The following is a 144,179-nucleotide window of genomic DNA, read 5'->3' as shown; positions in this document are numbered from 1 at the left end:
CAGTAGCTGTGGTGCACGGGCTTCATTGCACCGTGGCATGTGAAATCTTCCCAGACCAGGGCTTGAACTCGTGTCCCCTGCATTGGCAGGCAGATTCTTAACCACTGTGCCACCAGCGAAGCCCTGTGTCATATTTTAGATTCCACATATAAGCGATATCACATGGTATTTGTCTTTCTCTGGTTTACTTCACTTAGTATGATAATCTCTAGGTCCATCCATGTTGCTGCAAATGGCATTATATCATTCTTTTTAATGGCTGAGTAGCATTCCATCACATATATGTACCACATCTTCTTTATCCATTCATCTGTCGACGGACATTTAGGCTGTTTCCATGTCTTGGCTATTGTAAATAGTGCTGCTATGAACATAGGGGTGCATGTATCTTTTCAAATTATCATTTTCTCCAGATGTATGCCCAGGAGTGGGATTACAGGATCATATGGAAACTGAGAGTTTCTTTTTTGATTCTCAATTCTATTCTATTGATCTATATGTCTATCCATATACCACATTGTCTTAATTACTATAGCTTTGTAGTAAGTTTTGAAGTTAGGAAGTGAGAGTACTCAAACCATTTTCTTCCTTTTCAAGATTGTTTTAACCATTATGGTTCCTTGGCCTTCCATATGAATTATAGGATCAGCCTGTCATTTTCTGCAAAAAAGGCCACTGGGGTTTTGATAGGGATTGAATCCATAAATCAATTTGAAAAGTTGATTTATCTTATCTTATCTATCTTAACAACATTCAGACTTCCAGTCTATAAACATGGGATGCCTTTCCATTTATTTAGGTCTTCTTTAATTTCTTTCAGCAATGTTTTATAGTCTTCAGTGTACTCATCTTACACTTTTGCTAAACTAATTTCTAATTATTTTATTCCTTGTGATGAGATTGTGAATGGAATTGTTTTTTAATTTCATTTTTGGGTCATTCAGGGCTACTGTTATAAAAATACAACTGATTTTTATATATTAATCTTATATGCTATAACCTAGTTGACAGTTTTTTAATTTTTTTTAAATAACTTATTGAAATATAGTTGATTTACAATGTTGTGGGGGGGTTGTTGTTTTTTTGGCTGCATTGGGTCTTTCTGGTGTTCAGGCTTTTCATTGTGATGGCATCTCTTGTTGCGGGGTCTAGGCACAGGTTTCAGTAGTTGTGGCGCATGGGCTTAGTTGCTCCGCGGCATGTGGGATCTTCCCCGGCCAGGGCTTGAACCTGTGTCCCCTGAATTGGCAGGCAGATTCTTAACCACTGCACCACCAGGGGAGTCCTTGTTGACAGTTTTTTAGTTCAATTTTTATGTCGATTCCTTAGGATTTTCTATTACAATATCATGTCATCTGTGAATAGTTTTATTTCTCCTTTTCCTATCTGGATGCCTTTTATTTTCTTTCCTAATTTCTTGGGCTAGAACTTTCCAGTACACTGTTGAATAGAAATGGCAAGAGCAGACATTCTAGTTTTGTTCCTAAACTTAGGGAGCAAGCATCCTGTCTTTCACCATTAAGTATGAGGTTAGCTGTGTCTTTTTCATAGATGCTCTTTATCAGGTTGAGGAAGTTTTCTTCTATTCCTAGTTTGTTGAGTGTTTTTATCATAAAAGGGTGTTGGATTCTTTCAAATGCTTTTTCTGTGTTAATTGAGATGATCATGTGATTCTTGTCCTTTATTCTATGAGTATGGTGTATTACATTGATTTTTTTTTTTGTATATTGAGCCAATCTTGCATTCCTGGGATAAATTCCACTTGATCATGGTGTATAATCTGTTTAATATGTTGCTGGATTCAATTTGCTTTATTTTCTATATTCATAAGAGATACTGGTCTGTAGTTTTGTTTTCTTGTGATTTCTTTATCTGGTTTTGGTATTAGCGTAATACTGGCTTCACAGAATGAGTTGGGCAAGTGTTCCCTCCTCTTCCATTTTTCGGGAGAGTTTGTGAAGGATTAGTCACTTCTTTAAATATTTGGTAGAACTACCTGTGAGCCATCTGGGTGGATAGGTTCTTTAAATACTATATGATAGGGAGTTTGAGCAGTTGTGGGAGGTTGGATGAACAAGTGACCAACTCTGCCTAGAAGAAAAGAAACTGGAAAAAGAGGAAACAATAAGAGTTTTATTTATATAGCTGATATGTTCAGGGTAAGGAGAATGAGAGGAAAGGGGCTGGAAAGACAGGCTGGAGACAATGAAGCAGGACACTGAATGTGTGATCCAGACCCTCACCAGAGATAATCTGCTACTTCTCCTATGTGGTTGTTCCTGCCATTGTTTTGAGAGCAGGGGAGGTAAGGGAGGTTAGTTGAGGGTTTTTTTTACTAAAGAACACAGCCACTGACCAAAAAGGATGGTGGAAATTTAGCTAGCAAACTATCAGTCAGTAAAGATCACACTTCAAGTGGAAGAATGTAGTTGAAGCCTGAGTGTCCAATAGGAAGAAGGAGAGCTGCTAGAGTAGGTACAAGTTGGCGGAGGTAACAAAGTGAGAATAGAAAATGGGTTAGCCACACTGGTGACCTAGGGGTTCAGAAAGCATTCCTGTGCAGATCATCTGCTGCAACATCCTTATGCTTATGCTTTCTCTGGGCTAGGGCCATGTTCTTAAGGGGTTCATACCTCACCAAGCTCTTTGAACTTTGCCTGTTTTTATCAGATTTCAGTCTCCTTAACAGCAGAGATCATGTCCTGTGTGTCTGTATCTTCTACAGAGAGATTTACTAAAATCAAAAGAATGCATCCATTAAAATTTCTTTGGGGCTTCCCTGGTGGTGCAGTGGTTAAGAATCCGTCTGCCAGCAGCTCAGGGGACACGGATTCGAGCCCTGGTCCGGGAAGATCCCACATGCCGTGGGGCAACTAAGCCCGTGCGCCACAACTACTGAACCTGCGCTCTAGAGCCAGTGAGCCACAACTACTGAGCCCGCGTGCTACAACCACTGAAGCCCGCATGCCTAGAGCCCGTGTTCGGCAACAATAGAAGCCACTACAATGAGAAGCCTGTGCACTGCAACAGAGAGTAGCCCCCACTCACCACAACTAGAGAAAGCCCGCGTGCAACAACAAAGACCCAACACAGCCAAAAATAAATAAGTAAAAAAATTAAATTAAATAAAAAAAAATTTGGACACTTTAAAAAAAGAGAATGGCTCATCTAAAGTTCACCTCCTACCTCCTGCCCCACCACCAAAACTCTTCTGAATTCTCAGTGTGTCAGGCACTAGCTCCAGAATCAGACTCCAGGAGAGTAAGAACTGTGTCAGCATCAGAGGTGGACTCCCAAGTCTTATTTCCATCCCCTAGGCTGCAATGAAGAGTGCTCAACCAAAATGTCTTTTCCCTACCAAAAGAGATAATTGTAACCAAAACCAGCTACACAGACATCCCTGAGTCCCATCTAGAAATCCTGTTGTATTCTCAGCGTGTACCCACGCTATCTGGGTAGTCGTGGACACAACAGGGAAAGAGCATTGGGTTGGGAGCCAGGAGACCTGAGCTCCAAGTACAGTCCTGATGCTAATTAGCTGTGTCACCTTGGTTGAGCAAGTCACTTAACTTCTTTGGCCTCTTGTGAAACAAGGATGTAGGAATAAAATTTTCAAAAGTCTCTTTCAAATATGAAAACAGTAAACTTTGATGACACATTTGATACTTATTTTAACTACCATGCTATTTATAACTATTCTAGAATGTTACTTCTTCTAATGGGTCTCAAGGATACTTTATAATTCATGATTATCTCGTAAACAAGCTGAAGTATAAAATGCAGATTACTTTATAAAATTTAAGGTGTGATATTACTAAACTGTTAAGTCAGTTTACTGTAGCTTTGCTTTTGTGGCTTATTATTGGTCATGTGTATGTGTTGAAGTTCAACTCTCATAAGGAGATAGGTTTTACTTTGTGACAGCTTGCCTATTCCATTTTTTAAAAAAGATTTCTAAAGTATAAAAGTGGTTCATGTTGAGTATAATATAGTGGCTAAACACAGTTTCTGGAGTCAGAATCCCTAGGTATAAGTCCCAACTCTGTCAGTGCCACTTGTCATTTTCACCAAGTTATTCTTTTTTTTTTTTTTATCTTTATTATTTATTTACTTTTGGCTGCGTTGGATCTTCATTGCTGCACACAGGCTCTCTCTAGTTGCAGTGAGCGGGGCTACTCTTCCTTGTAGTGCACAGGCTTCTCATTGCAGTGGCTTCTCTTTGCTGCGGAGCACGGGCTCTAGGCATGTGGGCTTCAGTAGTTGTGGCACTCGGGCTCAGTAGTTGTGGCTCGTGGGCTCTAGAGCACAGGCTCAGTAGTTGTGGCGCATGGGCTTAGTTCCTCTGCGGCATGTGGGATCTTCCCAGACCAGGGCTCGAACCCGTGTCCCCTGCATTAGCAGGCAGATTCTTAACCACTGCATCACCAGGGAAGTCCCCAAATGATTTTTTGTGTTGCCTTCCAGAATGAAGATGTGATTCAAAATATTGTTTGCAGAAATGAATTCCGATTTAAATCAGATATTTCCCCTACTAGCTAAAGCAGGGATACCGATTTGGACAAGAAAGGAGCAGTTCTTCTATTTCAGAAGTGTTTATTCTTCCGTCTAAGTTTAGTAAAACTGATAGATACCCTCACCAAATTTCTTTCCCAAGTTCTAAGCATGAGCAAGTTCTGCTGGTTGTTAAAGTGCATATAAAGAGAATTTAACAATGGGCATGAAACCAGCCATAAGGACAGTGACCAATAATTGAGAGTCTGGAAAGATTCTGTAGTTTTGGCCCAGAAAGGTCACATGAAGAATGGAGCGGGAGTGAGTGGGGAGACTCCAAGGGACTTGGGGAAAACGTAGACGGGGGGGGGGGTGGGGGGGGGGGGTGGGGGTGGGGGGGGGGTGGGGGGGGTAGTCAAGGTGATGCCCAAGGTCTTGCCTTCTCCTCAAGCACCTTCAGTCTTTATTTCCATAGCCAGCACCCTCCCATCATAGGCCTCTGCACACTGTGCTGCGGAGACAGCGCTTTCCCTCTTCCTTACCCACTCCTACCTCTGCTTATTTCACTACTTGTGGATTTTAATTCAAATACTGCTGCTCATTGGCCTCTTTCTGGTCTCCCTGATAGTGTTTATGTCCCCTTGTGCAATCCCAGAACACTGTGTACCTTAAGGACACTAAACACTGTTTGCAGTAATACATTTGCTTTTGTGATTATTTGTGCCCCCACTTAATAAGGGCAAGGACCCTGTTTGTGTTTATTCCCTATTTATTGTGTTTCCAGTGCCTAATACCTTTCTTGCCTCGTGCATAGTATGGTGCCAGTACATAACTGTTAAACAAATGACTTAATGTATCCATCAGGACTGACACTTTGTATAGACTTTTATAGTCATTTAGGAATCTCTAGGTGAGAATGCACTGACATGGAAATGAGATATAGGCCTCTCATAAAAATTATCCTAATTGTCTTCAAATGGCGGTGTCCACCAAGTAAACGATCTCAACAGCACTTTAAATACTTCAAACAGACACACAGCAGGGCAACAATGATTTCTTGGTCTTTGGGTTACATTTTACCAGAATAACAAAACTGGCCCTTTATCAGTCAAATAGTCGGATGAGTAGGCAAAGTACAGGGGAAACAGAGGAACTTAGGAAATAAGAGTAACAAAACTTCTTTCCTTCCTAAAAATCTTTAAACACTCCCGTCAACCCACCTTGACTTAAAATATAAGGTCTGCTGCTGTTCTTTCCTCTCTGACTGGATTTTGAGAGAGGCAGGGAGGTACAGTCATCCCTTGGTATCTGCGGGTAATTGGTTCCACCCCCGCCCCTCCACATACCAAAATCTGAAGATGCTCAAGTACCTTACATAAAATGACGATGGTATTTGTATATAACCTAGGGAAATCCCCCATTTATTTTAAACCACCTTTAGACTACTTATAATACCTAACACCATGTAAATGCTGTGTAAATAGTTGCACTTTTTGGAATTTTTTTTCCCTAGTATTTTCAGTCCTCGGTTGGTTGAACCTGCCTGAGGATGCATAACCACAGATACGGAGGTCTCACCGTACTCCTGGGCAAAGGACTTGAGGCCGGGAGTGAGGAGGGAGGAATTCCTTAGGTGGCATCTTCTCCTTGGATGCCCAGTTTAAATGGATCAGCTCTGTAGTCCCCAAGGAGAAGACATGTCTTGCCCAGATTCATGGCACATTTCCCTATGCGTAGTTTTTCTGTGCATTTTCCTACCACCGACAGTCAGTAAAATCTTATTTAATGTTTCATCCTCACTTGATGGTGTCTTTAGTCCAATCTAAGGCCAGAGCCTTTGTGGCTGTTGTCTGGAGAGACCCCTCCCCATGGGGAGATTCCTATTTTGTAGTAACCTTCCTGGTTCTCAAGTTTTTTTCCTTAAAGAAGACACTTCTTTATACATTTCCTCTCCCCTGAAAACCTATGAAGTGTACATTATCAGAATCCCCGTTTTTACAGGTGAGAAACTGAGTCCTTGTAAGGCTAGGGAACATGCCCACAGCCACGAGGTAGCACGTATCAGGGCGGATTATTAAACCCATACTTTGTCCACACAGATCACCTAGAATAATTGCTATAATAAAGGTTCAGACCAGTAATTTGCTTAAATGTGTAATGCACTGAGTAATTCATAGAAAATTATATATAATGTATTTAGTTACCCTGACCATCATTTCCCCCTACCTCTCCACTTCAGAGAGATTGGATGAGTCTAGGGAGTATAAAGTGTGATCTGTTTTACAACTTCACCCAATACAAATAACTAGGAAACACCAATGGCTTGTGGTAGCCTCAGAATAGAAGCTTTTACTTTGATTCCCTCTTTTAAAAACTGAGATATAATTTACATACCATAATATTCACTTTTTAAACCGTACAATTCAGTGGTTTTTAGTATATTCACACGTTTGTACAAGCACCACCACTAACTAATTCGAGAACATTTTCATACTTTGATTCCTTTTTGAAGGCTGTTTTCTTACAGGTATGAGAGAACAACTGAGTACATGCAAGTGAGAACTCCAAGAAAGAGCTAGAGACCTCAAAACAAAACTGGAGCCAGCAAATGCAGTGCTGCTACTGTAGTCTTTAAAAGGGAGCTGCATTGCAAGTAATAAGAATATGATATCGAGGTACCACTGTGTCAATAGTCAGGCCACGGTGGGCACGTTTGTCTTCTGTCTAGTTCAAGGGCTGCTCTCTAAAAGTGGTAAGAGGAGAAGGGTCCAAGGAGCGTAATGAAGATAATTAAAGAGCAGGGTAGTAAGATTCATGATGAAAACTTTAAAGAGCTTGCAGTAATTTCGTCTAGTTATTTAAGAAAACCTTCAAGAAAAGAAAAAAGAAGAAAACCTTCAAGGATATGAAACGATTTTTATACAGAAAATAGTGACCTTTTCTTTCTCCTTCTTTCACTAAGGAAAAAACAAAGAAAATGGGTTCATTCTATAGTATGGAGGATTAGGTTAACCTAGAAACTCATGAGACAGACCCTTGTTAAACACCAAATGACGGTGGCAGCAAAAAGTCCTCTGATGCTTTTAAAAAAATTATTTTTTAAGTTGCAAAGAATAGTATAAAGAATTCCTTCACTCAGATTCTACAACATTAACATTTTACACATTTGCTGTATCATTCTCTCTCCATGTATGTATATATATATGTATGTATGTATATATTTTTTCAGAATCGTTTGAGAATAAGTTGTAGACAATGATTTCCCGTTATCACTAAATACTGGGTACTTCTTAAAGGAAAGGACATTCTCTGCTGAACTACAGTAATATTACAAAAATTAGGAAATTAACAGTGATACAATATTATTATTTAATGTTCAGACCTTATTCGATTTTTGCCTATTGTCCCAATAATGTCCTTTAAAGAAAAAAAAAGTTTGTTTTTTAAAGGAAAAAAAAAAAGTTGTTTTTTAAAGGAAAAAATAAAAAGTTTCTGGCCCAGGATCCGTATTGCATTGAGTTCTCATGTCTGGTAAATTCCTTTAATCTGGAATAGTTCTTCAGAAAATAATTTCAAGGTCTTTCATGACTTTAAGAATTTTAAGAATACAGGCCAGTTATTTTGCTGCCTGTCCTTCAACTTGGGTCTCTGTTGCTTTTAACAAAGATTCGCTTCTGTTCTGAGAGTTTTAGGTGTGGTCCTTTTTTTTTTTTTTTTTAACATCTTTATTGGAGTATAATTGCTTTACAGTGGTGTGTTAGTTTCTGCTTTATAACAAAGTGAATCAGTTATACATATACATATGTTCCCATATCTCTTCCCTCTTGCGTCTCCCTCCCTCCCACCCTCCCTATCCCAACCCTCCAAGCGGTCACAAAGCACCGAGCTGATTTAGGTGTGGTCTTAAGTGAAGACCATCGGTAAAAGGAGGTGCGAGGTTCCTCTCTCGTACAGACTATTCCTGCTATATTAGAACTGTTTGTAGCTGGTGGGATGGACAATAAAACGTCTTTGTATTAGGAACTGACCTTTTTGTATTACACAGTTTTCTCAGCATCCCTGCCTTTTACAGAGTTTAATTTCTTTAACAGAAGTAGTTTCGTCTGTTAGCAAAACAGACAATAATAATAATTGTATAATTAGCACCTACTCTTTTAAAAAACATTTGAGACTTAAATTACCTGTAGACTCCTATTTCCATAATCTCACCGTTGCAGTGATGAACTATGCCCTAGCTCAGGAGACAAAGAGCTGCAAAACTGGGTGGGTGTTACTCATTAAAATCATTCAACAAATATTTGAGTACCTGGTGTATGTCAAGCTCTGTTCCAAGCCCTCGGAATACATTCGAGAACAAAATAAAACAAAAACCCCTGTCCTTGTAATCTAGTTGGACAAATTAAAATTTAAATTTAAAAAATCGCACACCAGGAATCCGACTTCTTAAAGAGGAAAAAGACAAGTCTCTGAGAAAAGGGACAGCCCTGCGGTTCGATTCTAACGTGGATAACGTCGCCGAACCCCTGGCTGGTAATCAAGTTCTCAGTTTATCCAGACGCGCTACTCAAATGATTAATCCGAACACCAAAGACCTGAAAGGATCGGCGGGGCAGGACTTCCTGAACTGTTCTAACCACTTTTTCAGCAACAGTCTCCCGCCCGGTGTGGGGCCTGACCGCCCCGCGGGGACCACGCACCTGGTCTCGCGCCCCTGCGCGGCGGTACCTCCGGCGCCCGGCAAAGCCGAGCACCTGGGAATCAGTCGCGCACCGAGAAAGCCCCGCGGGGAGATGGCTCTGGGGAAACGGCTCCTCCGGCGGCCTCGCCCACTGCAATGCAATCTGGGTGGTTTTTCCAGGTCCCTCCCTGCCTCGTTCCGCGCCCAGCCCCTGCCCCCGCGGCGCCTGCGGGCCCGGGAGGGTGGCTGGGAGACACGAGGACTAGGCGGGGCTGCAACTGCGAGCTAGCTGAGGGGCGGCGGGGGGCTCTTTCCGGCCCCCGCACCCTGAAGTCCAGGAGCCGAAAGCACGCGACGCTGGAACTCCAGCTGCGGACGAGGAAGGGTGGTATCCAGCACCCTCGTGGGCCCTTGCAAAGCTTCCTGGCCCTGGTAGAGCCCGGCCTTCTCCCGCTCTCTGGGGACGCGAGCTGCGCTACCTGTGCCGCGACCGTCGTCGCCAGCACCCTCTCCAGCCAGGAAGCGCGGCGCCGTCGGCCTCAGACTCCTAAAACCCTTCCGCCACCTCCCCACGCAGTCCGCGCTTCCTCCGCGTCAGGAAAGCCGCATCTCCAGCTTCCCCTGACATGCGTCCTGAAAGGTTCTCAGATTTGCACCTGGAGTGGGTTACTGGCGTGATAGGTGTCTGGTTGCCCGTTTTCACCTCAGGAATAAAGGGCTGGACACCTGGAGCCGAATTAGTAATACTTCAGACGGAATTGTGTTCCCAAGAAGAGATCACTTTCAAATATAAAAGCCGAAGAAACTTCATCTCTAGCGCTTTTCTCTCGAAAATGTCAACAGGACCCACCACACTGCCGTCCGACTTGGTGGCAGGGCGATGGGGGCGGTGGGTGGGTGGCAGAGGTGGGCGCTCAGGCCCCTGGGCAGATCTAACTGCGCTAGGTAGGGAGACCGCTCGGGAACTTGGCCAAATCGACACAGAAGTACAAAGAAGAAGGTATGAGGTAGAGGGCGGGAGATCAGAGCGGGGACCTGTGGAAAAATCTGGCTTTGGCCTGATTTAGGAAAACATTAGGTACTGTAGATACATTTCACTTAGGGCCCAGGGCAAATCAAAGGAAGTGGGCCCCTGCCCCGGAGGAGGCTCCAGTCTCGAGCTAGAAGCCAGGACCAAACAAGGAGTAGCAATTAAGGGAGTAGTTGAGAGAAAAGGGCGTGGGTTCCATTGTGCCTGAACTTCCTCACGGGCGACCCCCTGCTGCTTTGCGCGCCGCAGCTGAGTCCTTGGGCGTCCCTTGGTGTCTGGGCGTCCAGTCCCGCGAGTTCCGCTCAGCCGCGCGCGGGGGGTTTCACTTCCCAAGGTGGACAGTACCTCGGGGTTTGGAGGAGCGGGCGCCCGGAGAGGGGGAGGGCCCCAAGGGTTTCGCCTGCTGTTTGCACTTCAAGGTGTGTTGGGCTCGGGAGAGGCTTTTCCGGTGCTTGGCAAATGCTCCCGCCACCTCCCGGCTGCCGTTGGCCGGTCCCTCCCTCCGTGGTTCGCCCTCTCGGGGCGCCGCGCCCTGGGTAGCTCCGCACCCGAGCCACACCTCTGGCCTCCTTTCGCCTCTCCGCGCCAGGCCTTTTCTCTTGACCCTTTAGGACCTCCGGCTTCGCTCCCCACAGCCGGCATTTCCCCAAGACCCCCACAGTGCGGCTACTTCCAAATGGGTAACCCGTCCCTGCGCGCCCTTTACCCCTCACCCTTTTCCCGTGCGGCCTCGGCTACCCTCTGGGTGGCAACCGCCTCTTCCCCGCCCCTCGCGTCTCCCCCTCCTCCCTTCTTGCCCTCCCCTCTCCAATCATCCAGCCATTGTCTCCCGCCCCCTCCTCCCCTTTCCCCCGGGCGGCCTCCTCCCCCACCGCTGCCACGTCGTGGTTTGAAGGAGCCAATGGGCAGGCGCCGCCAGGTGTCTCCTACCTGCACCACGTGGGGGAGGGGGAAGGGGCGGGCAGGTAGAGCCACATCCCAAAACAGAAAAGCTTTCAGCCATTGCGCGCGCCTCCCGCGGGTGCAGCCCTGCTCCAGGCTTTTTGCATAGACGCACGGGCAATTGAATACAAAAAGGGCAGGCCTCCTCCGCCCTCCTTCTCACCCCCCTTCCTGCCCTGGGTGTGGAGCTCGGGCCAGGTGTGGGCTTGGGTGGTTGGTTACCGCCTTTTGCACCAGCGGCGGCGAGGAGGGGGGGGGGTGGTCGCTCTTTCTTTTTCTCTTAGAAGAGGTTTTAGCACAGGTTTCCTCGTTCTCACTTCCACCTCACCTCACCGCCTCCCGACCCCCCTTCTCCCCCTCCCCACCTATCGTCATGACGGCGTCTCCGGATTACTTGGTGGTGCTTTTTGGAATCACTGCTGGGGCCACCGGGGCCAAGCTGGGCTCGGATGAGAAGGAGCTGATCCTGCTGTTATGGAAAGTCGTGGATCTGGCCAACAAGAAGGTATTTATCCACGTTTCTGTCCAAATGATAGGAGTGGGGCAAGAGCTTGTAAAAGTTTGGGGAGTCGGTAAACAAGTGTTCTTGCTTGCCCACTTGGGAGGCTGGACCCGGGGCCTAGAGAATCCAGAATAAAACCAAACCTCTTGGCCAACCGCCTTGGAACCGTTTCAGTCCTCCAAAATCTGGCCCAGGTGGGGAGGCCGGGGGCCGCCAAGCCATGCTCTCTACCGGACGGGGGACGCCCCGGGAAGGCGGGGTGGGATCCCTGGGGGCCCAAGTGCTCACTTCCAGGGCCTTTCGGACCTGATCCGGGTGGGGGTGGGGCTGGGGGCTGGGCTGCGACGACCTCTCGGCCACTGGAGCCGCTGGCGACAAGTGAGCTTTGATTCTGAGGCCAGACCCGTCGAGAGGTGTGGGCCGCCCCAGAAGGGGAGCAAGGAAGGAGAGCGAAGGTAGAGGTTCCCAAACTGAGGAAGGGAAAACTGAACCCTAATTTTCTCCCCCGGAGGTGGGACAGTTGCACGAAGTACTAGTTAGACCGGATCAGTTGGAGCTGACGGAGGATTGTAAAGAAGAAACTAAGATCGACGCCGAGAGCCTGTCCTCGGCGCCGCAGCTGGACCAAGCCCTCCGACAGGTGACAGCCCTGGGCCGCGCCGCCCACCCCATCTTAGCCACCCGGGCGTCCCTCCAAGCCAGCACAACTCTATCAGGTCCCACGCCCTCGCCGGGCGGTCCACGCGTGTCCCCGGAGCGAGGGGACAAGACCCGGGCTTGCAGCCCCTGGTGGACCTTCTGCGAGGAGGTCGCTGCTCCTTTTCGCCTCCCAGCCCCCGGGGTCTTTGGGCCAAAACTTGCTAGCTTTCGAATTGCTTCCTGAATTATTCCTGGGGCCAGAGAATCTGCCGAGTGATGAGCGGAGTTTGAATCCTAGCGCTCCAGCTCCAGACCCCAGACCCCAGACCCCAGACACGCCAGCCCTCTGCCGGGTTTGGGTCTGCAGCTCAGCCCTGGGACAGGGGGCGCTGTGGTGTAGACGAGCTGTGGCGTGCTGGAGGCGGCCCCAGCTAGGTGGGAACCTGAAGGTGCCTGCTTGGGTTTAGGCTCCTGAACTCCCAAAGGCCCGGTTCCGGTTCCGCTTCTTTAGTGGCCTTGGTCCTAGCGCCGGGAGGGTTTGCAGACCCGGACATGTGAGGCTGCTCCTTGGGTCACCGTGAAAGTAGTGGAATCCCCTTACTGGGATTGAGGTGACCTAAAAACCGGCTGCTCCAGGGTGCCGACGGGTACTGGATTGCGGATAGGGCGGGGCGCTAAACACCTGTGCACAGGTGAGTGTCCGGCGCTCTCACGGCTTCTGCCCTAGCACAGGAGTTGCGAATTATAGGGGAAAGTTATCATTTCTGTGGTGTGTTACAGGAAACGTATTACTAGATTTTCCAGAGGTCTATATACACATTACCCACATTCGTATCAGAAACTGACATCTTTCTTAAGTCTAGAACATCCTAACATAAAAAATAGCACCAGAGAATGATGTAATCAGAAGGCAACTTGCTGATGAAATGAGACCTCTGACTTAAAAGTCTCGAATGGATTTATCACAGAAATAGAAGGCGGTGGGTGTTGAACGGGAGGAAGAATGCATTTACTAAATTCTCCTGTACGTAAACTGAGGATTGACTGGAAAGCTACCTATATAAAGGAAGCTACACAGTTTGTAGGAACGGAGTCTTTCTAATGTTGCCCCCAGCAGCGGTGTTCTTCACAGCAGTTAGCGCGGTTTTCTCAGGTTATAACCAAGTGGGGCCACTTTTCAGAGTTTGTAAATCCTGCATCCATTGCATCCCTGGGTGTGTTTTGTTCTTTTCAGTTTAACCAGTCAGTGAGCAATGAGCTGAATATTGGGGTAGGAACCTCCTTCTGTCTCTGTACTGATGGGCAGCTTCATGTCAGGCAAATCCTGCATCCTGAGGCTTCCAAGAAGGTAAGAGTGCTGGCTTCTCGAAAAAACGATTGGACCTTACGGGTGACTGGAGGCTTAAAAAATGGTTTATCCAAGTTTCTCCATTTTAAAAATATGCATATGAGGAGTTAGTATTTTATGGGTACAGAATTTCAGTTTGAGAAGATGACAAAGGGATGGTGGGGATTGTTGCACAACAGTGTGGATGTACTTAATGCCACTGAATTGTACACTTACAAATGGTTAAAATGGTAAATATTGTGTTGTGTATATTTTACCACAATAAAAAGGTCACAACACTTTCATAGAGATGTTTGAGATTACAGTAATTTTATAGATACACTTTGGTGACTTAATAAAAGTTTCCTTTTTGTTTATGTCAAGTTTTTGAGATGCTTGACATTCTCTCTTTTCCAAAGCATATTAGCTGAATTTTTGACATTTAAAATAACTACAAGTAGGTAGAACTGCATTTTAATACATTGTAATATTCCCGTCTGTGTGCCTTATCCTAGAAAGGAAAGAGCAAAGAAAAATCCAATTAAAACTTTTAAATTGCAATTCTAATGATTTCATTAAAAAGTTTTGTACTCTGACTTAACCATATAACTAGTGAGATGTTAATTATAGCATGCTGTACTTTGTGTGACTTAAAGTAAATGTTCAAAACTGATTGAATTTTGTATCAAAACAATAGGGTCACCCCCATCTTTTACCTTTACTTATCTTTCTGGTATGGAAAAGAGTATGAAACAAGAAAAATACTATCTTACTGTAGATGTGATTTCTCTCTCTGGGAAGAATACTGAGGGGCTGAGAAAAAATGGTGAGCGCAGACAGCAGACCCAGTGTAATCAATCATTGCTAATATAGTTGATCTTATCAACTTAATTAATTAGAGCTGTAACTTTTTATTGTGGTAGGCAGATACTGAACTTGAAAAGGTGGAAGTAAATATTTTTAAGGAAACTTTTTGAGGTAAGTCTTGCAATGAAAAGTTTAGACTGGCGTTTGATGTCATAAGTGAGCAGTCAGTGCAGATTTTCTTTCTTTTTACTCCAATAAGGAAAAGGGAAGAAATGAACTAAATGTATAATGACAATTTTAAAAGTCTGAAGGAGAAACTCAAGTTCCTTTATCTGGAGGCTTGAAGAAAACACTCCTTTTTACATAAACCTTAGTAATTATTTGATTAAAAGGGGGGAGTATATTTTATTAATTAAATGCTAGACAAATTGCTATACCCTTAATCCAGAAATAGATATATATGAGAATTTTTTTTCCCCTCAAACTCATATAAGGGCTAAAACTTAATCCTTCCCTACTGGGCTGGAGGAAAACAGCTGTTTTTGTTATTTTAGGTACACTGCTTTGGATGTGGGAAAACGTCCAGAGAAAAACTGAGACATTTTCCTGAGCCACTTCTATTAGGATTTTGATAAAGAAAACTAAAACAATTAATTTAGTATCATTATGAAAATAATTCTATTCATTACAGAAAAATAAGGAAATGGTAAAACATAAAAGAAAATAATCCTTCCAGTCAGAAAACATTAAAGTGGTTTTTTGAATGTGAACATAGTTGAATGTATTCTTTCAGAGTTGTAGAAAAGCCTTACTTTTACAAGGAGCATTCATACTACACAAACATTTTAGCCTACTTTAAATTTAATATAACATTTGTATCCTTCGTAAGCAGTAAATAAAATGTTCAGTATTTTAAATGGATATACCTATTAAAACCAAACATTGTTGGACATTTGAGTTACTGTCATTATAAACAGCTTTTACATAAGCATTTTTGTAGGTAATCTTGAAGATTCACAGTTCTTTTGGTGACTGTTTTGGAAAATGTCACCATGATGTAGTGATACCTATTTCAAATATAGCGTGAGCAGGTCACATCTAATAGAATCCAATAAAGGAAATTTATATAGAGACATTATTACTTAAATATTATGGGTCACAAACATTAAAAAGTATTTATTTCCTTGACTTTATAATGTACAAATTCCCCATAAGTGAATACAAATTATCTTGAAATTTAAAAAAAAAATCTAAATTCAGTGTAACAAAATTAAATTTTGAAAATTATTCAATGAGGATTTTTTTTTCAGGAAAAAAAAAAATAACACAATAGTATAATATTTGCTCTGACAGTTGAGCTTTGTTTAATTACCACAAGAGTGATGCTAATAGCTAAGAACAACTGGTAGCAGCTTCTCCTTTGCCATTGAGATTTGTGATATATATATTTTTTTAAGTGTAATTTGAGTTCTCAGGTTTAGCCAAAATAATAATGGTCAGGAAAACTAATGTGGGACTATAATTTGGCACAAAAATAATCCTCTTCAGGTAATCAGGAATTTACTGTCTTAATCTAATTTTAATACACAGAATATGTATTATTAGAACCCAGTATTTTAAACTACTAGGTTTTAATAGAAAACTAAATTTTGATAAACACATAGAATCCTATGTCTAGATATGTATTGTAAACATACGCATCTGTATGAAAACTGAGAGGCTAAATACAGGGTGAAAATACAGATGGTCTAAAATAATTATGGCTAGACAAAGTACATAATGTTATCAAACAGAAAATATAATAGCCCAAATGTTTTATAGCTTCAGAACTGTTTTGAATGGAATACATAATGGAGCACAAACGTATAATCTAGTGCCTTAAAATAAGATGAATTTTTCTTCCATGAGACTTTTATGTAGGATGTAATACTGTAACAGAAAATGAAGACACTCTAATGTTTAACTTAAAAATATTTTTTTAAATTGTGGTAAAATATACTTACATTCAATTCTTAGGTTCCCAATCATTAGGGAATCACTGAACTAAATTTATCTAGTTAACAGTGTCTACCTTGTCCCTCCTCAGAATGTATTATTGCCTGAATGCTTCTATTCCTTTTTTGATCTTCGGAAAGAGTTTAAGAAGTGTTGCCCTGGTTCACCTGATATTGATAAACTGGATGTTGCAGCAATGACAGAGTGTATCCTTTAAGTGATGACCCAGGAATCATTTGAAAAGACAGCTCCAGAAAACAATGGCAATTCAAGAAACTTTAAAACATTTTTAACTTTGACAGTGCATGAAAATTGACTTGTCCAAAATTTGTCTACTGTGCTAGGAAAAATGGTGCAATTACTGGCGTCTTTCAAAGTAGTTATAATTTACTGAATTTGAATAGTGATTTAGATGGATTTAGACATGGATTTTTGTTAGGTGAACACATCTAAAATAGAATTCAATTTTGGATTATGGGAGTGGTTTTGTTTTGTTTTTTCAGTTGATGAATTGATAAATGATAAAATTGATAAAAGAATGTGGTGAAGACCACATTCTTTGCCAATTCTAAGGCCACTTGTTCTTGATTATCTTGGTTTTAGGGTTTATTTCATCTTCTTTTGAATGGATAAACATTTTTTAAAGTTTGGATGTATACTCTTGACAAACAGCTGTTCATTGGCACCCCTTTTAACCTTCTCTGGGTTTGTCAAATACATGTAGATTGTGGTAATTATTACAAGCCATCTTTTGAGATGATAAGATGAAGCTGAGATTGTACCCCAAATTCTTTCATAACCAAGAAAATATATCTGATGCATTATGTATTGTAAAAGTAAATTTTATAATCACAAATCTTGTCATGAATGACCCATCATCTTTCATCCAGTAAGTCTTTAAAGTGCTAACTAATAAGAGTCATGTGCTAACATATCAGATGTAACACTGAGTAACAGAAGTGTTGGAGACTCGCCCAAAGCCACTATGAGAATCATCATGAAGTCAGATTCAAGTTATTTTCATGAACGTGGGGGTATAGATGTTTATTCTAAAAATTTCTCATCCATTTTCAGGTGCTAAAGCTTGATTTTTGTTTTATTTCAAAATTTCTTGATGTGAAAGGTTGTTTGGATATTTTTCCTAACCATTTGTAAACAGATCAGACCCATTTTATTTGCCTTCTTGGAAGTAGGTAGCTAGAATTTTGGTGTAGCTGATTTAGCTACTAGTTAATTACTGGTTTAGCTCCCAGCAGTGCCGGGAGAAGGGTAGAATAAGCGCATTTGAGTGAATTCTTACAAGTTTCATTAGAAGGTTGGGACAGTAGAAAAACTTGCTATGTGTTTTGTTGGTTTAAATGCTGTATGAATTAGCTCAGGCTGCCATAACAAATACCATAGACTGGGTGGTTTATTAGCAACAGATATTTATTTTCTCACAGTTCTGGAGTATGGGAAGTCCAAGATCAGGGTGGCAGCAGGTTGACTTCTGGTGAGGGCTCTTTCTGGCTTTCAGATAGCTGCCTCTTCCCTGTGTCTCAAATGGCGGGTAGGGGGAGAGGCATGGCCAGGAGTGTTGGGAGAGGTATCTTTCTTTTCCTGTCTTTATAAGGCCACAGGCCTAACAGATTAGGGCTTCTTCCTTATGGCCTCATTTAACTTTAATTGCCTCCTAAATACTCTATCCCCAGATACAGTCACATTGGGGGTTGGGGCTTAAACACATGAATTTTGGGGAGGGACAACAATCCCATCTATAGCAAATGCTAAACCATTTAATGTGCTGGTACAAAATAGAGAATGAAAAATTCTGGCAAAGTGTTAGTAGATATTGAAGGGAAAGTGTAATAAGTTAATTTAGAAAAAGACAACTTGAGTAGGAAAGACAGTATATTAAGAACCGTTTATCCCTGACTGCTCTGTTTTCTCTTTTAGCAAAGAAACTCTTTCCCTAGTAATTGTAGGTCAGAGATTAGTAAAAATTTCCATAGCTACAAATAAGAGTTCTTATATTTAGGTATTTTGGTTTTCTCAATGTGTTCACAGTTCAGAGAGCTTGTTAAAAGGTTACCTATTTTTTTTCTCCTTGGTTTCTTCTTAAGAGCTTCACGTATATACGATTTGGGGTTATTAGTAAACATCTTCAGTATGGTAACCTGGGCTTTTTACTTGCTCTATGCTGTCTTACCTGCACAATATATACGTACTTTTTAAAAGTACTATATACCTTTATATAGTTTTTGCATTGTCTGCCCTTAAAGGTGACCTAAGGTGAATGGGTAAGCTATGCTGATTATTTTTTCTGTCATTCCTTTTTATCTTAGCTCTGTAACTGTTTGTTGGCAGTTTTATTTTTCAGGTACCATGGAGAGGAAAATCAGAAATATTTGACTACAGTAAACAGGTGAATTGTGAATAAAGCTAAGCTGGCCTTCATTTCAGCCATATAACACCTGACATTTGAGGAAGGATCTCATGACCATTAAGTAATGCATTCATTGAAAAATTAGGGAATTTTTCTGTTTATTTTAAAACAGCCTAATTTTAGCCTAGTTTCTTTGGACTTACATTGGAAGTCTTAGCTTTTTTAGTCTTATTGCCTATCAAAAAGTGGATTTTTGGTTTTTGTTTTGTTTTTGGCCGCACCGCATGGAATGTGGGGATCTTAGTTCCCCGACCAGGGAAGGATCCCATGGCCCCTGCAGTGCAAGAGTGGAGTCCTAACCACTAGACTGCCAGGGAATTCCCCCCAAAGTGGATCTTAATCTTAAATGTTTTTATTAGTGTTTTATTTGCATACTTCTTTCCCATTTAACAGGTAAGAAATGTTGTTAAGCCTTTCTATCTGTGGTTTTTGTTTTATGTTGCTGCTGTGATCAGTTACTTTATGACTCTTAGTCAGAGGATTCATTATTTCCCTGACTAGGCCATCAAACTAGTTCCTCAGGTCAAAGACAATCATACCAGACTTGACTGTGCAGAGGATTTCTACAACGTCTGAACTAAAGAGCTGTCCAATTCTCTCAGACCACTAAACATTTTCCTTTCTAATATGGAAATGGCACTGGATTTGGAAACATAAAGGTACTCATTACGCATCCTTGATGGTTTTGCCAAGTAGCTGGAGAGTCATTTGCTCCAGAGGGATTACCTGTTCCACCAGGTAACCAGCGAGGGAGGGAGAGAGGCTCTTGCCAACCCTCAGAAAGGAACAAGTAAGAATTTGCAGCTTTGCTTCCTTGGGAAAGTTACTGGCCTTCTCCAAGCCTCACTTTCATCTCAGGTAGTCCCCAGTGAAAGCTTTGTGAACCGTGGGTGCTATGTAAATGAAGTAGTATGACCACTTTGATAAAAGAAAAGGTTTAGGCATTTCTTGAATGCAGTCTTCGTTCTTATTTTAGCACATATGTTCCTCTTTTGTCCTTGTGTTGGTTCTAAAACCATTTGTGGTGTTAGAGTTGATCCTCTCTGAGTTATTCCAGCTGCAGTATTGTTACCTGCTTTGAGTTATGCAGTCCTAGCTGGAAAGAAGACCTCATTTAGCAGGTGAACTGTGGGTGGCATTTTGTAAGCTTTTTACTTAATCATGTGAGGTGGTGAGGGTGTGATGATAGGAATTGGGGCCCATGTGATTTTTTTTTTAAAGGAAGAAATTTATCATAGGTCCCTTGGGGAAATTAATGCTAGTTGTCCCCTGCTGAAAGTACATTTTGATTATGAGGCTATTTGTATAATGACTTATCTGTTGTTTAAAAAAAAAAAAAAACCTATTTCCCCCAACGGTATTGGATGGAATTACTTCCTCCTGGTTTCTTAACCTATTTTTTGTTAGCTTTGTAACTCATGAGCTGATTTATTCTCCTTGATCAAGACCTCTGCCGTTGTGTTTATTTCATTTTGCCAAGCCTTTACTAAGAACTCATTTTAAATGAAGTATGGCCTTGTCCAGAGAGCAGGTGAAAGAAGAGAACTGTCTATCAACTGGGTGCTCACTATTTATCCCATCAGTAGCCTCCCGAGAGCCCAGTGGAGGAGGTATTGTCCCCTTTTCATAGCTAGGGAAACTGAGGCTTAGAGATTTTATCTTAAGTTAGAAGTGTCAGCATTTGAACCTGAGTCTGACTGCAAACAGTCTGCTTGTTAACTAGGGGATAATATTCTAGAATTCATAAAGATTATCTGAGGGTGGGTTTGGCTGTTTAAATAGATTATCTCCCTTATAAGTTTATAGTCTGTTTCCTGAGACTAAACTATTCAGGAGAAAAGGGAAGTTAATTTTGTAAAATTTCAATCTAGTTGTAGGGTATTGCATCCATATGTGCTGTTTGATATTATAAGCATATGCCGTTTCGCTAGTGCAGCTTTCCATTAACAGGGCAAAAAAAAAAATCACTAAACCACTCTTGTCTACCCATCCAAGTGTTAGTAGGGGTGTGTGTGTCTTTCCCTGTGTTTGTGTTTCACCACTTCTTGTTGGGGGTATACGATATGTGTTTCTGTGGGCGTGCTACTGACACAGTGACGAGGGCAAGTTTTTCCCGTATATTAAAGATGGAGATAATAGCCTTACTAGCAGAGTGGTTAAGAACACGAGCTCTGGAGTCAGATTTACTGGGGATGAATTTACTGTACCTCTCAGCCCCAGTTTTCCCATCTTAAAATGGGCATAACTACTGCAAGGAATAATGAGCTAGTACATGAAACCACTCAGCCACTGCCTGCCCTACTGTGTGCTCTCCAGTGTCGACTGGGTTGTAGCATGTCTCCAAAGAAGAAAGCCATCTGCCAAAGACTGAAAGGACTTCCTTATTAATTTAAGACCTTATCTAAACTATCTTACGCCTAAAGAATTTTTTCCTAATCTTTCGTGAGACTGGTTATAGATCTTTTAAAACATCAGCTACATGTTAGTACAGGTAAGCTTCAGGGTTTAGCTTCTCCATATGTAAAAATAGTGTGTGCGAGTGTGGTTCATTCTGCACTTACGTGCTTATTTGTTATGACTAGTTGAACTGGGCCTTTGCAGTCGCAAAACCTTCATTGCTCTTAGAAAGTGGACGCAGATGCTGAATCCTCCTTGGCACCTTTCTGCGTATGAAAGGGATTTTAAGTATCACCAAGTGTACAGTTAAGTTGGGTTAGTAGTTGACCTTGTTGGCTAGAGGGGGGAAGAAATGATCTTTGGCACCACATCGGTATGATGTGAGCTAAACTGGCGAATACTCTGGTATGTGGTCTGTAATACGTTAGGTGACTAGAGATACTGTATATCCTTGGCCAGCACTCAGAGTTGTTATGTTAATTTTGTGTGGTTTATTTTGATTATAAAATAATTTACTTTTAAAATGTGAGTTTCGGAATTCCAGGATAGTTTTTTTGTTTTAGAAGGCTTTGGAAGACATTATCATGGAGTCTCCCTTTCCTAATTTATTTATGCCATATAAATGTCTTTTTCTAAAGCAGAAATTTTTATCTTTTTTTTTTTTTTGCATTAGTTCCTACTTCTACCTTATTTCTTCGAAGGTATAATTGACTTGTCAGTTTTGCGCTTTGTTAACAATAATACCTCCTGAAGTAATATTTGGTAGGATGGATCTCGCTTTTTTTGTTTGTTTTTCCCCCTCTTGGAAAGAGTAAGCTTCTGAGGAATAGAGTTAAAACTATGGTTTTAGATTCCCCAGCATTTATTACTGGTATAAAGAAAGTTTTTGTTGCTTTGGCTCTTAGTTACATTCTTTTACACTGGCATTCTTTTTTCTTTTTTTTTTTTTTTTAATATTTATTTATTTATTTATTTTTGGCTGCGTTAGGTCTTCGTTGCTCCATGCGGGCTTTCTCTAGCCATGGCGAGCGGGGGCTACTCTTCGTTGCTGTGCGTGGGCTTCTCATTGCCGTGGCTTCTCTTGTTGCAGAGCACAGGCTCTAGGCATGCGGGCTTCAGGAGTTGTGGTTGTGGCTCATGGGCTTTAGAGCGCAGGCTCAGCAGTTGTGGCACACGGGCTTCGTTGCTCCGCGGCATGTGGACTCCTCCCGCACCAGGGATTGAACCCGCGTACCCTGCATTGGCAGGCGGACTCCCAACCACTGCACCACCGGGGAAGTTCCTACACTGGCATTCTTGATTTGCTTCTTTCAAAGCTCATTTTAAAATATAGCAGGTTATTTATAGAACCTGTTTTTTATTTATTTATTTATTTATTTGGCCATGCGGCAGGTTTGAGGGATCTTAGTTCCCCTACTAGGGGTCAAACCCTTCCCCCTGCAGTGGAAGCATGGAGTCCTAACCACTGGACCGCTGCAAAAGTCCCTAGAACCTGTTTTTTAAATTATACAACTCCTATAAGGGTAATTTATCACTTTCTGTTTTTTCCTTCATATAATTGTAGGAAATTCAGTTCTTAGTTGGAGCACGATTTCAACTTTTCTCATGACATTTTATGCTTGCTATTCCTTTGTTCCTTTAGCATAGGAATTTTAATGAAAAATGTCTGGCAATATGGGCAGTTGTGTTACTCTTATAAAAGAGTAAACAGAGTAGAACGGGAAGAAACAAACGTGTTGTCTGGGGGGGCGGGGCGGTGTTTAATGGCAATGAAAAATGGCTTTGAGTTGGAATTTTGAATTGGGATGCAATTTTAACATAGCTTAAACTTAATTGCTCCACAGTGTATTTTTATATGTGTGCTTCATTTATTTATTCATTCATTCATTTATTTATTTACTTTTGCGGTACGCAGACCTCTCACTGTTGTGGCCTCTCCCGTTGCGGAGCAACAGGCTCCAGACGTGCAGGGTCAGCGACCATGGCTCACGGGCGCAGCCGCTCTGCGGCACGTGGGATCTTCCCAGACCAGGGCACGAACCCATGTCCCCTGCATCGGCAGGCGGACTCTCAACCACTGCGCCACCAGGGAAGCCCTATTTTTATTTATTTTAAAATTTTTATTTATTTTGGCTGCGTTGGGTCTTAGTTGTGGCACGTGGGATCTTCTCTAGTTGCGGTGTACAGGCTTCTCTCTAGGTACGGTGTGTGGGCTCCAGAGTGTGCGGGCTCAGTAGTTGTGGCACACGGGCTCCCTAGTTGTGGCTTGAGGGCTCAGTCGTTGCGGCGTGTGGGCTCAGTTGCCCTGTGGCTTGTGGGCTCAGTTGCCCTGTGCCCTGTTGCCCTGCGGCGTGTGGGCTCAGATGCCCTATGTGGGATCTTAGTCCCCCAACGAGGGATTGAACCTGCATCCTCTGCACTGGAAGGTGGATTCTTAACCACTGGACCACCAGGGAAGCCCCCTATGTGTGCTTCTTTTAGATAGAAACTAAGAACTTACTTTTAAAGAGAGGTTATTTACCTGGGAAAACTGAGTGTTCTGAAACCAAATGTGTCCATTTTCCGCAGTCAGAAAAGGTAACTTCTTTTGAATGGATAAGTTAATATTGATGGACTTTGTGGCACTGAGGAAACGTTCCTTCTGTTCAACTATAGGCGAAGTCTCAGGACTTGTCTAAGTTCTGTGTAAATGCAGCAATTTGCTCAGTTGTATCCTGACATGCTCATTTTGTTCCCACCATGTCTGGCTTTACTCTTCCTCGTTTCCTCATGGCGTTTCTCATTGCAAAGCTGGCTAAGCCTGTTGGTGCTGTTGTGGCTGCCTCAAGGGCAGAATGACTAAGTTGCGTGACAACCATAAATCAGGAGGCACAGACTCATCTTTCCTTCTCTCAAGATCAGACGTGCAGCAAGTAATTGAATATATAATTATAAATTGATAGGAGAAGGAATCGGTACTAAAAGTTTTTTCTCACTCCCGTTTATTTATTGTTCATGCTACATTCTGGTAAGAATTATGAAAAACTGAATGAACCTTCTGAAGACAGTGGTGTGAGTGGGTGGGTGGTTTGGGCATGCAGGAGGTTGGGTGACTTTTAAAAGTTGCTGGGAGCTTAGAGCTGCTGATCTTCCTGGTGTGTGATGACTTGAAGGGAAACATGTTGGGACGTGTTACGTGGGACCAAGTTAGCCAAATGTCTAGAACGTATTCTTAATTTAAAAAGTAGACTTCAGTAAAATCTTCAGCTGCAAATCTATTCTACAGAGACAGGATACTTTACGTTGTTGCTTTTTCACTTGGCTTTCATATCATACATTTAGAAAGCTTCTCACAAACTATTGCTCAAAACAAAACAAATTAAGCAAAACTTCTTCTCTTGGTGCAGGGAATTACAGACACATTGTCAAATCAGAGCTGGGAAACTTGAATGAGTTACAGAACTTCTCTCAATCCTAGTTTCATCTGTTTGGTTTTACTGTTATCTACCTGGCAGGGCTACTGCAAAAATAGGAGGAAATAGAGTGTTTGGCACAAAATGGTGTGTAGTAAATGCCGTCATTATGTCAGTAGAGTCTTAGAAGTAATAGGTGCTGTGGTAGATGGAAAGAGATCAGAGGAAAGCGGACCTGTGCTCAGGAAATGCATAATACAGTTGAAGAGAGTAATATTTTGTAGGAATAGTATCTAATCAACTCTTAACTTGATGGTTGTGACCTAGAGCAGTTAGGGAAGACTTTGGTGTTGAGTGGGAGTGATCCGTGGTCTAATTTGGTTAAGGGATTAAGAAGATAAGAGGGTTTTATAGGGGAGTTACCTGAGCAAAGGTGAGAAAGTTTATGCCTCTTGTCATTGATAGAGGAGAAAAAACTGGTTTGAATTGAATATAGTTTCCAGTTCCTTCAAAGCTTAATTTTTCCCCAAGATTCTGTTTTGGGATAGAAAGTTACGATGTGGCAAACGTTCCTGTGGCATTCTCTGTTTTCGGCAATTTTCATTCCTCTAGGTCAGAAGTGAGCAAACTTTTTCAGTAAAGGGCTAAAGCGTCAATGTTTTAGTTTTTTTGCAGGCCACGTACAGTCTCTGCTCATTCTTTCTTTACAATCTTTTAAAAAATGTAAAAGCCGTACTTTTCTCTGGGCTGCACAAAAATAGGGTGAGGATCAAGGGTTGACTCTTGCTGTGTTTTCATCCATGTTCCTTACGGTGTAGGGTGTGCGTGCTTGCGTGAGTGTGTGTGTGTGTGTGTGTGTGTGTGTGTGTGTTTGTCTCTGCTGATAGGGGTTTTGCCACAGCATCAGGTTGGTCCTTATGCAGTGTTTCCTTGGTCAGATTTCTTCAAAATTTCTATCTAGTAATGGTCTCCTACATGTAAAAGTTGTCTCTGAATCAATAGATGGCAAGGGGTTAAGTTGCCACTCTTGGGAGATGTTGGCTTATACCTGCGGTTCTCAACCTGGGCTGGGTTTTACCCACCTGGGGACATTTGACAATGTCTGGAGACATATTTTTTGTTTTGTTTTTGTTTGTTTGTTTGTTTTTTGCTGTATGCGGGCCTCTCACTGTTGTGGCCTCTCCCGTTGCGGAGCACAGGCTCCGGACGCGCAGGCTCAGCGGCCATGGCTCACGGGCCCAGCCGCTCCGCGGCATGTGGGATCTTCCCGGACCGGGGCACGAACCCGTGTCCCCTGCATCGGCAGGCGGACTCTGAACCACTGCACCACTAGGGAAGCCCTGGAGACATTTGTAATTGTTATTACTGGAGGTAGGTAGAGGTCAGCATGCTACTAAAAATCCTATAGTACACAGGACACTGCCCCACCCCCCCAACAAAAAATTATCTGCCCTATGTGCCACTAATGCTGAGGTTGGGAAACACTGGCTTATACAATGGCATTGGTCTCCATTCCTTTGATATGTTTCTCTTTACTTCATTGTACGCCCTTATAAGGCTGAAAGTGTTATTAGAATTGCAGGGTTCCAGACATTTGGTGGCAGAGTTTACATGATAAACTATAGCTAGTCACAGCTCTTCTTTCTTAGTTCTGTAAGGATCCATAAAGTCCCTCCCATCTCCCCAGAAAACTTGGGGCAGTTGTCTCCCTAAAGCATCTTCATCCTTTGGCTCCAGTTTTTCTGTCCTATCATTATGTTCTTTGAAAATGGCGCTGAATTAATAAATACTTCATAGTACAGCTTCCCAAGGAAAATCATTTTAATGACCCCAGTCAGTGGTCATTGCTCTGTTGCTTGAACATCTCTTGGGATTGATTTTCTAATCCCTCAGTGGGGAGCACATTTATTTCATCACTAGATGATTGATGTAAAGGGCGGGACTGCAGGGGGAAATGCAGAAATTATCCACCATTTGAGCTTGATGATTATCCTGTGAGCCTACAAATAGGCATCTGGTGAGTTCAGATTTTTTAGTCATAAATGTGACCCTCTTAAAGTGTGATTATCATAAGTTATGGAAGTTGATCACCTGAGGGTTCTAGGAAGAGCGGGGAGAGCATCACGTATTAAATGCCTGCGTTGTGTCCTGGGCTTGTTTTATCTCATTTCATCTTCACAAGAGCCCAGGGAGGTAAAGATTATCACAACTTTGGCTTTACAGGTAAGCTGAAGTTTAGTGGGGTTAAGTAATTTGCCAAGGAACGTATGGCTGCCTTTCTACGTGCAGCGTATTTAATTACAGAGAAATGTAACCGGTTGAGAGATGACACACAAATGAATTTGCTTAGCATGTCTCTTTACTGGAGAAAGACAAGAGGAAGCTGTGGGGATGAAATAGAAAGGAATTTTGAATTGAGAATAGAATATTACTCATTCAGAAGATTGGCTATAATTCTTGGTGGGGAGAAATCCCTGAGTTGTTTTTACATTGTATCCTTTTTGTTTGCAGTAAAATAGTACCTACCGACTTTTTCTTGATATTTGTCTTCACATTTTACCCTACTTACAAAATACCAGTCAGGAAACATTTTTATAAAATAAGGCAAACATCTTAATAACCACCACTCAGATGGCTGTTTTCATTTTAAACTCGAGAAAAGATAGAGTCCCATAGTATTATTTGTTATGTGCATGGTACTACATTATTAAACTTAGGCAAAACTTGATGGAAATCTCTTCTGGTTGCACCCTCAAACCCAACTTGAGCCATGCATTTCTTTAAAAGCCATGTTTCCTGGCTTACCCAAACAGTGTACTCACTTAATCAAAAGCTACATTAGCCATTGTTGTCTCTGAGTGCTTGAACCGTTTCTACACATCTACTCTAAAAGGACAAGCATTTGCTGTCATCCAAGATGGGTGTGTTACGGGGTTCCAAAAATCTTCTAGAAGGGAGTTCTGGATAAAAATGGAGTCAGACATGTTTTCAGTAATCTGAAGTGTTTTGAACATTGGGCTTAAAAAAGTCATTTAATACCTTGTGGTCTTGAAGGATGTAACTGTATCTTTAAGTCAGCATGGTCATTGCCTTGTGTGTGTTGTAAAGACAGGGTAGGAATTCTGTTAACTTTGTTGTACGCTTCATGGTTTGACGCTAAAGTGCTCAATATTCATGCATTTGCTACCACTCAATAAACATTTTATTCCCGGTATTATTATTCCTGGTAATCCTCAGGACAGGATTGATTTGGCCATCTTAGCCCAGTAGGGCAATTGGACACTTCAGGAAGCCTGGGTGAAGTCCAGACTGATGGGAAGCAGCTATTCTGAGATTTCAAAGAATTGTCAATCAAGATGCATTTTACTTGGCTTCTTGGCTCCATGAGAGTTTAATTTTGGGTAAAAGCAACCTCATTTTACCTCCCCAAAATGTTTCCTTAACTTAATCTCCCAGGTTTAAATTTCGAGAAGAATAGTTCAGCCTCCCGGTATGGAGCCTGTCAAGTTGAAGATATGGGAAATATAATTTTAGCAATGATTTCAGACCCTTATAGTAAGTATTGGTGTTGTAACAATGCGGGCCTAGTATCTGATCCCATCTACTTTCCCTCTCCTATACTTCTGAATCGCCACCACCCTCCCCCTCGGCTTTGTCTCCCTGATAGCTAAAATGATGACTTGTATGTTCTCATTCTAGATCACAGGTTTTCAGATCCAGAAAGAGTAAATTACAAATTTGAAAGTGGCACTTGGTAAGTACTTGAATACTATTCCATTTGAACCTTTTAATGTGTTTTTATTCATATTGTGATATTTAACTCCTGTTATATTTTAGTAACTTTACTAAACCTTTTGGGTATCCATTTTTAAATAATAGGTCATTTGTTAAAGAAGATTGTATTTTAAAGTAAGCTTGGATGTTGGGATTAACATTTAATGAAATATTTGTATCCTTAGTCACTATGACTTTAGGTCCATCATAAGTTTGTGTTGTTTGTGTCTGCGATTCTGATTTTAGCCTCTCTGAACTGTCCATCCTCACTGGAAAACTTCCAAAGGAAAAAATCATAGGCTTTAAAAGAGTTCACAAGGTTTTTACTGAGATAATTTTAAGTACGTTCTATCAGCTCCTACTTTAAAGCAAAGGAAATAACTGGGGAGAAGTATGAAATGCTGGTATCTCTGTTTGTGATCACAAGTCGACCTATTTAAGTTTGTAAATCACTGCAGCGAATTTCATGAGATTGCTTGGTGCCTGAAGTGAACAGAAACTTCTGACATGTTTGCCCATAAGAGAGATGTTGAGGCCTATTTAGTTGTGGAGAAAGTGACTCATTAGGAAATGTCCTAGGAGTACTGAACATATAAATATGAGAGGAATAGAACATCAGAAGGTGTCAAAGTATAGAATAGGTGATTTAGAAATGACTCATTAAGGTGTGGGAACTCCCAAGCATTTCTGTAAAGGCTCTCTGTGATGCCTCCGTTTGATAGGGGAGATATTGTAATGGCAGACTTCTCACCATGTGCACACATGACCCATGTGGGTTAATTACCAGCTTTAGGTGGATCTTAAGTTTTGCTGTCAAACTGGATTTAAACCCCACTGGTGTACTAGCCAGATCAGAGAAGGAATTTAAACCCATCCTTCTCGGCTGTAGGAACTTACAGGCCATGAGAGTATTGGGAGAACTTTACTTCCTATGAATTGTTGCTGCGTTCTTTTGAGAACAAGGAAGTAGCAACTCAGCTGATAGGTGGTTTGCTGGGTGAGCAAGCTGTGCTGAACTGGCATGGGCAGTTGCCTCTGTATAGTAAACCACCTAAAGAATACTTTGAACTGTGCCCAGATAATTTTTGAGGTTATGAGGTAAGTTGGGCAGTACTACAAGTCTGTCTGAACTCCAAAGAAATAATACCTCAAGTGTCAATAGGCCAGTTGTCTTCTGGGGGTAATAGGTCAGACTGCCTAGCATTAATCATGCAGCCTGACGTTTTGCTTGAATCTGCAGCAGCAAGATGGAACTTATTGATGACAACACAGTAGTCAGGGCACGAGGTTTGCCATGGCAGTCTTCGGATCAAGATGTTGCAAGATTCTTCAAAGGACTCAATATTGCCAAGTTGGTTTTCCTTAATCTCTATTTTATTTAACAATCCCAAAGGGATAATAGATTTTCTGTCATTTTCTCCTCACTGTTCGTTTTTTTTCCTATTGCTTTCTGTTCTGTTAATTTCAAAGGGGAGGTGCAGCACTTTGTCTGAATGCCCAGGGTCGAAGGAACGGAGAAGCTCTGGTTAGGTTTGTGAGTGAGGAGCACAGAGACCTAGCACTCCAGAGGCACAAACATCACATGGGGACCCGGTACATTGAGGTATGTGCTCACAACCTGACATGTGACACCCTGACCACCCTGGCATCTTGAATGAGTGTTCACATCAGAAGGCTCAGAAACTGTATTTAATTTCCCTTTCTTTTCTTAGGTTTACAAAGCAACAGGTGAAGATTTTCTTAAAATTGCTGGCGGTGAGTACCTTTTATATAATGTGGCTATAATAAGAAGAATCTAAAATTTTACTTATATAGCAAAGGTAGATAAATAGGGTCATGAATGGTAGATAAATAGGGTCATTTTATTCCCAATGAAACATAAAAGTTGACTTTTTTTTTTTAATAGGAGGAAGAAATATCCAGTAGTGTCAGTGTAACGCTTGCCCTAAGGCTTGAGTCAACCAACTGTAGTTAAATAGCGCTTAAAAATAGTGCTATACAGAGGTCAAAGGGTCATATAAAGTCGTGTACAAAGGGAAAGAGTAGTTCATGAAAGAAATTAAATGGTCTGAAAACTACTTTCAAACGGCCATATCAGAATATCTGGAATTGTTGCATATCTGCTTCTAGTTTTTCTCTTAACTTCCTTTACTCATCAGTGGCCGGGAACATGGTAGCATTCTGGCTTCTAGTATTTTAGAATATATGGTGTTTGTAGTAATACGGTCAGAAAGAAGTGGGAACAGATAAAGTCATTATCTAATTATTGAGTGATTCATAACTTTAAAACCTAAAAATAACAGATGCATAAAAAATGTTAACTGTGGTTTGTCCAACAGATGTTTTTCTATATGTGCACCTACTCTGTAAGTTCCTATTTTTCTGCTCATGTTGTTTTAACTTCCTTTCTCCTTTTAGTATATTATGAATATCTTCTTATGCTACTCAAATTTCTTAAATGTTAAATGCTGTACAGTATTATATGTACCATAATTTTTTTAAAAAACAATCCTGTTGGGCATTTAGAGCTTACCTCCATTTCACTCTATGTTGCAGTGAATATTTTTGTATCTCTGTATGTGCCACTCATTAGGATAAATCTCTAAAAATAGGATAGCTAATTCAGAGAATGTGGGTGGACCTTTTAAGGGGCTTTTGACACCTATTGCCGAAATATACTAAGGTGATTTTCACTTAAATACAGAGAACATTTATATCCCTTCATTATATAGTCCTGTTAAAAATCTTTGCAACTGTAAAACTTGTAGTAACAATATGCTGTTTATACAATGTGCTGGTATATTTCTTGCACTTTTTTCTTGAGATAAACCAAGGCTTCCCAATTCAGAGCTTCAAGGTTAATAGTGTTTCCATTGTTTGATATTGGTTGGGGATAAAGTATATTTGGAGGTGCTGTGGTCCTGAGGTTCCATGGCAGATAACATTGCAGATGGCAAAGTTAACGTCCACATCAGTGCCCTGGGACTTCGTGGTATATGCGCAGTACGATAAGAATTTGTGCTTGGGGAAAATGTTACTAGTAAAGGATGTGTGTTTGAGTATTTGCTGCAGCACTGTACAAAGTGCTTTATGTCTGGCAGAGTGTTGATAAATGTTGAAACTGGCTGCTAAGTATATTCATTATTCTCTCTACTCGAGTATGTTTGGACCTTTCTTAATAAAAAGTAATCAGGAAAATAATACCAAAAATCACTAAAGAGCTTTCTATGTAATAACTTATTCTCATAATTTATGAGGTAGGTAATTTTACTCCCATTTTACAGATGAGGAAACTGAGATACAGAGGTTAAACTTGGCTGAGGTCATAGCTTGGTAAATGGTAAAGCCACAGTTGCACCCAGACATTTCTAGTTCCAGGGCCTGTGCCCTTAACCACCATGACTAGTTGCCTCTCCTTGAGAAGAATATGGTGGTTGGTCCATGATGTAACTGTATGGCTACCTTCCTATATTAACAGGGGTATTTTATGAAAATGGTAGGGGGAAAGTTTTAAATTTATGGGAAGAGGATTCTGCTTCCTGGGATGTTATTAATTCATATGGGAGTGTGGGACTTATGAATTAAAGACATTGCCAAAAATTTTACTTTTTTAAATTTGGTAAAGTTGATGTCTTAACCACTCCTCCCTGTGCTTCCTGATATTTGTGTTCCCTAGGTACATCCAATGAGGTCGCCCAGTTTCTCTCCAAGGAAAACCAAGTCATTGTCCGCATGCGGGGGCTCCCGTTCACGGCCACAGCTGATGAAGTGGTGGCCTTCTTTGGACAGCATTGCCCCATCACTGGGGGGAAGGAAGGCATCCTCTTTGTTACGTACCCAGATGGTAGGCCAACAGGGGACGCTTTTGTCCTCTTTGCTTGTGAGGAATATGCACAGAACGCATTGAGGAAGCATAAGGACTTGTTGGGTAAAAGATACATTGAACTCTTCAGGAGCACAGCAGCTGAAGTTCAGCAGGTTGGTTTTTAAGAGCATGTTGGTGGCTTTGTGTTATTTCTGTTCTTTCTTTTTTTAAAAATTAATTTATTCTTTAATTGAAGTATAGTTGATTTACAATGTTTCAGGTATACAGCAATGATTCAGTTATACACACATATATATATTCTTTTTCAGATTCTTTTCCATTATAAGTTATTACAAGATATTGAATATAGTTCCTATTCTTTATTTCTGAAAATAATACATTATTCATTGTGTTAAAATAAAACTTGGAAATTACAGAAAGTATAAATGCATGAAAAATATCTATTCTGTAACCAAATGATAGCCACTGTTATGTTAATATACACACAAAAATACTGTGTTTTTATATAACTGGAATATTGCTGTAGATATACTTTTGTATTCGGTTTCAAAAGTTTACTCATGTCTGAAAATTTTAATCTTTAAGTTAATACTGTGTTTCACAGGGGCATATAATTATTAATTCTATTGTACATTTGGGTTGGGTTTTTTTCTATCAGAAGAAATTTCTAGGTAAACATGCTTATCTGTCAATTTCTTCTTTTTTTAATTAATTGATTTTTATTTTTGGCTGTGTTGGTCTTCGTTGCTGTGCGCGGGCTTTCTCTAGTTCCGGCGAGTGGGGGCTACTCTTCATTGCAGTGCGCGGGGCCTCTCATTGGAGTGGATTTTCTTATTGCGGAGCACGGGCTCTAGGTGCGCAGACTTCATTAGTTGTGGCTCGCGGGCTCTAGAGAGCAGGCTCAGTAGTTGTGGTGCACGGGCTTAGTTGCTCCGCGGCATGTGGGATCTTCCCAGACCAGGGATCAAACCGTGTCCCCTGCATTAGCAGGCGGATTCTTAACCACTACGCCACCAGGGAAGTCCCTATCTGTCAATTTCTCATTGATTTCTTTAGAACTGGATCTAGGGTGTGAGCTTTTAAGGCTTTAATGTCTCGCCAAATTTATTTCCCAAAAGACTTGATCAGTTCCATATTGCTGGTGACAGTGCAAATTGTCCTTTTGTCCTGTTACTACCTTTCAGAATTCAGCGCTGTTTTTGAGGCACAGATGGGACAGTCAGCTCCTGAAAACACACTAAGATCCAAGCATAAAACCATCTGTAGGGTCTCAAGCCTTTCAGCTATTCTTCTTGACTTACCAGCTGAACATTTCTCTTCAAGGGTCAGTTAGTATTACCTTTGCACCTGAGATCCTACAGACTGTTTCACATGGCTCTTCAACTTATTTTACTTGGCTCCATAGTAGAACATAGTCATTTCAATGATTCCTTTGGTCTTTTTTGCAAGCAGTTCAGACACTGACTCTTATTTCTTTTTCTTTTTTTTTTTTTGGCTGCGTCGGGCCTTCATTGCGGCTTGCGGGATCTTCGTTGTGGCTCGCCGGTTCTTCGTTGCAGTGCTTAGGCTTCTCTGTAGTTGTGGCTTGCAGGTTTTCTCTCTCTAGTTATGGCGTGCAGGCTCCAGAGTGTGTGGGCTCTGTATTTTGTGGCACACAGGCTCAGTAGTTGTGGCTCACAAGCTTAGTTGCCCTGCGGCATGTGGGATCTTAGTTCCCTGACCAGGGATCGAACCCATGTCTCCTGCATTGGAAGGCGGATTCTTTACCACTGGACCACCAGGGAAGTCCCTGTACTGGTATTCTTGAACCCTAAGCTATGAGCATTCTTGTAGTTTAAACAATTCTGTACTTTGTTGAAAATGAATATCATAAATTCTGAATCTCTAAAGTATGTTGAGCATGCTTTAGACTTCAAACACCCCAAACTAAAGGGGGAAAATGAGATTTTTATTTTAGATCTTTAATTCGAAGAACAGTTTCATGGAAATCATGCCCTAGAATCATACAGAGCCTTGGCTACTGTACCTTAATTGGTTTGGTTGTAGAGTATGCTTTCTCTGTTTGACTCAGCCATAGGTGGTTTTGAGCGTGGGTGAACTTTCGCTTTCCAGCCTCCCATCTCTAATAATTTATTTAATAAGTGTTGAAGTAGTCATAGACTTTGCACTGTCTTCTTTTCATTAATAATAATCACTTCATTCAATAACGTTTTACTGATCTCCTATTTGGCAGGCACTGTAGGTGCTAGACCATTTCCTGTCCCAAGTTTGTTTATAACATTTATTTTCTATTTGTGTTCTCCCCCCTAATGTTTGTACTGTGTCTGAATTGTTCGCATAGTTTCTTAAAGTCTCGCTTTCTCTTTGGCTGTGTTGTGTTTACGCTTTGATTGTTGTCACCTCTTATTCAGATAGCAACTGGACAGGCTGTGAGTGAGGAAATTAGGGCAATTTGGGGGGAGTTCATTGATTGTCTTATATTTTTAGTTATGAGCTGATAAAGGCTGCAGTGGTAAATGGTTCAGAAATCCTGGGGATTCCACACACGGCATTTGCACAAGGACCTCCTCGTATTACCTAGTAGGCATATTCTAAACTAAGACAAAAGTAGACAACAACCTTGTAACGTGAGTTTTGCCTGGGAGCAGTTCTTTCTCTAAAATGTACCTGACCTGGCATCCATTCTCAAGATAGCAGGATTCCATGAATTTAAAAGGTAGTCAAGGGACTTCCCCGGCTGTCCAGTGGTTAAGACTCCGCCTTCCAGTGCAGGGAGGCAGGGGTTGGGGAATTAAGATCCCACATGCTGTGCAGTGTGGCCAAAAAATTTAAAAATATATATATATACATATGTATATTCAAGATCCGCTGTTTTGCCACTGTCTCAAATTCACATGATTATTTTTATTTTCACTAATTGATTTTTTTCAGGTTTACATTACCCAGCCATTCTGCCTTCTGCTTTGTACATCATTATAAATGTGACATATTTTAATATAATACAGTCACTGTTTGACTGTCGTTACTTTGCTGGGTCATTTTCTTTATATTTCTTGGGTTTGGAGGTGGAATGTGAAGACAATATTGAGAGAAACACTAGTGAAATGAAATCTAATAGGTTGTACATAAGTCCACATTTTAACAGTATGTCCCGATTCTTATAAAAGCAACAGATTGTCTTAAGGCAGATAGTGAGACATTTGTCCAGGTGGATAAGTCCTTAATCTAAGTGCATTGTGTTGTGTGTGGTGTATACCTCGGCAGGCATCTCACAAAAGTTGGTATCATGCTTTCCCAGCTGAAAAGCATGAACAACTTTCTCCACAAGTGCTTCTCAAACTTTAACATGCTTGTGGATCACCTGGGGATCTTGTTAAACTGCAGATTCATATAGACTAGGTCAGGGTGGAGCTGAGATTATGCATTTCTAGCAGTTCTCCAGGGATGTCAGCACTGGTCTGCAGACAACATTGGAGTAGCAGGGCTCTAAACCACTTCTATTTTGCTTTGAGTACAGGTGCTGAATCGATTCTCCTCGGCCCCTCTCATTCCACTTCCAACCCCTCCCATTATTCCAGTACTACCTCAGCAATTTGTGCCCCCTACAAACATTAGAGACTGTATACGCCTTCGAGGTCTTCCCTATGCAGCCACAATTGAGGATATCCTGGACTTTCTGGGGGAATTTTCCACCGATATTCGGACTCATGGGGTCCACATGGTATTGAATCACCAGGTAAGAAAGTCACTTACTGGAAAACTGATTTGCTTATTCTTATTAAATACACCCTTCCAATAAAAAGATAACAAATGTTCATCAGTTGTATAGTAAGTCTTAAAGGAAAGATTTAACTATAAATGCAAGGGGTCTTTAAGATGAACTCCGGAAAGAATGCTATCATTGGTATGGTAATTCAAATTCAGCTCTGATTCCATCATCACATATATCCATCGAATTATCAATAGCATCGGGTAGGAGACAAATACATTACCAGTCTAATACAACATTTTACTGTTGCAGTTACTGAAGTCTGCAGCTCTGCTGCTGTAGTGTGAAAGCAATCATAGACAATATATAAACCAATGAGCATGTCTGTGCTCCCAAGTATTTTGTATCCATAGACTGTTTAGAAATGACTTATTTTATTTCACATATATATAGTAGATACCAAATTACATTCAGTAGAGTACAAACTCCAAAATAACTTGTATCTATACCACCTAGAACACTATGTGATCTTAAAAGGCGCTCAGATGTGTTAGTGAATTAATTGTTGAGAATCCTCTATCAAAATCTGATCAGCTTCTTATAGTATGCAATATATATTCTAAGCATATTAAAAGTAGTTCCTGGCTTGGTGTCTCTCATTTTTTAAATAAAATTAATTATATTAGTTGCTGGGCAGTTTGCCAGTATTTTGTGCCATCATAAGCAGGACAGAACTTTAAAAACCCATAAAGCACGTAGTTCTAATTAAAATGTTGGAACTCCTTATTAAAAGCGAAGTTGTATCAATTTTTGAAAATAAGATGTTTTCTGTGCATCGTAGTCTGAATATAGGTTTGTATTAAAAACACCAATTTTTTCTAAACTGCTAGTTTCCCACTTTCTCTTTTCATGTGATGATTTGGTCACATTCATAACCATAATCCTGTCTCACTGGAAAGTGCATGCCACTGGGTACAAGGAATCAGAAAACATTGAGCCTCTGTTTGGTGTTCCACTCCAGCACATGCTCATTCTAACTCTCACGTCAATATGAAGCTATGCAGCATTTTATCTGACTAGGAGTCCTCTCGGCATGCTTCACTGATGGGATTTGTTTTGGATAAAATTCCCCGCAGTTCAGCATCACCAGGGAATTGTTTGGGTTCTCTCTGAGTCACCACTTCTAATAACCTAGGGGCTACTATTACTCTATGATTAACAACAGTAGACAGATTTGCCTCTCATTGACCCTGGGACCTGTTTGACTACACTTGGGAGAAATGCTTCTTTGATGATGGACAAGCTCTTAGCTGCCTCGAAGATGTTAGTTTTCCATCTTGGACTGGGTTTCCCTGGTGTCCTTAACTTCCCTGGTATGGTAACTCTTATGGTAACTTGCATGGTAACAATTTGCAATAACTAGTCCCTTAGAGACTTTAAAGAAATCCATAAAATAAAAAAGGAGTCTTATAAGCTGGTTGTGCCTTTTTTCTCTCCCATAAAATGTCTATGCTAAAGAAAACTAAGGCATTCTGGTCTGTGGAGCAGACATCTACCAGCTTTGTTTTAAATAGGATTTTTAGCAAGCTATTAGTAACAGAGGAAATGTCTATAAACATCTGTCGGCCAAGGTTTAAAACAGAGATGCAAGGGAAGAGGTGAGAGAAGGGCTCCCAAGCAATGCTGATGATAACAGCTCTCACCACCCTTCACTGTGCTTTGCAACTCCCAGTTCCTCTCCTCCTTCCCTATCCACAAGCCACATTCCAATCTAGGCTTCAGGGAGAAGGGGAAGAGATGTTGCAGGTCAGTGAGAGACAGACTTGAAAGACAAAAGAGAACAGTGGTTTGTTCAGTTTCATGTAGGAGGATGCATAAGCTCTAATACTGGTTCTGTTACTAGCTTTTCTCAATTGAGTAAGATTTAATCGGACTTTTCAGAAAGGAAAAACCCAGTATACAAGCCTCTGCTTTGAAACTGCAGTCACAAGGAGACGTTTTCAAAGTCCATAAATCTAATTCTAATCGATAAAAATCAAAAAGGATCACATTCAGCTATGAGCTCTCAAAACTATTTCTTCAAGGTTTTGTGGGCAATTCTGTTGATTAGGTGATGAAACATAAGTCTGATTTCAGTAGATCATACTGTCACCCAGATGTTATGGCTAAAATGTCTGTACTATGGGTGATTGTCACTGTGCATGTTTTGTAAGCAACCACTTCCTTGTTGAAGGAGACAGTCTCCTTTTGTTTTTATTCTTCCCCCACGTGCTCAGGGACGCCCATCAGGAGATGCCTTTATCCAGATGAAGTCTGCGGACAGAGCATTTATGGCTGCACAGAAGTGTCATAAAAAAACCATGAAGGACAGATATGTTGAAGTCTTTCAGTGTTCAGCTGAGGAGATGAACTTTGTGTTAATGGGGGGCACTTTAAATCGAAATGGCTTATCCCCACCGCCATGTAAGTTACCATGTAAGTTTTTCTTGGGTCTTGGCGCTATTCTACGCTATATGCTGGTAGGTGCTTAAGCTGCTTTCATAACTTTCTGTGCCCCTGGTTCTTTCTAAGGCAGGTGAGGTGGTTACATAAGTCTTTCCCATCTGAAATCGGTAGTATCTGGTAATCATTTAAGACCTTGGTTGTGGACACCCATAATTAGAGATTCTACAAATACCTCCTTTCAAATTATATTCTTGCTTTTCCAGTGATAAGCACTTGATTTCTGAAGCTTAGTGTGCTCAAGATAAGCACTGACTCTGGGAGACAACCTGGCTATGTAGATATTTTAATACGTAATAAATATTACATATTAAATACATAACATTTAAAGGTAAAATAAGTATGGACAGATCCTTTTTTTTTTTTCCTGCAACACATTAAGCTTTTTTGTTTTGTGTTTTTTAAAGAAGGGCGAGTTGATGCCCATTTTGCATTTTTAATTTTTTTGAGCAGTAAGTATTTTGGGGGAAGGATAACCTGAAGAGCATCCCTCTTGCTCTCCAGGATATCTGGAATGAGCAAGTTAGTAAAAAAAAAAAAAAAAAAACAAATGCGTAAATAAATTAGCCAAAGTTACCATTGGATCGCAGGATCAGTGCTTAATATCAAGCCATGCTGTTGCTCATTGGCACCTGGGTGCACGCCATCTGGAATCCTGTTTGAGAGGAATAAGCCCTTTAGTCGGGAGACCAAGTTCTGGTTTGTGACTAAGGAACATTTGGGGATCTGATGTTTAAAACTTGAATTTTCTGACCAAGTTTTCACTTTTGAGTAAGACATACCTTGTTAGGAAGCATGCTGGGTATGTTTAAAGAAAGTAGCACTTGGAATACAGTCCAAAGATAACCGAGAGAGTAAACTGGATTATGTGCTTGATTCCAATAAAGTGGAGAACGTTAAGACATCACTTTCTAGTAAAGAGGGATCTACACCAATAAACCTATTTGATAAAGTAGTATTCCTAGGACATTCAGTAGGGCTTAATCCTTTATTTGCCTTGGAATGCCTAACTGCTAATGTTCCATTTATCTGCTGCTTGCTATTGGTGGATATCTAAGAGTTGATCATTAATGAGTATCAAGGTTTAAAAATTCATGATTGGGCTTAAGTGGCTATCTTAATGTAATCTTAGTTGGAGGTTTCCTGTCCATAAACCACTGATAATATCAGTAACTTTTACAATTTCCCGTACTGATAATCTGTCAAGCATTATGAGATAAGGGAATTTCTCCATCATGTATAACCCAAATTCTTTTGCTGTGATATCCTTTCACTCCTCTCTTCCTGGTGGAAAAGTCGTCATTACAGACTTCGTAAGATTTTTACTTCTTCCCTTTTCCCCCTCACAAGCCCTAAAATAGTAATAATTTCCCTGGCAGTCCAGTGGTTAAGACTCTGCACTTCCACTGCAGGGGCCACGGTTTCAGTCCCTCTTTGGGGAAGTAAGATCCCGCATGCTGCTCAACGCGTGGCCAAAAAAAAAAAAAATTTTTTTTTAATCTAAATGCATTTTTACATAAAATATATTTCCATATCTTTTAATACTTTCTAAAAATTTTATTTAAAATTTGGCCATTTGTCAATTTAGTGGAAGAGTTCACTCATTAAAAAATCAGAATTCTAATTTATACATGCTAATATGCTTGTTCTACTGGACTTTATTTTTCCTGCCAACTCGCTTTAGGTGACAATCTCTTTATGACTTAGGTGTCTCGGTTTGTTCTGTTTGTCCTTTTTGTGGACTCTTTTAGGCCAGGGATCATAATTTTAAAATTATCTACACTAGGTATCTACCATGTAGCAATTTTTGATGGGTATGAAGGAGGTACCCAAAAATTGAATATGAAATCAATATGTTGGTCTTGGGTTTTTTTGTTTGTCTGTTTTTGGGTTTTTTTGGCCGTGCCGCACAGCTTTCAGGACCTCAGTTCCCCGACAGGCGTTGAACCTGGGCCATAGCAGTGAAAGCCCTGGAATCCTAACCACCAGGCCACCAGGGAATTCCCAGGTCTTGGGTTTATGTACCCATATTCAGCTGACTCACTCATCTCCATAGACATATAAAAGCTCGTAAGAAGAGCAAAAGACAGTAGAGATTTTCCTGTGAAAATTATCCAGTGGGCTTGAGCTATTTGCAACATCTATTAGGTGGTTCTAGGTTTGAAAATTAAAGTCAGGAATTCCAAATTCAGTCAACCTCTCAGTTATCTCTTCTGTTGGGTGCAGATGGCTTGGAGAGTTGTGTTCATCCTACACATTAAAGCTAGTGACCAGCAAGTGGTCTGACTTAAGTGAGTTACTGGGCCTTGAAGATGTTGCATAACCAGAAGACAAAGGAATTCCATCCTTTCTACTTTCTATTTAATCTGAATCAACTGACTCTCAGGAAGACTTGCACATATATTTCTTCAGGGTTATCTCCCAGATTGGATTTTTTTATTTTTTAGACTGGTCTGAAGATGTAGATTAGCGTCAAAAACCCATCTTCCGGGTTGCCTTGAAGTGTACATGATCCAGAGTTAATCTACTCCTTTTGGGTCAGTTTACTCTGGTACAGTCTATGCTTTGGCATAATACATGGTCCTGGTGAATAGTGTTTTGTCATAACTGTCTTCATGTTGTCCTATAGAGTAGATAACAATATGAACTAGCAGCCTAGTGCTCAAAGGGGGAAAACACCCAGCTTTTGGTCTGAAGTTACACTAAATGTCAGTCTGTCCCATGTTTCTTTCCTCAAAGAGTTACTTTGTGGTAACTGGCACTTAGGAGTGGGGGGAAAAAAATCATGTGTCATGAAATGGTTGCGAAGACTTGAAAGTCCACTTGATACTGGTTTTTCTAAATTTCAGGATAAGAACCGTTCTTTAGGTTGACGGAGTGTGTGAGATTTGAGATTGCTTCTAGGTGTTATCTATATAACCAAAAGGAAGATGCTTGGGATGGTATACAGAACTGGTCTCTTTCTTTCGAATGTATATATGGAACAGCGACCTTGTAGCTTTAGTGCTATAGCAGATGTGTCAACTACTACAAATATATCTCAAGGTCTCTCTCTTTGCTTATTTAGGCCTGTCTCCTCCCTCCTACACATTTCCAGCTCCTGCAGCAGTTATTCCTCCTGAAGCTGCCATTTATCAGCCCTCTGTGCTCTTGAATCCACGAGCACTGCAGCCCTCCACAGCATACTACCCAGCAGGCACCCAGCTCTTCATGAACTACACAGCGTACTATCCCAGGTAAGGCTCTGATGGAAGTGGAAATGAGGGACAGAAACAAAGGACTCCTTTAATAGCCGCTGCCTGAGTTCACAAAAGAATGTTGTCTGCCACGTTGAAGGTTAGCATGACCGGCAACGGTTTCTGGTCCTATCTCTGACCAAGAAGGTTGTTTCAAGACAAACCAAAATGTTTATTTTTTAACCATCTATTGACAGCATGATATTTTAGGTTACGTGTGTATACAACTTTCCATTTTTCCTTCTATTTTAGGGTTGTTAGTAGCACAGTAATCATTCTAATAGGGTGGCAGTATCATGTGAATGAATTACAAAACGGGAAAATCCATGATGATGACAGTTATATTTTTAAGTACCATGAATTCATGTCAACCCAAAATAAATAAAAACTGTTGTTTTAAATTTTATGAGGCTTGTATTCTTTCCTCTCTAAATCTTTACTAACAAGTCCAGAATGAGATTATTCAGTACTTTATTAGAATCAACATATTTTAAATCTGATTATTTTTAGTTGTCCTCAATTTCTTGGAGGCAACAGGATATAATGGAGAGAAATTTGTCAGTCTGGAAATTGGGAGACCCGAGTTTTGGTCTCATCTGTTCTTCTACCTGAGGCAATTCACTTGACCTTTCTGGTTGTTACAAAATGATGAGGTCAGCCACGCTTTTGGAGTCCCTCCCAGGTCTGATTGCCTGTGATTCTAACTTGTATATATAATAACCTCTCGTTCTCAATTTTCTTTTCAAAAAAAAAAAAAAATTTTTTTTTTTAAAGTCTTTGTTTGGACTTCCCTGGCGGTCCATTGATTAGGACGCCGCACCTCCACTGGAGGGGGCCCAGGTTCGATCCCTGGTTGGGGAAGATCCCACATGCTGCAAAGCCGAAAAAAAAGTCTTTGTTTAGCTACTAACCAGTTCACTTTATTAAAATAAAATTTTACTTTGGCACAAGCAATATTGCTCAGAAACTTTTTAAAGTATACCAGGCCTTGTTTTTTCCTTCTCAAGCTATTTAAAATGTATGTTTTAAGTACATCCACCAATGTGTATGTGAGGTTTTTGATAAGTGGCCTGGAACTTACCTATCTGATCTCTGTGTGGTTTTTTTGGTTTGTTTATTTGTTTTTTTGGCCTTGCTTCGTGACTTGCAGGATCTTAATTCCCCGACCAGGGATCGAACCCAGGCTCCCTGCAGTGGAGGTGCGGGGTCCTAACCACTGGACAGCCAGGGGATTCCCTGTCACACTGTATTTTTTATTCTCTCTCCATCTGCAGTTTCCCAATAGGGAGCAAGAACTTTGGAATCTTGGTAGCAGTGAAGCTGGTAGCCACTATTAATTAAATTTGTTTAATTTTTTTAGAAATTTTAAAAACATGCATTAATGCTATTGAAATTATTCTTTTTGTTTGTTTTGTTTTGTTTTTTGAAAATGTTCTTTATTCTCCTGGGGAAGAAGAATAGGGAGAAAGCCATGATAACCATCAGCTGGCCATCTTTTGAAAGCTTGAAAAAGGTCTCAGAAGCATGAGTAATTGTTAATTGTTCATGGTTGAGTACCGTCAGACACCCAGCCCAATCCCAATCTGTCACCTTCTCTAGACCCTGTGACAGTCACTTGCTGGTAGTGGCTCTGGTTATAAGAAAGATCTCTGTCTTCTTGTCTGACACCATCAGAATGTCAGGAGTGGAATGCGTTGTGCCACTGGATGCCTGGTGCAATTTCTTGTGCCTATAATACACTTGCAAAGTATCCAATTCCACCATTGCCTTGCTATCTGGGCACTGTTAAAAGAAGGAATCTCTTAGAAAGAGTTTTCCATCACAGTGAGATGGGAACTTGAGTCTTGAATTGAAGCCCCAAAGGCAAGCGGAACTGACATTTCTGGCTTAATAGCTCCTGTAATTTTGGGCCCCTGCTTATATGTTAATTTTTTTCTACTAGTGGTTTTAAAGTTTGTAATGTCCTCATTATTAAGTCTAAGAGGATAGAAGTAGTGAGTAAAAGTAGACTCCCATTCTACACAACACCAAGTCCAAAAGTAACCACTGCTATCAGTTTGATAACATACACGTATCTGAGTGCTTGTAAATAATGTGGCGTACTAACATACTGCCCACTGTTTTGTTTTGTCTGTTTGTTTGTTTTAACTTGCCAGTATGTCATTGACTTCTTCCCTAAGGAATATCTGTATATTTACCTCACTCTTGTAACTTCCATATGATATCCCAAGAATGAAAATATATCATAATTTAACAATTCCTTTATTTTTATAGACATTTAATTTTATTTTTCTGTTAAACAAACTCGTATTGATCTTTAAATACTTCTATTTCTGTAGAACAATTTCACAGGAGTGGGATTTTTAAATCAAAAGTCATGTATGTTATATTTAAATTAATATTTCCAAATAACTCCTAGTATGGTTCACTTTCAATTTACATTTCCCTAATTCTAGTGAAATTACTGACACAAAGTGTCCAAACATGGGGATGTGCTGTTAACCATACTTAAAATCTGTAATAATTTAAAAAGCAAATTCCAAAAATGATAAAATATTTTACAGTTTTGGGAGAAAGCCATTAATTTCTAACATCACATGACTGTAAGGCATTTGAGGCTCTGTGATGTAAATGTTTAAGTATATTTTGGCCTATTCTCTGATACGTAGGAAAGTGTGAGATAGCAAAACTTTAGGCTAAAACAAGATATTAAATCAGAAGCTCTGGAGTTTGTCTCTTTTTAAATCAAAAAAAAAAAAATTCCCTCCATTTTTTTTTTATATTTCATTGAAGTATATTGATTTACAGTATTGTGTTAATTTCTGCTGTACAGCAAAGTGATTCAGTTATATATTCTTTTCCATTATGGTCTATTACACAATATTGTCCCTCCACTTTTTTTTTTTAATTTTTAAAAAATTTTTATTGGGCTTCCCTGGTGGCGCAGTGGTTGAGAGTCCGCCTGCTGATGCAGGGGACACGGGTTCGTGCCCCGGTCCGGGAAGATCCCGCGTGACGCGGAGCGGCTGGGCCCGTGAGCCATGGCCGCTGAGCCTGCGCTTCCGGAGCCTGTGCTCCGCAACAGGAGAGGCCACAGCAGTGAGAGGCCAGAGTACCGCAAAAAAAAAAAAAAAAAAAAATTTATTGGAGTATAGTTGATTTAAAATGTGTTATCCACTTTTTAAATGAAATATGTCCGTTTGACTTCAGATTATGCAACATGTTCATTACTTTAAAACATCAATATGCTAACATTTTGCAGACTTTTAAAAGTATGCCCCTCAAAAAAAGTAACTGGTTTTACTGTTTTTAACTTTGAATTTATCTGGGCAAACTATAATTTAGTACCTCTGTGTGCGACATACTGGGAATATTAGGGTTAATGAAATATGGACCCTTTCTGGTGTAGAGTAGCTGACAGAGTTCATCCCTGTGCAAAGTCAGTGACTTCAAAGGGCTCCTTCAGCTAGCAGGCATTTGTTCTTATTTTATTTCCTCTAACTTGGTATATTTGGAGATAGAACCTATGACGGGTATTTCATCATAAGGATTTGGGTTACTTGAGGAACATTTAAGGAGAAAACAGTGAACCAGTGAATTGCTTTCTTTTTGTTTATTGTTAAATGAGTTTTTAGCAGTTTAAATGTGTGGCTGTAACAACAGCATCTTGAAGAGCAAGTGAAATTAAAGCAAGTGGTTCTATTTTCTGATTATGAACATTGGTTTTTCCTTTCACCTCTTGGAAGAAGATTTCGGTTACCCAGTATCCCAGAGCTTAGCCCAGGGTACAAAAGAATGAGAAGGGACTATCTGTTCATGCCCACCCTGCTTATTACTCAGAACTCTGTTTTCACACCTTGTCTCTCCCATTACATAAAGTCCTACCTTTTGTTCTGACCGCTCATTTTTCTTAGAAAAGAATATTCTCTTTTGCATCAAAGCTGTAGCACACGTAAGAAACATGCTGAGTCTTCAAAGAAATGTCGTGTGATTTAAAGAAAGGTGGATTAACATAAATGTCTTTTGTATATCCATTGCCTCACCTTTTGTAGGTGAGGCAATAGATATACAAAAGACATTTATGTTAATGTCTTTTATATGTTATAAATAATAACATATCACCTTGAACCAAAAGAGAGGGCAAGGGATGTTTGACATTTTTAATGATTGATGCTTTATTTGCATACCCATGAGAAAGGTTTGGGAGGTGTGGGAGGGGACTTTTATTTTTTCAGATAACCATTATTTGTAAAATCATTCTTTCTACCCAAGCAATGAATACGTATATTTAGTAATATTGAGGCATTCTGCAATGCTTGGTTTGTTGTGTGGTGTTCTTGTATTCTATTCTGAAATTCTTTGCACCTGAGCCAAAAAGAATACCAAGCCTCTGAGAGATGCATGCATTTCCTATTTTGAACACTTGGCTTTCTTATTCCAGTTTCCTTTTGTTATTGAGATAAGTATAGGTTCACAAGGTTGTAACAAACAGTACAGAGGCATCCCATATACACTTTAACTAGTTTCTCGCAGTGGTAACATTTGACAACCAAATGTAAAGTTAAACTTACTTTCTAATTTACTCATTGAAAGCTTTCTTTTTTTTAGTATATATTTTATTTATTTATTTTTGGCTGCATCAGATCTTAGTTGCAGAACGCGGGGTCTTCCTTGATGCATGTGGGATCTTTCGTTGCAGGACAGGCTCCAGAGCACATGGGCTCTGTAGTTTGTGGCATGCAGGCTCTCTCTTTGAGGCGCGGGAGCCCAGTAGTTGTGGCACGCGGGCTTAGCTGCCCCGCCGCATGTGGGATCTTAGTTCCCTGACCAGGGATCGAACTTGCATCCCCTGCATTGAAAGGTGGATTCTTTACCACTGGACCACCAGGGAAGTCCCAAAAGCTTTCTGATAGGACTAAGAAAAAGAAAGAATTCTTGTTTTAAAAAAATTCTTTTTATAACTTAAACATTTAGTGCCACAAATGCAAACTGGAACTCAGCATGCAGTGAAATTATACTAGAACATTGTAACAATGCAATATTAACGCAGTATCAGGCAATGTTGTTATAACGGAGAAGGACCAGATAACTTTTATTGGTGGGAACAACTCTTTTTTTTTTTTTAGTTTGAATGACATGGCTAAATGATGTAAGCAGGAACTGCTGTGGGCAATTCAGTCTATACTATCAGTCCCTGAGAATTCAGTGTAGTTTCATGGAATAGTCATTTGTTAGTCTAAAGACCTTATTCATATGATGAGCGGTTCAGGGAATTTAAAACATGCTTAAAATTCTTTTCAGCGTTGTAGAAAATTATCAAGTGCAGGAAAGTGCAGGTCAAGGAAAAAAATTTTCATTACCCAAAACACTTGATTGATTTCAATGTGTAAGGTTTTTTTCCCTATGGATTTTTTTTTCTTACAAAATGGGGATGGTATTATACATATTATTTTCAAGCATAACTTTAAAAGAATCTATTACAGAAATTTTCAAACTAACATAATTTGGGAGAGTATCTATTACCCAATTTCAACAATATCAATATTTCCCAATCTTGTATCATCTGTTTCCATGCGTACCCTGCTATACCCTTACCCGCAGAACATTTTAAAGCACAAAAACCTAGAGATCATTTCTTTCACTTGTTGCTATTTATGTGCCCAATATATCTTTAAATTAAGCACCTTATTCTTAAGCATTAATGACTTTAGTTAAAGCAGAACTTAACTAAAACACGTGTCAATGTTGATAAACCTATTTTGCCTCCATTGCCCTATTTAAGCATTCCTTGGTATATCTTTAAGACATTACCTTGAAGTAGGCTAAAAGGAAAAATTGACATTTGTCTATGAATTTTATCTAATAATATAGAGTAATGACTTTTGATTTTCTTTACTGTGTGTTATGTGGTCTTTTAAGCCGCCTTTTTTTTCTTTTTCTTTCGGCTGCTTTGGGCCTTTGTTTCTGCACAGGGGCTACTCTTTGTTGTGGTGTGCGGGCTCCTCATTGCGGTCTTCTCTTGTGGAGCTTGGGCTCTAGACTCACGGGCTTCAGTAGTTGTGGCTTGCTGGCTCTAGAGCGTGGGCTCAGTAGTTGTGGCTCACAGGCTCTAAAGCGCAGGCTCATTAGTTGTGGCGCATGGGCTTAGTTGCTCCGTGGCATGTGGGATCTTCCCGGACCAGGGCTGGAAGCCGTGTCCCCTGCATTGGCAGGCAGATTCTTAACCACTGTGCCACCAGGGAAGTCCCTAAGCTGCCTTTTTTTAAACCAAAAGCAAAATGGCTTTATTAGCAAACATTTTCCATTTAAGTTCAAAATAATCAAATCATAATAACCACGAAGCTAGAATGGGATTGCTTCTGGAGAGGTTCTGATCTGGAGGGGGAGGGGTGTGATGGAGTCATACTGCTGGCTCTGTATTTGTACCTTTCAATGTTGTATGCTATTCCTATTCCAAAAAGACAAAAGCTCATTTAAAAAACAGAACGCCAAAATAGTTTACAAAATAATAACTTCTGTAAATGTGCCTCTCTGGAAATTGTTGTCTTCTGTTACTTCTGTTACAAATGTCCATGGTTAACAGTGTGTTTTGCTTCCTTCTTCATCTAGATTTTTCATCAAAATATTACTCTTAAAAATGTCACTGTTTTCTAAACATGTAAGAAGATCAGTTGTTATCATTTTATACTTTAAATCAAGCAAAAAGATTACTTATAAAATAATTTCTACTTGTGAGGGCAATTCTTGTTTTGAGTAAACAGTCTGTAACTTTACTATGTATTTGGAGCATATTATGATAACTGTAGTAGGGGGGTTTTTTGTTTGGTTTTGGTAATCTTTGACATAATTAGGGTAAGTTAAGTTTAGTTACCAAACTATTTTGACAGTACCTAAATTTGCTTACAGTTTCAGTGAAATAGATTCTTAGAAGATTTCTTTATTCCTTCCAGAGTGTTTTTATATTTGTTGGTTACTTAAACTTTCTCCAAGGGGTAGATGCACATGCACAGAGCAGCTTGTACAGCCTTTAGGAAGAGCTAACAGACATTGAGAATCCGGATGTGATCATCCGTCCTTCTGCCTCAGTTTTAAACTCAAAAAGAATGTTGAAAAGTCATCCTTCTTGAGATTGTTCATTTCAGATGAACAAGTTAGTTCAGAAATTTCCTACGTGAAAAGTGACTCCATCTTTTGCACTTGCTAGGATTAAAACATTGTTTCTCCAGTCACTTTCCAAAAATATATGGTCTTTGTAACACTAGGGGTGTTAATAACCTTAATACAAAGGCTCGGTGCAGTAATTTTGCAAGAAGTAGAAACCAGATTTCTTTTTGCAAGACTTCTCGGCATGTTTTCTATGTAACTGTGTTTTATGTGTTTTAATTTTCTATGTTTTTTATGTGTTTTTTTAATTAATGTGTTTTAGTTTTCTATGTTAATGTCCTCTCATCCAGAGGAGAGAATATAGTCTTCTATTCTTTTCCCTTAACCTCTTTTTCTAATAGGACAGATAATGCTTTGATTCTCTCTCCTCTAGAGAAATATGGTAGGTCCTCAAAATATGAATATTATCGTGCTGTGACTACTTCTATTTTGGAATGCTACCTGATAACATCAGTGTTACCAATGTTTAGTAATTTGTAATTATTAGATGAAAGGGTATTATGAGAATTATTTCCGATAGAGTATATATTGTGTTGTTAGACACCCTGGCCTTCAGTATTTTCATATCTTTCCCTGCTCTACAAAGAATTTTCTATGAGTTCTTAGGATACATAGAATATTATAAAATTAGATTATGTAAATTAGGATTTGAAAAAATATAAGATAGGAAGAAATATTTGATAGTCTGACAACAGAATCTTAGGCAATTAAATTAATATTGGCATAACAATCATAGGCTCTGAGCAGGAGGAAACTTGAGTTACAAAACTCATAATTTCAAAGGAAAGAAAGTCATTAATTCTCAGGGAAATATAGTTTTTCTCTACATTGGGTTTGAAAGTTTTTACCCAAATACGTAGAGAGAACATGGAGTACTGCCATGGAGGAAATCTTCACCACCTTTATAATGTAGTCACTGGTGTGTTCATTCAGTAGTTTCTTTTTCTTTTTTTTTTTATAATATTTTTTTTATTTTTGGCTGCATTGGGTCTTCGTTGCTGCACGCAGGCTTTATCTAGCCGTGGTGAGGGGGGCTACTCTTCGTTGCTGTGCGTGGGCTTCTCATTGCAGTGGCTTCTCTTTGTTGCAGAGCACGGGCTCTAGGCATGCAGGTTTCTGTAGTTGTGGTGCGTGGGCTCCGTAGTTGTGGCGCACGGGCTTAGTTGCTCTGCAGCATGTGGGATCTTCCCGAACCAGGGATCAAACCCGTGCTCCCTGCAATGGCAGGCGGATTCTTAACCACTGCACCACCAGGGAAGTCCTCAGTAATTTCTTAATGCAATCTCAGTGTGACTTGCTGAATGAGTCTCAGCAGTAATGTCTTCATAACTGTGATGCTCTAGCAGTTTTCTGAATATAAACCTTTGGGGAGACCCCTCTTGTGCTATTTACTTTTTCCCTTCATTTCCTCTCAGCTCCCTCCAGTTCTTTGCCCATTCAGGCAACTCCAACAGGGTTTCTTACCCAGCTCAAGTGCAGTCTCCTTGTTAGTTTATGTGATGCGGTACAGTCCCTCCATGCACTGTAGGACCTCGGAGTTCAGGGTTACATTGACTCACTCATTTGGCCCCTAACCCGTTGGGTTCCTTTGTAGTTTTATCAATTTTTGATCCTCTGTAGCTTTTGAGTAGCAGTTACATTATTGTTACCATGTACACCTAAGACTGATAAATACTGACACTTGAGAATCTGAAACCTAAGTAAAGATAAAATGGAGGTAAAAACCCAAAACAATGACTTAAAATGAATGTTAGGATGAGCTACTGGCATAGTCTTGTTTTGATGGACAGCTCTCTTTTTGCCGTTATTTAGGGTGTGGTTAAAAAATTCCTTATCTTTCTCTAAACCACCAGCAAATGCACATAATTTTTACGTTATCCTTATTCTGTGGCGATGGCATAATCCATTTATTCTGTGGTGATGGCCTAATCCATTTATACTTTATACTTTGAAGCTATTCTTTTGTTTAATGTTTCCCTTATAACATACAGCACTCCCTACCATTCCTTAAATTACATGGGATTTGAAAAAGGCTAAGACTTTCTGATAACTGAGTAACTTTCCATGGAAAGCATTAAATATCTCAAACATTGACGGTAAATTGTACTTAACTGAATTGGATTAGTTGAAAAGTTAATTTATTTACTTATTTTTTTAAATAAATAAATTTATTTATTTTTTGCTGCATTGGGTCTTCGTTGCTGCACGCAGGCTTTATCTAGCCGTTACTCTTCGTTGCTGTGCGTGGGCTTCTCTTTGCAGTGGCTTCTCTTTGTTGCAGAGCACGGGCTCTAGGCGTGCAGGCTTCAGTAGTTGTGGTGCGTGGGCTCAGTAGTTGTGGCGCACGGGCTTAGTTGCTCTGCAGCATGTGGGATCTTCCCGAACCAGGGATCAAACCCGTGTTCCCTGCAATGGCAGGCGGATTCTTAACCACTGCACCACCAGGGAAGTCCTCAGTAATTTCTTAATGCAATCTCAGTGTGACTTGCTGAATGAGTCTCAGCAGTAATGTCTTCATAACTGTGATGCTCTAGCAGTTTTCTGAATATAAACCTTTGGGGAGACCCCTCTTGTGCTATTTACTTTTTCCCTTCATTTCCTCTCAGCTCCCTCCAGTTCTTTGCCCATTCAGGCAACTCCAACAGGGTTTCTTACCCAGCTCAAGTGCAGTCTCCTTGTTAGTTTATGTGATGCGGTACAGTCCCTCCATGCACTGTAGGACCTCGGAGTTCAGGGTTACATTGACTCACTCATTTGGCCCCTAACCCGTTGGGTTCCTTTGTAGTTTTATCAATTTTTGATCCTCTGTAGCTTTTGAGTAGCAGTTACATTATTGTTACCATGTACACCTAAGACTGATAAATACTGACACTTGAGAATCTGAAACCTAAGTAAAGATAAAATGGAGGTAAAAACCCAAAACAATGACTTAAAATGAATGTTAGGATGAGCTACTGGCATAGTCTTGTTTTGATGGACAGCTCTCTTTTTGCCGTTATTTAGGGTGTGGTTAAAAAATTCCTTATCTTTCTCTAAACCACCAGCAAATGCACATAATTTTTACGTTATCCTTATTCTGTGGCGATGGCATAATCCATTTATTCTGTGGTGATGGCCTAATCCATTTATACTTTATACTTTGAAGCTATTCTTTTGTTTAATGTTTCCCTTATAACATACAGCACTCCCTACCATTCCTTAAATTACATGGGATTTGAAAAAGGCTAAGACTTTCTGATAACTGAGTAACTTTCCATGGAAAGCATTAAATATCTCAAACATTGACGGTAAATTGTACTTAACTGAATTGGATTAGTTGAAAAGTTAATTTATTTACTTATTTTTTTAAATAAATAAATTTATTTATTTTTTGCTGCATTGGGTCTTCGTTGCTGCACACGGGCTTTCTCTAGTTGCGGTGAGCAGGGGCTACTCTTTGTTGCTGTGCGCGAGCTTCTCATTGCGGTGGCTTCTCTTGTTGTGGAGCATGGGCTCTAGGCATGTGGGCTTCAGTAGTTGTGGTGTGTGGGCTCAGTAGCTGTAGCTCCTGGGCTCTAGAGCACAGGCTCAGTAGTTGTGGTGCATGGGCTTTGTTGCTCCGCAGCATGTGGGATCTTCCTGGACCAGGGCTCGAACCCATGTCCTCTGCATTGACAGGAGGATTCCTAACCACTGCACCACCAGGGAAGTCCTAAAAACAGCTTTATTAAGGTAGTTTACATATCATAAAATTAACCTATTTTAAGTATACAATTCAGTGGTTTTTAGTGTATTTACAGAATTGCACGGCTAATTTTAGAACAATTGTGTAAACTAATTTTTAGATAATGTAACAATCTAATTTTAGAGTAACCCATTACCCCCAAAGGAAACCTGGTGTCCATTAGTAGAAACTCCCGTTCACTTCCTTTCTACCCACTTTACTTGCCCCTCCCCCATCCCTAAATAACAATCTATTTTCTGTTTCTATGGATTTGCTTGTTCAGATATTTCATATAAATGGAATCATACCATATGTGGTCTTCTGTGACTGGCTTTTTTTTTTGGCGGCATTGGGTCTTCATTGCTACATGCGGGCTTTCTCTAGTTGTAGCGAGCGGGGGCCACTCTTTGTTGGGGTGCGCAGGCTTCTCATTGCGGTGTTTTTTCTTTTTGCAGAGCACAGGCTGTAGGTGCACGGGCTTCAGTAGTTGTGGCACGCAGGCCCAGTAGTTGTGGCTCGCGGGCTCTAGAGCGCAGGCTCAGTAGTTATGATGCACGGGCTTAGTTGCTCCGCGGCATGTGGGATCTTCCCGGACCAGCGCTCAAACCCGTGTCCCCTGCATTGGCAGGCGGATCCTTAACCACGGCACCACCAGGGAAGTCCGACATGTGAACTCTTAGTTGCAGCATGTGGGATCTAGTTTCCTGACCAGGGATTGAACCTGGACCCCCTGCATTGGGAGAGCAGAGTTTTAGCCACTGGACCACCAGGGAAGTCCCTGCACATTTTTAAATTGAGTTATTTTTCTTACTCTTTTTTAGTTGTAACATTTCTGTATATATTCTAGGTAGGAGAGCTTATATGACTTACAGATATTTTCTCCCCATCTGTGGGTTGTCTTTTCATTTTCTTGGAGTCCTTTAAAGCACAAAAGTTTTAAGTTTTGATGCAGTCCAGCTTATCTATTTCTTCTTTTCTCACTTATACTTTTGTTGTCAGATATAATGCAAGGTCATGAAAATGTATTACTACATATTCTTTTTTTTTTTTTTTGCGGTACGCGGGCCTCTCACTGTTGTGGCCTCTCCCGTTGGGGAGCACAGGCTCCAGATGCGCAGGCTCAGCGGCCATGGCTCACGGGCCCAGCCGCTTCGTGGCACGTGGGATTTTCCCAGACCAGGGCACGAACCCGTGTCCCCCGCATCGGCAGGTGGACTCTCAACCACTGCGCCACCAGGGAAGCCCACTACATATTCTTTTAAGAGTTGTGTAGTGTTAGCTCTTACACTTAGGTATATTATCATTTTGAATTAATTTTTTATATGGAGTGAGGTAGAGGTCTAAATTCATCCTTTTGCATGTGGATATTTCATTGTTCCAGCAACATTTACTGAAAAGACTTCTTTCCTCATCAAATTATCCTGGAACCCTCATCAGAAATCAATTGACCAGGGAATTCCCTGGCTGTCCAGTGATTGGGACACCACGTTTTCACTGTCACGGGCCTGAGTTTGATCCCTGGTCGGGGAACTGGGATCACATGGGCTGTGCAGCGTGGCCAAAAAAAAAAAAAATCAATTGACCATAAATGTAAGGGTTTATTTCTCACCTCTCAAATTCTATTCTATTGATCATTGCCTACCCTTATGGGAGTACCACACCATCTTGACTACTGTAGCTTTAGAGTAAGTTTTGCATTTAGGAAATGTAAGTCTTCCTACTTCGTTCTTTTTTAAGAAAGTTTGGCTATTCTGGGTCATTTGTATTTCCATATATGTTTTAGCTTCAGTTTGTCATTTTCTGCAAAAAAGCCAGTTGGAATTTTGATAGCTATTGCATCGAATCTGTACAATTTAGAGATAGTATTGCCATTCTAACAAAATTAAATCTTCTGTTTATGAACATGGGCTGTCTTTCCATTTATTTAGATCTTTTATTTTCTAACAGTGTTTCATAGTTTTTAGTGTACAAGTCTTGCTCTTCCTTTGTCAAATTTTTTTCCTAAATATTTTGTTCTTTTTGATGCTATTGTGAATGGAATTGATTTCCTAATTTCCATTTTGGATTGTTCATTGTAGTGTATAAAAATGTAGTTAATTTATTTTATGCATTGATCTTATATCTTTTAACCTTGCCAGACTGGCTTATTCTAGTAATAATTCAGCAAACTGTATTCGATTTTCTACGTATAAGTTTGCCTTCTCTCTATACTACCATTTTTACTCCATAAGTTACTTTATTTCTTGCTGTTTTTTATTTCAATAATCTGAAAGACCTGGAATTTAGGTTGAAAGAAAATTCTTATTCTCATGCCCTGTCAGGTAGATACAGATTATTTAATTTTTCTTAAGATATGTTGTCTACAGCAGATAATGCTAGTGCAAAGAATAAAGATGTGAATCCCAATTGTATTGTGTTTTGGCTTCATTGGAATAGGTGCTACCCTACAGATGCTGAACATAATTGTCATTTATAGCCTTAAATTTCTAGTTAGATAACTTTTATTTTATCTTGGTTGTATTTTGAAGGTATTGGGTTGGCCAAAAAGTTCCTTTGGTTTTTAAGTGAAAATAAAAGACATATTTTTCATTTTCACCAAGACCTTTATTGAACAACGTATTCACCATTTTGTTCCACTACCTTCTGCCATTTTTCAGGCAACTTCATAATTCCATCTTCCCAAAAGTTTTTATCTTTTTGAGCAAAGAACTGTTCCGGGTGCCTTTTACAGTCTTCCAGGGAATTGAAATTCTTTCCATTAAGAGAGTTTTGTAAAGACCGAAATAAATGGAAATCTGAAGGTGCAATGTCTGGTGAATACAGCAGATGAATCAGAGCCTTCCAGCCAAGCTGTAACAATTTTTGCCTGGTCATCAAAGAAACATGCGGTCTTGTGTTATCCTGATGAAAAATTATGCATTTTCTGTTGACTAATTCCGGACACTTTTCGTTGGGTGCTGCTTTCAGTTGGTCTAATTGGGAGCAGTACTTATTGGAATTAATCATTTGGTCTTCCAGAAGGAGCTCATAATAGAGGACTCCCTTCCAATCCCACCATATACACACATCACCTTCTTTGGTTGAAGACTGGCCTTTGGTGTGGTTGCCCCACGATCGCTTCCATTCCACATTATTGTACAGTATCCACTTTTTATCACCTGTCACAAATTTGTTTTAAAAATGGAACGTTTTCGGGCTTCCCTGGTGGCGCAGTGGCTGAGAGTCTGCCTGCCGATGCAGGGGACACTGGTTCGTGCCCGGTCCGGGAAGATCCCACATGCTGCGGAGCGGCTGGGCCGGTGAGCCATGGCCGCTGAGCCTGCGCGTCCGGAGCCTGTTCTCTGTGGCGGGAGGGGCCAGAGCAGTGAGAGGCCTGCGTACCGCAAAAAAAAAAAAAAGGAACGTTTCAGTAGAGAATTGCATGCACAAATATGGTCAAGAAAGTTTTTATCGCTTAACTTAATGTGGAACCCAAACATTAAAGCAATTAACATAACCAAGCTGGTGCAAATGATTTTCAGCAGTTGATTTGGATATTTTGAGTATGTCGGCTGTCTCCTGCGTGGTGTAACATTGATTTTTCTCCATTAATGTCTCGATTTGATCACTATCAACTTCAGCTGGTCTTACCCGACCTTGGAGCATCACCCAGCTCGAAATCTCCAGCACGAAACTTCACAAACCACTTTTGACACGTTTGATCAGTCACAGCACCTTCTCCGTACACTGCACAAATGGTTTTTTGCATTTCAGTTGCGTTTTACCTTTCTTGAAATAAGAAAGCATAATATGCCGGAAATGTTGCTTTTTTTCTCCCATCTTCAATATTAAAATAGCTACACAAAAATCACCAATTTTGATAAGTTTTTTTTTTTATGCATGCTGATATGACAGCTGTCACAATGCAATCTAACAAAATTGTTTCAAATGAAGTTAAGACAACTAAGTGCTACTAGGGCCATCTTACGGAAAAAAACAAGTGAACTCTTTGGCCAACCCAATACGAGATACATAGATTTAATTTATAAGAGATCTTTAACCAGAGACATAGAATATGCCAGGTCAGAGTCATAGAAGTAAGTTGTATACTATGGAAATGATCTGATTTTCATATCCAGTGTGGAAAGTCTGAGTAACTCAGCAAAATACACAGAAGTCTTGATAGTCTTTGAGTATTAGTGTTAGTATCTATCAGGCATTTGACATGAGCAAATATGGTCTTTGAATGAATGGTGCTTGTATAGGGAGATACTGAACTAGAAGTTGAGAAATCTGGGTAGTTCTTCAGTTTTGTGAAGAGCTAACTGGTTGTGTGACCTTTGGGAAATTATTTAACTCTTAGTTTCCATTTCCATCTCTGTAAAAATGAGGAGGTGTGGCTAAATGATGGCTAAAGTCCTTCTCAGGCCTAAAGTTCAGCATTCCCTCTCTTTGCTCTGACAGTTACACACAGATTGACTCTTGATCTCTAAAGAGACTCTCCTCGGAGAGTTGTAAAAATCTCGCTAAGTGACTCTAATATGCAGACAAGTTGAGAATCACTGTTTTAGAGACTTAAGTTATGGGCAGCTTGATGTCAAGTAATATTTTTTCAGGCTCCCATATTTTAGAAATGAAATGGAAGAATGATTATGGAAATAGCAAGAGTGAGAATAATAATAGAACAAGAAATTACTGTATTTTATGGTTTGTGGAGTAATTTGATATGTTAAATCATTGAAGCTGAAGAACAATTATGTGAAACTAGGAAGTGTAATCCCCATTTAACAAATGATAAAATTGGAATTCAGAGACATTAAGTGACTTGCTCAAGGTTACTGTGCTACTAAAATGGAGTCTGAGGGGCCTCCCTGGTGGCGCAGTGGTTGAGAGTCCGCCTGCCGATGCAGGGGACACGTGTTCGTGCCCCGGTCCGCGAAGATCCCACATGCTGCGGAGCGGCTGGGCCCGTGAGCCATGGTCGCTGGGCCTGCGCGTCTGAAGCCTGTGCTCCGCAACGGGAGAGGCCACAACAGAGGCCCGCGTACCGCAAAAAAAAAAAAAAAAAAAAAAAATTTGCATAAAATGGAGTCTGGGACTGGATTCACCATCTGGTATCATTCCTATTAACCCATCAGTTAGGATTATGTAGGATAGATAATCTCAAAGATTTTTAGTCCCTTCCATTATGTGTTTACTTGTCTTTGAAATGGGATAATTACTTACTTAGAATGATTTATAAGAGTTAATAATCTAAAGCTGTGGGTCTTTATTGCTCTTTAAGCTAATGACTACTTAAAAAAATTTTTTTCCCTGTGTGTGTGTGTGTGTGTGTGTGTGTATATATATATATATATATATATATATATATATTTTTTTTTTTTTTTTTTGCGGTATGCGGGTCTCTCACTGTTGTGGCCTCTCCTGTTGTGGAGCACAGGCTCACCGGCCATGGCTCACGGGCCCAGCTGCTCCGCAGCACGTGGCATCTTCCCGGACAGGGGCACGAACCTGTGTCCCCCTGCATCGGCAGGCGGACTCTCAACCACTGCGCCACCAGGGAAGCCCATATTTTTAAATATGGGTATCTAGCAACTAACTGTGGTGGCAAACAGATTGGGTAAGGGACAGGGTGAAACTAATTTCATAATACAGTAATTAGTTGAGTTACCACATAAAGAATGCTTAGGGGGATTTCCCTAGTGGTCCAGTGGTTAAGACTCTGTGCTCCCGGGCTTCCCTGGTGGCGCAGTGCTTGAGAGTCCGCCTGCCGATGCAGGGGACACGGGTTCGTGTCCCGGTCCGGGAAGATCCCACGTGCCGCGGAGCAGCTGGGCCCGTGAGCCATGGCCGCTGAGCCTGTGCGTCCGGAGCCTGTGCTCCGCAACGGGAGAGACCACAATAGTGAGAGGCCCGCAAGAGTCTGTGCTCCCAATGCAGGGGGCCCGGGTTCGATCCCTGGTCAGGGAACTAGGTCCCGCCTACCACAACTAAAGATCCTGCACGTGGCAACGAAGATCCTGAGTGCCACAACTAAGACCCAGTGTGGCCAAATAAATAACTAAACATTTTTTTAAAAAAAGAAGAAGAATGATTAGGTATTCATGTGGCTTTTGTTCCTTGGAGGTAATTGCCCCCGATACACAAAGAGGACCCATCATCAATTTCCCCTCGTGTTAATGGTGGTTGATGTAGTTTGTTATGCATCCCTTGCAATTTACTTGTTCCTTTCCACCCCCCACACATTTTTTTTTCAGTCAGGTTGGAAACAATAACTCATGGGTGCTATAGTACTCTGCTGTCGTATTATGCTCTACTTACCGTGTTGTACATTTGTGTATAGGAGTAAAACAGTCTATTCTTTGGAGCAATCATTTTGTATACTTTTTGGTCTCTGTGGCTATGGTTTCTATTATTCCTTTGCGTTCATGCCTTTTCATGCCTTAGTATTCTTGATAACTAGCCAGTTAATCATCAATGAGCTCGGCTTTGGAAGCGGTGCTTTGTGGTTGAGTGGCTGCAGAAGTTTCCTTCTCTCCTTCCTTCATTTAGGACTGTCAGACAGAACTGGATCTTTGGGGAAACCCTGTATTTAACTCTGCATTAACCCTTCTATCTTTCAACTTTCGGCTTTTGTGGAGCTGTGGGACAGAATAGCTATGGTGTACTTGTCTTGGGAGAGATAATTCTAAGAATTCTAAGAAAGATCACCTTGAGAAAGTCTGTTTCCTTAAGTAACTAATGTTTTTAGAGTAAATATTAGACATTGTCTATTTCTATTGGTTCACTGTGCTTTCTCTCCCTTTAGCCCCCCAGGTTCGCCCAATAGTCTTGGCTACTTCCCTACAGCTGCTAATCTTAGCGGTGTCCCTCCACAGCCTGGCACGGTGGTCAGAATGCAGGGCCTGGCCTACAATACTGGAGTTAAGGAAATTCTTAACTTCTTCCAAGGTTACCAGGTCAGTACCTTGAAGAAGAAAAATACTCAGTGCCCTTATTACTTAAGTTGATGTGCCTAAAGAATGCAGCCAGGAAAGAAGCAAATTCTCTGAAACTCGTGTGTACGTGTTAATAAATAAGATTTTCTTTATGAAGAACCAGAGTCAAAGTCAGGGGGACTAGTTGTCTGAGTGCTAACTTCAAACTCATCCCTTCAATACGATTGGGGCTTTTCCATGCTGTTTTAATTACTTCAGCTTAATCTATTGATGCTTTTTTTTTTTTTTCCAATTGGGCTGCTTTGAGAAAGCTCTTTAGGGCACACAGTGATGTGGGTGTTTCCATCTATAGTAAGATTGGCTAAGAAGGAATTTTCCTCAGACGTGGAATTGGAGTATTTAAAAAGTAGTCCGAGGCCTCTCTGCCTAATCTGGAAAAATGAGGGTGACTCAGTGAATCTTTAGATGGTAACTCCTTAAAATGAGCTATAAGATATTCAGTGAGTCTTTTATGATCTGTTAATTCTTGTGAAACTGATATTTACTCTTGTCAGTTTTTCTACGACTGTCTGTGTCCATCAGCTGTTCTTTGACTTAAGAACAGCTTGGTAAGAGCTCCTTAACAGCAAGCAAAATCTTCTCATTGTCATCTCACCTGAGCGGACACCTTTCCTTCCTTAAATCCCATGGTTAGAACCCGAACTCCTTCCTTTCCTGCAACGTCTGAAAATCAGTATCTTGCAGCCTTTTAATTGCGCTAAAAGCAAAAATGGTCTTTCCTCCTGGAGCTGAGTTGTGCTTGAGTCTTCAGAATTGAGAAGCACTTGTAGGCCTAATCATCAAATCCTAAAATAGCCCTTGAGCATTTACAGTACAGCATGATAAGGGCTGTGCCTGCAGGTGCCATTTCACTCTTAGAACAGGTTTACAAGCTCTTGGTATCCATGAATCATGGAGGATTGTGGAGCTTAGCTAAAATGATGTCAGTGGGGATGCCCCGAACCTACCAAGTTACCATGATGGAATATTTTTTGACAAATGAAGAAAAGCTGTGTCTGATAGTGAAGACTGAATGAAGGTGGACAAAAGTTATCTTTTGTTACTGCTTGGCTTGGCACATTCTTTCCAGAAGTAAGCTATTTTTCAGAGATCAGTAGATACTTTACTTCTTCCCTAAACAATTATGCTGCCTGTTGGAAACCCTTGCAGGAATAAAAATGTTACTTTCCGAACTTCGTATCTGATTCACTAGATTATGAAAAGAGTAGAGAATTTTACTGAAGGCTATTGAAAAGATTATTTAATCTCATGGGGAATACATTTGAGTTTTGTATTTTCTCCCATGGTTTTCCAGGTCTAGAAAGTATAAGCAAAGTTTCAGGTTTTAGTAGTCAGTTGAATTCATTTCTTTTGTTTTGACTAATTAACTTTTATTACATTCACACTGAATAGAATTAAGTGGTCGTACATATATATTGATTATGAGAGTAAGCAAAATTGCTCTTACTATGAAGAGTGCCATGGCTGGCTTTTGTGGGTATTTATTATACCACAAACACGTAATAGCAGCTATTTCTAGATTTATGGCTAAAAGGTTGACATGCTTCAAAATTAAGATAAACTGCTACAGACTGAAGTTATTTTATTTAAAAATTTTATTTACTTCTTTAAAAGATTTTTTTGATGTGGACCATTTTAAAGTCTTTATTGAATTTGTTACAATATTGCTTCTGTTTTATGTTTTGCTTTTTCGTCTGCGAGCCATGTGGGAACTTGGCTCCCCGACCAGGGATCGAACCCATAGACTCTGCATTGGAAGTCTTAACCACCAGATGGCCAGGGAAGTCCCTGAAGTTATTTTATCTTCTAGTAGCTTCTAGGGAATCATTGAAGGTTGGAGCAGACCTAGTATAATCAGAAGCACAAAGATTCTGTGAAATTATTTTGTCTCAAGGCATTTGCCTTCATTTCTGAAGTGCTTGGAATTTATGACCTGGATCAATAAAGTAGGATTACATAGGAACCTGAATTATCTAATTCAGTATATCATATTATTCTTCAGTAGTTTGAGCTTTAAGGTAGTCACAATGCATACTTTCAAAATCTTTTGTGTATAACCTGATTTCATATCACGCTTACATAAAAGCTGATATTTTCTACTGCGTTTAAGAGTCCTTCCTTGCCTTCTTATTTATTTTTGCCTGTTCTCAGTTATTTTAGTAATAGCCGCTAACCATGAGAGTCTAGATTCTTTTAGATATGGCTTTGTCACAAGACAAAAATCAATGGATGGCTTTTAAAAAAAATTGTTCTCAAGTGTAATCTGTGTCTGTCTCTACCTATGGTGCATTTATTGCTGTTGCTGATTTCATGGGAAGTTTTCATTTGATTGTTATTTATGATTCATCCTACATGATTATATAATTTACTTATGTAATTAAGCAAATCCTTGGTAATAATTGGTTGAATGAATGAAATCTCTTAATGGTTTCTGTTTCTGTCTTTTAAAAATATATATATATAATATATAAAATGGCATATGTTATTATATATAAATATATATATTATATATAAAATGGCATATGTCATCTTTATAAATGTTATTTTTAATTTTCGGATGTATGTTTCCTCTATCCTCAGCGAATTCTTTCTATAAAACTACTCCAACTTAATTTTTCCATACTTCATTTGGGGTCGAGGAGGCTGTAAAGTTGGAGAGGGCAAGGATTTACAAAAAGGGAAGAATTCTGATGCTAAAGCAAGATGCAGGACATGGGTTCTGCTATCAAATCTGCATTCTTGTAAAAGTACCCGAGTTAGGCCCATTGTGGTAAATGAGATTAATAGAATGAGGATTGAATTTACGAAGGCAAAAAGACAACTGTAAAAATATTTGGTGATGAGGATGTCATTCTGGTCATGGAAATAAATCTGTGTCTGTATTTTAGTTGATGGGCCTCTTATTCTGAAATGGGCTGTTAGGTATCCTTATATAAGTCCTTTAACTTTTTCACTTGCTCTTTTCATTAACCTCTACCGTCAATGGCTTTGCGTTTTCAGTAGTGCTAGTTTTTGTTTCTCCTCGAAGTACTGACTTTATTCATTATCTCCTTGGGCCTCTCACTGCTTTTTACTTGCTGCACTGCTGAGAGAATTAGTTTGCTATTACAAATATATCTAATGCTATTTAAAGTTCACCAAGTTATATAGAGATATTGGGCTTATTGTAGAATACCTTGAAAATAGTTGGTGCTCAAATATTTGATATCTAGTCATACTTGTGGTGTGATGGAAACTGTACTATTATCAAGATCTGAAGTGTTTGATGGCGTTGCAGTACGATGTTCTTTTTCTATCCACGTGTTCAATCTAACTTCCCTCCTAGTAGGGATTTTTATGGTATTTAGACGAGTTAAGTAAGAAATGACGACTTGGGATTAGCAGTTACATATATGGCTTGTATCAGTGTTAACTTGTTTCCTATGGTCTAAATGTCCTATAATTCAGTTGGTAGATCTATTCAGTTGAAATACTAACCATCCATAGTGACAATTTGTCCATCTTTTGATCCTGTTTGTTTTAACTTGCATTTTAGTATGCAACCGAGGATGGACTTGTACACACAAATGACCAGGCCAGGACTCTATCCAAAGAATGGGTTTGTATTTAAGGGCCCCAGCAGTTAGACCATCCTCAGAAAAGAAGGTAAGGCTCTATGATGTGAAAGTTAAATTATGAAGGGCCAAACACATAGAGGTCAAGAATCTCAAAGTGTTTTTTAGAAGTCAGGTGGCAGTTGCCATCTTCCCTTCATGTGATGTAAGAATGTCAGAAATCTTAGAAGGAATGGAGACTGGAATTAAGGTTGTCATCTAAGTAGATAGTATCTAAGCAACATATATGGAAAGACTTTTCCATTTGGAAATTTATTCATATCCTGTGGAATACAGGTTGGGTATGCTTTCTTTCTTTTGTTTTTCTTTTTAATTGAGGTAAGAATCGCATAACATAAAATAAATCATTTTAAAATATACAATTAAGTGATTTTTATCAACTCTGAAAGAAAATCCTATACCCATTAAGCAGTAGCTCCCAATTTCCCCTCCCCATAGACCCAGGCAACCAATCTGCTTCATTTCACGTTTTTGAGGTTTATCCACGTTGTAGTGTGTATCAGTACTTCACTCCTTTTTGTGACTGAATAATATTCCATTGTATGGCTATACCACATTTTGTTTCTTTTGTTTATCTGTTGATGGGCATGTGGGCTATTTCTACCTTCTGGATATTGTAAATAGTGCTGATATGGACAATTATGTACAAATATTTGAGTATTTTAAATTATTTTGGGTATATATCTAGGAGTAGAATCACTGAGTCATACGATAATTCTATCGAGTTGGTTACACTTTTTTTCCTAGTTTCATTTTTTTTTTAATGTTGTGGTGAAGTAATACATAATATAATACCATTTTAATCATTTTTAAGTGTATAGTTCAGTGCCATTAAGTACATTCACATTGTTATGCAAACATTACCACCATCAACTTTTTCACCTTCTCATACTGAAACTCTAAATACATTAAACAATCTCCTTTCCCTCTTTCCCCAGCACCTTGGGAACCATTATTCTCTTTTCTGTTTCTATGCATTGGACTATTCTAGATACCTTATAAATGGTATAACACAATATTTGTCCTTTCATAACTGGCTTATTTCACTTAGCATAATGGTTTTAAGCTTCATCTGGGTATACTTTTAAATATGCTCCATTCCAAAATGACTGTGAGGTTTTTGTTGCATGTCTTTCTTCTCTTTTAAACTAAATCTAGAAGACCCAACACAGCCATCAGTCAATCAATCAATCAGTCAATCAATAAAAGAAAAAAGTCACACTATCTGTCTTCTCATGTAGCCTAGTCCTCTCAAACCAGCCAATATTTGTTGACTGCCTCAAGAACTACAGTAGATATGCCTCTTTTTTGGGTCATAAAAGACCCCCAAGGACAGCTCACAGTCTATTAAAGATGCCCAAGTTTCCCTCCAAAGAAGGAGATTGTGATGGCGGGCTGGAAAGAATGCCTTCTCAGATGGCCAGGGTTCTGGTACCCCCCCCTTTCACTGTGAGTTCCAAGTCTCATACTCCTAGGATTTCAAAGGGTCAGGGTCAGCTCATAAATTTAAATCTGTCAACAAGTGCTTCTTAACTATATTTACAACTATATTTTGCATACATATGGAGATGATAATTCTTTAGAGGTGACATTTCCCTTCTCTAAAAATTGGGGAAAAATCTCTTCTACATATGTAACATTTTTGGGGGGTGAGAATTAGGTGGATTAATAAGTATAAAGTTATACAAACTAAAGTTCTTTATGTATACAAATAACTATTTTGTTGCTAAGATCACAATAATCATTACACGGGCAATGTTTTTGACTACTATCTACATTTCAGACATTTTTCAGATTTCACCAGTATTTCCATTAATGTCCTTTTTCTATTCCAGGATCCAGTCTAGGATTTCACATTTAGTTGGCCTGTCTCCTTAGTGTCCTCTGGCCTGTGTTAGTTTCTCAGTCTTTGCTTATTTTCTAGACCTTGACAATTCTGAGTTATGCTGCTTTTGAAGTCTTATGGGCTGTCCTTTAGTTTGAATTTGTTTAATGTTTTTCTTGTGATTAGGCTGGGGTAATGGGTGTTAGGAAAGAATACATAGAGGTGAAGAGCCCCTCTCATGAGATCTCATGATACGTAATATCTGTTGTACTATACCCACATGACCTCCCTGGTGGTATCAGTTTGATCATTTGGTAAATGGCTTCATCCATTCAGGCTGTCCTAACGCAATTCGATGGACTCGGGTGGCTTATAGACAACAAATATTTACTTTCTCATAGTTCTGAAAGCTGGGAAGTCAAGATAAAGTGCTTATAGTTTTCTTTGCTTTTTTGTGAAAACTTTTGTCTGTATACTAGGTATTTTTGGAGATTCTTGCAATATATTAAGCCTGGTATTCTCACAACAGCTAAATTTTATGCAAAACAAAACAAAACAAAACAAAAAATCTCCATGTAACTCATTTGAAGAGTGTTTTTTATACTTGGTCTCTTAAGTGTATAGTTTAGATTACTTTGTGGATTGAAAACTCATTTTTTGTTTCTTTTTTGGATCAATATTTTAGTTTTTGGCCCAAAAATTCAAGGTATCTTTTGTTTGTTTTTGTTTGCTTGATTTTAGAGATTTCAGTTTTGTTTTGTTTTTTAATTAATTAATTAATTAATTATTTAGCTAGCTTGCTAGCTGCACCCGGGTCTTGGGCACCCAGGGTCTTCGTTGCAGCATGTGGGATCTTTAGTTGCGACATGCAAACTCTTAGTTGCGGCATGTGGGATCTAGTTCCCTAATCAGGGATTGAACCTGGTCTCCCTGCATTGGGAGCATGGAGTCTTAGCCCCTGGACCACCAGGGAAGTCCCTCAAGGTATCTTTTGGATAAAAAATGTAGCTTTCAAAATTAGACAAAACTTCTGTCTTCCTCCTCCAACTAGTATTATAAAAATGGGCAAGAACAACAGATAAATGCTGATTCTATTGATTTAAATGACAAACAGGCTTTCTTTGATTAAAGAATCTGAGTTATGGGTTTTATTTTATCTTTAATATAAGGAAGAAGAAGCTGTTCTTCTGTCCTAACAAAAAAATCTCACCTATGAATTATACTTTCAGAAAAGAGATGTCAGAATTACTGGGAGGAAATAAAATATTACAACTAATCAGAATTGCAAGCTTTTTTTTTAAGGGGTTTAGGTTCATTCCATAGGGCATAACACCAGTTGGTGAAATCCAGATATCTTAAAAGAATTCTTGGTACATAGTACTTTTAATGACAGTTTAATGCAAAATACAACATTGTATGTCTTAACACAGACCTTACTAGAAAGGAAAGACTGATTTGTGGATACTTGCAGTTGTAGCTTCAAAATTGTCTTTGCATAATAGTGTTTGCTTTCCTGCAGCTAAAGGGGAATAGGAAACATTTTCTCCTTATTTGTCTGAGATCTTCTATTTTTTGCTGGCAGCTAGGAATGTGCTCTTTGCTAAATGCTAAAATTCCATTGGATACCACTGGGATTAAAAGGCAGGTCTGAGAAGGTTAAACTTTTAATTTCTTCTGAACTCTTCCACATTTTGACAAAATATGAAGGTATAATTTTCAGCATCTACAATGGTTTCCTACTAGAATACTAATAGTATGGGCTGAGAATGAGGAAGGTAGAATTCATTGACTCTGATAACAGACAGGTCCAGAGTTGACTGACTTGGCTGGATCCAAGGGCTCACTCTCAACCAAACTCTCTCCATGATGTACCCCCAGCAACTCCTGCCTTCCCACCCTTCCATTGCAAGTCCAGAGGAAGCCAGGAATTCAGTGTCACTGGCCCCACTTTAAGTCCATCTCTGAAACCACTGTGGCCAAGGATATGCAGGGCTCTTACTGGCTATATCTGAGTCACGTGTTGGGCTCAGCAGTAAAGTTGCCTCTTTATGGCCTTGAGATTGGGTGAGGGGCAGTCATTTAAGGAAAATCTGTTGCTATTGCCAAAAGAAGGACAAAATAGTTATTGGACAATAATGTTGTTGGGTCATTGATGGAGATTTTCTTGTCTGTACCAAGGAGGAGGTTTCAGTGCATAATGTTTAAAGCTAAATGTTAACTATGGTCACTTTGTAAACCACATTTTAAAAGCGAGTTCTAACAAATAAATGTTTCTCTGTTCTTAAAGTACCTGAATCTAAATCTCTACCAATTTTGGAATCTGTTCTAAAAGCAAATCTAGTCTTAACCACAGTTACAAACTGGCCATGTGAATAAGGCTGAACTCTGAACAGCTATCTTTATTTCTATCTTCATTTCTGTTTCTCATTTACATGTCAAAGTATACACATGCCTAGTTACAGTTTTCATTTTAAAGATTTTGTGTGGTGTATAAGAAAAATAGCACAGTGGAACTAATTTACATTCAAATTCTAGATCTTCCAATTATTGGCTTAATTGCTCTGTGCCTCAGTTTCCCCATCTATAAAGTGGGGATAACATGGTAATATAATAAGGTGGTTGTAAGGATGAAATAATCCACATAAAGGTGGCTTTTATCCATTAGTCACTGACATGTAGAGCTCATGTTTGCTACAGTGTCAGTGTCATTCCTCAGTGCTTCTTTTTTTTTTTTGGCTGCCCCACACGGCATGTGGGAACTTAGTGCTCAGACCAGGGATTGGACTTGCACCCCCTGCATTGGAAGTGAGGAATCCTATTGACTGGACCGCCAGGGAAGTCCCCTTTCAGTGCTTCTTACTGATACAAATATTCTTGAAATTTTAAAAAATTTCTTATACTAGAATTTAATTTAAAATTTTTGTCTTAATGGTTTATTTTTAAAATGGTATTAAACCTCTAGTATCAGTAAAATGTTCTGATAACTTGGGAACCCAGAATAAGGAATGAGGAGAATAGTCTCTTCACAGAAGAATTAAGTGGGGAGGTGAAAACACACACGTCATCCCATGCATGGTAATACAAAGGGTAGGGTATTGTGGAAATGCCAATTATCACATAAATTTCACTTGTCAGCACTGTATTCCCTGAGAATTTGCTGGGTAAATCCCAATTCTGTCTGTGTAAAATAAAAATTTGGACTACCTAAAGGCTTTTTCAGACCGTTTAGAATTCAGAATCTCTTTTTTTACGGCTACTAAGAATTGTAAAATTTAGAGACTATAATTTTTCCTTTGTTCATTTTTTTCAGTGTTTGAAAGATGTATGGTGATCCTGAATCCTTCAGACATAAGACAACTTCTAGCAACTTCAGGAGAAGTTTGTCTACACTCAGGCTGCAGTATTTTCAGCAAACATGATTGGACAGTGGGCCTGTGCCCTATCTTTTGATGGAGTGAAAAATTTGAGCCAGTGAAGCCAAATTCTTATTGCAAGCAGCATGCTTGGCTCCTTGCTGATTGCAAATAGGCATTTAAAATGCGAATTTGAAATCGGGTGTCTCCATTACTACCAGCTAACGTGGCATCATAGGTGTTTCCTAAGTTTTAAGTCTTGGGGGAAAAAAATACACCACTAGTGTCTACTATCTCCATCAGGAACTCTGTTATGAAAGCTTCATTTTTGTGTGTTCCCACTCTTTTCTCCCCATCTTCTGCACAATCACGTGCTCTTCCTAAGTAACTCAAGAATAAGGTCCTGGACTAAAGTCACAAACTTACAAAAAGAAATAAAGCTAATATCTTCCCAGTCTCTTGGCCATCACAGTGTCTTACAGTTAAAAGCCACCGAAACTATTTTTAAAACACCTTGGAAGAAGTGAGATGAAATGGTACACCCACCACAAAACATACATAGTTCAAAAGTTGGATTTTTTCTCAGTAGGTATCAATTGTAAATAAGAATGAACTAGGGGCCAAAATGTAAAACCAAAAATGAAGCAGCTACGTGTAGTTAGTAATTTCTAGTTTGAATTGTAATTGAATATTATGGCTTCGTATGTATTATTTTATATTGTACTATTCCCATTATTGATGGTTTGGACTTTAATAAGGAATTCCATAGTTTTTAATATCACAAAATGAGATATTTGAACAGTGTATTCTAGAAAGCAATATACTAACTAAAGTGAATGCTTGTATATATTAAGATAGCCTTAAAACTTTTTCTCTAATGCCTTAACTGTCAAATAATTAAAACTTTTAAAAGCATAGGGTTATAGTCAGCATGCTAGACTGAGAGGTAAACACTGATGTGGTGAGAACAGGTACTGATGCTGTCAGTGTTTAGCACTATGTGTTTAGCTGTGTTTATGCTCCAGAAGTGCAATATTAGACACTAGCTAGATAGTACTGCTGCCTCGTGTAACTCCAAAGAGGAAACGGGATTTGATTAATTGAGTGCACGTTTCTTTAATTTACTCATATTGTCCTTAGCTTGGATGCAATGCCATGCAGATTTATGTGGCTGCTATTTTTATTTACTTTGCATTACTTTAACACCTTGAATGGAGAGCCAAACATTCCCTCTTCACTGACCAGCAATGGCCCTTTAACTGCAGTAGGAGAAATAAAAAGAAAAAAGAAAAACCATTTTGTGTGAAAATTGGTGATAACTGGCACTTAAGATCAGAAAAATAGTTCTTTATACTTGGCTACCTTAAGATGCTGTCTGCCCAAAGCTCTGAAAGACTTTAAGATAGGCAGTAATACTACAATACTACTGAGTTTTTGTAGAATTGTTACATTTGATAATAAAACTTGCCTGTTTAATCTCAATGTTTGCATTCTGTTTTGTTATTAGAAGAGTTAAGGGTAATGGTGGAAGGGTGTGGTGGGTAAAGCCTTTTTTTCCTGAGGTGGTAGGATATTTACCTAAGTTACTATAAGTATTTGTAAAAGCTATCAATGATTAATGCACTTCAGATACAGATCAAACAACTATCCTTAGAACATAAATCACTGAGACTTTGATTTTGAAATTCTTAAGTTATGGTAGTGATAGATACTAATACGTGGTCCTTGCATCTTATTACTAGGGCTCTATTTGCTTGACAATTTGAAAACCTATTCAAGCCACATAAGCCTTTTTCTTTTTTAAGGATTTTTTTAAAAAATTAATTTTTGGCTGCGTTGAGTCTTCGTTGCTGTGCCCGGGCTTTCTCTAGTTGCAGCGAGCGGGGGCTGCTCTTCGTTGCGGTGTGCAGGCTTATTGCAGTGTCTTCTCGTTGCGGAGCATGGGCTCTAGTCACTCGGGCTTCAGTAGTTGTAGCACGCGGGCTCCGTAGTTGTGGCGTACGGAGTTAGTTGCTCCGTGGCATGTGGAATCTTCCCGGACCAGGGCTCAAACTCGTGTCCCCTGCATTGACAGGTGGATCCTTAACGTCTGCGCCACCAGGGAAGTCCAAGCCATTTCTTAAAAGCCATATAATAAGAGCTAGAACTTTAGTGTTTCTGAATCCCACATGCTCCTCCTTTATTCCAATCACTCTTTGCTAAAGCTGAGTTCTCCAATATTCTCTCTAAGCCAAATTTATTTAGGACCCCGGTTAAGTCTTGTGTGACTTACACCACTTTAGAGTTACATATATTGTCAGTATCACTTATTTGATGTATATACTCTATTTTATAGAGTTCAATTCCAGATTTAGGTTATAACCTCAAGGGCAGGAAGTACCTGTATTTCCCTCACATTTCTACATACATGTTCTTGTTAAGCATTCACCAAATGAAGTTTAGTTCACCTAGACAGTTTTTCAGTCTCAGTCCTTGCCAATGTCATTTATAAAAATGAAGCAATTTCTTTCCATTTTGTGCTTCAGCTTTGGGTCTCTGTTATCTGCGAGGAGGCAACAGAGCTCTCTAGGCAAGCTGAGGTTCCTTTGCGCTTTGATGTCTCTGGCAGGCATTTAACATTGTCCAGGCTATTCCTTGCCTTCAAGAAAAACAGGTTGCGTGGGCTAAGGGAATTTCCTATCTACCTCCTTGAAATAGCACCTCATGTAGTTGCCCTCCTCATGGCAGAAAAGGAACACAGGCAGTCAGGAGGGTATGGAATCGAGTAAAGCTGGTGGGGGAGGAAGAGACTGAGAATAGAGAGGACTTGAGTATATTAAAAAACCTTAAAGGTCCACCTCGTAGGTTTATAGTTGATTTCACAACTTCTCTTCCTCTCTCTGCTTCCCCTAGCTCTTTGGGGAAAAATTTTTTAACATATACAAAAATAGAATAATGACCACCATGTGTCTTTCCAGCTTCAACAATTATGAACTCAAAGCCAATCATTCCTATAGATTATGTAATCAATTGTATAATCTATTACATATAGGATTATATGTAATTATATAGATTATCCATATTCTTTTCCACTTTCCCCACTGCTGTATTTTTTTGAAGCAAATTCTTTGGGTCATGAGTAAAATGGAGTTCCAGGTTTAAAACTGGGCCACGGTAGGAAGTGCTCTTATTGAGAAGAGGAAAAGGATAAATAGGACTGAACTGGTGGAAGTAATTCAGTTTCCAGATGTCTTCTGTTTAAGGTTGAATCTCTACAGTTGTGCTCAGTACTCCATTCCCTAGCCCATGTGCTAATAAGAGACACAGACTAGACAGGAGGCGATGTAAACTTTGAGGACTGGAAGGCCACCAGGATGAAATTCAGGAGTAAGAGAGCACTGAGTGGGTGCCACAGGGAGAAATTGTTTTTCTACGTTTTTGCTGCCTCCTTTGTGTTATGTGAGATCTTGAAGGCCAAGATCCCAAAGGGTGGCCCGAGGGATAAAAGGTTCAGAAACAACAGCTTGACTTGCCCCTAGCTTAGGCCTAAGTTAAAGGGCAAATGTCCTTATTTCAATGTACTTCCCCTCAATTCCTTTATGTGGAAGGTGGAGGGATATTTGGGGCCAAAATCCAAGCTGGTAATCATTACCTTGGCAGAGTATACTATGAGCTACAACCAAAAAAGCCACCGAGAATATGTGTGATCAACAATAAAAAGCATTGTATTGGTTAAATGAATCTTCACAACAACCTATTACAGTAGGTACCACTATTATTATTTTTATATACCAGGAAATGAAGGGTAGGTTAAGTAAAAGATATCATGGTTGCACAGAAAGTACAGGAAAGGATCTAGAATATAAAGATCTGGAGACAGGCTGAGGTGATTAATGCTCTCCTAATTGCTTAGCTGCTCCTCTTTTCCTAGCATTGCACAAATACAGTCCATCGTTACAGAGTCACAGAGTAGTGCTTCATAGTGTTCCTTTGGTCTGCCTTTTTACTTTATTGCCAGTATGCCATTAATTCAGCTGCTGAATTATTCGATAGCTATGTATTGTTGCTGTACTAAAAGTGAATGTTGATAAATGGGTAACAAAGCTGCTTATTACAGACTCGAATTTGAGCCAGTGTTTTATAATGCGTATAAAACCAATATGATAGTAAACACCAGAAACATTTTTTAAAAAAAACCAATGTGGAATTCTCAGCTGGTTCTGGACGGTTCTCAGCCTGTGTGTGTGTGTGTGTGTGTGTGTGTGTGTGAAAGAGAGAGAGAGAGAGAGAGAGAGAGGGAGAGAGGGGGAGAGAGAGAGAGAGAGAGAGGGAGGGAGGGAGAGAGGGAGGGAGGGAGGGAGGGAGGGAGAGGGAGAGAGAGAGAGAGAGAGAGAGATTCATCCTTCCTTACCTGATGGTGTTTCTCATGATTTCTTCCTGAGCCACTTTCTCTATCTATTCTCTGGGCAAACTCACTAATTTACTTCCACATGCTTCTTTGGAGCTACCGGCTTCTAAACCCAACAATGCAATAGATATTTCCATTTGGAAGTCTCCCTGGGCGTTTCAATTTCAACATGTTAAAAGAGAACATATCTTTCTGTGTCCAAAAACCTTCTGGTCCTTGTGTTCTCTTTACTTCAGGAAGCAGCACCGCATACCACCAGGTATTAAAGGTAAGAAAGCCTTTTTTTTTTTTTTTTTTTTTTGCGGTACGCGGGCCTCTCACTGTTGTGGCCTCTCCCGTTGCGGAGCACAGGCTCCGGACGCGCAGGCTCAGCGGCCATGGCTCACGGGCCCAGCCGCTCCGCGGCATGTGGGATCTTCCCAGACCGGGGCATGAACCCATGTCCCCTGCATCAGCAGGCGGACTCTCAACCACTGCGCCACCAGGGAAGCCCAAGAAAGCCATTCTTAACTTCCTTCCCTCACCATCGTAGTCATCAGTAACTCTCACCGGTTCTTTGCCTCAGTATTGGATTCTTTATATCAAATTCTGCTTTCCTCTCTTGCCAGTACGTTTTTTTAAAAGAACAATCTTTTAAATTAAAAACACAGATCTGATTACATGTTTTTTAAACCACTTTACTGAGGTATTATTGAGATATAAAAAGCTGTACGTATTTAGCATACACAACTTGGTGAGTCCTTGGAGATAAGGCTATACTAGTGAAACCATCACCACAATCAATGCCACCAATATCTATTACCTCCAAAAGTTTCCTCCCACCCTCTTTATTTTTTGTGTGCATGTGTGATAAGAAGACAACAAAGTGATTATGTGCCCTTAAAATCTTATTAAAGGTTTCCATTTGCTGTAGGAAAAAATACCCAAATGTATGACTGCATGCTATTGCATGAGCTGACTCTTGCCTACCTCTTGAGCTTTTTTCAAGGCATTCTTCCTCTCACGCTCTACACTTTGTTGTACCTTTTCCAGTTCTTCGCAGGAATGATGCACTTTTTGTTTCCTCTGCCTGAAACACATTTTTTTCCTGTTATTCCTCTCTTCACTGACTGCTATGCAGAAATCTTACTTTTCTGAGGAAGGCCTTTCCTGACTCACTAGACTCTGTAAGATCTCCCTATAATCTGCTCCCCATGTTGTAACTTCCATCAAGGTAAAATGTGTCTTCTTTCCCCCTGTATCCTTAGTGACTAGCCAGCCCTTGGGATATATACAATAAATATCTATTGAATGAATTAATCTATGTTCATTCCTGCTGGTGAAAACTAATGTGCTTTGTACAGTTTTCTTTTAGAGTTGTTTACAAATTTAAATGTTAAAAATCAAAAATTGTTTTTCTTTAGCACCGTTTAAAAATGTTAAAAATGTTAGTATTAATCTAGTTATTAACAGTATGCTTTTTACACTGAGGTACAAATTCAGAGAGTTGCCTTTCACATTGATATACACATCCAAAGAGAGTTTGGTGTGAAATTTACCTAAACATGATTTCAGCTGCTTCTGCCATCTCCAATTCTCAACCAGAGTGCCTATCTAGGATTCCAACAAGATTTTAAAAATATATCTATATTTAAATCATGTCATAATCGATGAACAGGTTTTTGTTTTTTTTTACTGTATTAAAAAAATATCATGGCCATTACTCTGTTACACACAAATTGTTATGGTGATAAGTCATAATTGGTGGGAAATATTTTTCCCCCCCACAATCACTGTATGCTTTTGGTTTTAAGATACCTATACTTTGGAAGTGTGATTAGTCCTCCAAACAGCAGGTCTAGATATGCCCAGTCAATCATCTGCACTGGCTGGTTGACTAAGAAGTGGTTCAATGGCAGCTCCAGGACTGCACTAGACCCATCCAGTTCTAGCTGGAGCCCTTTGTAGGGTGGGAAGACAGCAGAAGCAATTTCATGTATCAGGGCATTAGGAATGGCAGATTCTTCCCTGAATTAATAATTGAGGTACTCAGAATCCATCTGCTATCTAACTACCTTTCCTCTATCATGCGAAAGAATTCAATCTGTTATTTACATGTGCCCAGAAGGCCTAAGAGCAGTCAATGCTAGGGAGCTCCTAGCACTGAGGGGGCAGTCTCAATCCATAAATAGGATCAACAGAGGAACAAAAAATCAAACCAAAAGCAGGATACTCAATTAAATGGAAATTTCAAATACATAACAAATAATTTTTAGCTTAAGTCTGGCCCAAATATTGCATGGAACATGTACTAAAGTGTCCTATATTACCTGGCAATTCTAATAGTCAATTCAACTAAATTTCACAAATATTTGGAGGGCTTACTTATCTGAAAGAAGAGAGGATGGAAACTTGGTCCAAAGTCAGCAACCTTTGTCTACTAAAATAGCTTTGCCTGGGAAAATCTTGATAATAGGCCGCTTAGTACCAACAATGTTTTTCTTTATTTATGAATATTATTTCATATGATCAATTTGGTAAAAAAAAAAGTCTCTTCCTGGAGGAGTTTTAACTGTAGGAAAAAAACCTACTTTAGAAAATGTCCTAAGATGCTTAATATGTTAATTCAAAAATATCTAAATAGAACACACATTGTTCAATGTGTCCCACTAGGGAGGATTATATGGTTCCCAGTTTGACTCTGTTGGTTTGTATGATTGTAGTTCTCCCAGTCAGTGGAAAAGGAAGACAGCAGATCCTTAGGAGTGATAATAGAGCAAATATACTCAGGAGGCACTGACGCATAGCTTCAAACAATGAGGAAGAAGTGAGGCCTGCTTGAGAAATAACTGTAGGAGCAACTGATAAGTGCAGCCCCTTATCCCCTTTTTTACAGAAAAGGCAGAGAAAAAAATTAATCCGGGCTTCCCTGGTGGCGCAGTGGTTGGGAGTCCGCCTGCAGATGCAGGGGACATGGGTTCATGCCCCGGTCCGGGAAGATCCCACATGCCGCAGAGCGGCTGGGCCCGTGAGCCATGGCCGCTGAGCCTGCGCGTCCGGAGCCTCTGCTCCGCAACGGGAGAGGCCACAACGGTGAGAGGCCCGCGTATCGCAAAAAAGAAAAAAAAAATTAATCCACAGTCACAAGTAGAACTAGTGACAAGCTAAGACAAAACGGCTTCAAATCATAGTTCTCGTTGATAGTGCAAAATATACAGCTTATCACGTTGGTCTTCTAAGACACCCACAGCTAATACTATTGTCAACAACTTTTAAGTCAATTACCAAAATACTTGTCTACAATGTGTTTCAAAGAGTTGAAACAACGGTATAAAACATGACCAAAATACAAGCCAGGATATAATGGTGGTAAGAGTGTTATGTGTTTTCAAAGATGAATTGATCATATTTGGTTCAGACTTCACAAAGGAGATGGTGTTTGAAAATAATTTAAATATGTTCATCAATGGATAATTACAAATTTATGACATAATAAAGATGAATCAGAGTTCCATATCTTTAACAGAAGAAGAGCTGAACTAATGCAAAGATTTCACACTAATTATTCTGTTACTAGTAATAAGGTGACGCATTGGATAGAAGAATGTTTTTGAAATAGACTTCGCCTGTACTTTTTTGGTTTCAAGTAGGTAAGTCTTCAGGGGCTTTTGTTTTATATTTGTCTCATATCCTGGTAACAAACTACTTGGCACACAGAAGGCACATATTTAATTTTAAGATAGAAACCTTAGGAATCATTTCAACTCATCATTTATCACATCCAATTTGTCACTAGGCCCTGTAAATTTACCTCCAGCATCTTTTGAATCCCTTCTCTTTGAACATTTTTATTTCCATTGCCTTATTTCAAGACTTTACTTTTTTAACCCAGTTTACTACAATAGCTTCCTAATCTACATTTTCTTAAAAGACTTACAACAAAGCATTTCACATCAATCCCTAAAAATATCTACTGCATACTAAAGGGGTCCTCAAACTTCTAGAGAGGAGGCCGAAAATCATATTGTTCTTTGAGAGTGGACTGTAAATAAAAGACCATTTGAGAAAATTTGAGGTGTTTAGGATTGGTCAAGATGAGGCAAAGGATAATGAAATGACCCTTCAAATTCTGGATGGGAAACTAGCAGCCCATGGTTTGCAGTCGTAAAATGGTCAATCAAATTCGAATCGGAAGTTATCTTAGGACCATGTGTCCACTAGCTATGTGCATTATTATCTGGAAGCAGCTGGTCTTATCGACTTATGGAATGACTTACTGAACGCTCAGCTATACGGCCAGCTGCAAGGCAACATCTTGAGCAGTTAGGGGTACATCTTTTTGGATGAGTTGATATTTTGAACAAAAAATGTCTTATTTTTCTCATAGCAAAATTACACTGGTTCAGGGATAAAATGACCCATTCTCATTATTCTTATGTGGAAGTTTAGGGTTCAAGGGAAGAATGTTTCTACTAGGGAACACAATCACGATTCCACTGATTAGTATCTAAAGACTGAATATTTATCTCTCTTCTTTCATGTTTCCATTTGATTTTGAGAAGCTATTTTTTTCTGTCTCCACTACTGTGTAGAGCATGCAGTATAATTTAAATTATACTTAAATTTACAATTAAGTCCTTGAGGTGATCATGAAGGAACTATGGGAGGAATGGTCATCACCTCAAGACCCTAGACTTGGAAAACAGTGGCCCTCAGTGGCCACTGTATTGTTCTCGCATGAGGTGGAGCTCTGCCTGCTTATCATCTGATAAGCTGGACGCTGAAATCTGCTGCTGTGTACGTGGGCTCTTGTGGTTTTCAAAGACCAACAGTTTTGTTCTCTCTGCTTTGGCCCAGGCCTTTTCTGGGCAACTGGTATCTTCCATCCATGTTTCTAACTCCTGGTCCAGTGCTGTTTGACAGGCAAGACATATTTACATGCAACCAAAGGCATAAAAAGAGTTCCTGGAACTGTTTTTGCACAGCACTGAAAACTGATAGCTTCTCCCCAAATATCCTAACTTGATAAAGGAAGGAGACTCTTGCTGCCTGCTAAGAACGCCTTTTTCCTCTCGTTCTATAATGGGCATTTTGTCAGTTCCTAAATTACTTCTTAGTACTGTTGAGGGAGATAGATCCTGGTATATTTGGAGAATGCCAGATATAATAAAAGTGAAGACAAACAGTATAACAAGTTAAAACTATGTTCCATTGTTGTGGAATATCTAAACGCACCTCTCCCCCGCACTGACCATAAGTATTACTGTTTTCAAAATAATATCATGCAAATACATTTGTTTAACCAGTTTGGGTGGTTAAAAACACTAAGTTCCAAGTACAAGCTTCTTTCCTGTAGATGTCTAGCGGCTTACTAAACCAACGCGTCAACCCAGAGGGTTTTGCCTCGCTCTGAAAGCACCAGGAGGACGCAGGAGCCCTGGGTTCCAGTTCTGGCTTCGACTAGTTTTGTGACTTACACTCGTTGCACCTCAGTTTCCTCTCTGTAAAATGGGGCGGGCATGCGGGCTGGATCTGGATATTCTCTTGACCTGAGTCCACCCACAAAGGCCCCAGAAAGCCCGCTCGGGCGCCCACCTTTACTGTGAGGACGGGCGAGGAAAGGGGAGGCAGCTGGACGCCCGCACTCACCTCCCGTGGGGGGCGGGGAGCCGGGGGAGCGGTCCCGGAGCACCAGCAGTGGGCGGTGCCACTTCGCGTAGAGCCGCCTTCCGGCCTGCGCAGGACCACGCGCGCCCGCCAAACGCTCCGGCCGCCCTCCGCTCCCGGCACTCTGGTTCCAGGGCCGCCCGGGGGGACGCGGTTGGCCGCGACACCGGAGGGGGGCGGGTCAGGAAGTGGGGGCGCGGCGGCCGGGAGCGGGCCTGGGGAGGCCGAGGGGTTCCACAAGACGGAGGGCGGGAGACTCTGAGCCGCGCGGGAGCCGGAGGGGTGCCCCGGCCTCCGCGGGGACGATGGCGGAGGAAGAAGGTGACCTCCCTGGGGTCCAGCGCGCCTACTGTCGCCCGAGGTCTCGGGAAAGGGGGCGGGGGCTCGAGGGCCCCGGAGGCCGGGGCTGCGGGCGGCCGCGGCGGTCCGGCGGGAAAGAGCGGGGCGGCGGGGGGAGGTGTGTGGAGAAATTCAGAAGGAGCGGAGTAAATAGCCCGAAGTTGTGTCGGCCCTAGTGGGAAGCGAAAGTGGAGCTTGAAGTTGGGAATCGTGTAGGAAGAGAGAAACCTGTGTGGGGAGTGATGGAGAGGGAGGGCTGTGAGCAGATGACTGATGGGGGTGGGGGACATACTTGGGTTTAGAAGATGTAGGTTTAGGTACTGAATGCATTTTCGAGAGGGATAGTTGTTTAACCAAATGCCCCTCAGTGTGAGTGCGCTTTTTAGAGGTCTGTGGATTCTGACAAATACAAAGTCATCACCCGTGAGAGGAGCCGCAGGCCAAGGGGACAAACAGAGGCAAGGGTTTGGGGTAGACATGGTAAGGTGGATTGGGAGGGGATGAGCAAGCAGAAACTGAAGAAGGTCAAGTTCAGTTACAGGTTAGGGCGAGATGGCAAAGGGAGAAGGGATGTAAGTGGTTTTGGGGGCATCTGGAAGCCAGGAGTACTTCTGGGTGAAAGTGGGTGGGCTGGAGAAAGCTTTTCATGCCCCTTCAGGGCCAATGCCAAGAAAATTATTCATAGAAATCGATAGGTATGAGATAAAAATGCGGAGTTGGGAGGAACTTAGCTAGTGAGAGATGTTATAGGAAACATTCGTGTCATGATATCTTCATGATAGGCATGCTACTTTCAGGCATAGGTATAATGGTGTCTCTTGACTGAGCAGTTAGATTTTTCATCCTTTTGGAAAACATGACTTTTTACCTTATTGAGGGGAGTTGTGAATGTGATCTGTTTAGATTGAAGCCTTACTGAACCAAGAGTGGAAGAAGGGAGTTTCAGGAATTCAGTGGAAAGCAATTTAAAAAAATTAATTGTAAGAATTGTTTGCTGTTCTGTGTCTTGCTGTTCTGTCCCTGTGCTCCCTCTTGCTTCATATTTGCCTCATCTTCCTTAAGTTTTCTGTGTTAAAACTGATCTAAATTTAAGACACTCTACCTAAAAACAGCTTCAAAACCAAAACTCTTTGTAGTTGGTAAGGAAGAAGGTAATTCTGTTTGTTGCCTTGGTTTTATCTTTGGTTGCAGTATATGTAATACATTTTTTGATATTTTTTCCTTTTCTGATTAACTGCAAATCTGTAGGGGTAGGTTGATGAGCTAGCTTATATGTTTCCATGAGCACTTAAGTTAAAGCATAAAAAAATTAATACTGCAGTACTAAAAGTCTTTAATATTATATATCATGCAAATGAGAAATTGTTTTAAGAGGTTATAGTTACACCTAACCAGGTAGGTATGATGTAGAACCAGTTGTGGTTTCACAAACTATACACGTTTGTGAAATTTAATTCTGTGATATAAAATGAAAAATGATTTTTGTTTGTAGAATTACAGATAATCCAAAGCAATGAAATACATCTTGGAACAATTAATGGATTGCAGTTTTGTTAAAGTTTATTCAACAGAGTTTTTAATTCCATAAATATTTGACTGTCTAATGTGTTAGGTACTGGGATATAATAGTCAACAATGAGTGAGTAATTCTCATTTATTGTAATCTAGTAATGATATTTATAGTAAACATGTCTATGTCCTACGCATTTTTCTGAGTACTTTCCATTTATTAGGCACTCTATACTGTTTTTCAAAATGCATGTTATTGGGTTTCCCTGGTGGCGCAGTGGTTGAGAGTCTGCCTGCTGATGCAGAGGACACGGGTTCGTGCCTCGGTCCGGGAAGATCCCACATGCCGCGAAGCGGCTGGGCCCGTGAGCCATGGCCGCTGAGCCTGCGCGTCCGGAGCCTGTGCTCCGCAACGGGAGAGGCCACAACAGTGAGAGGCCTGCGTACCGCAATAAATAAATAAATAAATAAAATGCATGTTATTTGTATTCACTGTGTTAAAATTAGACTAAATAGTCTATTTTACTTGTATCCAGATGTTCTCTATATCGCTTTTTGCTTATCATTCACATTCACTTGGATCCTCTTCATTGTCCCACTTTTCTCTAAGTAAATACTCTTTGGGAAATCTCATCTTCTCTTGATGCTGTAGAGGGTCATGGTATTTATATTTATGTTTCCTGGAAGATATGTTAGAGCAAAGAAAGAAGTGATAGCCTTGAGCAGAGTAATGTTCATAATTCACTTGGAAGTTGCTATGTATAGTCTAGATGGACATTTGCAAGCCTATTTGTAGCCCTGTTAACTATCTTATGTGAAGATCACTGAGCCAGAGACTGAAATAGCAGGTTATTTTTGTGGCTATGTTATCATTTTTATTTATTTGACTTTTTCTTTTATTCTTTATTTTTGATATGGTTAGATTCTTTTGTTTTTTCTTCCTTTATTTTGGCTGTTGGGTCTTAATTGCGGCACGTGGGGTCTTCGTTGAGGCATGTGGGATCTTTGTAGTGTGCGGGCTTCTATCTAGTTGTGGCGTGTGGGTTTTCTCTCTAGTTGTCGCACAGGCTCCAGGGTGCGTGGGCTCAGTAGTTGTGGCGCACAGGTTTAGTTGCCCATGGCATGTGGGATCCTAGTTTCCCGATCAGGGATGGAACCTGCTTCCCCTGCGTTGGAAGGTGGATTCTTTACCACTGTACCACCAGGGAAGTCACTCTTTTTTTTTTTTTTAATTGAAATATAGTTGATTTACTACTTTGACTTTTTCTTTACAATGCTAAAAGTATAAGATAGTGAAAAGGAAACCTGAATTCTATCCCAGAGCTTTCCTATCAGGATTAATAATCTAGTTTGTCCACAGCTTTGGCCTTTGTTACTTACCCACCTAAAGATTCTGGGCTTTGTTTATCAATTATGAAGTTAAAAGATCAATATAAAGGAAATGAGGTAAAGTTTGCATCCAGTCAGTTTTGATTTATGGTCACAGGCAAAACATTTAGGGACAAGATTGAAGAGATTGGTTAAAAAGTTTACTGTATTTCCCAAGTAGTACTTTTTGCTCCCACAGTTTAATGCCACTGAAATTGCCATGTCTTAAAACCAATGCACATATTTAACATGGTAGTGCCAATTTTCCCCTTGAAAAACATCAAATAATATCTTAAAATACAGGCTTCTTAGAATCAAGAAAATATAGTATTGGAATTCCCTGGCAGTCCAGTGGTTAGGACTCTACGCTTTCACTCTGCGGGTTCAGTCCCTGGTCAGGGAACTAAGATCCCACAAGCTGTGCAGCACGGCCAAAAAAATAATAAAGAAAATACAGTATTATAGATCCTTTACAGATTATTTATTTGTATGACAAACATTGCTAATATAGATTCCTGAGAGATGACTGATTAAGATTTATATACTTCATAAATAATGGGGTTCTGTGCAAAATTTTTGTTAAATTCCGTGGTGGTCCAATGGTTAAGACTCTGTGCTTCCACTGCAGGGGGCACAGGTTCCATGCCTGGTCAGGGGACTAAGATCCTGCATGCTGCGCAGCGCGGCCAAAACCAAAAACCAAACCAAACAAAAAAACCATTTATGTGCACAGAGAACACTTTATTAAAATCCTTGTAAAGTGATTGATTTTATAGAGAATTTTTTTAAAAAGAAAAATAATAGCTTTTTGTAAAGAACACTTTATGTGAATATCCCCTTCCTTCCCAAATTATCTTTATCTTAAATGTGTGCTTTTAGACTGTAATAAAAAAAGCCCTATCTAACCCATTGGTCACATAATTTGTTAACTTCCTCAGTAGATTTGTTAACTTGATTTCTGAAATTACCCAATTAAAATTTTTTAATCCAGTACTGTTAATGTGTTTAATCATGCACGTGTATCTACTAAGTATATGTCCTGTGGTTATATTTTTTCCATGTATTCTTTTTTAATAAAATTTAAAATAATAACTTGCATTTGAAGACTTCATTTGGCTTTACATAAATTTTCATTCTTGTTGAATGCTTCTAACTTTTGCTTTAACCCATAGCGGGGGAAAATTAAACGGAAATCATGAAGAAGGAATATAATAATATTTATTAGTTGTCCCAGATTTGTATGCAAAAATACTCAATATCCATGGTATGGCTTTTCTAATAATGTCATTTTGTAATGTATTCACTGACTTTACTACTTAACATGATTATAAAATAAATGATAAATAGTATAGAAATGGTTAAAAATTAACTAGTCAGACAGAATCCACTAAATATACAGTAGTTTTTCCCTCAGTGTGTCAGTGTTTAAAGATATTTTAGCAAACGTGAATTTGCTTTGAAGCTACTTTAAAATCCATTTTACTCATTTTCCACAGTAAAGTTAGAGAATCAGCCATCTGATCATCAGCAACAGTAGCTGATTCATTTCTCCTTTTTTAACTCCTCTTTTTAGGCTCATTTTTCCTAGCCTTAAGCCATTACTAAGAAAAAAGAAAAAACTCTTCTCTGCTTCTATTAGAAGGAGATAAGTTCTTGTACCACCTGAAACCTTGACAGCCCATCATAGTATCCTATATCTACATGACATAGTCTACCTCATAATTAACTCTAGGGAGGAAAAGTAGTTAAGTTGAATATCGTAAATTCCTGTTTAATTTAGAATTTAGTTTACTGATTTCGAGGTACTTTCTGCATTACATTTTTTTAATTGGGTATAGAAAGAGTAGATACTCTAATTTTGGGAAAATTTCTGAGAGTTTCCCAAATATAGGGATTTTTATAGGTTCAGCCTGTTTTCCAATACCTAAATCTCTAAGACTGTTGAATGATACTGTGAAATTCTCCAGAACCTTCAGGATTATTTAAAAAAATGAAGTATAGGACTTCCCTGGTGGTGCAGTTGTTAAGAATCCGCCTGCCAATACAGGGGACATGGGTTCGAGCCCTGGTCCGGGAAGATCCCACATGCTGCGGAGCAGTAAGCCTCTGAGCCACAACTGCTGAGGCTGCGCTCTAGAGCCCATGAGCCACAACTACTGAGCCCGTGTGCTACAACTACTGAAGCCCTCGTACCTAGAGCCTGTGCTCTGCAACAAAAGAAGCCATCGCAATGAGAGTAGCCCCTGCTCACCGCAACTAGAGAAAACCCACGTGCAGCAATGCAGACCCAATGCAGACAAAAATAAATAAGTAAATAAAATTTATTTTAAAAAAATGAAGTATAGTTTTATGATCAGTGTATTTTATTTTTATTTAAAAAAATTGTTAACTCATGAATGATGCATGTTATACTCTCAGGTAACTAGAATAATAAGCTAATTTATTAAATAACACTTTGTTCTCCAGTCATTCTGGAAAAGAGTTTACTTATTTTGGGATATTTTGAAAATAGCATCATCTCAGGAGAAGAGCTCAGTTTATCAGTAGGACTATGAAAGCACGAGTTGGAGGCAGAACTTATACTGTCTTTTTGTATGTAGGAAAGGAAAGTTTTGCGGGAAGTGCTAAAATACTTATGAAGAAAGTTATCTTTGGTACAAATAGTTCTTCATGGGACTTTTACCTAAGTATAATAAAAGTAAATCAGTTTGAGATATAGACAGAATAATTTGATACATACATTGCAATAACTTTTCAAATATTTTAAGGACCAACTATAGAACTGCGCCAAAGAAAAAAGCCAAAGTCTTCAGAAAATAAAGAATCTGCCAAAGAAGAGAAAATCAACAATACCGCAATTCCTGAAAGAGTTCCAAAACGTAAGTTAGAGAAATTTGGAGTTTTTATGCTATTACAAAAATAGTTACGTTAGGTAATATATTTTACATTAATATTTCAAAGTATAAACATATTTTATCTTAAGTATGTGGTGATATTGGTCAACTTGCATTAGGTTTTGCTGTAGAACAATTCCTAAGTCTCACTGGCTTACAAAAAACATTTATTTCTGATCAACATTACATGTTGTGGCTGTAGGTTGGCTGATGTAGCTTCATGTCATGAAGGCATAATCCCTATTTGGGATATGTTTTTCTTGTGGCAGAGAAAAAGAGCAGGAGAACAGGCAGAGTCATGCAGTACCTCTTAAAATTTCTGCTGAACTGGCACACTGTCACTTGTACTCACATTCTGTTGGCCCAACCAAGTCATATAATCAATCTAGACAGTGGGATGGAGAAGTTTAGTTGACTACAGGGAAGCATGGCAAGTCACATGGTAATAGGCAGGGATGAAAAATCTTTTTATAGGAAAGGACAAAATAGTTGGGAATACGAATAAGTCTACCACATTCTGGCCTTTTGGTCATAAACATTTACTTGTCTCCCTCAGACAAAATATACTTGGTACCTCCCCGACCCCAAGGAAGACACCCAGTGTTATCCAGTCAGGGCATCAGTCTTGAAGCCCAAGGTCTTGTTATCTTCATCAGGGTCAGCTATGACTCATTCAATCCAGAGACCTATGAATTAAAAAGACAAGTTATCTGCTCTGTGTCCGGGGTCCCCAAGAACACCATCATGTTCAGAGATTAGGAGGAGTCACAGGTCTCAGAATTTATTCATATTCACAGCTGTAATTTATTACAGTGAACAATACAAAAGAAAATCAGCAAAGAGAAAGGACCTATGGGCTAAAGACTGCAAGAAACTAGGCAGAAGCTTCCAAGTCACATAGGACATACATAATTCCTTCAGCATCAAATTGTGACATTTGTAGGTTTGTCTACCTGGGAAGCTTATTAGCAACTCTGCTCAGGGTTTTTACTGGTGGCTGGTCATGTAGCCTCTGCTTAATGCATAGGAAAATTCTAGATTCCCAGAAGGAAAGCAGTAGGTATGAACCACACTGTTTGCACAAATAAGTTAGGCACAGTAAACCACTCATTAGAAAATGGTGGGAACCCTTTTGAAATCCAGGTTCCCAGATGCCTGCCAAGAGCCTGCCTTGTAAGCAGGCTTTTCTTAGCAAAGCACATGCCCCCTCTCCCATTATACACTTTTGGATGAGAATATGATATCAAAATAAATGCTTCCATTCAGAAAGAGGAAGAGTGAGAGACGCATTAACCACTGGTCCATAGCAATTTTGAAATCCTACTAGGTAAATATGACGTCTTCCTCCTCTGGGGAATGTTTCTTGATTAGGCCCTAGTTGTTTTCCTTGGAAGTAGTTTCCCAGTTCATTGTTCTTTGTCATCCTTGGCTTCATCCTCTGGAGGTCCTTCCGTTTCTGTTATCCTTCTGAACCATATCTGAAAGTGGCTTTGGAGACTATGCCATCCTTAGGAGCTGAACAGCTTTCGTAAATAGATTCTTTCCCATAGGGAGTTCAGGGGCCATTTATATAAATTTGCTCACATAAGATAAAGGCAGTGAGTCACCTACAGATCTAGTTCAAAGGTTAGCAGCAAGAAAACTTTTTGGGAGCTGGAAAATAATAATCCATCTGCGTGACAAAACATTTTATAAAACTGTTTCCTGTGAATAGTTGCAATTTTAATACTAATTTTTAAATTATTTTAGGTAACAGGATCACAAACAGAATATTACTAGAGTACCTTGATTATCAGCAGCTTTTTTTTTTTTGACATTTTTATTTTAGACTGCAAAAAATAAAAACGAGCAAACAAACAGACAACAAAAAACTTGAAATAGGCTTGTCAAATGATGTAAATTCATCCTTTCCAGGGAAGCAGAAGATAGACCAGTGCAGGTTATCCTCAAGGCCACATATATCCTGCTTCACTGCTGCTTGCACTCTGCTGGGTTTTGATCCTTCTTTGGGTCATAGTCTGGATTATTTTCCACATCTCCTTCTTCTTCCCCTTCCTCATCTGCTTCTTCACCCTCTTCATCATAATCATATATCAATAGCTTCTCCAGTAAAGTATAACACTGATCTTGGGATTATATGCTCACGTAAAAAGTGACCAATTTCAAAGTCCACAGCAAGGATAGCTTCAGCCATCATCCAGATGTCCACTCTCAGGAACTTCAGGAGGGGCAAAAACATTAAAGAAAGAGTCATTAGAAACTTTTTTGGTCACAGTACGAATTGTCCCACATCCCTTGTGTTTCTGTTTCTTCGTAATGGTTTTCAAAGTGACATTCTTCCCTTTTTTTCCAATCTATCTGGCACACTGTACAACCCATAATTTCTGGTCCATCAAAAGAAAAAGGATCAGAATCATCTGGTTCTGACCTCATCCTATATGTCTTTGTCAGCCCTTCATTTGTCAAATATTCATTGGGTTCAAAGTGAAGTTCTAAGACAAAACTCATAGGCTGACCAGCATCTGAGAACTTCACTTCAATATCTTTCAAGTGCTTCAGAATAGGTTCATCCCGTTCCTGAACCATGTCACTGACCAACATTCTTAAACATGGTCAGCCAAAATTCAGGAATTCCCTTGGGGTCTTCTTTTTCTTCATCCTTTTTCTCATCTACAATCTTGGCCTTTTATTTTAACTCCTCCGAAATTTTATCTTCCTCATCTGGTTTCCATTCACATTCTTCTTCTATAGGCTCATAAATGGCATAATGATCTCAAATCGCATATCAAATAGAGGCTGATAGGGAACAGCATACCTTCTTTCAAGATCATGAACTCCCTCATAGAACTTGGCTTCTGTCTGTGCACATTTAACTTGAAGGTTTTTGAGAGCATTCACACATCTTTTAACTACCCTAGACAAGTTGTCGATGTCTGCCATGTTGTATGAATGCCAAATATCAGTGGCTAGCAGGGGGAGCCAGGCGGCCAGAGGTGTGCAGGCAGTGACTCAGGGCGGCGGTGGGAGGAGCAGAAGCTATCAGCTACTTTTGATTACAGGAAAGGGACACATGAGAACAGAATTGGCCCATTTGTAGTCAGGAAAGAAGAGGAAAATAGGAATCCAAAATTTCTGGGGCTTGTAGTGTTGAAATTAGTATTGTTTGTCTCTTTAACTAGGAAAAAATATTCAATAAAATTGAGAAATACTTTAAGTAACAAAGGCTGATTAAGATGAATCCTTAGGGCAACGCCCAAATCAAGGGCATGACTGTCACATAGTTTGTTAAAATGTATGAATGGATTAAAGTAGCTCCTACTAACTCCTTTCAGTTGAATAAAGCACTCAGGGAAAAAGAACAAAGGGTGTGGCTTTATGTGGCAAATAAACAAAGCTTCATAAGCTCAAAATACTTGTAGTGAAAGAGAGGCTTATCTAGAAGAATTGTGGGTATAGTTATTGGAGTATGGAGTTGACTGGAATCAAGTAGGTAAAAAGCCAACAAAATTGTCTTTTCTTTGCAAAAATGAATGATTTAATTTTTAAAAATTAAGGTATAACTAACATATCATAAAATGCACAGAATCAGGGCTTCCCTGGTGGCGCAGTGGTTAAGAATCAGCCTCCCAATTCAGGGGACACGGGTTCAAGCCCTGGTCCGGGAAGGTACCACATGCCGCGGAGCAGCCAAGCCCATGCGCCACAGCTACTGAGCCTGTGCTCTAGAGCCCATGAGTCACAACTACTGAGCCCGTGTGCCACAACTACTGAACCCTGCACGCCTAGAGCCTGTGCTTCACAACAAGAGAAGCCACCGCAATGAGAAGCCCGTGCACCACAACAAAGAGTAGCCCCTGCTGGCCACCACTAGAGAAAGCTTGTGTGCAGCAATGAAGACCCAACGCAGCCATAAATAAATAAATAAATAAATAAATAAATAAATAGAAAAGAAAGCCCTGATTAAAAAAAAATGCACAGAATCATAGGTATTTAATTAAATGAGTTTGGGTACTTGACTACAACTAAGATACATAAGATTCCCTTATCCCGGAAAGTTCTTTAGTGTCCCTTTCCAGGAGATTTTCCCTGTACCCCCCAAAACAACCACTCTTCTGATATTTTTCAATATTGATTAACTTTGCATGTTCTAGAATTTCATATAAATGGAGTCATACAACATATATGTCCTTGTGCCTGGGTTCTTTCACTTAGCTCAATATGTTATCCTTTAAAAATATAATCATTTTGAGATTCATTCTTCTTGCTGTAAGTGTTCTTGCTTTCCCTATTGGACATTTGAGTAATTTCCAGTATTCTGCTATTATGAATAAGGCTGCTGTGAATACTTGGACGAATCTTTTTGTGGACATCTATTTTTATTTCTCTTAGGTAAAAACCTAGGAGAATTGCTGGCTAAGCTTTGAGAGAGACATACTGTCAAAAGAACTGCCAGCCTAGATTAAGGACACAACTATTCATGTCTTAAAATGATGTATGAGTCCCTAACTTTCTACATGCAGAAAGCAGGCTGAGTAAGCTGCTCTAAGGGTATCTTTCTTGAGAAGGAGTGAGTGTGTTTTGCCTTTGGGAGGGAAGTAGACATTTGTGACTAATGGGGCAAATCCTGGTGGATCCTTCTATTGTTCCCAAATGTTTTCTCCCTGCCCTGAAAGTGGATTATACATTCCTTCCCATTACCATGTGATTTGGATTGCCTCTCTGAAGTGGAGTATACTTCCCTACCCCGTTGTCAGGTTTATCCATGTGACTTTCCAGGGCCAATGGAATGTGAGTGGAAGTAGCAGTGTACTAGTTCTGACCAGAAATTATAAGAGGCATTGTATGTTTTTGTCTGTTCTGCTGCTCTTTTCCTTTGTAATGAGAACAGCATGTCCCAAATAGGGACTGATTCCATTCTGGAATTCTGAAGATACAAGAAGAGCCACAGCTAATCTGAAGTCTGGAATTGAGTGGAGAGTGACTGCTGACCCCAAAACCACAGTAACATGAATGAGAATTAAATATATGTTCTGTAAGCCACTGGTAATATGGGGGTCACTTTTTTACTACAGCAAAGCTGACTAATAAGAGTAATCATTTAAAACGTTTTGGAAAATACAGTATAAGGAAGGTATTTAAACAATTTAGAGATAGCTCCTATAAAATAGTATTTTCCCCTGATTACAAAAATATATTTTTAGGGTAGAAAATGTGAAAATAGAGATAAGTATAATAAAAATATATGCATAATTCCAGTAGATAATAACTATTCTTAAAATTTTGGCAAGTACTGCTTATATTTTTTTCAATGTATTTATACTTTTTCCTTTCTTTTTTTTACTTTTTGTGAAATTGAATCCTACAATTTTTTTTTCTTTTGGCCGTGTGGCTTGCCGGATCTCAGTTCCCCGACCGGGGATTGAATGCTGGTTGAGCCATGGAAGTGAAAGCCTGGAATCCTAACCACTAGGCCACCAGGCCCATGATAATTTTTTAATATAAATTTACTTATTATTTATTTATTTATTTTTGGCTGCATTGGATCTTCGTTGCTACACGTGGGCTTTCTCTAGTTGCGGCGAATGGGGGCTATACTTCATTGTGGTGCATGAGCTTCTCATTGTGGTGGCTTCTCTTGTTGAGGAGCACGGGCTCTAGGTGCGCGGGCTTTAGAAGTTGCGGCTCGCGGGCTCAGTAGTCATGGCATGCAGGCTTAGTTGCTCCGCAGCATGTGGGATCTTCCCAGACCAGGGATCGAACCCATGTCCCCTGCATTGGCAGACGGGTTCTTAACCACTGTGCCACCAGGGAAGTCCCCCGTGATAATTTTTTTTTTTTTGCGGTATGTGGGCCTCTCACTGCTGTGGCCTCTCGCATTACGGAGCACAGGCTCCGGACACGCAGGCTCTGGACGCGCAGGCTCAGCCGCTTCGCGGCATGTGGGATCTTCCCGGACCGGGGCACGAACCCGTGTCCCCTGCATCGGCAGGCGGACTCTCAACCACTGCGCCACCAGGGAAGCCCCCGTGATAATGTTTTAATAAATAATTTCCAGGGCCCAGAGCTCTTTATTTTCTCTAAAATATATACACTTATACCAAACACTGATAGCTTGATTCCAGCTTTGACTCTTTACAAAATCTTCCATAAACAAAATAGCACTAAGGTAAAGCATTTATATATAAGATTTGGTTGAATATATTTTTTGTAATAGCCCTTGATAATTAGGATTAATTTATCATTGTCGAAGACTTAATTTAAAAAAAAAACAGAAAAAGATACATATTTAGAAACTTTGTAGCACTTTTACCAAATTGCCATGGTAGGTAAGTTTTTTTATTAGTCTGTTTATAGTTTACATTGTGTCAACATTGCTTTAATTAACTGTCTTTTTTTTTTTTTTTTTTTTTTGCGGTACGCGGGCCTCTCACTGTTGTGGCCTCTCCCGTTGCGGAGCACAGGCTCCGGACGCGCAGGCTCAGCGGCCATGGCTCACGGGCCCAGCCGCTCCGCCGCATGTGGGATCTTCCTGGACCGGGGCACAAACCCGTGTTCCCTACATCGGCAGGCGGACTCTCAACCACTGCGCCACCAGGGAAGCCCATCTGTCATATATTTTTGCAAGTATGCTTCTGTAGCCCAATAATAATACCTATTGATAGTATTTACTGATCTCTTACTATGTGCCAGGCCAAATGCTTTACACGTACTATTGGAAGCAGTGATTTTATTTTATTTATTTATTTATTTAACATCTTTATTGGAGTATAATTGCTTTACAATGTTGTGTTAGTTTCTGCTGTATAACAAAGTGAATCAGCTATATGTACACATATATCCCCATATCCCCTCTCTCTTGCGTCTCCCTCCCACTCTCCCTATCCCACCCCTCTAGGTGGTCACGAAGCACTGAGCTGATCTCCCTGTGCTATGCAGCTGCTTCCCACTAGCTATCTGTTTTACACTTGGTAGTGTATATATGTCCATGCCACTCTCTCACTTCATCCTAGCTTACCTTTCCCCCTCCCCATGTCCTCAAGTCCATTCTCTACATCTGCATCTTTATTCCTGTCCTGCCCCTGGGTTCTTCAGAACCATTTTTTTTTTTTAGATTTCATATATATGTGTTAGCATACAGTATTTGATTTACTCTTTGTGACCTACTTCACTCTGTATGACAGTTTCTAGGTCCATCCACCTCACTACAAATAACTCAATTTCATTTCTTTTTATGGCTGAGTAATATTCCACTGTATATATGTGCCACATCTTCTTTATCCATTCATCTGTCAGTGGACACTTAGGTTGCTCCCATGTCTTGGCTATTGTAAATGGAGCTGCAATGAACATTGTGGTACATGTCTCTTTTGAATTATGGTTTTCTCAGGGTATATGCCCAGTACTGGGATTGCTGGGTCATATGGTAGTTCTATTTTTAGTTTTTTAAGGAACCTCCATACTGTTTTCCATAGTGATTGTATCAATTTACATTCCCACCAGCAGTGCAGGAGGGTTCCCTTTTCTCCACACCCTCTCCAGCATTTACTGTTTGTAGATTTTTTTTGATGATGGCCATTGTGACACGTGTGAGGTGATACCTCATTGTAGTTTTGATTTTCATTTCTCTAATGATTGGTGATGTTGAGCATCCTTTAATGTGTTTGTTGGCAATCTGTATATCTTCTTTGGAGAAATGTCTATTTAGGTCTTCTGCCCATTTTTGGATTGGGTTGTTTGTTTTTTTGATATTGAGCTGCATGAGCTGCTTGTATATTTTGGAGATTAATCCTTTTTCAGTTGGAAAGCAGTAATTTTAAAGCAATTGTGTCATGCTGATTATTTTTTTAAATTTTTATTTTGTTTATTTACTTATTTTTTATTTTGGCTGCACCGAAGGCTTGTGGGATCTTAGTTCCCTGACCAGGGATTGAATCCGCACCCTTGGCAGTGAAAGCACAGAGTCCTAACCACTGGACTTCCAGGGAATTCCCTGATTCTAATGTTTGATTTATTGGGTAGTGTCTTTCAAGCACTTTGAATATAATTCTTATTAATTTAGTGATATCTAGCTAGTTATTCTATTTAATGTTTCTAGTATACTATACAAATTAATATTTATTGAATAATGTTTTGAAAATAGCTAAGTTAATAAGTCAACCAGTTTGTTTTTATAAACCTCTCAGTCATTTAATAATGTAACACTGGGCTTTGGGCCTTTAGGCCTGGGCTTAATTTACTGAATCTTTTTTTTCCCCTATAGTTTTATTGAGATATAGTTGACATACAGCACTGTATAAGCATAATGATTTGACTTGCATACATCATGAAATGATTATCACAAAAGTTTAGTGAACACCTCGTATAGATGCAAAATTAAAGAAATAGAAAAACATTTTTTTCCTTGTGATGAGAACTCTTTTAAGATTTTACTTTCTTAACAATTTTCATATGTAACATATAGCAGTGTTAATTATATTTATCATGTTGTATATTATATCCTTAGTACTTATTTATCTTACAGCTGGAAGTTTGTACATTTTGACTGCCTTCATTCAGTTCCCTCTCCCCCACCTCTCATCTCTGGTAACCACAAGTCTGATCTTTTTCTCTATGAGTTTGTTTGTTTTTGAGGTATAATTGAGCTACAATACTATGTTAGTTCCTGTTACACAACATAGTGATTTGCTATTTCTGTAGATTTCAAAATGATCACCACTGTAAGTCAGGTTGTCATCTGTCACTATAATTATTGACTGTATTCCTCACACTGTACATTTCATACCTGTGATTCATTTATTTTGCAACTGGAAGTTTGTACCTCTTAATCTCCCTCACCTATTTCTCTCCTCCCCTCACCTCTCTGCTCTTTGGCAACCACCTGTTTGTTCTCTGTATCTATGACACTGTTTCTGTTTTGTTATGTTTGTTCATTTGTTTTGTTTTTTAGATTCCACATATAAGTGAAATCATATAGTATTTGTTATTATTATACTAAATTATAGTAAATAGCTATAACAGGACTAAACCATCCTGTGTGTTCAAAATTCAAATGTGTTTTATGTTTTCATCAAAAAGTATTTACATAGGGGCTTCCCTGGGGGCGCAGTGGTTAAGAATCCGCCCGCCAATGCAGGGGACACGGGTTCAAGTCCTGGTCTGGGAAGATCCCACATGCTGTGGAGCAGCTAAGCCTGTGCGCCACAACTACTGACCCTGCGCTCTAGAGCCCGTGTGCCACAACTACTGAAGCCCACGCGCCTAGAGCCCATGCTCCACAACAAGAGAAGCCACCGCAGTGAGAAGCCCGCACACGGCAACAAAGAGTAGCCCCTGCTCGCCGCAATTAGAGAAAGCCTGCGTGCTGCAACGAAGACCCTACACAACCAAAAAATAAATAAATAATTTTAAAAAATTATTTACATATATATAATGTGAATACTTCGTATATGATGTTGTATATGACGTTTTAAATACATAATCATGAAAAGTCATTGAATTGTACAATTTAAAGAGCTGTATGTAATTTATAGTATGTAAATTATTCCTCAATAAAAACATTTCTTGATAAGGAAAAAAATAACAATAGTAATTCTGAATGAACCTGTTTTTTTTTCTCTAGATATTCGGTAGTATGTTCCTTTTATTCCTTTTTTAAATTAATAGACTTTAATTTTAAATTTATAGAAGAAGTGAGCAGACAGTATAGTACAGAGTTCCCATTTTACATGCCCCGCCCCACAGAATTTTCCCTATTATTGACATTTTATATTAGTATGGTACATTTGTTACAATTAATGAACTAATATTGATACATTATTTTTAACTAAAGTCCATACTTTATTCATATTTCCTTAGTGTTTATCTAATGTCCTTTTCTGTTCCAGGATCACATCCAGGATACCACATTACATACAGTTATCATGTCTCCTTAGACTTCTGTTGGCTGTGACAGTTTCTCAGACTTTCCTTGTTTTTGATGACCTTGACAGTTTTGAGGAGTACTGGTCAGATATATTGTAGGATGCCCCTCCCTTGGAATTTGTCTGCTGTTTTTCTAATGATTAGACTGGGATTATGGGTTTTTGGGAGGAAGACCACAGTTAGAATGCCATTTTTGTCACATCATATCAAGGATACATACAACCTTTGATTACTTTTTTCTTTTTAATAGAAGTCCATAAATATAAATATCATCCACAACTGATTACTTTTAATATGGTTTTTCAGATATATTATTTCAGCGCTTTGCAAAGATATTCATTGGCTGTCTTGCAGCAGTTACTAGTGGTATGATGTATGCTCTCTATTTATCAGCGTACCATGAACGGAAATTCTGGTTTTCCAACAGGCAGGTAAGAAGAAAGAATTTTGAGCATATGAACGTTTGTTTTAATATTTAATGTTAATTTAAATAATGTGTTTTCCAGGGAGCCAAAACATGCATGATAAGTATGACACGTGCTTTTTTTTTGGTTGGTACTCAGGCCTCTCATTGCCGTGGCCTCTCTCGTTTTGGAGCACAGGCTCCGGACGCGCAGGCTCAGCAGCCATGGTTCACGGGCCCAGCCGCTGCGCGGCATGTGGGATTCTTCCGGACCGGGGCATGAACCCGTGTCCCCTGCATCGGCAGGCGGTCTCTCAACCACTGTGCCACCAGGGAAGCCCGAGAAGTGCTTAATGTTATGCTGTAAGCCAGTAGGAACAAAATGGTATAGAAGCTGTCTTGAGTCACAGTATCAACCTTGAAAAATTTAATAGCATGTATTTCAAGGTGGTAGAACAGAAATTATGAGGGGGCTTTCCTTCATGCAATTGATTTATCGGGACTTTTGATGACAGTGAAATGTTATGAAGTTTAGTCAGCTTTTTCGTAGTTTTGGTAGTTTACATTTAAGAAACAGTCTGTGGCAGTTTCAGCATCAAAATATTTTAATTTTTAGATTAGAATGTTTTGAAGTGCTGAAAATGATTAGCAGACATAACAGTATTTATTAAAATGTTGCCTTATATTAGTATGTTTAATGTTTGGTTTTAAATCATGTTAATCACAGACTCTACTCACTATAGTTATATTCATAATTTGTTTGGCCTTTGAATAAGTTTGTTTTCAGACTTACCTTCGCAATCAGGTATACCTGTAATATACATTGGCAAAGTTCGTGGTGTTACCACTTGACTCTAAAGTTTTTTTATTTTTGTTTTAATCCAAACTCTTTTTTGTTGTTGTTCTTATTTTTGAGCGAGTAGTCAAGCTGACTAAATGTTTTTAAGCCATTGATTTATCTAACACCACCAAAACATTTAACTGAATAATTACTCACCTGTATTGATTTGACCAAGGATTTTGTATAGCCTATTTCCTTGAAAATGTTATGAAGATTAAGTATTAGTTGTTCTCAACACTGGATGTACAATAGAAAAATCTGGGATGATTTAAAAAATAACTTCCCTCACAGATTCTTAGGTGGGGTGGGGCGAGTGTCTGGGGTCAATATTGCACAAAATCTTTCCATGTGATTCTGTTATGTAGGCAGAATTGAGAACAATAAGGTTTAAAAATCTAGAAGACATTCATGAAGAGCATTGTGATGAGCCAGGAGCATTGGCATCATCTGGGAGCTTGTTCAGAATTGCAGCTTCTCAGGCCACACTTTAGAATCAGAACCTATGTTTGAATAAGATCTCTAGAAGTTTTATATGAACATTAACTTTGAGAAGCACTGATTAAGAGTGCTTAATCACATCTTTGAAATCACATCTTAGAAAAATCAGTACCCATTCATAAAAAATAATTTTGAAGAAATTTATTTAGACTAATAAGCTCTAGATGAGAAGAAAAAAAGGGTTCACTGGTCAAATAAATCTAGGAAAGACTTTATAGAGATTCTCAGTGCATAATGAATAGTGAAACTGAAAAGTTGCAATGAAAAAACTAATTTAATTTTCTCGAATCCAGCCTTTACATAGCTTATTTAACTCTTTTTAGGTAACACCCATTAATACCTTAGGAAGTTCTGTTGATCAAACTTTGGGGAAACTGCTCTGAAATCTTTTGTATTAATTGATAAAATTATGCATGAAAATAAACATGTTTCATTTTAAAAGATTATAGATTTATGAAAGTTTGATTCAGCATGAAAAGCACAGGTTTCAGTGTTTTTGACTACCTATATTCTTGGTTCTTTACAGCCTAATTTTAGGAATTTTAAGATTCACTTACATTTCTAGGAGTTCATTTGAAAAGAACTGGTTAGTTATCTGCTGCTCTTGGAAAGCCCTAATTAAGGGCTTGCTGTTCTGGATACCTAGGGAAGTGGAATAGCAATAGAAAAATAATACTTTCTTTTTAAACTTACATTTTTATTATGGACTTCTGACACCTCAACCATCATTTTTTACTTCCTGCTATACTGTTCTTGTTCTCCTTATGGTACTACTTTGGGTTTTCCTTCCAGATTTTTCTTATGTATAATAGGCAAATAACTTACGAGTTACCATCTAGTTTAAACCTTAAGTATTTCATTAAAGTGATTGTCAGATTATTGAAAAGTTTAATCTTATTAATGTGGCCACTAGTGGTTAAAGGAAAATTCAAACATGTCTTTGAATAAAAGGATAAATAAATAGCATTAATTTGGAATATGAGGAGAGAAAAAGATTGCAGTTGAAATTTAAGACACTGGTATTTAAATAATCATTTCATTTTCTTTTAGGAGCTTGAACGGGAAATTACATTTCAGGGTGATAGTGCCATTTATTATTCTTATTATAAGGATATGTTAAAGGCACCTTCATTTGAAAGAGGTATGATAACTGCATTTGTATATTTAGTAACAATATTTTCCTAAAATAAAACATTGTTCTTATATGTGGGAGCCCTTGAATGTGGAGATTTGTCTCAGAATACAGGTATTGGTCTTTCTTGTAGTTAATTTAAAAATTGGAAAAATGAGGCACAGAGTATTATATTTTGAGATCCTTCTTGGTAATAAAGTATTTAATGACCTCTGAATAACATGTTCAATTCTTGTAAAAGCAGAATAAATAATCTGGAGAAAAATTTTTCTGGCTTTAGGTGTATACGAACTGACACACAATAACAAAACTGTATCTCTGAAGACTATAAATGCAGTGCAGCAAATGTCTCTATATCCAGAACTTATTGCCAGCGTTTTATATCAAGCAACTGGTAGCAATGTATGTGTTTCTTTTGACTTTAATATTTATTTTCTCACATATTTATGAATCCTCAAAATTATATATTGTCATCCTATTATCTCCTTCTCTCTTTTTTTTCCCAATTAGGAGATTATTGAGCCAGTATATTTCTATATTGGCATTGTTTTTGGATTGCAAGGAATATATGTCACTGCTTTATTTGTTACAAGTTGGCTTATGAGTGGAACTTGGCTAGCAGGAATGCTAACTGTTGCATGGTTCATTATTAACAGGTAAGAAAGATGTTTTTAATTAAGTTTTACAATTTTTTGTGACTGTGGTAGAGTTCTAAAAATGACTCCCCCCCCAAACCTTCCATGCCCTGATTCCTGCCTGTGAATATGATGAGATTTCATCCCTGTGATTATGTTGTGTTGTACGGCAGCAGTCCCCAACCTTTTTGACACCAGGGACAGGTTTCCTTGAAGACAGTTTTTCCATGGAAGTGGGGTGGATGGGTCAGGCAGTAATGCAAGGGGCAGATGAAGCATCGCTCGCTCGCCCGCCGCTCAACTCTTGCCGTGCAGCCCAGTTCCTAACAGGCCGTGGACCAGTACTGGTCCGTGGCCCGGGGGTCGGGGACCCCGGTTATACGGCATAGTTGACCTTAAGTAGGAAGGTTAGCTGGTGGGCCTGATCTAACCGTATGAGCCCCTAAAAGTGAGCAGCTTTGTGCAGCTGGTACAGAAGGGAAGTCAGAGATATTTGCAGCATGAGAAGGCTTTGGTGCCTTGTTGCTGGATTGAAGTTAGGAGGAAATGAATTCTGCCAACAACCAGTGAGCTTGTAAAAACTCTACAAGCCCCAGTTGATGCTTTGATTTTAGCTTAAGGAGACCCTGAACAGAGAATCCAGCCATACTGTGCTGGGTTTGTGAGCCAATGAAGCTGTGTTATTTTAAGCCACTACATTTGTGGTCATTTGTCATGCAACAGTTGAAAAATAATACACCCACCTCTATCTCTCTATTTTCAACCATAGCAACATTGGCATACATGTCTTTCCTCATTTATTTAAAATTGATGACATAGCTTCATGAAAAGAAAGAAGAGGCATCAGATATATCAGTTTTAAGTTAACCACTATATTAATCTATGACAGTGTGCTTTGAATAATAAATCCATTCCTTTTGGTGATTAAAGGAGCCTCAGTTCTTTAATAGTGAGTACAAAGAGGGTAGGGGATGGGACTTCTTTGAAATGGAGAGCTAAAATTTTCTTGGCATTGCTCAGTGTCAAAAATTTATTTTTTGAATGATCCTTTTTTGGCTTTTGAAAGTGCTTCCTCTCCATAGCACTTTCCCCTCATAACACTTAACGTGATTAAATTTTAGAAAATGAGACCTTTCTTCTGTTATATGTTTTCTTTTGCAACTGCCAAATGAAAAATATGGTACTTCAAAGACACTGAGTTTCAGATTTAGGGCTATATCTCTTACTGGGCTTTGTTTAGGGTCACATGCTGGCAACAGTTTGAAGTAAACGATTTTAAAAATCTTCCTTAGAAGTTTTAAAGTATGGCTGTCCAGCTTTATGAGTTATCAGTATATTTCTTCTTAACTCATAAAGGGAGTACAGGGATGAACCAAACTTTATTATTATAAAAGCAACATATGTACATCATAAAAAACTTGAAACCAGCAAAAATCAAATAATAAGTTCACATTCCCACCACTTGGAAATCACTCAGCATTGTTTATATCTTGGTGCATATTCTTTTGGACCTTTTTCTGTTGTGAATATGTGTGTGTATACATGTATGTATTTGTGGTATATGTATGTATATATATGTATATATTTTTTAAACAAGATGAGATATATTGCACATACTGTTTTATATGCTGCTTTCCTTATTTAGAAGCCCCTGCCTTTCTATTTCAGTAACTTTTTTATCTTTTCTAATACCCAGCCCATATTAGAATTTCCTGTGTTGACCCCAAAATACCCTCTATAACTGGTTTATCCAAACCAGTATTTAATCCAGGACTACATATTGCATCTGGTTGTTACGTTCCGTAACTCTCTTTAAATATAACATAGTCCCTTTTTTTTTTTTTTTTTTCTTTTGCGGTAAGTGGTCCTCTCACTGTTGTGGCCTCTCCCATTGCGGAGCACAGGCTCCGGACGCACAGGCTCAGCGGCCATGGCTCACGTGCCTAGCTACTCCGCGGCATGTGGGATCTTCCCGGACCGGGGCACGAACCCATGTCCCCTGCATCGGCAGGCGGACTCTCAACCACTGCGCCACCAGGGAAGCCCAGTCCCTTTTTTTTAATGATAGTTGGCTTGTTGAAGGGACCAAGTGAGTCGTCCTACAGAATGTCCAAACTTCTGGATTTCTCCTATTGCTTCCCTGTGGTGTTATTTAACTTTTCTCTCTGTCTTCTGTGTTTATGTAATCTGGAAGATACCTGTAAAGGCTTGATGGATTCAAGATAAACAATTTTGCTTAGAATATATTGTTGATGATGTAGTTTTCACGTTCTGTGACTTTACAAGTTACAGGGTATTTAGTTGGCCTAACCCTAGTGAAGCTGAAATTGCTGGTTTGAAGGATGACAGTCTGATCTCTCCATTGAATAATTATGTTTTCCTCTTATGACTATAAAACAATCTGTGCGGTGTTCTGGGGCATCAAATGAACGTCCTTTTCACCATTAACAATATACCCAAGGGTTATAACTCTAGTTGACAGCCTTTGCCTAATTTAGGGTTTATAAAATTAGGGTTTTCTATTTTCATTAGCTTCATTCTTCAAAAGTAAAATCTTTATTAACCAGGTTCTTTGGTTACCTTTAAATTCAGTTACTATTAGAAAGTTAGGACAAATGCTTAATTTCACTTTAATTACCAATTTCTTTGTAAGAGATTGTTTTAATAGCTGTCTCACACAGTGATAAAAAGCATTTTCTGGTGTTCTCCTTTTTAAGCATCTTTCTGTACTTAGAGATTTTCATTGATTCAATAGGGCTAAAATACATTATCATCATTATTCTTTTTCTTGCTTAAATTTTTACAGCATTGGTCGATAGGAGTGCTTTCAGACTGGCTCCCGAGTTCTTTTGACACATCTTCATTAATCTTTGAAAGTGTTTTGTTTTCTGGCTCAACAGGAAGAGCAGGCTCACCTTGTATATTCCAATGAAAGATTTGCAATTAGCCTTTTCTCTCTGGAGCTTTGATTCCCTTTAGTATAAAATAGTATTAGAAAATCTGGTGTGGATGCCAGGGGTATAGATGACTTCTTGTTAAGTCAGGAAGTGCCCGTGAGAGAATATTTTAAGCTGCCTTGTGCTCTTCTAAAATTTCATTAGGATTCATTGTTAGAAATTTAATAGCACACTCACAGAATTTATTTCAGTGCTAATAGACTAGGTCTAGAAATTTCTTGCTTTTTAGAGTGAAAGTGTGTTTCGTATACAGCATTATTTAAAATAGAGACCTTCTAAAAGGATTGCTTTCTTGACTATGTGATGCATTAGTCATTGCTGTATAACAGATCAACCCAAAACTTAATAGCTTAAAACAACAAACATTATCTCTCACAATTTCTGAGGGTCAGGAATCCAGAGTGGCTTATCTGTGTGCTTCTAGCTAAGGGTTTCTTGTGAGGTTGAGTCAGTAGTTGGTTGGGGCTACAGTCATCTGAAGGCTTGACTGGCCTGGATCATTTTTACTTAGTTCACTTCATGTGGCTTTTGCAAGAAGCCTCAGTTCCTTGCTGGCTGTTGGCCTAGAAGGCCTTAGTTTCTCATCACATGGACCTCTGCAGAGGGCTGCTCACAGCTTGGTTGCTGGCTTCCTTTAGAGTGAATGATCCAAGAGAGACTGGAGTGAATGTGTCATAGTGGAAGCCAGCTATCTTTAATAACCTAATATCTGAAATGATAGGACATCACTCTGCCATATTCTGTTGGTCATGCAGACTAATCGTGGCACAACATGGGAAGTGGCTACACAGAGTGTTAATACCAGGAGGCAGGGACCGTTATGAACCATCTTGGAGGCTGGCTGTCACCTACAATGAACTTTAATATTCATTTCATTTAATCCCTAGATCTTTCTCCATCAGAAGTTCAAAGAGAAAGACTAGGCAACTTTATCATGTAAAAATAACAGCAATTAAAGAATAATAAGACTCCCTGTCAAATAAATTATTTTAAAAATCTTAGAATTGTAAGGAAATTGCCTTATTTAATTATAATTCAGTTGCCTTATTAACTTGCCTTGTTTAATGCTACAATATATTCTGGGTAGCTGGAGCAGGAGTTAGGTAGAAATATTAATCTGATATATTCTGTTAAAGTGTATCTTTTAGCAATTGAAACATCTAAGCAAGTAGCTTTTTCTTTATGTGTTTGTTTTGCATTGTTTATTGGTATATATTTTCCTTTTTTTTGTTTGTTTTTTTGGCCGTGTGTGTGTGGCATGTGGGATCTTAGTTGCCCACCAGGGATTGAACCCGTGCCCCCTGCAGTGGAAGCACTGAGTCTTAACCACTGGACCTTAAGGAAGTCCCATATTGGTATATATTTTATACTGCAAAATATATTTGAATGCCATGAAAGAGTACGCTGTCTTTTTTATTTATCAGCTTTGGTTTATATATGATTGCCTAGAAAAGTGCAAAAAGATATTAGTCATTCCATTATATTATGATTATTAGTTGTGTTCTTAATGACGTTTTGTGATACTCGTTCCTTAATATTAGAAGTAGAAAGCAGGATTATAAAATAGCTCCTGTTTGTTCAAACTAAAGGATGTAGGTATATTAGAAAATTCAAGAAAATTTCAGGAAATAGCACTGTGCATATAGTAGTGGGGGGAAATCAGAGGCAGATGACTCCCTTTGATCAGACTATCACCAAAATGGGCTAACCTGAGTCCAATCTTCATGTATAAACAATATAGAAATTGCTCTTGGTCCCCACTGATCTTCTCATCTACAAATATATCCCTGAGAATCACTTTCAGTGGACACATGTTTATATTTGAAGAGCAAAGAAAATATATCTGATTAAAAGTCTATACTAAGTTTAATCTTTGGCCTAAAAAGGGTAGCTGTGCACATCGGTGATTCATAAAAGGCTAAGATGCAAGGAATGCACATGTCCCAGAGTTAACAAAAAATAATGGTAACACATGGTGCTGGGTCTGTAATAATGATATTGGTATACTCTGGATGCTTGTGGAAGTATAAAGTTTTTCAATTTTAGATGCCAGTTTTTCCCAGGAGTTTCATTGTATTCCAAGGAAGTAATTCAAAAAAGAAGGAAAGAGTTCACTGCTTCAATTTATTTATTATAGTATTATTTGTAATATTATGAAAAATTAGAAAACAACCTAAATTTAAGGGAATGGTTAGGTAAATTGTAATATGTCAATGCAAGGGAACATATAGCCATTAGAAGTTATACTGATATTGCATAGGTGTTTTTCAACTTTCACACATTATACATTGGATTGACATGCCAAGCTGTTTTTCACATCTAATCTAAATCAATGTTTCTCAAACTTCAGTTATATATATTTAAAACTTAATAATCATGGATTCCATGTTGATTTAAATAATTTGAATGATAATGCTACTTAAATATAAAGCATTAAACTATGTTATTAAGCTCCTTATGTATTGAAACCAGTTTACTAATGAAGTAACAAACCAGTAAAATATTAACTAAAAACTTTAATGTGAAAAATTATATTTTGCTAACACCAAATTTCTACTCTCTGTGTATGACAAACCTACACAGTTAGGTACCGTGAGATGACTCATTTCTCATCATGTTGCTCTGTTCAGTCCATTATGAAATCTTTTTTTTTCTTTTAGCACAGTGATCAGTGCATCATTCTGTTTTTACTTAGCAATACATCATTTAGTATTTTTTTTCTGATTAGCCCAAGCTAATTGAAGTAGTACTGTGTTACCAACTGGATTGTTAACACAAACATGGAAGTGAGTCCTGAAATCTTCTTGGCAGTAGTGAGTTACAAAGTGGTCATCCAAGTGATTCAGGTTATGTTTATACTATGATGTGTTTAAAATGAAAACACAAAAACTCAGAGTTAGCTGATCTCTGGGAATGCATCCATAGATGAAATTGGTAAAAGTAGTTGTTATTTGAATTGCTGGTTTGTGCTGCTGTCTGCTAGACTCTGCTGCTGGGGAGGAAAAAGTGAGTCTCATTGGATTTTGTCACATCCCACTAGTAGCCTTCTGGTTCTCACTACCACCAGGCATGGATGGTGTGGGGAAGAGCAAGAGTAGCACAAGTGTTCAGGACTGTGGCCGTGAGGATGCTTGTTCACGTGTAGAGAATAACTGGCAGAGACCCTACTCAGCTGCAATGACTAGAGGTTTCCTTCATCCCTTCTCCAGACAGTGCTTCTGGTGCAGAGTTTTATAGGTTTCACTGCACTAAGCTGTGTGTTGGGTAGGGGTAGTGAGTGAGTCTTTGGAATGAGGATTGCCAGGTTCACCTTCCCAATTCTAGGCTGATAGAGTGGTTGGCAGAGTCCTGACTTGAGAATAGACATCTTCTCCTTCGTACTTTCTGACTTATGACATGTGAATATCTTGTTTTGTCTTTTAGAAAGCTAACTTTCACAACAATTTTTCATAAATAATATTGCATGAAAGTAGGTGGCCTTTAGAATACATGATATTCACTAAATGGTATTGCAGCAATCAAATCTGGAAAAGAAATACTTATTGCACACATAGTAAAATAAATTCCAATTGGATTAAAGAATTAAAAGTTAACAGTGAAACCAATGATCACTATACAAAAACATTGGTTCCTGTTTTGTTGTTGTTGTTGTTGTTGTTTTTGCGGTACCCGGGCCTCTCACTGTTGTGGCCTCTCCCGTTGCGGAGCACAGGCTCCAGACGCGCAGGCTCAGCGGCCACGGCTCACGGGCCTAGCCCCTCGGCGGCATGTGGGATCTTCCCGGACCGGGGCACGAACCCGTGTCCCCTGCATCGGCAGGCGGACTCTCAACCACTGCGCCACCAGGGAAGCCCTGGTTCCTGTTTTTAAAAAACGTTTTTAATAGATAAAGCCAGAAACAATGTAAGTGTATAACAATAGGAACTGGTTAGATTATGATAAACCTGTACAGTTATGTGCCATGACCATTCAATATTCTTGAAGTATATTGACATATATACTATGGAAAGATGCTCATAATATATTGTTAAGTAAAACTAGTTCATTACAGAGTTGTAAAAGAGATAAGATCTAATACTGTTTACTAGGTTCTGGACACTGTACTAAGTTTTTTCCAGCTTTTATTTCATTTTATCTTCATGTTTTTAATTTATGTATATATATTCAATTACATATACATTCATAGAACACAGGTTATTTTCTAATACGTTTTAGAAGTTTTATTGAGATGTAATTGGCATAGAATAAACTTGTACATATTTAAAATGTAGAAGTTGATAATTTTAGACACTTAGACACACTTGTGAAACCATCAACAAAATCAGTATAATACACATTATCATACCCAAAAGTTTCGTTGTGCTCCTTGGTAACCTCTCCCTTTTTCCTCTTCTTACCCCACCTCTATTGCTGTAGAAAATCAGGAAAGATCAGGAAACCAGTGATCTGCTTTCTGTCACTATAAATTAGTTCTCATTTTCTAGAATTTTATATAAATGGAGTCATATAGCATATACTTTTTCGGTTCTTTTTTTCCTCCACTCAGCATAATTATTTTGAGATTCATATATGTTGGGTGTATCAATAGTTCATTTCTTTTTATTGCTGAGTAGTATCCTATTGTATGGCTATACCACATTTAAAAAATTTTTTTTTAATTTATTTAATTAATTTTTTTGGCCATGCCGCGTGGCTTGTGGGATTCTAGTTCCCCAGCCAGGGATTGAACCCGCACCCTCGGCAATGAAAGCATGGAGTCCCAAACCACGGGACCACCAGGGAATTCCCTGTACCACAATTTGACTGAACTAAATTACACGCAAGAATTTTGTCTCCATTAGGAGAATTATGCAGCAATTTTCATGAAGTTTTTTAAGCAATAGCACCTTTGTTTTTTGTGTGGGAAATAGCCATTGGGTTTATGAGATCCAGATTTAATTATTGTTGGGAAGGGAGTCCATTGTGGTGTGAGGATATGCATGGGAGACAACAGGCTCTCAATGAAAACTGATAGAGGAGAAACTTAGGAGGAGCCTGCAAAGACATTGTGTTTGATTCTGGAGATTTTCAAAGCTCTCTGGATCTGTCACATAAAGGACTACTGTAATGTTAATTCTGGGTAACCTGCTGATTAAAAAAAGTATTAAACTAGATATCAGAAGATATGCATTGTAATCCTAGTTGTGTAACCTACTAGCTATATGACTTCATTAAGTCATCACCTCTCTGAACTTCATATTCCTTTTATATAAGGATTAGTATAAGAACTGTGGATCTGCCAGGCCTGCTAGTTATGTAGTGCACATTGTGCTCTAGAGAGGCATAGCCATCTTGTTAAGGGAAGGGAGGGTGGGGGCTGAACTCCAGTGTACTCTGCAGCAAGCTGTGTGTTGTAGCATGAGGCTGTATCTGCCCAGAGCAGGGATGCCTTTTTCAACTTCTCACAGAGGCCCATCTATTCATCAAGCAGACACAGCAGCACTAAGTCTTCCTGGGTGGGAGGTAAGGTAAGGGTGAAACACTATTAATTTGTTCAAAGATGCTGTATAGGTAATGGTGGCTTTGTCCATGCCTACCTCACAGGATATGGAGAACAACAGTGTGTGGAAGTGCCTTGAAAAGTATAGTGTTAACACAAATATAATATCTTGCTCTTTTGCTGTTCATCTGTGGTTTATTTTAGGGTAGATACGACAAGAATTGAATACTCCATTCCTTTAAGAGAAAACTGGGCACTACCATATTTTGCATGCCAAGTTGCTGCACTTACAGGCTATTTAAAAAGCAACTTAAATTCTTATGGAGAGGTAAGATACAAATTTATTTGTCACAATTCTGATGTATTGCAAATGTGGTACATTATTTTAAAGCTATTCATATTAAGAGTTAAATTATATTCAGTGAAACCTGAACCATACCGTAAAGGATATAGTTAGGTAGACTTGTTATAACTGTTATTCTGTAATCTGATTGACAGTAAATTATATTTATGAGAAAGGAGATGTTATATTGTTTTAGTGCAGTTACTTGACAAATATATGAAGAATATCTTATTTTGAAAATTAATCTGTCTCGTTATTTTACCATTTCTCTCACTTCTGGAACATTGATGGCCTTTAATCATCACAAGTTGAAGAATATTAATGAAGATATAAAGAGTGACTACAAGGGACAACAATGGTAGCACTGCATATTTTGTTTGCCCGTATGTTGTCTGTGACTGAGGTGTAGGTAAGCTAGTGAGCTTCAGGAGACTATCCTGGATAGTTTAGATTCTTAGTGTTGTGCTGTTGTTGTTGTTGCCATAAGCCCTTTCAGCAGTCAAGTGAAGCTCAGAGACTCTGTATCAGAATAATGATTTTAAATGCATAAAATAAAATAAATGTGATTATAAAAGGCAACCAATTACACTGAAATTGACTTAAATGTAGCAATCCTTTGACAGTCTGTCTGCCTGTCTTAGGTTAAGAATTCCTGGCTAGAAAAAGGGACTGTAGGGACCTGGTTGGCCAGGAAATTGTATTTACTTATGGTTCCTTTTTGAAATCTCTGAAAAATGTTCTTTCCTCCTTTCAGTGATGTCAGATGTCCTGAGCATAGTAAACTTTATTTCATTTTTTATAACACTAGTATTTCCTTTCTTATCTAAAATAATAAGAACACATGTCAGATTTGTAATTTTCCTTTTGTTGGTTTTGTATAAACAGCTTTCTGAGAAAGAATATTTTCTATAATAGGGAGTATTTGCGTGTTTTCCTGTTAGATTGTGTAGCTGTCTCTTAGGAAAGAATAGTTCTTCAGTTTTTTGTTTTGTTTTGTTTTTTTGTGGTTCGCGGACCTCTCACTGTTGTGGCCTCTCCCGTAGCAACCTCTCCCGTTGCGGAGCACAGGCTCTTTTATTTTATTTTACTTTTGGCCATACCACCCAGCACGTGGGATCTCAGTTCCCCGACCAGGGATCGAACCCGTGCCCCCTGCAGTGGAAGCATGGAGTTCTAACCACTGGACCGCCAGGGAATTCCCTTTCAAATATCTTTTTAATAAAACTATTATTCTTATTTATTTTAAAAGGAGTTTTGGAAAAGGTAGAATGAAATGTAAACTTATTTTTTCCCTTCTATACTATATTTTATATTTTTCTGAATAACTTATTTTTATTGCCATGTTATGTATTCTTTCTAGTAGTTTTTTAAATTCTAACTTTTTTAAATTAAAAAAGTAATACAGGGGATTCCCTGGTGGTGCAGTGGTTAAGAATCCGCCTGCCAATGCAGGAGACACGGGTTTGATCCCTGGTCTGGGAAGATCCCACATGCCGCGGAGCAACTAAGCCCATGCACCACAACTACTGAGCCCACACACCGCAACTACTGGAGCCTGCACACCTAGAGCCCGTGCTCCGCAACAAGAGAAGCATCCACAATGAGAAGCCTGTGCAACACAACAAAGAGTAGCCCCCACTCGCTGCAACTAGAGAAAAAGCCTGTGTGCAACAACGAAGACCCAATGTAGCCAAAATATATATATATAAATAAATAAATTTTTTTAAAAGTAATACATCTACATTGTACAGATGGTAAAAAAAAAAATTCAGTCATTGCAAATGGATAGATATACAGTGAAAAGTATATTTCCATTCAGTTTACTGTTGTTTACCAAGGACCTGGTGCTTTTTGAAGGGATCCAAAAATAGCTTATACTCCTATTTTAGTTTATATTTTGTTTCTCCTTTTTTGTTTAACCACAATTATTTTTCTCTGTTTTGAAAGTATTCCATAATATTCTCCCTTCTTCCCTCCCTTCCTCTCTTTTTTCCTCTCTTCATATTAAGGTAAAGGAGGAAAATTGTCCTTATCAGTTATTTGATTATTTGTAACTAACCACTCATCTGGTATTCAAGAGTACACAGCAAGAGCAAAATATCTATGAAAATATTAAAGGGGTAACAATATTAAGGATTCTATAAAAACATGGTAGTAAAAAAAAGCAAGTTTACTGTATTCTTAACCCTTCAGCTTAAAACTCAATTTTTTAAAAAGCAAAACTGCTCTTTCTGCCTATGCTGCTGCCATGCTGCCCGTTAAAAATCTCATGGCACAGGGTGGGCAAAGAAAAGAAGTAGGTCCTAAAGTTTACTCTTGACTATACCCATTCTGTAGAAGATGAAGTCATGGATGCTGCCAACTTTGAGCAGTTTCTTCAGGGGAGAAAGTGAATGGAATAGCTAGGAATCTTGGTGGAGGTGCTGTAACAATTGAAAGAAGCAAAAGCAAGATTACTGTAACTTCTGAGGTGCCTTTTTCCAAAAGGTATTTGAAATATCTCACCAAAAAATATTTGAAGAAGAATAATCTGTGATTGGTTATGCGTAGTTGCTAACAACAAAGAAAGTTATGAATTGCGTTACTTCCAGATTAATCAAGATGAAGAAGAGGAGGAAGATGAGGAATAAAAATTATCTGGTATATTTTGTATGAGTTCTTGAATAAAACTTAGGAACCAAAAAATATATCTATATAAAAAGCAAAACTGTCCAATCCTTCAGTTATGTTTGCTTCCCCTTGAACTTACCCTGTACACACATGCCTTTGTGTGTGTGTGTGTTGAAATCTAAAGAAGGTTTGTACCTGAATTAATAGTATTGTATCAGTGACAATTTACTGGTTTTTTGGGGGTTTTTTTTTTGCGGTATGCGGGCCTCTCACTGTTGTGACCTCTCCTGTTGCAGAGCACAGGCTCCGGACACGCAGGCTTAGCGGCCATGGCTCACGGGCCCAGCCGCTCCGCGGCATATGGGATCTTCCCAGACCGGGGCACGAACCTGTGTCCCCTGCATCGGCAGGCGGACTCGCAACCACTGCGCCACCAGGGAAGCCCAATTTCCTGGTTTTGACAGTGTATAATGGTCGTGTAAGATATTGTCATTGAGGGAAGCTGGGTGAGGCAGTCCATGGGAATTATTCTTCTTTTTTGGCTGTGTTGGGTCTTTGTTGCTGTGCACAGGCTTTCTCTAGTTGAGGCGAGAGGGGGCTACTCTTGATTGCGGTGTGCCGGCTTCTCGTTGCGGTGGCTTCTCTTGTTATGGAGCATGGGCTCAAGGCGTGCGGGCTTCAGTAATTGTGGCACGCTGGCTCAGTAGTTGTGGCTCGCAGGCTCTAGAGCGCAGGCTCAGTAGTAATGGCACATGGGCTTAGTTGCTCCGTGGCATGTGGGATCTTCCCAGACCAGGGATTGAACTTGTGTCTCCTGCATTGGCAGGTGGATTCTTAACTACCACACCACCAGGGAAGTCCCATGGGAATTCTTTGTACTGTTTTTGTAACTTCATGTGAAGTAATTAAAACTAAATATATATATGTATTTTTTATTATAACTTTTTTACATGCATTCCTTTTCTGGGGGGAAGGGTGTATAATTGTATGAATTTTTATCATGTGTAGTTTCAAGTAACCATTACCATAATCAAGATGTGTATGTATATATACACACACACTATACGTCACTTATGTTACCCCTTAATAGTCATATCTTTCCCTCAGCCCTAACCTCTGGCAACCATAGATTTGTTCTCTGTCACTGTAATTTTGTCACTTTGAAGGGTTATGTAAATGGAATTCTGTAGTATGTTATCCTTCAAGATTGACTTTTTTCATAAAGCCTAATGCCATAAACACCTATCCAAGTGATGTTGCATGTACCAGTAATTTGCTCCTTTTTGTTACTGAGTAGTAGTATAGGAACATGGATATTTTAATCATATATTTTGTACTTTGCTTTCCACTCTTGAGACTAGATCTCATGGTCCCAGTTGCATCAGGATATCCAAGCTCAGATCTTTTGTGCAGTTACCTGGAGCCATCCAGAGATATCTGTGGTTGATTACCGAAACCCATTTAATGTTACTTAAGTAATATATATAAAAAAGCTGACAATAAAGGCATAGTTGACAATGAAGTGAGAAAGGTAAGGGGTAGACAAGAGTGCATAGAATTTTGAAAATGTCCAGAGAAAGGAGAAACTTAGGTCATTCTCCAGATTGTGTTTGACATGTGTTCCTATTACTATTATTATTTTTAATTTGGCGACACCGTACGGCATGCAGGATCTTAGTTCCCTGACCAGGGGTCCAGCCTGGGCCCTGCCAGTGAAAGCGCCGAGTCCTAACCACTGGACCACCAGGGAATTCCCTCTATCATATTTTCACCGCATGTTCTTAGAGTAGTTTGAGAATAAACCTTTGGAATTGGCAATTTGTTTCATTATACTGTAGCTTTTCGCTAGCATCCCCAAAGTAATCTCTAAGTGGCCAGTAGGTTACTTAAGCTGAATCTAGATCTGACCCTTCATTGATTTCTGGAGCTGGTTTTTCTGAGGATAATGGTTTTAGGCCTGGTTATTACAGTTCTGTTGTTCCACATGAGAAGATTTCCAGAACACTTTCTCTTACAGCTATGGTGATAGATGGAGCAGAAGCTTATGTTATTCTATTAGTGCTGAGCCCTTCTGGGCCTTGCCCTTGATATGTGATCAACTGGTGGAATTTTTCCATCTCTTTCATTTTGTTATCTGGTCTTAATCTTATTCAGGATGCTGAAAAATTCTTACATCTGCTGATGGTCTGAGGTATCTCTGACTCTGGAATTTATCATTGAGTATAGTCAGCTGAGTCTGAAAGATTTAGTTTTGGAGAACACAGTTCTTATCTTAGGTTTCTTGACTTGACTCTTATTGTCCTTTCATTGTTCTTATCAGAACCAATTGTTTTGACACTATGGCTGATGGAGGAATTAGGAATAAAAAGGTAGGTCCCTAGAAGAAGTTGAGACTGTTGCTAGAAATATGCTAAGACTTGGTTTCTCACTAAGGGATCACTTGGGAGATGACATTTGGAGGGACAGAATAGACTTTAGCCAGGCATATTTCAGGCAAGGGCAGTGAAATCCTTGTGTTTAGTACTTTAGCAGATGAAAACAGCTGAGAGTTTTATATGGTTGACAGTATAAACTTTGGGAAAAGGTAAGGCCACACTGTGCTGAAAGGAAATGAAAAAAGAAATGGACTTTTTTCCATGGGGTGTGGAATGGGCTGAGACATAAATAGACTAGTCACATGGAAGCTCTTAGGAAAATATGAAGCACCAGGGAAGTGAAAATGTTATAGAGTGAAAGGAGTTACTTCCACTGTAACTAAAGCCGAGCAGTCAAGTCTAGTAAAAGCCACCATTTAAAAATATTTATTCCTTTATCTCTTTTGGGGTGAAAGAAAATTGTACTGAATTTTCTTTTTTTCTTTGTCTTCCTGAAGTTCTCAGTATAATGTTGAACATTGAAGGGCAAGTGGTTGATTTCTCTTTAGAGTGCTTGTTTTAAGATCTTATTGTTTATGTAAGGATTTAATAATTATGTGATTTAAAAACAAAGTTTCAAAAATTGTATAGCCTTAAAGTGGAAGCAGTAACAGAGCTGCAATATTTGAGGTAACAACCTCACAGATTTTTATAGTAATGAAGCTGTTGATATTTAGTTTCTTTCTTTGTTTTCCCTAGAGGTTTTGCTACTTGTTGATGAGTGCTTCAACTTACACATTTATGATGATGTGGGAGTACAGCCACTACCTCTTGTTTCTTCAAGCAATATCTCTCTTCTTGCTAGATAGTTTTTCACTGGAGCAAAGTGAAAAGGTATTATGGCATTTCAAAATTATTATTTTAAATCTAGAGAATAAATGTCTTTATAAGGTTGTATAAAACCACTTAGCTTTTAAGCTTAATTTGAAATGTTTTAATAGGCTCTGATTTATACTTCTACTCAAAAGGTTGCTAAACTTATTCTCCCCTAGTCCTTTTAGAAGCACTTTGAAATTCCCTTAAACATGGTCTGCTTAACCAGAGTCACCCCTGTGCTTCCTCTCTATTTCTAGCTACTTCTCCATCTTCCCTTTCTGTTTCTTTAAAAAAAGAAAAAGGTGAAATATAGGAATGTACAAAAGAGTATATGCATGCTGTATATACAATGTATAGAAAAAATATGAGTATTTGAACACCCAGGCCAAGATATGGAGCATATGAACACTAGAAGCCCCTTTTTCTCAGTCACATCCTGCTCCCTCCCCATCAGAGGCTAACTGTCCTGAATTTTGTTAATCCTTTCCTTCTTTTTCTTTGTTTTTTTACCACCTCTCTGTGTATTCCTAAAACTATGTTGTCAAATAATGTATTGTTTACTTTTGCCTGATTTGCTTCTGAGATTCATCCCTGGTGATGTACAGAGCTATATTTCATTCATTTTTATTTACTGATGTATTCTATTGCTGATGAACATTTCAGGTTTTTTCCAGTTTATTGTTCATATGACCAATGCTGCTGTAACATTTTTATACATGTCACCTGGCACAGAAGTGCAAGATTTTTCTAGAATATATAGTGGAATTACAAGTCAAATTCATAGTGGAATTACAAGTTAAAGGATGTGTACATATTCAATCTAACTAAAGATACCAAGCCTTTCCCCAGAATGGTTATATCAATTTATACTTGTCAGCAGTAAAGGTTCCCATAAACATTTTGTTCCTTTGTTTCTTTATCTTTTTCTCTTTTGCCCTCTCATCTTTTTTTTTTATTTATAAACATGTATTAAGTATTTAATATGTTGTCTAAGCCAGAAATTTGGGAATCTTCTCGCTCTTCTCTTCCTTTTCTTCAGATGGTCCAGAATTCTGATGAGTACCAACATTTAGGTTATTTCAATAGAGAGAATTTAATATAAACAATCATTAACCAAGTATAAAGTTGTTAACTTGTTAAATGAAAAGGTAATAAGTACCTGAAAGTATTATAGAGGTAGCAACTTCAGGAAGCAGCTACCTCCCCTAGAGCTGAGGGCTGAAAGGAAGAATTTGGAATTATTAAAACGTAGAAGCTTAGAGGAGGGAACCCCGTGGAGCTGAAACAGACTTCTGAGGAAGGGCCACTGCTCAGCTTTGCTGGTATCTCTGAACTGGGGAGAAGGGCTCTGTGGAAATGGGACCCAGACTTCTGAGAATGGTACTCTGGCCAGCTGATTCTGCCATCTCTGGGGTAAGAAGATGTGATACAGCTCGTTCTTCAAGTGTTAGGGAAACTGCAGCTGCATCCAGCTGCCTTAACAGGAAGGAATTAACTCTGTTGGAGTGAAGAAGCATTGCTGAGGTGATCCTCCCAGGAGCTGCAGGCTGCAGTAAGGAACACGCCCCTGCTCTCTCCTCCAACTCTTATTATCTCTCGCTAACATGGATTGGCAGAGATTAATAGAGAGCCAAATGAAAAAGCAGAAATGTAGACTGAAGAAGCCGGCCCCAGCATTATGAGGCCGGGATAGAGGGATAGGTTTGGAGCTAAGAGAACCAGCAGCCAAGATGAAAAAATAGAACATTACCAGCACCCAGAAGATCCCATAATGCCCTCTCTTGTCATTGCTTCAGCCTCCCGACAGTGAGGTATCTTTTTAAAAAATGGCTCTGGCCTTTTTGGGATTTTTTTTCTTTTGGTTTTTTTTTCTTTTTTTAACTTTTAACACTCTGCCTTTTGATTCCTCCCCCTCCCCCCAACTAGTGTCTATATTTTGTCTTAGTTCTCCCCTTTCTAAAAGGAATTTATTTTATGGCAGATTAAATTATTATACTATAGAATTTTAGAAAAGAAATATAGTAAGACATAACTTTCCTGGGAGATCTTCTATTAGGAAATTGAATTTAACTTTCTTATTGTCACTGTTAAATGGACCAAGTGCGAAATCCTTTTCTCTGGTGCTACATTTCATGGGAGTATATTTTCACCGGATAGGTTTTGGGAACTGCTGCTAATGGTTATGATTTTTGATTTATGCAGCTTGATGTTGCATAGATGGACAAGACAAACCAAGTGAAATTAAGTCAGAGCCTGGGATTAAAGAAGGTTCTTCCAGTCTGATTTAGACATCCATGGTTTCAAAGCTTTTTACTTTGCGGAGAGTTCTTTCTAAAAAGGAAGTGATAAATTAGTTAATCCCATGGCATTAAAACTACGAATTGAATGGTTGTAAATATAATACTGTCCAAAATTATAGTAGAGCATTTACTTTATAATTGTAGTCAAATCTTACGTAATGAAAATATGTACAATAAAATTCATTTAATTCTCATTCATTTTATTTTTGTCCCAACAGGTTCATGAAGTTTATAAAATCTATATATTTTCTCTCTTTCTGGGATATTTACTGCAGTTTGAGAATTCGGCTTTATTGGTATCTCCTTTATTAAGTTTTGTAATAGCCTTAATGCTTGCTAAGTGCCTTCAGGTAATTAGAATTGCCTTTTTATTATTCTTGGGGGGAATTTTTAAATTGTTAATTTTTTTAAACCTCACTTCTTTGTTCATATAATTTTCCTCCCTGCATAGCTGAATGTGAAGAAAGGAACTTTCGTGGCTAAAATAATGAAAGTGATTAATTTTTACTTGGTGTGTACTCTGACAGTGACATTGAATATTATAATGAAAGTAAGTAACTCTGTGTTTGAGATTCATGTGGTAGAGCAAATTGAATAATGAAATATACTGGGCTAAATTTTAACGAGAATAATGGGATAGCAAAGTAAGAGTTTGTACAGTAACATGTTTAGTTGAACAATAATCATACCTAGTATATTAGGTGCGAAAATAGGATTCTGAGTCTTTCCTATAGAAATACTTTTTAAAAATTACACTTTATTTTTCATTTAATTTAAAATGTCATCATTACCCAAGTAACACTAAGTAATATATGGAATAAATTCAGATGAGTCAAAGACATTCAAAAGAGTGGGTAAGTTATTTAAGCCAGGTGGGATAAGGTTAAAATCTTCTTACTACCCCATTATAATTTTATGCTTAACTATAAGGTAATGTGATTGACTATGCCAATAAATCTCCTTGCTTCATAGTTAGATCATGTATTTTTAATTCATATTTTTTGTTTTGTGGTCTTGCTGTATTTTCTAGTTCTAGTATTGGACTAAAGCATATTGCTATAAACTTAGCTAATAGTTCTTTGTTGTAACTAGTGTTTTTCTCCTTCAGATGTTTGTCCCCCACAAAGAAAATGGACATATGCTGAAATTCCTTGAAGTAAAATTTGGACTAAATATGACTAAGTAAGTTTTAGATTATGTAAGTTTACCTAACTCTATAGCACTTAGAAGATAAAGAGCAAAAATAATCAAAGGAGGGAGTACACACCTAATCACATACCACTTAGAAAATAATTTGGGATATTACAATATCTAGAAGAAATAAGACATCAATACTTTTCTCATTTAAAAAAAAATCTCATTTAGGTCTTTTAAAATTAGATATACTTAAACCTCAATAGCATCACAGTATGTTGAGGCTACTTTCCTTGATGAGGAGTGATGATACAATCTAAGGTCAGAATAAATTAAAGATTTAAAATGAATAAAGAACCAAGGAAATTTTAACCACTAACTGCAAAATGTTATATTACAAAGAGTATGGGTGTAAATCAACTATAGTTCAATTAAAAAAAAAAAGTTCATGATATACTCCAAATCTATACTTTAAAAAAAAAAGGGCATAGGCATTAAAAATGGGGTGGTCAGTAAGATATTTATTTCATAGCAAAGAATCTTATCTTTGGTCATAATAGTGGATTGGACCAGAAGCTGACTTTTTAAATTCAAAAATAGTGTTGTACCTTTTGTTGTTTAAATGCATTTTTTAAATCTAAAATGAAATAAATGATTTTATGTACTGATAGAGTCCATTTGCATAACAGAAAATATATATTTACCTATACATATCTCAAGTTCATATAGTAGACCGTAGAATCTTATAATCGTTTGCTGGGATTACATGGGATTTTAGATACTGTGAATGAAATTTTATGTTGTGATATATCAGTTAACCAAGTGTTTGACATTGCTTAGACACTGGAGAAGCCTTCTGAAGTGTAAATCGTATATGGCTATCTAGTAAGATAAAAGGATCCTTTAAGAGGCCATGTGCTTCATAAAGGTAGGGACCATGTCTTTTTCAGGTGTATTTGTAGGCCTGACACTCATCAGGCAACTAGTAAAAGTTGGTTGCAGACCTCCATAATTGACTGGCCTTTTCACTGATTTTCTCTTTAACCTTGGAAGACTCTAGAATGAGCCTAGCATTAAGCTCTGCTTTTGTCCAGTGTTTCTTAGTTGATGTTCTATAGTGCGCCTTTGTTCCTCATGTCAGGTACTAGGCTTCACAAGGTAATACACTGGGTATTTTAAGATTAAGACTTATTAATCTTGTCCTTAAGAATATTGCTGGCTCATTAGATAGTTTTTATACAATTAATGGCATGGGTGGTGTAAATAATAAGTGCCTTGTGTGCAAATGTGCCAATTGGATATCAGGATTTGTAATTCACCAGAATTTCAGGAGACATTTCTGTTGAGACGGAATTTTAAGAATCAGTAAAGAGGGCTTCCCTGGTGGCGCAGTGGTTGAGAGTCCACCTCCTGATGCAGGGGACACGGGTTTGTGCCCCAGTCCGGGAAGATCCCACATGCCGCGGAGCGGCTAGGCCCGTGAGCCATGGCCGCTGGGCCTGCGCGTCTGGAGCCTGTACTCCGCAACGGGAGAGCCCACAACAGTGAGAGGCCCGCGTACCACACACACAAAAAAAATAAATAAAATAAAAAGATGTTAAAAAAGGGGCTTCCCTGGTGGCGCAGTGGTTAAGAATCCGCCTGCCAATGCAGGAGACACTGGTTCGAGCCCTGGCCCGGGAAGACCCCACATGCCGCAGAGCAGCTAAGCCCGTGCGCCACAACTACTGAGCCTGTGCCCTAGAGCCTGCGAGCTGCAGCTACTGAAGCCCGCGCGCCTAGAGCCCCCGCTCCGCAACAACAGAAGCCACCGCAATGAGAACCCGCGCACAGCAACGAAGACCCAACACAGCCATAAATAAATAAATAAAAGAAAAGAAAAGAATCAGTAAAGAAGTGTTAATAAATATTTATTTAATGTGCAAGATACTGGGCCAGGTACTCTGGGGGATACAAAAATGACTACGATCTAACGCATAGCAGATTGCATTAAGCACTATAATAAAGGGATAATTAAAGTGCCATGGGAATATGGGGAAGGAAGGATTGAGACGGGGGTTATGGAAAGAATATCATTAAATTGGAATTTGAATTAGACCTTATAGAATCAGTTACTTTAGTAGGCAGATTTTTAAGACGTGCTTTCGTCCTAGGTACAAAATATTTTGATGGCAGCCTCTTTGATACAGTTGTATAGCTGTTTGGCACATTGTGAAACTTTAACCTTTTAGTTTAAACCCAGTGATTTGTGAAGCATTCTCAATCCATCCGTGAGCACTCCTGAACATCATTCCATCGCTCACCTCTTCCCCCAGGGCTAGGAATTTGAGAATTAAATGGAGGTTGAAGATGGATTGGGAGTGAGAATGCAGATAAATCTACGTATAACTAGGAGGCTTGTTGATTATATTTAGTGTGGGTTAAAAAAAAAAAAGTTTATCCTGACTGTTATAGCTCAAAAAACTTACATTTCACATTTTATGATTTCTGTCTTAATAATTAGATACCTCTTTTTAAAATGGGTCCTAGTCAAGTTACATTTATCAATATAAAACAGGGCTGTCCAATAACAATATGACATTAGTTGCATACATAATTTTCTAGTAGTTGCATTAAAAAAAAGTAAAAAGAAACAAGTGAATTTAATTTCAATAACGTACTTTATTTAATCCAATATATTAAAAATGTTATTTTAATGTGTAAAAAATATAAAATTATTGAGATATATTTTGTATTTTTTAAATTCCTTTTTTCTTGATTTTTTTATCTTTGAAGTCCAGGGTGTATTTTGTGCTTAAAGACTATCTCCATTTGCACTGGCCACATTTCATGTGCTATTAGCTACGTATAGCTAGTGGCTATCATACTGGACAGTGCTGTTAGAGGTTAGACAGTTGAATTTTTTTGTTATCTTCCAGGTAAAAATAGAAAGTAAAACTCCCCTAAAACTGTATTGGGTTCTAGAGATGGTCACATTGCTGGATCATAAAAATGTAGTTTTAAATTTATTAGGGCAGTTTGTTGAGGAGGGTTACTAATGCTATTATTTTCATTTATAAAGGGTATGACCTTTCTGTTGTAAGTTAACGGATTTAGGAAGTGCGTTTAGTTTTGTCTTAGTTTTTACTGAGATGGAAAAAATAATTTTAAGTTCAGTACTTTAAAACATCTGTGATTTTAATATCATGCTTTTGTTTTCTGTAGGAATTTTACAATGAATTGGCTCCTATGTCAAGAATCCCTTCAAGCACCATCTCAAGAATTTTTTTTGCGATTGACACAGTCTTCTTTATTACCTTTCTATATTTTAGTGTTAATTACTTGTTTTCTTTCTATGATTCAAGTTATTTTTAGGAGAATTAAGTAAGTACCTAGGAGAACCAATCATATTACTAACTAAAGAATTATGGAAATATAGAAAACTTATTTTTAATATCCTTCCAATATTTGTGTGTTTTAGAGTTTCTAATTGAATTCTCTCTTTATCAGTGTATAAAATATCATTATAAGTTAAGTAGATGAAATTCAAATTTAAGCTTATACATCTGAATATGTAAGATTCATATTTATTTATTTAGGCAGTGCCGGGTTTTAGTTGCGGCACATGGAATCTTTAGTTGCGGCATGCATGCGGGATCTAGTTCCCCGAGCAGGGATCGAACCCAGCCCTCCAGCATTGGGAGTGTGGAGTCTTACCCACTGGACCACCAGGGAAGTCCCTGTAATGTCCATTTTTAATGCAGGAATAATATTTAAATAATCAGTTAAACTTTTACAGACTAATTTACTCAGATTTTTTATTTACTGTAAGCATAATTTTTTCTAATTACTTGAAACTAGTAGTATAAGTGATTTCAAATTATAAAGTTTGACTATTTAAAAATATTTTTATCAAACTTGAAAGGAGGCTGTGTGTAGTAACTTAATTTTGAGAACTTAGTAATTCAAATTATTATTTAACTGTATTGATTTAACAATCATTAGTTTAGTGATAATTCATCTTGGAAAAGGAACCTATGTATCTTTTTTATTATATTTCCTGAACTTTCATGTTTAGTCTTTATTGAGGCAGTTGTCTTCAAGCTTCAATAGCCATTTTCAAAGACTTGGAGATACCTAAGTTAGGTATTTGACCAGCAGAATATACTTTCAAATTTTAAGAACTACCTATATTTTTTTAATGAAGATATTAAAGATCTTTGATTTTTCAAATATTTTCAAAGTAGTAAAAAAACACATTTCTTTCTGTAGTGGTAAGTCCCTGAAAGAAACTATTACGCTTGGAGATGGACAAATTGGAGAAAGACCAGAAATAATTTATCACGTGATTCACACTATTTTATTGGGCTCTCTTGCAATGATTATAGAAGGGTAAGTGTATATTTGAGCCATTTGTTTTTACAAAGAATTGTCCTTTCTAATGGTAGTTAATGGATACTTTCAAGAACACATTTATAAAAACACTATAAAAACTCAAAAAAACCTTAATCTAACTGGAGTTTAGAGAGGTGTTTATAGTACAGTGAACCGATATTTACTTAGTAATTTATTTGTTCAAAAACTATTGAATGTTTTCCAAGGGCCAGGCATTGTGCTAGGTGCTGGGGGTACAGCGGTGGACAAGATTCTCTAACCTTATGTGACTCATGGTCTATTGAAGGTGACAGATGCTAACCACACAAAAATAAAATTATAACTTTGATAAGCGAAGGAGAGGTAAATGGTGTTATGAGGGTGAGGGTGAGGGTTCAATATACCCTTTTCTTTGAAGTTTGACTCAGATGAGAAATAAGACATAGGAGTATGAAATGGTTCTGAGCACCCAATTTCAAAGTGGGGAGGAGGTTTCTTCATACCAACAAACAATTCTCTGGCCACCAGCTGGGTATCCTACAATTCAACTCAATTTTGACTGTCTGCCAGAAGTACCATCAGAATCTACAGGCTTGGGTTCAGTCCAACAAGACTCCCCTGCTACCTCTTCAGACACCAAGTTACAAGTCCAGGTTGTCACCTGTGTTTCTGGTGAACTGGCTATAGATCAGAGGTTCCCAAGACCCCCTCCTCAGGTTTGATTAATTTGGTAGAGCAGCTCACAGAACTCAGAGAAACATTTTACTTACTGGTTTATTATCAAAGGATATAAATCAGGAATAGCCACATGGAAGAGGTTCATAGGGCAAGGTATGGGGAAAGGGCTGGAGCTCCCATGCTCTCTCCAGGAGAGAGAAATCCCTACATGTTCACCAACTGGGAAGCTCCTGAACCCTGTACTTTTGGGTTTTTATGGAGGCTTTATTACACAGGCACGATTGATTAAATCATTGGCCATTGGTGATTGAACTCAGCCTCCAGCCTCTCCCCTCCCCAGAGGTCTGGGGGGTAGGACTGAAACTTCCAACCCTCTCATCACCTGGTTGGCTCCACTGGCAACCAGTCCCCATCCTTAGCTGCTTTCCAAAAGTCGCCTCATTAACATAATAAAAGATACATTTAAGCTCTCAGCGCTTAGGAAATTCCAAGGGTTTGGGGAGTTGTGAGCCAGAAACCCGTGGTCAAAAACCAAATATATATGAGGAATATATTTTGCTCATCTGAATGATTCTGATTCTGATAAAAGTTGCACTGGAGAACTCTTTTTCATGTGTGACCAAAAGACCTTTGAATATCTTCCACCCCAAACTGAGTTTAGTCCTTAAATTGCAGGCCTTCCCTCTTGAATGGCCAGAGCCTTGGTAAGCCTGCTGCACCTATATACACCCATGCTGCAAAAGGAAGATCCAAAATGTAAAAGCCTATAAGTGTGTGTTGAGTATTGTCACCTCACACTCACAAATCAGATAAATTGCTGCCACAAGGAGGAGCAGTTAGGGTTCTGAAGTATAGGGAGGGGAATAGAAGCAGGGAGAGGTGAAGAATATTGATACAGTATAAGGTTTAAGTTTCCTTTAATTATGAATACAGATACAGAATCACAGTCATTTTAGCAGTACCTGTGGTGCTTTCACCAACAGAAAGCATAGTTATTTTCTCATTGTACTGGTTTTTTACAGGTATCTTGAATATTGTTTATATACATCACTACTTCAAAATTATAGTAATTATTAGACCTGCATTTAATGTATTAATAAACAAGTACAAATATTGCTGTATTACAAATACAAATTTTATTATTTAATATCAGTATTTCAGTATAATTGGTTTCCTTTGTAAGCCTATGTATTTTATGCATTTAGAAATGTTTTCTTATAAGGGGTCCACAGACTTTATCAGACTGCCAAACCCATGACAAGGGGGTATCTCTATGGAAACTTGAAGTGAGAATAAGGTTCACACTAATAGTTAGCAATCCATAGTACCTAAACAGGATGAAGAAGTGTATTAATCCATGAATATTTTAAGTGATTCAGGGTTGGATTCTCATCTTGTTGCCTAGTAGTACTAGAATTTGGAGCATGGTTTACCTTTTTCCCCTCCTTCCCCTCCTTCCTCAGTTTTATTTCTCTCTGAAAAAGAACTTTTTGTTATTCCCACCATTCTTCATTGTTGGATCCGTCATTTTAAGTTCAAGATCCCTTTTTTGAACATGTAATCTGCATTATTCTATCATTGGTCCTTGATTCTCTAATTTACTCACTAGACCTCTAAGACATGATCATCTATTCATGCAGATAACTTGCATGGTCCCCTAGGAGGTGCCAGGCACTCTACCAGGTAGGCAGTAGGGATTAGAGAGAGATGAAATCTAGTCTTTTTGAATCTTTTCAGAGTTCCTATTCTAGATACGTCAACCAAGAGCTAGAACAAAGTAAAATACTATGAGAAAGGTATACAGAGGGTGCTCTGGTCATCCAGAGGAGAGGTACTAACTCACTTGTGGAAGGTAGGTAGGGGAAATCAGCTTAAGGGAGATTTTCTAAACAGGGCCACAGTCTTGAGAGATAGAGATTGGCCAGGCTCTCAGTTTTCTCGTGCGTGTGTGTGTGTGTGTGTGTGTGTGTGTGTGTGTGTGTGAGCGCGTGCGTGCGTGTGTGTATAATAATCTGGGAAAAAGAAGTATTCTTTGGGAACCAATACTATGGGACGAATGTGAGGGAAATAGCGAGATATGTCCGGAAAAATAAGCAGGGAACAGATCAAATGTTTTAAGCAGAAGTTTGATATGATCAACTTTACTCTTTTATGGAAAATCTCTCGGGCAGCAATGATTGAGAAAGATTTGAGGAAAACAAGATTAGAGGAAGATAAACCAGTTAAGAAGGTATCATAGTAGAATCTAGAAGTGAGTAGCGATGGAGATGGAGTAAAGGGGCCAAAACTAAGATATTTGGGAATTGGAAACTAAATAAGGAGTTGCAGGGACTGTGGTGGAGGGATCCTAGGAAGAGTTGCAATTCAGAAGCCAAAGGAAGAGTTTTTAAAGGATATGATCAGAGAGAAAAGAAGCTGAGGAAAGAGAGATGAGTGTAGACTTCAAGAAGTCTGGCTATAAAGGGAATCAGAGGCTAAGGCAGCAACTAGAGAGGGGTGCAGTTTTACCAGGAGGGAGAAACTTGTGTGCATTATGGGATGGAAACACTGAGATTGTTCTGCAAACTCTGGCTGGAACTCTAATCATTTAGGGAAGTAGTAGAAAAAACTGAAAAGGTATGTCGGGACCATATTTTAGAGGGCCCTGAAAACCATTTGAGTGAGTTTTCATTTATTTCTGTAGGTATTGGGAAACTAAAGATTTTTGAACAGAACATGTCTTCTCATAGTTATGTTTGAAAAGGATTCATCTGGCATTTGGTTGAATTGGAAGAGAATTTAAAAGTTGAGATGTTAATTAGCTGGCTATTGACATAAAATGGTAAGGAGAGGTTGTATACGAAGAAATCAGTGGATTGGCACAATGGTCCAATGTCTAGAGCAGAGAGTTTGTGTTCCAAGGAATGTCATATACATGTAATTCAATGTGAGTAGTCTCTCCTGGAGTTATAAACCAGACTCTAGTATTGATTCTGGCTGACTGGAAAAATAGGTTTGGTATTTTCTGAAATGGGGAAGTTATTGGTTTTAGGAGTTACTGGTTAACCAGAGGAAACGAATGCAATTCCTCTGTCTTAGCAACATGTATTCTATATACATCCAGCTACTTCTCTCAAAGCCTGATTCAGTATTCATTGTTTTAAACCTTAAGTACATTCTCAAATTGGTCCTTTTGCTTTCATATCACCCTAGACCTTATATAAATTTTTTATACTTATTTTCTAATTGTTTCCCATGTGTTCAGTTTTATTCCATCTTAATAAAGCCCTCCTTGAGGGCTGTAGCCATGTCTTGTTTTTCTTTTTTTCTCTCTAGTACTTTGGTCACCCTGAAGTGTATGATCAATAAATTTTTATTAGATGAATGTTACTTTGTTTTCCCCATTTCATAGCTTTGCTGTTTTATAAAACCACAATAGTTCACATTTGTACTCTGGCCTCATATTCTTCTAGTCTCTTTTGAGTTTGTCATCAAAGAATATATCTTAGAAGGATCTTATTGTTTCCTTAGTCTTAACTACAAAAGTTATCTTCTGAGATGTTATTTTTCCTTGATAATCTGTGTGAAGCAATGACATCCACAAAGTTTTCTAAACTCTTCCTCTTCTGTCTTCAGCTTTTACCATCACCTAGGGTGATGGGTTTCTTTTGTTTCCTGTACAAGTTACAACTTAAAGTAAGGTACTGCCTTTTATTTGCACAAGTTCATTTTTCTGTACACCTGGATTTTTAATCTTTTTAAGTTAAGGGCCCTAATTTTTCAATCCTGTTTTTAAAAAATTAATCTCAAAAGTAATAATGCTGATTGTTTAACAAACCCAAATAATATAGATATGTATGAAGTAAAAAATGAAAATCCTTCCGTCCCAGTCCTCAGAGGTCACAACTGTCAGCAATATCTTTTCAGATGTTTTTTTTTTGGCTATACTGCATATATGTACATTAGAAAAAAAATCACCAAAAAACTAGGGTAACAGTATACATAAAATTTTGCAGTTTGCTTTTTTGTTTTTCATAAGGATTTATTATTTAATCAGTACCTGTTGAAGGATAGTTAGGTTTCTTTTTTTTTTTTTTTTGCAATTAAAACAACATACTACAGTTAAAACCCCACATGTATATCTTTATACATTTATGCTAATATATCTGTAGGCTAGTTTACTAGAAATGGGATTGTCTTGTATTTAGAATTTTTATAGGTTCTGCCAAATTGCCTTCTGAAAAAGTATAACAGTTTATGTTCTCTCCAAGAGTACAATTTTACTATACCTCATATATATTAATGTCTTATTTCATCCTCATTTTAGTAACCCACATGTCTCTTGATTATTTAAGCAGTGAGTAACAATATGTTGCTGAAAATTAGAGGCTAAGCTTTTTCATTGTCCTTCAACATTGTGGTATTTTCATGAGTATTAGGAAAGAACTCAGAAAAGAGAAATCACGTAATAATTATGTTTATAGGATAGCTCATGTATGACTCTGTCTTTTCCAGCGTGAAATACCTCTGGACTCCTTATGTGTGCATGTTAGCAGCATTTGGTGTATGTTCTCCTGAACTTTGGATGACACTTTTCAAGTGGCTTCGATTACGAACTGTACACCCAGTATTGTTGGTGAGTCATTGTTATTTTGTGTTAAGTTCTTGTTTCTCTTTCAGTTATATAAATGGGAACCACATGAATACAATTAAAATAGCATGAGTATGGCTTCCCTGGTGGTGCAGTGGTTAAGAATTCTCCTGCCAATGCAGGGGACATGGGTTCGAGCCCTGGTCCAAGAAGATCCCACGTGCTGTGGAGCAACTAAGCCCGTGCACCACAACCGTTGAGCCTGTACTCTAGAGCCCATGAGCCACAACTACTGAGCCCGCATGCCACAACTACTGAAGCACACAAGCCACAACTACTGAGCCTGCCTGCTGCAACTACTGAAGCTTGCGCGCCTAGAGCCCATGCTCCGCAACTGGAGAAGCCACTGCAATGAGAAGCTCGCACACCGCAACGAAGAGTAGCCCCCACTCGCCCGCATGAGAGATAGAGAAAGCCCACATGCACCAATGAAGACCCAACACAGCCCAAAATAAATAAATAAAATAAATAAATTTATAAAAAATAATAGCATGAGTAAATCGCATTATGATTTATAGGTAGAAAAAAGAAAAAGATTCTATGGCAAACATTTTTTAATAATTTCTGATTATAAAAATAGGGTGTTTTCAATGCAGACTACTTAAAAAATAGAAGGTAAAAATATAAGTGAAGCAATGTGAGAGGCTTTCAAAAATTAATTTTGATAATATTTTTCTCAGTTTGATTTAGAACTATGGAATGTTTTCAGTGAGAATGCAACATTTACACTGTGCCTGCTATGTGTAATGTGCTTGCAGTAAAAAGATAAATAAAACATGATTAGGGGAATTCCTTGGCAGTCCAGTGGTTGGGACTCCACACTTCCACTGCAGGGGGCACAGGTTCGATCCCTGGTTGGGGAACTAAGATCCTGCATGCCCTTCGGTGTGGCCAAAAAAAAAAAAAAAAAAAACAAAGAGATTAATTTCATCAAGTGGATTATAGTCTCCCAGTCATAAAAACAGATAAGAAGTGTTGATAGGGTGCTGTTGGAACAGAGAAGGGCTAAGTAATTCAGTTTTTTTAGGGATTCCCTTTGATGTATTCAAAGGGAATAAAAACAGAGGTAAAGAAAAAGCACGATATATTTAGTTTTGTTGGCACATAAAATGTGAGGTAATAGTGGTCAAGAAATGAGACTGGAGAAGTCTAGGAGGGTAAGGTCATCGAGGTCTTTGAGTGTCCTGTCATGCTTGGTGCTATCCCACAGGCAGTAGGAAGACAGTGACATGTTTATGCAAGGGCAGGAGAGAGTCAGCCTTACATTTTCTCTCAGCTCACCCTTATAGTTCTGTGAAGGATGGGCTTAAGGGTGAGAGACTGGAATCAGGAAGGAGGCTGTCACCCAGGTACAGGCCATGGAGAATGGAAACGATAAAAACTTCAATTGTTTTGAGAGCTCACTATGTGTCAGGTACTGTTTGAAGCATTTCACATGCTATTCAAAGCTTACAAAGATCCTGTTAGTTAAGTTTTATTATCTGTATTTTATAGACAAACTAAGGCATAAAGTGGTTAAATAACTCACCCAAGATCACATAACTTGTAAGTGTAAGAACCGTGATTCACTCCCGGGTTCTTCTAGCTCCAAAGCCCATTTAATTAATACTGTACTACGCTGAAGTGGAAAAAATAGTTAGAAGAGTAATAAGATTTGGTGCCTCGGTAAGTATGGGAGAAGGAAGAATAGGGAGAAATCATAGACGTTTCTTAGGTTTTGGGTTTGTGTGACTGGATTGTGGGGTCACCAACAGACATGGGACAGGTTTTGGTAGGAAGATGATAAATTATCTCTAATAATAGTCATGTTGTATTTTGCCAGTCTTTTTCCAGAGGAATTTATGCATTCTTATCTTAGCATAGTAGCATATTGATGTATATTGGCTATTTTTCCTGTGTTAATTCATTGTCTTTTTGTTGTTGTTAGCTGTTTTCATAGCAGTTCAATGTTTTTTGTAAGCTCTTCATAAGTTAAATTCCTGGAAAAATTGTCAAATATTGACTTACTATTTGAAATATTGCGATGTGCATTACCCTTTTTATGTTCTGCCTTAAATTTATATTGCAAATATGTATTTCTCACTTTGTCTCCAGCTTGATATAAAATTTATTATTCTTCACCCATCTCACTCTGTGAACTAGGTTCCATGCTGACTCCAATTTCTCGGACTGAAATTGTTATAACTGTAAGAATATTTGATTGGTCATAGAGTCAGTGTCTAGTACCTCTATAGTACATTCTGAAATATATTTATCCATAACCCTTTTTGCTTTAACATTTTAGGCTCTCATTCTGAGCATGGCTGTCCCTACCATAATAGGTCTCAGCTTATGGAAAGAGGTAAGAAAATTAGATTTTTCATAAGATGAAAATATATGTTATCTATAAGGTAGTGATAAATTTATATGTGTGTGTAGGATACTTATATTGGAACAGTATTCTAACAAAATAAAGCGTGATATACTTAATAATACATAATTTTCTACCAATAGGAGCATGATAGAAGAGGTAAGACAGTTTTACTCTGATGCAATTTTCTGTAGTCTAATACTGGTATTAATTCAGTTTATAATTGACAAAGGAAATGGCTGAATAAATGGTATTTATTAGTAAATAGTAAAAAGTATTTTGGCAATCCCCAAATTTAAATATTTATAAAATAATGTAAACTCTTTGGGTTATCATAATGTAACATGAAATTAATTGCCAGTAAACCTGTGAATTATTTGACTTGATCTGAAATTTATTTGTTTGCTTACTTATTTATTCAGTGTGCATGTGCATGAAAGATACAACTGATGATTAATTGTTTGGTTGATAAAATTATGTATTGAGCGTAGGCAGTGAATTAACCATACAGTAGATTATTTGGGCTGAGGAGAACTAGCAAGAAACTGAAGGAGAGTAAAGCAATTCATGCCATTTTTTCTGTGAGAACAGTGTTGTAATATTGTTTGTCATAAGTTGGCCTCTTAGTCTTTGGAAGTACTCTGAAACAGTTTTAAACTTTCTAATTACTTACACACAGGTTTTGGGGATTTTGTTTTGTATTTTAGTTTTTTCCAAGATTAATGACAGAATTAATGGAACTACAAGAATTTTATGACCCAGATACGGTGGAACTTATGACCTGGATAAAGTAAGAACTGAACTGCCCAAGACTGTTGTTAAGCTATTAATTAATCATTGAATGCTATTTAATGGATTCAGGGGAAATAATAAATTAATCCTTTTCCAAGTTCTTCTCATAAATCTCAGGGATTTTACCCTGTATTTTTAGGGATATTTAGTTTTCATTTAGACATATAATTCTAATTTTCTAATTGAACTCATTTCCAACAAAATATAGTATTGATAAGTTTTAGATATGAAACTCTAGCTGTTAAACATCTAGAAATGTGGAATAAAAAGGAACCGATGTTCTTTTATTTAGATAGTCAAGAGATGCTTCTTTTAACCGGAGTTGGAGGTGAATGAGCGGTGGATTTCTAGTCTTGATCACCAAGGTTAACAAGATTTTAAATTTTAACACTCATGCAGATTTTAATACGACAGGAGATGTGCTCTTGGGCCTATAGAAGCTGGGAATTTTAATTGAAACACCTCGTTCCCTCCCCTAACATACATATATAACTAAGGGACCCTCAAAGGGCTACACCATCAGTGAAAGGATGGACTATCACAAAATAGCCATCAAGTGGTAGAGAAAGATAAGAAAGCACATCTTCCTCGGTTTCAGCTCTTGGTCAGAAATAAAGTGTCTCCTCTGAATTTGTAGCAATGCATCTGAATTCACATGTTTGTAGTTTGAAATTATACTTGTCTAATCCAGGAAACCCTATATCAAGAGATTAGCATAAAAAGTGGTTCTGGGATGGTCTGGAGTGCCTGATATAATCCTCAACCCAGGCTACCCAGGATTTCACAAATAAAGCTTCATGAAGATAAGCTCTAAAGTTACAAAACACATGAAGAAACAGTTCAACACAGCAACAATCAGTTGTTGGTTGTGATAAGCAATAGAAGTAGACTTCTAGCAATTTCTGGTAATAAAATTTGCTTGTGTCAGTTTTTGCTGCACAGTGGACTACCACAAAACTTAGTGGCATACAAACAATAAACATTTGTTATTTTGCACCATTTCAGTGGTCAGCTGAGTAGAAGCAATTGGTAGGATTCTTCTCGTCTGGGCCAGCTCATCTGGGACTGGATAGTCTGGCATGGCCTTTCTCACATGTCTAGACTGGGTAGGTGTCACTGAGGTCATGGAGTTGACTTAGCCACATGCTTCTCATTATCCAGCCCAGGTGAGACTGGGCTCATTCATAAGGTGGTGGTTGTAGAGTTCCCAAGAGCAGCAAGAGAGGACAAGTCTCAAGGTCAAGCGTGTTTTAAGTGTCTGCTCAAATTATGTTTGCTGTTGTCCTGTTGGCCAAAACAAGTCACATGACGAAGACCAGCATTTCCTCCAAGAGCATACCTATAGAAAAGAATCATTGTAACCGTTTTTCCAACCAGTCTACCCTATGGATAGAGACTATGAAATAGTATGAAAATTTTTAAACACATAGGAGAAGAAACTAAAACTTGAAAAAGGAATGAAACACTCTCAGAAAAGGCCAGGATAATAGGGGAAAAAAGGCAAAAAATGTTTCTAGAAATGAGGAATAGGTTTATAGAACAGGTATATAGAAATGAGAATAATAGGTCTTATTATAACGTCTCGTTATTATAATGACACCTCTTGTATGTATAAAAATTATTATGTTTTTAGATCATCCTTAACTACTGCCTATTAATACTTTTTTGTGAATTGTATTTACCTTTGTGGAACACTGACTATATAGCCTTGTGTTGTCATTAACAAAAGAGAAAGTCACACCTATGTGTGTGATTTACCTCAATATTTTAAAAAACAGCAAAGGCCTGAACATTGGACCTTTTACATCAAATGATTGGACATTTATGTCACTGTGTTGTGATTTTTCTGTTTCATTTTTGTTTCCCCATTACTGAGGGCTCTTTGAGGACAGTGGCTGTGTGCTGTCTCTCTATTTTCAGAGCTTGACAATATCACTAGCACATAGTAGGTAGATGCTGAATGTTGAATACAGGGAGGTAATAAATAGGTCAGGACATAAGAGCAGCCCTTTGGGACCTGTCTTGTGAGTGGCATCTGTCTGGGACTTTGGATTATGATTTAGAGTAGAGAAGTCCTTCATGTGTTATCTGGAGATAGACATATGGGTAAAGGTAGGGAAGGAGCAGGAGGATAGATGGATCTGGAAGGAGTTGGGTTCTGGTGGTTAATATTTGCCAAAGACGAATTTGAGAATTCACAGTATCAGCATTGAATTGTCACTCCCATTACCCTGCATTTTTTTTTAATAGCATTATTACCACCTGACCTGTATGCTTATCCTCTCCCCCTGCTCCCTCTTGAAAGCAGGGACCTTGTCCTCCCACCTCTCTTTTTAAAATATTTATCTTTAGCAGTCTGAACAGTTTCTGGCACATAATAGGTGCTCAGTTTTTTTTTTAATAAATCCAAAAATGAAATGAAATGAAAACTGACACTGAAACTTAAGTGTGCAATACATTTTAAGTTGCTTGGTATTTCAGAATTGATATAAATCAGTGATCTAAATAGTATACTTACCTTTTCAGTGTGTGAATCTTTATGGTTCTTTGCAGAAGGCAAGCTCCAGTCGCAGCTGTTTTTGCAGGAAGTCCACAGTTAATGGGTGTGATTAAATTATGCACTGGATGGATGGTGACAAGCTTGCCTCTTTACAATGATGATGATCTTCTCAAGAGAAATGAAAATGTAAGGCATTTTAGATTCCACATTTGGATCATTTTTATTTGACTCCTTAGTATAGTTCTGTAATGATGCATATGTTCCTGGTTAGCTAGGAAAATCCAGACAATTTTAGAAGAGTTAATTAGCTTTAGTTTTAAAAAAAAGCTGTATAATACATTTAATCAGGAGAGGCCAACATTAGAATATGAAGTTCTTTGTTTTATGGAAAGTATGGATATATTTCTAGGAGAAACATCTCATTTCCCATAAGGTTTCAAGGGACTGATGTGTAATATTTTATAAAGGGAAGCATTCTTTTGAGAATATCATTGTTCTCAATGAAATTATTGAAGGAAGGCTTTCAGTTAATGTCTTTATACACTTTGTATTTCCAAGCCAAAATTCTATTATTGCTTATAAAACACTGATTGATTTTTCATTATGGGCTATTATTAATAACTTAGTATAACATTAGTATGGTATCTAATTGCTTCTTCTTCAGAGAATATATTATTTTGCATGTTTGGTATGGATTTAAATAGTAACTTCATATCTGAAGGTAATGACCAACTGAACCTGAGTTCTAAATATTCTGTTTTTCAGTTGGAGAGAATTTCATATAGTTTTTAAGTGTACTCTAAGCTAAGGAGGAAGTATAGCAATATAGAAGTTAGACTCTAAGCTTTGTGACCTTGAGCAAGTTTCTGAATCTGGAAGTAATAATAATTCTTACCTCCTAGTTGTGAGAATTAAATAAGATAATGCACTATGCCTGAAACAGTAAAATTTAAGTGTTAGCTAGTATTAATATGTACTATTAAATTATAATTGTATGTGCGCACACACATTCACATATAACCACAGAAAGTAGAGAGGAGTTCAAAAGCAGGAGCAGTCAGTTCTGCCTACAAAAATCCAAGTCTTCATAAAGGGCATTTGCTTGATCTGGGCTTTGAAGGATGACTAGAAGCTTGTTTGGAAAAAGAATACAGTGATTCCAGGTTAAAAAAGTCACATGAGCCTTGAAATTTGTTTGGCCATGAAACTGGAAAATAAATAAGGCCAAATTCTGGAGGACCTGGAAGGTCATGCTTAAGAATTTAGACTTACCCTAGAGGCATTTGGGAGTCATCAGAGACCTTTCATAAGCCCAGGAGTGGAACCTTAGATCTGTTTTAGAGTTAATTAAGGTCAGGGAACAGTTGAAGCAGGGGAGAGGTCAGAGACGGGGGAGATCTACCTTTAGATCTACCTTTCAGTGATTTACCTGAGAGACAACAGCTGCCTCTGATTAGTATTTGCTGCAGTTGAAAAGGTAGTGTTGCTTAGAAGATATACTACTGCATATTCCTAAACTTTACTTTTTGTGGATTTAAACCAACAGACTCTGACATGGCTTTGTTTTCTTTGTTGTCTTTTGATTGATCTTTGTCCTAATATAGAATTTCAGAATCACTTATAATTAGGTCAGAGTTCTAATTAGGTTCTAATTAAATTTAAACATTTTAGAGTTTTTAGTTTTATGTGACTTGGCTGTGAGAATAGAAACCATTTTTTTTTTCAAATCTTGGTCTTTCTATATGGTGTCTAGTACATAGCAAGTACTGAATAAATTTGTTGTTAAAATAAAATTCAAATTGAACTCCATAAGTGAGACCATACCATTTGAATTAGACACTGTCTATAATTCATAACATGGGACTGATCTTTATAATCAGTGATTATAGGCCAGTGATTCTCAAACCTGGGAAGATGGTGCTCCCAGGGGACATTTAGCAATGTCTGGAGACATTTTTGGTTGTCACAGCTAGGGGAGGGGTTCTACAGACACCTAGTGGGTAGAGACCAGGGATACTCTTAAACATCCTCCAATGTACAGAGCAGCCTCCATTCTGTCCTGACAAAGAATTATCTGGCCCGAAATGTCAATAGCGTTGAGGTTGAGAAACCTCACTCTAGTCTAACGGTAATGTTATTGCCATTGCATAGAGGTGTTTTTTATAGGCCCCCGTAGTATGTTACAGTTTCCCCAAACTTAAAAATAAGTAAAAAACATATAAAAAACTATAAATAAGTATAAGCTGGATAAGATAGAACCATTCACATGAACTTATTTAACAAAGTGAAATGAGTGAGAAACTTCCTCTTGATTTATTAACATTCTGTGTTCCACAGAATGAGTATCTCTAGCATCTCAATGGACATTGGACCTAAAGTTGCTAGATAGACAGCAGCCGTAACATGTAGTAAGCAGCTGCTGAATATTCTGCAGATAGACTGGAATCTTGTCCAATCTAGGTTGCAAATCTCAGTATTTACACAACAAACAGTATATGATACTTTTGGCCTAACTTTTGTGGTTATCCAAGGTTAACATTTCAGAAAACCTGAAAAACGTATTAGAAGATCCAAAGCTTATTATCTAATAAGGTCAGCAAAATTGTAATGAAAAACACCACGTAATCAAGACATGAGTTTTAAGCATGCATCCCTGTTCTTTCAGTATTTGTGACAAGGGTCAAATTATTTTAACCTCACTGACTTTATCTCATATATAAAATGAGTATAAAATACTATGATACATGGTAATAAAAAAAAGTAATGGAACGATCACAACTCAATAATAAAAAGACAACCCAATTAAAAAAATGGACAAAGGCCATTTGCAACAACATGGACGAACCTTGAGGGCATTACGCTAAGTGAAGTAAGTCAGATAGAAAAAGACAAATATTCTGTGATATCACATATATATGGAATCTAAAAAGGCTGAACTCATAGAAACAGAAGAGTTGTGGTTGCCAGGGGTTGGGAGGGTTGGAGAAATGAGATGTTGGTCAAAGAGTACAAACTTCTAGTTATAAGATGAATAAACTCTAGGGATCTAATGTACAGCATGGTGATTATAGTTAATAACACCGTATTGTACGTTCGGAAGTTGCTGAGAGTAGATCTTAGATGTTTTCCCCCAAAAAAGAAATGGCGGTTATGTAACATGATGCAGGTGTTAGCTAAAGCTATGGTGCTAATGATTTTGCAACATATGAGCATATCAAATAAACATGTTGTACAGCTTAAACTTACACAATGTTATATGTCAATTATATCTCAGTAAAACTGGGGAAAAATGGGCAAAGGACTTGAATGGACATTTCTCAAAAGAAGGTACACAAGTGGCCAATAGCAGATGAATATAAGCATCCTGAGGGAAGGAATCAAGTCTTAGTGAATATCTTTATTTTCCACAGATAGTACTAAGAACGTAGTAGAGGCTTAATGTATAATTTTGATAAACAGAAGTTTTAAATGTTGTTTAAAGTTGTTGTTTTAATTATATTCTTTCAGATCTATCAAATCTATTCAAAGCGATCTGCTGAGGATATTTATAAAATACTGACATCCTACAAGGCTAACTACCTAATTGTAGAAGATGCTATCTGCAATGAGGTGGGAACCGTGAGAGGCTGTAGGGTTAAAGATTTATTAGACATTGCAAATGGCCACGTAAGTAACCATTTGGAAAATTAAATTTTTTTGAGAAAAATGACTTTATTTAAACTTATAAAAGTATCTTCAAACTTTATTTTTGGAAGTTAACTAAGAACATAATTAAAAGTTATATAACAGTGGGGGGGAGCTTATAAAAGTAGTTTGAACTATTTTTTCAATGTACAAAAGAAAAGTTGGGCAATTTTGCAAAAAAAAGTTTACCAATATCTCGATTCCTTATTTGTTGCCTGTACTTGTGCATGTTCAACATTTATAAACAAAAGATAGTTTGTTTTGAATGATGATTTTATTTTAACATATTATAAAGAGTAGCCGTTTGTTTTGTTATATTCTTATGTTGAGAAATTTCTTGTAATTTGATACATATCGAGAAAAATTGCTTACTAAATTGACACAGTCCTGTATATTGGGTCCCTATTATCCACAAAAATTAGTGTATTCAGAGCTACTTTAGTTGTTAGGATTTAACTGTATCTTAAGTTTTCATTGATTTTAGCTATTTTACCAAGCTTTCTTACTTCTCAGCCTACAGTGTATACTGTATACCTGGCAACTAAGACTGACAGGGGAGTTTGCATATCTGGTAATTAGTGTTTGTATATCTGATAATTAGGCACTGGAAAGGGTGCCTTTGCTCCTGGGAAAGTTGGGGGTGAAGGGTCTTAGGCATAGTTCAGTAGGTCATTCTTGTTTGGAGTGCATATTCTATTCAGGTTGCAGCCAAGACCTTTTCTGTCCCTTCCTAATTAATTAGCTCTTTGTTGTAATCATCCCAGACCAGTTTGGAGGTGAGAAATTAGTTTGTTGGGTACTTTTGGGGGGGCCACCCTCTGCAGCATGTGGGATCTTAGTTCCCCAACTAGGGATTGAACCCACGCCCCCTGCAGTGGAAGCACAGAGTCTTAAACATTGGACCTCCAGGGAAGTCCCGAGAAATCAGTTTTTATGATTTCCACCTTTCCCTCTCTTCATGACCCCTTAATCTTATAATATAAACTTATTCTGTTTTCTGCTGTATGTATTTTGAATTTTCTCTGTTGGCACTTGATATCTGTGGTCTTTGGCTTAATTGGTGACAAAATGGAATTTTATTAAACATCAGGTGTTCAGTAATTACTACTGTATTGCTGTCTGCTGTCTAGAGCCTTATCCTCTGCTCTTGGCTACCCTCTTGCTCCATTTTGAAGATCAGGTTACTTCTTCTTTCGTGTAATGCCAGGCATGGACTTAAAGCGAATCCATCCTTTTATTCTTTGCATTTTTTTTGTTTGTTTGTTTGTTTGTTTTAACCGGTATATGGGCCTCTCACTGTTGTGGCCTCTCCTGTTGCGGAGCACAGGCTCTGGACCTGCAGGCTCAGCGGCCATGGCTCATGGGCCCAGCCGCTCCGCGGCATCTTCCCAGACCGGGGCACGAACCCGTGTCCCCTGCATCGGCAGGCGGACTCTCAACCACTGCGCCACCAGGGAAGCCCCATCCTTTTATTCTTAAAGTTGACTCTCTGACATCTTTCCTAGGCATTAGAATAATATTTAGTATTTTATTGTAGAAAACTCTTCAAGCTAGCTAAGCTCTCTTAGTGAACCTCATTAAGGTGAAAATGTAAAGGATTGTACTGGATAAGTCACAGAAACTTGCTTACTAATGTGAGTCCTGCACAAGGAGAAGAGTATGAATATACGTTAAGAGTATATGTCCATTTCTCAGCCTTGGCAGGCTCCATGATAAGGTTCTTCAGAGGAATCATAGTAGACTATGGAGACATGGCCTTCTAAATTTTAGGATTAAATCTTTTAAAAGTTGGAAAACACTTTATACTGATTTCTCAATCTCAATGGGAAGCTCAAGAATTTAGTGGACATGGTAACTCTTATGAAGAGGCTTTTATTTGCTGAACAATATGAGATGTTTGCTAACTAGTGTGAGATAGTCCATGTTTAGCAATAATATATTTCTTCATATAAATATCATCACTTGTACATTGATTGCATTTCTCCTGTAAGCTTAATAAGCTTTTTAATATTTTGTTTCATATCGTTTGATAGGTGGTTTGTGAAGAAGGTGACAAGATAACCTACTCAAAACATGGAAGATTTTGTCATGAGGTCAAAATTAACTATTCTCCTTATGTGAATTACTTCACTAGAGTGTACTGGAACAGATCCTACTTTGTGTATAAAATCAACACTGTGATATCCTTTCAGTCTTGAAAAATAGCAGAGCCTTCATTTCAAAGACTTATACCACCTGAAGTAAAATGCAATTTTCTTCTACCTACGTGGTGTCTTTTGGAAATCAGAGTGTGGACATTTGAAATGTTGCTGCTGCTTTTCCCCTCCTGCTGTTAACTGGATCTAGAATTCTGTGGGGGAAAGAAGATCAAACATTACTGTCCTTTGGTAAAATGTCAAATCTGCCACTCTGCGTCATTCCAGCCAGGTGTCTTCCTTACTGCTACATGGTCTTTAAAGATTTTACCTTCTAAACGATTGTAAAATTTTCCTCATAAATCTTCATTCCATCATAACATTAGTCTTGAATTTGAATATTTTCAAGGTCAGAGTATATATCTCAAATATAAGATTTAATATATAATTAATGTGATATAATTATAGAAGGAAAGAATTATTCTTTCCCTCAAGGAAGTTTCTGAAGGTATTTCATGGTGTATAATAGAACTGAAATATTACAATAAAAAACTAATTTAAATGTTTACTGAAAATTTGTGGCATTTAAATTAAAACGGAAATTATATAAAGGAAAGTGATTTTTAAGGATATACATAAAGATATATCCAGATTTTCCATGATACCGCTCTCCTCATCTGCTGCTTATGTAAATGAGCACTTTCTTAGTAATATACAGTGTATGATATTGCATTTCATCACTTTATGACTATTAAGTGGTTAGTTTTTTCACTTATGCCCATAAATTTGATACCAATTTAATCATGATAAAACAGTAACTCTTGTTACCTATGGTTTTTTTTTTTTGGTTGGTTGGTTGGTTTTTTTTGCGGTACGCGGGCCTCTCACTGTTGTGGCCTCTCCCATTGTGGAGCACAGGCTCCGGACGTTCAGGCTCAGCGGCCATGGCTCACGGGCCCCGCCGCTCCGTGGCGTGTGGGATCTTCCCGGACTGGGGCATGAACCCGTGTACCCTGCATCGGCAGGCAGACTCTCAACCACTGCGCCACCAGGGAAGCCCACCTATGTATTTTTTAAAACAGACATTTAAAAGAATGTTCAAAATTTAAAAATAAAAGTATGTTGTTTAGGTTTTTAAAAAATATGGATATGGAGTATATAATCTATTCACATGTTTTCTATTGAAGTATTAAGTAAAAAATTAAATCTTTATCAGAATGAGAATATGAGCAACTAAAGTGAGCAACAATTTCTGGAGATATGTGCAGATGCTGTTTAACATACCTCTGCATAGAGGTGTATTTATGATAAAACACAAGTGCTGTTATTTATGAAACGATGATACAGTCTTAAACATTAAGAACAAAATGACAATTATAATAAAATTCAGAGCACAGTTCCACAATCTGTTATGTTCCTTTAAGTTAAATGTTTTCATATTTTTAATTATTAATTAAAAGAAATTCTAAATGATTAATTTGGCCTTATAAAGAGATTCAGGATGGATGTATCATTTTAATAAGATGGGATACATATTCAGTTTTACCTTATACACCTGTTAAGTGAACAGATTTAAAATTTTTTCACTTGTTAGAGTGCTGTAAAAATTGCAATTTCATTACTCTGAATTACTACGTTAGAAAGGAACATCTTTCCATTTTCTTTATTTTCTGTAATATATATTTTAAAAGTACAAAAGCACATGCATTCTTAGATTAGCTCTAAGATGTTTTGTTCTTTTGGAGCTTAAGTATTGTTTGATGGCAGTGTCATATGTCTGGTGCGTTAGTTTTATTGGTTCTTATTTCACGTTTTTATATAACTTTTAACAATTATATTAAGATAGCTACAGGCAGGTTATTTCAGGTTCTCTGTACATCTTAATAGTGAGTCACTAGTATTTAGCTTCAAGCCTTACGAAAATATTACCATAGTTACCTAAGTACACAGTGAATAGTCACATGGTAGTACTTACAATTAGAGGGAGCATGTAAAACAATGTAATTTAAAAGTCAGCTTGCATATTTTTTTTTTTTTTTTTTGCGGTACGCGGGCCTCTCACTGTTGTGGTCTCTCCGGTTGCGGAGCACAGGCTCCAGATGCGCAGGCTCAGCGGCCATGACTCACGGGCCCAACCGCTCCGCGGCATGTGGGATCCTCCCGGACCGGGGCACGAACCCGTGTCCCCTGCATCGGCAGGCGGACTCGCAACCACTGCGCCACCAGGGAAGCCCAGCTCGCATATTTTGAAAGGGAAATAGAACAACCTACTTTCTATGTAGCATGAGATATTTAATTGAATTTTTATTGATTTACTTTATGATCACATATGCTGAATTAGTTTTGATTGTTGTATGTTTTTTGTTTTTGACGTATTAGTAAGTTGCTTTTGCTTCTGTCAACTTATTTCTTAAATAAAATAGATTTGGATCCGTTTTTAATTGAATTTTTTAAATAATGAAGTTTTCACTCAGCATCAGTTGAAAAGAAAAATGTGAACTTTATTATAGAAATAATAATACTGAGTATGAAAGATAAGTTTATTTGCTTCTATTTTAGCTGTAGTTAAAACAATAGTGCTAGAAAACTTTCAGGAGCATTTAATTAATTTCCTTATTTGTAGACTAACAAATGATTAAGAATTCTGCAAGTAATTCCATTTGGGTAACTTACCGTTGTTAGGTATGACAATAAAGATCTACTGTGAAAGGGGCAAAGTTTATGGGTTTGGGGTAGAAGGAATTTCTCAAAGAAATACAAAACATAAATACTTTGCCCTTGATGTTGCAAAACTATTGAAATAAGTGCCTTAATAAGGAGGTTAAAATAAGAAGGTTAAAAGTAAATAAAAGTTTACTTTTTATTTTCAAAAAAAAATTATCCATTTCTTACTTTTTCATAAGAAAAGTTTGGTAACTTTTTCCTCATCATTAAGCACAGAGAAAGAATCCTCACTATGCTATTTTCACTATTAACTTTAATTCATTGGTAAGCAAATCTTTGTTAAGGGTAGTGATGGGATTTCTAGCCTGCTAAATTAATTTATTTAGCTTCTCAAATGCCAAACAATAGAATAAGTAAAACTTGATAAGGTGTATGATATTGACTGCTGGTTTACATTTTCTCTAACTTTGGCATCTGTGTCTCGGTGCTTTTTGTTAGACTGGTAGGGTTTTACAGCCTATGGAGTATGCATTGCACTTCTAAATTTTTTTCTTCATTACTTTCTGAGTATATACACAGCATGTTTTTTCAGGACATTAACCCAAATTGCTAAAAGCCTAATGTTAATGACACTTCCGTACAGTCTAGATTGATTCAAGGAGAAGTAGAAATGGAGGTCAAAGTGGGTTACAAGTTGGGGCTGAAAAATATGCTTTAAAAAAATAGGCTGTTAATTTCTTGAAAGGAACAGTGAATAGCCATCTTATTAAACTTTGTTGTTTTGGGGAAATCAATTGGTTTTTGGCCCTTTCTATTTTTGAACTGTTAAAACATTTTGTTGCCTTTTGTGGGTAAAAGTAGTGTCTCTCTTTATAAAATTGTTGGGGTTTCTAAAAGTTGTATGTAAATCAATTTCTTGGTAAATTTATTTTAAATGCATGAATATTTAAAGGGCATATATTATGAACTATTCTGTGTATTCATGAACCTATTGTAAAGCAAATAACTACTTCCTGATTTACATCTCAATATATTATCTCATTTGTCCAGTTTTTAAAATATACATTCTCTATTGTTGCTATTTGCTAATAGTTTTAGATCCCAATATGTATTAAAATTACACCTCTGAAAAGTTGCAAGTAAAATTGAACAATTTCTTATTGAAATAATAGCTCATTATTTAGTTTTGGAATGTGTAAAATTAATACTTTAAATAAAGTTAGTTGTGAAAATTGCAAAGGAATGTATTTGATTCAGCCATTTTCCATCCATTAAGGTTTCTAAGCATTATATTTGTTTTCCGTAATAAAAAGAAGGGGGAGCATTTTAGAACCATATTTGCTGAATTTAACATAAAAGCATCTCTGAATCATTTCTATTTAGAAGTCTCTTAGAATTTGCAACATTCTAATTTTGGTATGTATAATCTTATGCGCAGTTTTTTTTTTTTTTTTTTTTTTTTTTTGGCTGCACTGGGTCTTTGTGGCTGTGCGCGGGCATTTCTCTAGTTGCGGCGAGCGGGGGCTACTCTTCGTTGCGGTGCGCGGGCTTCTCATCGAAGTGGCTTCTCCTGCTGCAGAGCACAGGCTCTAGGTGCGTGGGCTTCAGTAGTGGCACGCGGGCTCAGTAGTTGTGACTCACGGGCTCTAGAGCGCAGGCTCAGTAGTTGTGGTGCACAGGCTTAGTTGCTCTGCGGCATGTGGGATCTTCCTGGACCAGGGATCAAACCCGTGTCCCCTGCTTTAGCAGGCGAACTCTTAACCACTGCGCCACCAGGGAAGCCCCTTATGTGCAGTTTTATAAGAGATACACTGAACACCTGACCACTGTATTTAGTGGAATAATGGCATCAAAAAAATATGCATTCCATACTTATAGTGTGAGATATCTCATAAATAACCCTTTCATATTTTAAATTAATAGCTTTGTACAGCTATTTAACAAAGATGAATACAACTGATTTTATGTATGTTGACTTTTGAATCACATCTACAGCAATGCGTATATATATATATATATATATATATATTTTTTTTTTTTTTTTTTTTTTTTGCGGTACGGGGACCTCTCACTGTTGTGGCCTCTCCCGTTGCGGAGCACAGGCTCCGGACGCGCAGGCTCAGCGGCCATGGCTCATGGGCCCAGCCGCTCCGCGGCATGTGGGATCTTCCCGGACCGGGGCACGAATCCGTGTTCCCTGCATCGGCAGGCGGACTCTCAACCACTGCGCCATCAGGGAAAGCCCTCCAGAGATTTTTAAGTGGTTGTTTTTTTATAAAATCATTGTCACCAGTTAGGTTTTTTCATGGGGGCTCCTCACGCTGCCATTCCAACTGTGGGAGTGTATATGTAAACTTTAAGGCTATTAAGGACTGGAGAAAAATGTAGCAGGTCATTTACAGTAGCTACTAATCAACTTTCTCTCTTGATAGTATCATTGTTAAAGAAATAGAATTAATAGAACTATTGCTTAGCTGAGAACTTGGGGCTAGAGCTATTGAATGCGGGAATGGCTATTTTTCAGTCTGATAAATGTCCTGTATAAATGAAAAAATAGGCTCAAGTAATTGATGCAAATATTCAGTTATAATACTATTTAGTGGATTTCATAACCACAGTGACAAAGTACAATGAAATGAGGATAATGTTTACCCTGTAGGGTAAGTGGTGAGAAATAAAAATCAGATTTTAAGTAAAGCATTTTAAGTTCTTGCTACATAGCTAGTGTTTTGTAAATGTAATTTATTATTATTTACTATTATTTTCTCACATTAAGTTTTTGTCCAGTTCCTAATACATAGCAATGTAAGCACTTTCACAGCTCCTATACAGTATTGTCTTTTAAAAAGCATTAAGTGTTGCATTAGAAATTAATTCTTCAAGAGTTAGCCCTAAGGGGGAGAAAAAAACAGCCCTCAGGATGAGCTTATTAAATAAAATATAAGTATATTGGACCAAGTAACTAGCAATATATATTTACATGATTCTAAGGACTTATAATTTTTATAAGCAAAAAAAGTGATATATATAATATTTTAAAAATTTGAGATCCTTTTTTACCCCTACTCAGTGAGCATTAATATAAACAAATCTCAGCCATTCTATTATTACCTTATATGATTGGATTTGAATTTTGAGTCATCTTTAATGGTGAAATGCAAAGAATTTTCATGGTCATACTTTATTTATAGGACCAGCTCTGAAATTAATCCTGCTTTAGTCACATGAAACATGTATATATGACCAGAGTTAGGGTCTGGTTTCTTTTCATCACTACCTGCTTCCCTGGAGCAGAGAACCAGCTGGAAACTCCTGTTTTATAGTTGCTAACTTAATCCAGATGGAAGCAGAGAAACAAAGTGATGTCATGTCATTTTGTTCCAATCACAACTGGGGAATCCTCTAGTTAAACGCTTCCAGTTGCAAAGAGCAGAAGTTAATGTACCTTAAAAGTTAAGGAGGGGTCTTCCCCGGTGGTGCAGTGGTTGAGAGTCCGCCTGCCGATGCAGGGGACACAGGTTCGTGCCCTGGTCCGGGAAGATCCCACATGCCGTGGAGCGTCTGGGCCCGTGAGCCATGGCAGCTGAGCCTGCGCGTCTGGAGCCTGTGCTCCGCAACGGGAGAGGCCACAACAGTGAGAGGCCTGGGTACCGGGAAAAAAAAAAAAAAGGAGGGAGGAGTTTCATTGTGGAAATAAATATCAGGAGCCAAGACCTCTTAAGTAACCAGCGTCTCTCATTTGCTGCATGGTCCCTCACCAGACATCTGCATCTCACTGCATCTCCTCTGTTCTCTTAACAGTTAGTGAACCAGTGTCTCTCATTTGCTGCATGGTCCCTCACCAGACATCTGCATCTCACTGCATCTCCTCTGTTCTCTTAACAGTTAGTGAACCAGTGTCTCTCATTTGCTGCATGGTCCCTCACCAGACATCTGCATCTCACTGCCTCTCCTCTGTTCTCTTAACAGTTAGTTACCTATGCTTACTCATTTCCTGCTTTTTTATTCCTTTGGCTTGGCCCGTTCCTAAATCTGGGTCATGGCATCATTTCAGCTTCAACTCCAATTTTTTAATTGCCTTGATCTATTAGATTCATTTCAAGTTTCTGAGAGAGGGAATCTGGCCTAGCTTGAATTTTTGGACTAGGCCACTGGCCATATTTAGTAACAATAAACACTTATTGAGATTTACTTTGTACTAGTCACTATACTATATGCTTTGACATAATTCTTTCATTTAATTCTTTAACAACTCTATAGAATAATTAGTATTATTATGTCCATTTTACAGATAATGTTCATACAGCAAGTAAATGTTGTAACTGGGATTTAAAGCTAGATTTGCTCTCTTGGCTGGCTTCTGGCATTTATCTCAGATTTATGGGAATGGGAGATCTAGGAGATGGGGACCTCTTTGGCAGAAAGAACTGAGCAGCAACCTTCGCCGAAGAGGCTGACA

General features: G+C 38.7%; 2 protein-coding genes and 2 pseudogenes across 11 annotated transcripts; 3 read left to right on the top strand and 1 right to left on the bottom strand.

The window, feature by feature from the left end:
- The first annotated feature begins 11,199 nt into the window (after window positions 1-11,199).
- Window positions 11,200-69,734, top strand: ESRP1 (epithelial splicing regulatory protein 1). Of its 3 annotated transcripts, XM_079901446.1 has the most exons (16): window positions 11,200-11,646; window positions 12,155-12,283; window positions 13,517-13,630; window positions 16,503-16,617; window positions 28,082-28,180; window positions 28,325-28,379; window positions 29,640-29,750; window positions 29,870-30,002; window positions 30,112-30,154; window positions 32,076-32,377; window positions 35,743-35,961; window positions 38,211-38,409; window positions 41,504-41,672; window positions 59,327-59,477; window positions 63,052-63,161; window positions 68,266-69,734. In XM_079901446.1, exons 1-15 carry the CDS (start codon window positions 11,515-11,517, stop codon window positions 63,124-63,126), a joined length of 2,046 nt encoding a protein of 681 aa, XP_079757572.1. In that variant the 5' UTR covers window positions 11,200-11,514; the 3' UTR covers window positions 63,127-63,161; window positions 68,266-69,734. The 3 variants fall into 3 exon arrangements, 2 of the variants coding, with proteins under 2 accessions (XP_079757572.1, XP_079757573.1); XM_079901447.1 differs by lacking the exon at window positions 59,327-59,477; XR_013824507.1 differs by lacking the exons at window positions 59,327-59,477; window positions 68,266-69,734 and having other exon boundaries at window positions 41,482-41,672; window positions 63,052-63,130.
- An 8,740-nt stretch (window positions 69,735-78,474) lies between these two features.
- Window positions 78,475-141,282, top strand: DPY19L4 (dpy-19 like 4). 6 transcript variants are annotated; one of them, XM_079901132.1, is made up of 19 exons: window positions 78,475-78,662; window positions 84,326-84,436; window positions 94,679-94,803; window positions 97,165-97,255; window positions 97,527-97,648; window positions 97,757-97,902; window positions 106,522-106,645; window positions 112,384-112,518; window positions 115,019-115,150; window positions 115,252-115,350; window positions 115,909-115,982; window positions 119,139-119,297; window positions 120,186-120,305; window positions 125,460-125,580; window positions 127,880-127,936; window positions 128,653-128,735; window positions 131,291-131,423; window positions 134,745-134,903; window positions 136,955-141,282. In XM_079901132.1, exons 1-19 carry the CDS (start codon window positions 78,647-78,649, stop codon window positions 137,117-137,119), a joined length of 2,172 nt encoding a protein of 723 aa, XP_079757258.1. In that variant the 5' UTR covers window positions 78,475-78,646; the 3' UTR covers window positions 137,120-141,282. The 6 variants fall into 6 exon arrangements, 5 of the variants coding, with proteins under 5 accessions (XP_079757258.1, XP_079757260.1, XP_079757259.1 ...); XM_079901136.1 differs by lacking the exon at window positions 78,475-78,662 and adding an exon at window positions 79,592-79,660; XM_079901135.1 differs by lacking the exon at window positions 78,475-78,662 and adding an exon at window positions 83,559-83,867.
- On the bottom strand, window positions 84,593-87,580 carry LOC307175965 (nucleosome assembly protein 1-like 1; annotated as a pseudogene). The gene has a single exon. The product of its transcript is annotated as a nucleosome assembly protein 1-like 1 (transcript).
- Window positions 108,087-109,603, top strand: LOC307175977 (large ribosomal subunit protein eL22-like; annotated as a pseudogene). Its single transcript has one exon. The product of its transcript is annotated as a large ribosomal subunit protein eL22-like (transcript).
- Window positions 141,283-144,179: the final 2,897 nt, after the last annotated feature.

This window comes from Stenella coeruleoalba (genome assembly GCF_951394435.1).
Source record: "Stenella coeruleoalba genome assembly, chromosome: 17".
In the NCBI taxonomy this organism is placed as follows: Eukaryota; Metazoa; Chordata; class Mammalia; order Artiodactyla; family Delphinidae; genus Stenella; species Stenella coeruleoalba.
The sequence above is the reverse complement of the archived record's forward strand: the minus strand, read 5'-3'. Positions and strand labels throughout refer to the sequence as shown.

What these genes read in the sequence shown, in the direction of transcription:
- ESRP1 (XM_079901446.1), top strand. Translation starts at nt 11,515, where the DNA reads ATGACGGCGTCTCCGGATTACTTGGTGGTGCTTTTTGGAATCACTGCT. An exon ending in TTTTCTTAAAATTGCTGGCG is followed by an intron (nt 30,155 to 32,075) that starts GTGAGTACCTTT and finishes TGTGTTCCCTAG; the next exon opens with GTACATCCAATGAGGTCGCC. An exon ending in CAGCAGCTGAAGTTCAGCAG is followed by an intron (nt 32,378 to 35,742) that starts GTTGGTTTTTAA and finishes CTTTGAGTACAG; the next exon opens with GTGCTGAATCGATTCTCCTC.
- DPY19L4 (XM_079901132.1), top strand. An exon ending in TCCTGAAAGAGTTCCAAAAC is followed by an intron (nt 84,437 to 94,678) that starts GTAAGTTAGAGA and finishes ATGGTTTTTCAG; the next exon opens with ATATATTATTTCAGCGCTTT. An exon ending in CTGTACACCCAGTATTGTTG is followed by an intron (nt 125,581 to 127,879) that starts GTGAGTCATTGT and finishes TTAACATTTTAG; the next exon opens with GCTCTCATTCTGAGCATGGC.